The 144,179-nt window shown below is 43.6% G+C and overlaps 3 protein-coding genes and 1 non-coding gene across 9 annotated transcripts; 3 read left to right on the forward strand and 1 right to left on the reverse strand.

Annotated features, from left to right (window-relative positions):
• Nucleotides 1-313: 313 nt before the first annotated feature.
• On the reverse strand, nucleotides 314-61,548 carry LOC139577601 (AP-2 complex subunit alpha-2-like). 3 transcript variants are annotated; one of them, XM_071404728.1, is made up of 22 exons: nucleotides 60,710-61,548; nucleotides 48,874-49,085; nucleotides 41,654-41,847; nucleotides 41,272-41,401; nucleotides 40,327-40,428; nucleotides 39,933-40,192; nucleotides 36,361-36,529; nucleotides 36,098-36,235; nucleotides 33,886-34,068; nucleotides 33,513-33,610; nucleotides 33,042-33,273; nucleotides 30,926-31,105; nucleotides 16,572-16,726; nucleotides 16,005-16,064; nucleotides 15,375-15,446; nucleotides 14,926-15,008; nucleotides 9,155-9,245; nucleotides 5,548-5,670; nucleotides 5,286-5,402; nucleotides 5,127-5,196; nucleotides 4,817-4,951; nucleotides 314-2,710 (listed from the first exon to the last, which is right to left on the reverse strand). In XM_071404728.1, exons 1-22 carry the CDS (start codon nucleotides 60,774-60,776, stop codon nucleotides 2,633-2,635), a joined length of 2,949 nt encoding a protein of 982 aa, XP_071260829.1. In that variant the 5' UTR covers nucleotides 60,777-61,548; the 3' UTR covers nucleotides 314-2,632. The 3 variants fall into 3 exon arrangements, with proteins under 3 accessions (XP_071260829.1, XP_071260831.1, XP_071260832.1); XM_071404730.1 differs by lacking the exon at nucleotides 16,005-16,064 and having other exon boundaries at nucleotides 60,710-61,547; XM_071404731.1 differs by lacking the exons at nucleotides 15,375-15,446; nucleotides 16,005-16,064.
• An 8,135-nt stretch (nucleotides 61,549-69,683) lies between these two features.
• On the forward strand, nucleotides 69,684-77,797 carry LOC139578808 (protein arginine N-methyltransferase 1-like). 4 transcript variants are annotated; one of them, XM_071406843.1, is made up of 10 exons: nucleotides 69,684-69,813; nucleotides 70,912-70,998; nucleotides 73,277-73,432; nucleotides 73,797-73,860; nucleotides 73,981-74,123; nucleotides 74,686-74,797; nucleotides 75,411-75,526; nucleotides 75,719-75,869; nucleotides 76,052-76,173; nucleotides 76,414-77,797. In XM_071406843.1, the coding sequence occupies exons 1-10, from the start codon at nucleotides 69,787-69,789 to the stop codon at nucleotides 76,495-76,497; spliced, it is 1,062 nt and encodes a 353-aa protein (XP_071262944.1). In that variant the 5' UTR covers nucleotides 69,684-69,786; the 3' UTR covers nucleotides 76,498-77,797. The 4 variants fall into 4 exon arrangements, with proteins under 4 accessions (XP_071262944.1, XP_071262946.1, XP_071262943.1 ...); XM_071406845.1 differs by having other exon boundaries at nucleotides 69,685-69,813; nucleotides 74,686-74,773; XM_071406842.1 differs by having other exon boundaries at nucleotides 69,710-69,813; nucleotides 70,903-70,998.
• A 29,589-nt stretch (nucleotides 77,798-107,386) lies between these two features.
• Nucleotides 107,387-132,227, forward strand: LOC139578809 (U1 small nuclear ribonucleoprotein 70 kDa-like). Its single transcript, XM_071406846.1, has 10 exons — nucleotides 107,387-107,577; nucleotides 116,192-116,345; nucleotides 116,471-116,533; nucleotides 116,737-116,791; nucleotides 116,884-116,948; nucleotides 117,227-117,289; nucleotides 117,428-117,509; nucleotides 128,032-128,133; nucleotides 129,490-129,592; nucleotides 129,881-132,227. The coding sequence occupies exons 2-10, from the start codon at nucleotides 116,199-116,201 to the stop codon at nucleotides 130,689-130,691; spliced, it is 1,491 nt and encodes a 496-aa protein (XP_071262947.1). The 5' UTR covers nucleotides 107,387-107,577; nucleotides 116,192-116,198; the 3' UTR covers nucleotides 130,692-132,227.
• Nucleotides 116,046-116,124, forward strand: LOC139579896 (small nucleolar RNA SNORD35). The gene has a single exon (XR_011675904.1). It is a non-coding gene; the product is annotated as a small nucleolar RNA SNORD35 (small nucleolar RNA).
• Nucleotides 132,228-144,179: the final 11,952 nt, after the last annotated feature.

The raw sequence follows: 144,179 nt of genomic DNA on the forward strand, positions 1-144,179 counted from the left end.
AACTACAGTTTACTACTCCCCAACACTGGTAACATGCCACATTACCTGCTTTTGCAGATTCTTTATTCAATGAGCAAAATCACATTACATCTACTACTTAGTCAATGTGATGAGTTCTTATTGGACTATGTGATACATCCAACTACGGTTCTGGACAGCTGCTGGGTGTACAGGCTTTTGTTCAAGCCCAGCACTAACACATGTCCACAACAAGAAACTGATGTGGAACTGTGGTAAGCGTTGGAAAGAAATTCCGCTTCACACATCATCACACACAGACACACTTTCCCACCAAGAAACAGAGAGCCAGTGGTAGAGTATATGGCATAGTTTTACTTTCACATTATTCAGTACAGAGTAAATCTTAAATCTAACACAGGTATCTCACAGGTTTAACACCAATACACAGGGCTGCATTAGCTAGCGGATACTGCACACACACACACACACACACACACACAAAATTATTCTACAGTTTCCACTACAATGATCAGACTGTCCCACTAATGCTGCATGGGTTAGACATATAAGTGACTCCTGTTGAAACTAATATTACCATGTCTCAAAGATAATTTAGGATATTTTTATCACGTGGTACACCGACACACACACGCGATGCCCACCCTTGATGACTAGATCCTGGTAGTTGTGATTGACAATTGGTCTTTGAGTTCTCTCCGCCTCCCTCTCATCTCTAAGAATGGACATGTGGGTGCGTGTGTCTGAAATGTGAGTTTACAGATAAATGCTGTCCAGTGTCTTTGTGGTTGGTTGTGTTTTCAAAGATTATAATCAATCTATTTGCAGATTGCTATCTTCTCCCAATTAATACCATAAGGTAAGTATTTGTGATGTGTGTGTGCACAAGCCTGTGCGTGTTTAGAGATCAGGTACTCCTCTTTTTTCTGAGGTACTCCTCTTTTTTCAGTCAATCACGGTGTCAAGCAGCACTCTACTCTCCAATCCCATCTCTCTTTTCAGCACGAATTTTTTTTTAATAACGAATACTAGGCCTCTGCTCTGCCACTTCACTCTTCATGTGAATACGGACTGGCCCACTGCCCTCTAACTCCTTCCAACTACCACCTGAACTCCCCATCAATGGGACTTGCTCAATGCTTGCTTATGCACGACAAACATTTCATAAACTGTCGTAAAACAGCCCATGTCAGTTCTCAACCAATGTTCCCTGCCTCAAGTGTCAAAAAACATTGCTAATCTGAAATAAACACTTAATTATGATGGTGGTAAGTAGGCTTTATGACAGGTTTCAGTCAAGTGTTAACCTCACCGCTGTCTGATTAACACTGTAAACAAAACCAGCTACCCTCTCCCTCAATCTCGCTCTCCTTCTAGCTGACCCCTCTACCCAATTCGCAGGGTACACACAGCTATCCCTACTCTCGCTCTCTCACACACACAAAGCAACAACATTACACCATTAAAGAAACAAACACTTCAATAACTCCACTACTAATAAAAGTAAAGATGACAACAACAAAAAAGATAAAGTAATTACATTCTTTTATATATATATATATATATATATATATATATATATATATATACCATGAACAGGTACAGAATCATTTGAGTTTATGTATAAAGTATGGTTACACGCCAGAAAGACAGGGGAAGTGGGAGAGGGGTGGTGTGTGTATGTGTTTGAGGGGTATTGAAGGACTGAGGTCTCTTAGAACCACCTAAAGTGCACTGGCCATTTCTACTGGAATAGAGCTGGAACTGTAGACTTGGGAATGTGCTGAATTTTTTTTATGGAATATTATATCTCAGGGATTATACTGATAGAGGCCCTTGGAATGTATAACCGGTGGGGGACTGGGACAGCAAAGGGTGGAGAAGAGATGGGGTTGGGGTGAAGGTGGGGGTTTAGAGTGTCGTTTTGGACCCTTACACAGAAGAGTCCCATTTCTTTAGTGATTTCGTTTTACCCCTCCCTCCCACTAAAGGAGGACCCTATACAGATACTTTACACAGACACTTAAGCATGTACAAATATATGCATGTATCTGCCTACATGTGAGAGTATCTGGGTGTGTATTACGTGTGTGTGTGTGTGTAGAACTGGTCCTCCCATGCAACTCCCAGGAATAGTCTAAGGTTGAAATGTCGCGGAATCAACGCACAGAATCTTCCACCCTCCCCCATGCATCACACAGGCACAGACACATACACCAGCTGTCATCAGAAGTACAGGAGTACTCAGGGCTTAAACAGACAGGACGGAGAAGAACAGGACACACATACCAGCACGATTCTGGAACACACACACACACACACACACACACACACACACACACACACACACACACTTATAGGTAAGCAGGTAAACACCAGAAAAAAAACAAGAATTGTAGCGCCAATGATAATAAACAGTAATAAAAATAAGAATCGGAATTATAATCGTGGCAAAAATAATAAATTACAATAATAATAGGGCAGTCGTGTAAGTGGCGACGGCTGCTTTTTTTCCCTTATGTAGGTATTTTTCTTTCTTCTCGTTGATTCTTTGTTCGGGGGGGTTGAAACACTGGTCTCGGTGTGTTGGGTGTCTAGAGCGCGGTGATGATGATGGCCTGGAGCGCGTTGGGTGGGTTGTAGACTCAGGGTTTCAGAACTGTTCTGCCAGGAGGTCACAGACGCGCTGGGAAACGGTGTCCTTGCTGCTGCGCAGAGTCAGCCGGTACATCTGACAGAGAGGGGACACAGATTTAACATGTGTAAACACACACACACACACGCGCGCACTCAAGACCGCACACAGACGACAAACACACCCTTAAACATGAATGAACATACAGGGTGGTCAGTAAAGTTCAAACACACATAATATATATACAGTGCCTTCAGAGAGCATTCACACCCCTTGACTTACTCCACATTATGTTGCGTTACAGCCTGAATTCAAAATTGATTACATTCAGTTTCTCACCCATCTACACACAACACCCCACAATGACGAAGTGAAATCAAGATTTTTTTTTAAATGTTTGCAAATTGATAGAAAATGAAATACAGAAATATCTCATTTACATAAGTATTTATACACCTTTGCTATGACACCCCAAATTGAGCTCAGGGGCATCCAATTTCCTTTGATCATCCTTGATACACCTGTGGCCAACTCAGTTGTTTGGACATGATTTAGAAATAATCACATTATACAAGGTCCCACAGTTAACAGTGCATGTCAGAGCGGAAACTATACCATGAAGTCCAAGGAGCTGTCCGTAGAGCTCAGAGATAGAATTGTGATGAGGTATAGATCTAGTAGTGGTCTCCATCATTGGGAAATTGAAAAAATATGGAACAACCCAGATTCTGCCTAGAGCTGTCCGTCTGACCAAACTGGGCAAGAAGGACCTTGGTCAGGGAAGTGACCAAGAACCCAATGACCAATCTGACAGAACTACAGAGTTCCTTGGTTGAGATGGGAGAACCTGACATAAGGACAACAGTCTCTAAAGCACTTCACCAATCTGGGCTTTATAGGAGTGGCCAGACGGAAGCCACTCCTGAGAAAAAGGTACATGACAGCACACCTGGAGTTTGCAAAAAGGCACGTTAAAGACTCAAAGCATAAGGCAAAAGATGATTCTGATGAGACAAAAATGTTTGGCCTGAATGGAAAGCATTATGTCTGGTGAAAACCAGGCACAGGTCCTTGCCCGTCAACACCATCCCTATGCTATGCATTTCAATGAATGGAGCCAAATACAGGCAAATCCTTGATGAGAACCTGCTTCAAGAGTGCAAAATCTTAGATTGGGGCGAAGATTTATGTTCCAACAGGACAATAATGACCACAAGCATACAGAGAAAGCAACGCTGAAATGGCTTCAGGACAAGAATGTGAAAGTCCTTGAGTGGCCCAGCCAAAGCCCAGACTTGAATCACATTGAAAATTTGTGGAAAGACTTGAAGATTGCTGTTCACCGCCGCTCCCATCTAATTTAAGCGCTTGAGAAAATGTGCAAGGAAGAATGGGAGAAAATCCCCAAATTCTGATGTGCAAAGCTGATACAGACAATAATGACACATTCTCCAAGACGACTCAAAGCTGTAATCGTCGCCAAAAGTGAATCCATAATGTATAGACTCAGGGGTGTGAATACTTATGTAAATGAGATATTTCTTTATTTAAAAAATAAATGATAATCACTTTGTCATTATGAGGTATTGTGTGTAGATGGGTGAAAAATAAATATTTAATCCATTTTGAATTCAGGCTTTAACAATAAATGTGGAATAAGTCAAGGGGTATGAATACTTTAAGGAACTGTATATATTGGATCATCAACATTTTTAACACGAGGGTAGAATGGATTTACACTGATGACACATTATCAACCTTGAGTCTAACACTGCACAGAGACAGAGAGAGACAGAGAGAGACAGAGAGAGACAGAGAGAGACAGAGAGAGACAGAGAGAGACAGAGAGAGACAGAGAATGTGGAGATTCAAGTGTTCAATTTTGGGATGTCAGTGAGAAAGTGTGGAAGAATCAATGTGGAGGGAAAAGTGAATGAGAAAGTGAAAAAAGGGTGTGAAAGAGAGAAGAGGGGGATGAGAAAGAAAGAACGATAGAGCGAGAGAGAACAGGGACAGTTGTGTGTTACCTGCTCGCCAGGCTTGATTTGCAGCAGCACACAGAAAGACACAGACAGCAGTGAGTGATGCAATGAGAGCAGCACAGAGAAGGACAGACGGACTCTGTGTGTGTGTATATTCAGTTCATATATATGCATGTACATTTGTGTGTGTATATATGCATGTACATTTGTGTGTGCGTACCTGGGCCTGCGCATTGGGTTCCAGTCTCAGCAGACAGCCGACCTGTTGGGCCTTGGTCTGGATGACTCCAGCACACACATAGTTCTCTGGGTTAGGATCCACATTCTCCAACAGGGCTGTCCCCAGGCCCAGCAACTAGAGACAAGAGAGGGAGGGTGGGGGAGAGAGAAAATGGGAGGGAGTAGAATGTGGTAGACATTCAGCAGGCAAAGGAATTAAATGAATATGCCTAAAGTGTGTGTGTGTGTGTGTGTGTGTGTGTGTGTGTGTGTGTGTGTGTGTGTGTTTGTGTGTGTGTGTTTGTGTCTACCTTGGCCTTGAGCACTTCTGTGTCCATGCCATGACTGGCCTTGAAGATCTTTTGTGCTTCTTGCTGGGGCCTGAAAAGAGAAGAAGTCATAAATACACACACACACACGCACCCTCTTACATGCTCACACCCTACACACACTCTCTCTCTCTCTCTCACTGGCTGAGTTGTTTCCAGCGCTGGAAGAAGTCTGCGGCGGCCATCTCTGTGGGTTGGAAGAACTTGTTGATGGTGACAGGCAGCTTGAGAGAGATGTTCTGCAGGGCTCCCCCATACCTGAGAGGAACACACACACCTTTATAAACTGAAGATAACAACAACAACAAATTGTGTGTATGTTTGGGTTACTACTGATCATCCGTGCGTCATTGCGAGATGTTTGTATCTTATGTTCTGTGTAATTTTTTTTGCGTGTGTGTACCTGAACTTGATGTTGAGCAGCGGAGCGTCAATGAAGTCGGTCAGACACTCGATATTGATGACTTGCTGCACCTGTGCTCCTCCCTCCACTAGTGGTTCCACTGTTTTGGTCTGCACGTTGAGCTGTGGGAAAGCCAGTCAAGGAGAGGAACAGAGCAGGTACTAGAGACCACACTGGGGGGACTAATATTGAATATAGCTATGTGTGTTAAATACACGTAAGTATAGACTACAACCCAATGGACACACATAGTAGTGTTGCACAGTACAGTCATGGCCAAAAGTTTTGAGAATGACACAAATATTAATTTTCACAAAGTCTGCTGCCTCAGTTTGTATGATGGCGATTTGCATATACTCCAGAATGTTATGAAGAGTGATCAGATGAATTGAAATTAATTGCAAAGTCCCTCTTTGCCATGCAAATGAACTGAATCCCCCCCAAAACATTTCCACTGCATTTCAGCCCTGCCACAAAAGGACCAGCTGACATTATGTCAGTGATTCTCTCGTTAACACAGGTATGAGTGTTGACGAGGACAAGGCTGGAGATCACTCTGTCATGCTGATTGAGTTCAAATAACAGACTAGAAGCTTCAAAAGGAGGGTGGTGCTTGGAATCATTGTTCTTCCTCTGTCAACCATGGGTACCTGCAAGGAAACACGTGCCGTCATCATTGCTTTGCACAAAAAGGGCTTCACAGGCAAGGATATTGCTGCCAGTAAGATTGCACCTAAATCAACCATTTATCGGATCATCAAGAACTTCAAGGAGAGCGGTTCAATTGTTGTGAAGAAGGCTTCAGGGCGCCCAAGAAAGTCCAGCAAGCGCCAGGACCATCTCCTAAGGTTGATTCAGCTGCGGGATTGGGGCACCACCAGTACAGAGCTTGCTCAGGAATGGCAGCAGGCAGGTGTGAGTGCATCTGCACGCACAGTGAGGCAAAGACTTTTGGAAGATGGCCTGGTGTCAAGAAGGGCAGCAAAGAAGCCACTTCTCTCTAGGAAAAACATGCGATAGATCCCAAATTAATACAACCATGAGCATAAAAAAAAAAAATTTAAGCAATGAGCTTGACGCAACAGATGAGAACGTTTAGCTTAAAATGTTGCTAAACTATTAGCCTATTTCTTCACATTATAAGCGCAGCAATGCGCAGCAATTTTCTACATTGTAGAATAATAGTGAAGACATCAAAACTATGAAATAACACATGGAATCACGTAGTCACCAAAAAAAGTGTTAAACAAATCACACTATATTTTATATTATTCAAAGTAGCCACCCTTTGCCTTGATGACAGCTTTGCACACTCCTCCCACATATGCTGAGCACTTGTTGGATGCTTTTCCTTAACTCTGCGGTCCAACTCATCCCAAACCATCTCAATTGGGTTGATGTCGGGTGATTGTGGAGGCCAGGTCATCTGATGCAGCACGCCATCACTCTCCTTCTTGGTAAAATAACCATTACAAAGCCTGGAGGTGTGTTGGGTCAATGTCATGTTGAAAAACAAATGATAGTCCCACTAAGTGCAAACCAGATGGGATGGCGTATCGCTTCAGAATGCTGTGATAGCCATGCTGGTTAAGTGTACAGTTGAAGTCGGAAGTTTATATACACTTACGTTGGAGTCACTAAACTCGTTTTTCAAACACTCCACACATTTCTTATATCTATATCCGCAGTAAAACGAGTCCTATATCAACATAACCTGAAAGGCCGCTCAGCAAGGAAGAAGCCACAGCTCCAAAACAGCCATAAAAAAGCCAGACTACGGTTTGCAACTGCACATGGGGAAAAAGATCGTACATTCTGTAGAAATGTCCTCTGGTCTGATGAAACAAAAATAGAAGGGAAGAAAAAAAGAACACCATCCCAACCGTGAAGCACGGGAGTGGCAGCATCATGTTGTGGGAGTGCTTTGCTGCAGGAGGGACTGGTGCACTTCACAAAATAGATGGCTTCACGAGGAAGGACAATTATGTGGATACATTGAAGCAACATCTCAAGACATCAGTCAGGAAGTTAAAGCTTGGTTGCAAATGGGTCTTCCAAATGGACAATGACCCCAAGCATACTTCCAAAGTTGTGGCAAAATGGCGTAAGGACAACAAAGTCAAGGTATTGGAGTGGCCATCACAAAGCCCTGACCTCAATCCTATAGAACATTTGTGGGCAGAACTGAAAAAGCATGTGCGAGAAGGAGGCCTACAAACCTGACTCAGTTACACCAGCTCTGTCAGGAGGAATGGGCCAAAATTCACCCAACTTATTGTGGGAAGCTTGTGGAAGGCTACCAGAAACGTTTGACCCAAGTTAAACAATTTAAAGGCAATGCTACCAAATACTAAATACATTGAGTGTATGTAAACTTCTGACCCACTGGGAGTGTGATGAAAGAAATAAAAGCTGAAATAAATAATTCTCTACTATTATTCTAACATTTCACATTATTAAAATAAAGTGGTGATCCTAACTGACCTAAGACAGGGAATTCTTACTCTGATTAAATGCCAGGAATTGTGAAAACCCGGTGTATGTAAACTTCCAACTTCAACTATACCTTGAATTCTAAATAAATCACAGACAGTGTCACCAGCAAAGCACCAACACACCTCCTCCTCCATGCTTCACTGTGGGAACCATACATGCAGAGATCATCTGTTCACCTACTCTGCATCTCACAAAGAAACCGAGGTTGGAACCAAAAAATCTCATTTGGATTCATCAGACCAAAAGGACAGATTTCCACCGGTCTAATGTCCTTTGCTCGTGTTTCTTGGCCCAAGGAAGTCTCTTTTTCTTATTGGTGTCCTTTAGTAGTGGTGTCTTCGCAGTAATTTGACCATTAAGGCCTGATTAACACAGTCTCCTCTGAACAGTTGATGTTGAGATGTGTCAGTTACTTGAACTCTGAAGCATCTATTTGGGCTGACATTTCTGAGGTGCAGTTAACTCTAATGAACTCATCCTCTGCAACAGAGTTAACTCTGGGTCTTCCTTTCCTGTGGCGGTCCTCATGAGAGAGTTTCATCATAGCGCTTGATGGTTTTTGCGACTGCACTTGAAGAAACTTTCAAAGTTTTTCAAATGTCTTTGCTTATTTAAGCTGTTCTTTCCATAATATGGACTTGGTCTTTTACCAAATAAATTAACTTAACAAGGCACACCTGTTAACTGAAATGCATTCCAGGTGAATACCTCGTGATGCTGGCCAGTACATTCAAGAATTCCTGCCAGTGATGCAACAAAATGCCAATATGGCGATTTACAGTTAGCTGGTGTTCTAAAGCCATTCCTCTTTAATGCATACTTGTGTCTCCAAAAAATGTTGACGTAAAAAAAAGAAATGTAATGATATTGAACTTAAAAGATGCCCAAATACAGAACAGAGCAGCAGCAGTGTTTGTCTGGATCAACTGTCATTTTGTGACTTATTCTTTTGCAGTGGTATAATTTTGGTATCGAGTATCGTGATGGTATCGCGTACTGTGATACTAAACCTGGTACCAGTATCGAAGTAAAAATTCTGCTATCGTGACAACACATAGTGTGCAAGATAAGGGTGTGCCAGTGTGTGTGTGTGCAAATGCATTGAAGGATATGAGACTGCAGCTCCCCTGGGCAGCTGACTGTGGTGTTAAAGTTGACAAACTGCACCGAGGTTTTATTGCCATAGAACAGATACATCCTCCCTAAAAAATAAAAAAAAACACATTAGAAGGTATTATGTCAAATGGACACATTTAGGTGATATTTCCAAAATAAAACATACAGGTTATAATGCATTATGTACTGTTATGTATACTCCCGTATTAAGGCTATAATGCAGCATTACACACCAACTCATTCCCGTTTATAATGCATTATAATTCATAATACCTACAGTACAACACGTATGGACACAGTCGGTAACTCACCCATCTCATTAGTAAAAGCACATACATACATAAACTCAGCAAAAAAAATAAACATCCTCTCACTGTCAGCTGCGTTTATTTTCAGCAAACTTAACATGTGTAAATATTTGTATGAACATAACAAGATTCAACAGACATAACCTGAACAAGTTCCACAGACATGTGACTAACATAAATGGAATGATGTGTCCCTGAACAAAGGGGGGGGGGTCTAAATCAAAAGTAACAGTCAGTATCTGGTGTGGCCACCAACTGCATTAAGTACTGCAGTGCATCACCTCCTCATGGACTGCAGATTTGCCAGTTCTTGCTGTGAGATGGTACCCGCTTTTCCACCAAGGCACCTGTAAATTCCCGGACATTTCTGGGGGGGGAATGGCCCTAGCCCCCACCCTCCAATCCAACAGGTCCCAGACGTGCTCAATGGGACTGAGATCCGGGCTCTTCGCTGGCCATGGCAGAACACTGACATTCCTGTCTTGCAGGAAATCACGCACAGAACGAGCAGTATTACTGGTGGCATTGTCATGCTGGGGGGTCATGTCAGGATGAGCCTGCAGGAAGGGTACCACATGAGGGAGGAGGATGTCTTCCCTGTAAAGCACAGCATTGAGATTGCTTGCAATGACAACAAGCTCAGTCTGATGATGTTTGTGACACACCGCACCAGACCATGATGGACCCTCAACCTCGATCCCGCTCCAGAGTACAGGCCTTGATGTAACGCTCATTCCTTCGACAATAAATGCGAATCCGACCATCACCCCTGTTGCCACCCCTGTTCTTCACGGTTGGGAAGGTGTTCTTCGGCTCCCCCGTTTTCCTCCAAACATAATATAGTTATAGCAGTGGCTTCTTCCTTGCTGAGCGGCCCTTCAAGTTATGTCAATATAGGACTCATTTTACTGTGGATATAGATACTTTTGTACCCGTTTCCTCCAGCATCTTCACAAGGTCCTTTGCTGTTGTTCTGGGATTGATTTGCACTTTTCACACCAAAGTACGTTCATCTCTCGGAGACAGAACACGTCTCCTTCCTGAGTGGTATGACGGCTGCGTGGTCCCATGGTGTTTATACTTGCGTACTCTTGTTTGTACAGATCAACGTGGTACCTTCAGGCGTTTGGAAATTGCTCCCAAGGATGAACCAGACTTGTGGAGGTCTGCAATTTCTTTTCTGAGGTCTTGGCTGATTTCTTTTGATTTTCCCATGATGTCAAGCAAAGAGGCACTGAGTTTGAAGGTAGGCCTTGAAATACATCCACAAGTACACCTCCAATTGACTCAAAGAATGTCAATTAGCCTACCAGAAGCTTCTAAAGCCATGACATCATTTTCTGGAATTTTCCAAGCTGTTTAAAGGCACAGTCATCTTAGTGTATGTAAACTTCTGACCCACTGGAAATGTGATACAGTGAATTATAAGTGAATTAATCTGTCTGTAAACAATTGTTGGAAAAATTACCTGTGTCATGCACAAAGTAGATGTCCTAACGGACTTGCCAAAACTATAGTTTGTTAACAAGAAATTTGTGGAGTTGATGAAAAACGAGATTTAATGACTCCAACCTAAGTGTATGTAAACTTCCGACTTCAACTGTACATACACACGTGCAAATACACCCATGCAATAGCCAGGATATGCATTATGCTCACTCACCCAGCATCTAATGCATTATAGAAACTGAAGCGTACCTAACCACTGAATAAAACATTCTGTATACTAAAATGGACATGAGAAAGCTAGGATGTGAACACAAATACTAAATGACGCCATCTATTACATTCTGTGCACGCTCAGACGTACTTACCAATGCTATAGAATAGTACAGACATTAATTCAATAACGTTTCAGCATATAGGTTCATGAATTTCACACGGAACTGATCTGCATGAAAAGGGTTAATACGTGAATAGGGGGGTGCTGTTTTCACTTTGGAAAAAATCGTGCCCAAATTAAACAGCCTCGTACTCTGTTCTAGATCATACAATATGCATATTATTATTACTATTGGATAGAAAACACTCTGAAGTTTCTAAAACTGTTTGAATTATATCTGTGAGTAAAACAGAACTCATTTGGCAGCAAACTTCCATATAGTAAGTGAAAATCTGAAAACGAGGCTCTGTGTCAGGGCCTGCCTATTCAACTGGCTTTTATTTATGGATCTGTATGCACTTCATACGCCTTCCACTAGATGTCAACAGGCAGTAGAAGGTTGAATGGGGTGTCTAGCTTGATGTGAGGCCGAATAAGAGCTTTTGGAGTGGCAGGTCTGCCCTTTTGTCAGTTTTTGACGGCGAGCGAGGGAGTTCCACATTGTCTTCTGAAAAGCGTTCGGTATACACGGCGAATTGCTCCGGCTCTGATTTTATCTGATACATATGAGAAAAACATCATAAAGTAGTATTTTCCAACCGAGTTTGACCAGTTTATTCAACGTTTATTGGGAATTTTGGAATTTTTCGTTCCATGCGCTAAGAGTTGATGGGCATGTTTGCGCCACAATGCTAGCCAAAGTTGCTAATTCGACAGAAGAAATGGACATTCTAAAACCAAACAACGATTTATTCTGGAAATAGGACTCCTTGCACAACATTCTGATGGAAGATCAGCAAAAGTAGGAGAATATTTATGATGTTATTTCGTATTTTTGTGGTAAATGTTGGCTCCAACACGGCGGAGAATAGGTGAGCGCTGTCTCACAATAATGCATTTTGTATGTTGTAGTAAAGTTATTTTAAAAAATCTAACACAGCGTTTGCATTAAGTGTATCTTTCATTTGCCATACAACAAGTATTTTTATGTAAAGTTTATGATGAGTTCTTTGGTTAGATTAGGTGAGTGTCCAAAATATCTCCGGACATTCTGGTGAATTGTTGCTACGTATTCACAATGTATAACCACAATTTGCAGCTCTAAATATGCACATTTTCTAACAAAACATAAATGTATTGTATAACATGATGTTATAAGACTGTCATCTGATGAAGTTGTCCAAAGGTTAGTGATTCATTTTATATCTATTGCTGGTTTTTGCGAAAGCTACAGTGGGGAGAACAAGTATTTGATACACTGACAATTTTGCAGGTTTTCCTACTTACAAAGCATGTAGAGGTCTGTAATTTTTATCATAGGTACACTTCAACTGTGAGAGAAGGAATCTAAAACAAAAATCCAGAAAATCACATTGTATGATTTTTAAGTAATTAATTTGCATTTTATTGCATGACATAAGTATTTGATACATCAGAAAAGCAGAACTGAATATTTGGTACAGAAACCTTTGTTTGCAATTACAGAGATCATACGTTTCCTGTAGTTCTTGACCAGGTTTGCACACACTGCAGCAGGGATTTTGGCCCACTCCTCCATACAGACCTTCTCCAGATCCTTCAGGTTTACGGGGCTGTCGCTGGGCAATACGGACTTTCGGCTCCCTCCAAAGATTTTCTATTGGGTTCAGGTCTGGAGACTGGCTAGGCCACTCCAGGACCTTGAGATGCTTCTTACGGAGCCACTCCTTAGTTGCCCTGGCTGTGTGTTTCGGGTCGTTGTCATGCTGGAAGACCCAGCCACGACCCATCTTCAATGCTCTTACTGAGGGAAGGAGGTTGTTGGTCAAGATCTCGCGATACATGGCCCCATCCATCCTCCCCTCAATACGGTGCAGTCATCCTGTCCCCTTTGCAGAAAAGCATCCCCAAAGAATGATGTTTCCACCTCCATGCTTCACGGTTGGGATGGTGTTCTTGGGGTTGTACTCATCCTTCTATTCCTCCAAACACGGCGAGTGGAGTTTAGAGCAAAAAGCTCTATTTTTGTCTCATCAGACCACATGACCTTCTCCCATTCCTCCTCTGGATCATCCAGATGGTCATTGGCAAACTTCAGACGGGCCTGGACATGCGCTGGCTTGAGCAGGGGGACCTTGCGTGCGCTGCAGGATTTTAATCCATGACGGCGTAGTGTGTTACTAATGGTTTTCTTTGAGACTGTGGTCCCAGCTCTCTTCAGGTCATTGACCAGGTCCTGCCGTGTAGTTCTGGGCTGATCCCTCACATTCCTCATGATCATTGATGCCCCACGAGGTGAGATCTTGCATGGAGCCCCAGACCGAGGGTGATTGACCGTCATCTTGAACTTCTTCCATTTTCTAATAATTGTGCCAACAGTTGTTGCCTTCTCACCAAGCTGCTTGGCTATTGTCCTGTAGCCCATCCCAGCCTTGTACAGGTCTACAATTTATCCCTGATGTCCTTACACAGCTCTCTGGTCTTGGCCATTGTGGAGAGGTTGGAGTCTGTTTGATTGAGTGTGTGGACAGGTGTCTTTTATACAGGTAACGAGTTCAAACAGGTGCAGTTAATACAGGTAATGAGTGGAGAACAGGAGGGCTTCTTAAAGAAAAACTAACAGGTCTGTGAGAGCCGGAATTCTTACTGGTTGGTAGGTGATCAAATACTTATGTCATGCAATAAAATGCAAATTAATTACTTAAAAATCATACAATGTGATTTTCTGGATTTTTGTTTTAGATTCCGTCTCTCACAGTTGAAGTGTACCTATGATAAAAATGACAGACCTCTACATGCTTTGTAAGTAGGAAAACCTGCAAAATCGGCAGTGTATCAAATACTTGTTCTCCCCACTGTATGTTGACGGTGAATAAATGCCTTTGTGTGTTTGGCTATTGTGGTAAGCTAATATAATTCTATATTGTGTTTTCGCTGTAAAACACTTTAAAAAAATCGGAAATATTGGCTGGATTCACAAGATGTTTATCTTTCATTTGCTGTACACCACATTTTTCATAAATGTTTTATGATGAGTATTTATGTATTTCATGTTGCTCTCTAATTATTCTGGCTGCTTTGGTGCTATTTGTGATGGTGGCTGCAATGTAAAACCAGGATTTGTAGCTATAAATATGCACATTTTCGAACAAAACATAAATGTATTGTATAACATGATGTTATAAGACTGTCATCTGATGAAGTTGTTCAAGGTTAGTGATTAATTCTATCTATTTTTGTGGGTTTTGTGAAAGCTACCTATGCGGTGGAAACATGGTGAAAACATGCCGTTGTGCGTTTGGCTATTGTGGTTAGCTAATATAAATACATATTGTGTTTTCGCTGTAAAACATGAAAAACGGAAATGATGGCTGGATTCACAAGATGTTTATCTTTCATTTGCTGTATTGGACTTGTGATTTCATGAAATTATATTATATGATATCCCTGTCGCGTTAGGCTAGGCTATGCTAGTCAGCTTTTTTGATGAGGATGCTCCCGGATCCGGGATGGGTATCACTGAAAGGTTAATACTTCAAGGGAAGAATCCTAACTTGAAACCCACACATAATGCAATCTCGCCGAACTCACATCAATGTGACAAATGTGACTTAGGATTCAAGCATCTCCCCGCATTGTCTAGTAGCCCAAACTCACCCAGGTTCTGACGGTACTCAGACTTGATGCCGATCTGAAGCAGCTGGTTCTCAAACAACACACCGTTGTTCTTACACACAAATCTGAAGAGAGAGAGAGAGAGAGAGAGAGAGAGAGAATGAAAGTGTTAGGAGATGTCATCATGTATCATTTGCTGCTTATAACATGTCAATCACGCGGTGGTACATACACTACCTATAAGTTATTGGAACTCTTCAGTCATGCCATCCTATCGCAATATCAATTCACTTTGCAGACAAACATATAGATGCATCTTACCATACGTGAATTACTTAACATAACATATGTCAGTGACATCTACACAGTTGGTTTTGTGTCAATCCAGCAGGTTGTTAGATACCTTTGCTCAAGAGTGATAGAACCCAAAACAAGCTAGCCCCGCCGGAAAGAGAGATAGGGCGAGCGGAGGAGCGAGAGAAAGCTCTTACTTGTTGAGAAGCTCGTCTGACTCGGGCAGAGGAGGGGCAGGATCCTCAGAGGCCGCAGTAGGGGGAGCAGAGCTGAGAGGAGGAAGGAGGGATGGAGAAAGGATGGATGAGGAGAGGTGGATGACAGCACCCACAGAAAATGGCAGGGGGTGTGAGAGAATGTAAAATGTGTTTGAAGGGGATCAAATGAATTACAGATAGAAAAAGGGATAGAGAGAGGAGGAGGAAAGGAGAGAGGGTGAGTGTGTCGAGGGAGACCCAAAGCAGTGAGGCATGACAAACAGGAGAAGAGAAGGAGAAGAGAAAAAGCAGAGGTGGGTTTATATGAGCACTTAGATCCAATTCATCAAAACTGACAGCATTAACAAGAACAATGAGAAGATTTTTGCTGGTAAAAAAGAAAATAAAAAAAGTGTGGTACATGTATGTATGAATAAATAAACAGCATAGGTAGGCTACAATAACATAATCCAACAACCCACATGCAATAGAGGGTGTGTGTGTCCATGTGACTAGTCTAAGGTTGAGGTGCCCATGCAGCCTCCCTAAATAACTTTAGATTAGAACAACAGTGTTCATGTGTGTTTGGGTGCAACATGACAGTCAGCCATCTTATTACTGGCCCCTTACTCCGAGTCACCAGGACCCTCCACCAATGGGGAGTCAGAGGCCTCGGGAGCGTGAAGAGCGCTGCCAATGTCCAATCACAATCGAGGACAAGAGACACACAAGCACACACGTTGCCGGACCAAGCACGCACGCACACACACACACGCAAAAACACAGAGAAGGGGAAATAGAAAAGGGGAAGGAGAGAAAGTAAGAAAAGAGACAGTCACATACACAGCAAGATAAAAAGAGAACAGACAAGATTACACATAGAAGACGCAGAGGAAACAAGAAGAATGACTGATATAAAGACAGAGACAGAGGACCAGCACATATCACAGACAGCAAGCACCACAAGAATAAAACAACAACGCTCATTTTCAAGAGCAAGCTTCATATTCTACCACAGTGCATCTGGACAACTAAAACACATAACAGCCACACCACAAACATCAAGTGTCCACTAGACACTGATCTTAGGTCAGTTTAGAATTTATCCCCTTAAGGGTAGGCTTGGAGTGGGGGAAATCTAGGCTGATCGTAGATCTGTGTCTATGGGAGTCTTCTAGTCACAGGGTAAACATTCACCTCAGGAAGCCGTCGTCGTTCACGCCAGCAGAAGTGGCAGCAGGCCCCGCCTCTGAAAACACATCAACCAATAGGCTGCCTGCACTGGGAGTGGCCCCACTAACAGGAGCGGCCGAACGAAGGCCAAGCAGATCCGCTGAAGGGGAGGGGGTGGACTGGAAGACAAAGAAAGATGGACAGAGGAGAGAGAGCGAGACCAGAGAGAGAGAGAGAGAGCGAGAGACCAGAGAGAACAGAGAGAGCGAGAGACCAGAGAGAGAGAGAGAGAGAGAGAGAGAGAGCGAGAGACCAGAGAGAGAGAGAGAGAGAGAGCGAGAGACCAGAGAGAGAGAGAGAGAGAGGAGCGAGAGACCAGAGAGAGAGACCAGAGAGAGAGAGCGAGAGACCAGAGAGCGAGAGAGAGAGAGAGAGAGAGAGAGAGAGAGAGAGAGCGAGAGAGAGAGCGAGACCAGAGAGAGAGAGCGAGACCAGAGAGAGAGAGAGAGAGAGAGAGAGAGAGCGAGACCAGAGAGAGAGAGAGAGAGAGAGAGAGAGCGAGACCAGAGAGAGAGAGAGAGAGAGAGAGAGAGAGAGAGCGAGAGACCAGAGAGAGAGAGAGAGAGAGAGAGAGAGAGAGAGCGAGACCAGAGAGAGAGAGAGAGAGAGAGAGAGACCAGAGAGAGAGAGAGAGAGAGAGAGAGAGAGAGAGAAGAGAGAGAGAGAGAGAGAGAGAGAGAGAGAGAGAGACCAGAGAGAGAGAGAGAGAGAGATCGAGACCAGAGAGAGAGAGAGAGAGAGAGAGAGAGAGAGAGAGAGAGAGAGAGATCGAGAGAGAGATCGAGACCAGAGAGAGAGAGATCGAGACCAGAGAGAGAGAGATCGAGACCAGAGAGAGAGAGATCGAAAACCAGAGAGAGATCGAGACCAGAGAGAGATCGAGACCAGAGAGAGAGAGATCGAGACCAGAGAGAGAGAGAGAGAGAGAGAGAGAGAGAGAGAGAGAGCGAGAGCAGAGAGAGAGAGAGAGAGCGAGAGAGAGAGCAGAACAGAGAGAGAGTGAGAGCGAGAGCAGAACAGAGAGAGAGTGAGAGCGAGAGCAGAACAGAGAGAGAGTGAGAGCGAGAGCAGAACAGAGAGAGAGTGAGAGCGAGAGCAGAACAGAGAGAGAGTGAGAGCGAGAGCAGAACAGAGAGAGAGTGAGAGCGAGAGCAGAACAGAGAGAGAGTGAGAGCGAGAGCAGAACAGAGAGAGAGTGAGAGCGAGAGCAGAACAGAGAGAGAGAGAGCGAGAGCAGAACAGAGAGAGAGCGAGAGCGAGAGCAGAACAGAGAGAGAGCGAGAGCGAGAGCAGAACAGAGAGAGAGCGAGAGCGAGAGCAGAACAGAGAGAGAGCGAGAGCGAGAGCAGAACAGAGAGAGAGCGAGAGCGAGAGCAGAACAGAGCGAGAGCAGAACAGAGCGAGAGCGAGAGCAGAACAGAGCGAGAGCGAGAGCAGAACAGAGCGAGAGCGAGAGCAGAACGAGAGCGAGAGCAGAGCGAGAGCGAGAGCGAGAGCAGAACAGAGCGAGAGCGAGAGCAGAACAGAGCGAGAGCGAGAGCAGAACGAGAGCGAGAGCAGAACGAGAGCGAGAGCAGAACAGAGCGAGAGCGAGAGCAGAACAGAGCGAGAGCAGAACAGAGCGAGAGCAGAACAGAGCGAGAGCAGAACAGAGCGAGAGCAGAACAGAGAGCGAGAACAGAGAGCGAGAACAGAGAGCGAGAGAGAGAAAACAGAGACAACATTTGTATAATAGCAGTGCTTTGAGAAGATATTGCTCAATATTAAAGTAAATCCATTACACAGACAGTGATTGTGGTTTTTCCAAAGCGATCACCATCTCTTTCAACTGTTGCCAGTCTTTGAATTGTCAGAACAGAAATTACAAGATTGCAATAATAGTATTTTAAAACATCAAATGGTTGTTTTATGCAACAGAATAGTTTTTTTAACACTCATCTGTGTGTGTGGACTGAAAGTGGGCCTCGGAGATTAACACTGACTGTGGATTTGTGATAAGACAACATTCCATTCCATGATTAGTGTCTGTGTGCCTGTCTGTAAGTAACAGGGATAACCAATCTCCAGTTTCTTTAAAGAAATGATTTAGTATTCGAGGTTGCATTAGTATTTTTGTACAAGAAAGCAGTAAATTAACTAGAGACATATATTTGGTGCCATGTAAATCTTGATGTCTGTTGCATGAGAGCAAAATGTGCCTTTGTATAAATTCTCTCATATGTGATTTGTCATGAACATCCAGGAGGTTGGACTTTGCTATAAAATGCTGTGGCTTAGTCCTGCTGGCTGGGGTCTCAACGAATCAACAACAGGGGGCTCATTGACAAGCTCCATTACTGCAGTAATTAAATAATAAAGATGACTTGTTTTGAAGAAATGTAAAAGTCTCTCCTTTTGATTACAATAATGCCACGACAATTTTGGCGACAAGGATGGGATGATGAACTTCATTTCTCTGATTGTTCCCAGTGAAATGCAGGTTAACCGTTAACCGGAGTTGCATTGGATGCAGCTGGGGAAAGCCACTCTCCACTATTTGGAGCAGATCGGATCCCCACCTGGCTGGGAGCGTCAGCTGAATGGATACATCATTTTGACCCGAATTGGATTAGGGAGGAGACTGGTTTCTTTCAATCATTGAGTTTGAAAGTGCACAGAATTGATAGTACTAGTTAGACATTAAATTGAACGTTGACGTCGGAGTGGACAATCAATAAGTGATAAAATAAGAAAAAATATAATAATATAATAATATAAAATACCCTGTTGAGGGTACTCTCAGAGCGAGTTCTTCCTTAAGATGGCCACAGCTGCGGTAACTAGCAGGAACTGAGTTGAGTTGATAAGAGTGTTCTTAAGTGAGGTATCCTTGGACATCATTGTTAATTAGCCAGTTGCGGGCTTCCAAAAGTCCAGATCCGTGGTACTGGTTGATCACAGTAGGACTGGTGAGGTTACGGTATTGATCGAGGAACCAGAGTGCGGGTGACGCCTTGCGAGGGCATTTGGCTTAGTGAAGTTCAAATTATAACATGAAATGTTTTGATAAACAGGTATGACCTGGGTTACAGTTGTTAGAGGCTACTGTGAGTTTTTGTGTTGTTGGGAGCACTAATTAGGTAATATTTTGATAATGTTATGGGTTTTCCTGTTCATATAGACAGGGGTTGAAATCCTGTGTGGGTAATCTTTGTAGAAGCGTTCTGTGTGGGCGCAGTAGGTTGACTCTGTGTGGGTAACCTTTCAATGATGTTCTGTGTGGTCTGACCAAGTCTGTGTGAGTGGTCTGACCATTCCTCTGTGGATGGTTATTTAGTAATGTTCTGTGTGAGCATTTGATCAATCCTGTGTGGATGATCATTAAGGTTCTGTGTAAGCCTGAGATAAATAATAATTAGGAGATAAGTTAATGATATGCAATGGTTTAAAATAGTTAGGTACATATGTGAAAGCTATAAACCAAATTTACCTATAGAAGTAAGAAAATATTCCGGCAGGCGATAAATATTAAGTGTGGTTGGGAACAGTACTGTGTGAATGTGATATGAAAGTTGTATGAGTGTGGAAATAAGATATAGAAATGTGTATAATAAGATTGAAATTTGGTTAAAACCTGTTGAGGATAGGGGGTGCTGTTTTCACTTTTGGGGAAAATCGTTCAAAATTTAAACGGCCTCGTACTCAATTCTTGCTCGTACAATATGCATATTATTATTACTATTGGATAGAAAACACTCTCTAGTTTCTAAAACCGTTTGAATTTTGTCTGTGGGTCAAACACAACTCATTTGGCAGCACACTCTGTGACCAGGAAGTGGAAAGTCTGAAATCGATGCTGTGTTGAAGTCGCTGCCTATAAATGGGCATGATACGTATGACTATACGTGCACGTCATACACCTTCCCCTGGATGTCAAGAGGAAGTGAGAGGAAAAAGGAGTTGATTATCTCTGTCTGACGTTGAATGAGCCCTCTTGGAACAACGTGTCCCCCATTTTCTGTTGTCTGCAAGGCGCGTGGGGGGACCTGTTATTGCCTACTGGAAACCTGTCGTTATGGGCGAATATGAGCTCCGGCTTTGAATTTATTTGATACATATTTCAATATCATCCTAAAGTATGTTTTTTCAATATAGTTTCATTAGATTATTGAACTTTATTCGGGACGTTCGGCGTGTTGCGTTGTTCGACTTTGTTGACGTTGGAGAGCTTAGCGCTGCATGGCCAGTGTGCTTGCTAATTCAAGAGGGAAAAAGAACGTTCTGAATCCAAAACAACGACGGTTCTGGACAAAGGACCCATTGTACAACATTCTGATAGAAGATCAGCAAAAGTAGGAACCATTTTGTGATGCTATTTCATATATCTGTCGAACTGTGTAATAGTAGCTTTGCGCTCAGGTTTTGGTTATTCCCTTACCATAACTAAGTCTTATGTCGTAATGAAGATATTTTTAGAATTCTAACACTGCGATTGCATTAAGAACTAATGGATCTATCGTTTCCTATACAACATGTATTTTTTTGTAATGTTTATGAATAGCTATTTGGTCAGAATAGGTGAGAGTCTAATAGAAATATCTGCACATTCTGGGAAAAAGATGCTACGTTAGCACGTTATGCTACGTTGTATAACCACGGATTTCAGCTCTAAATATGCACATTTTCGAACAAAACATAAGTGTATGTATAACCTGATGTTACAGGACTGTCATCTGAGGAAGGTTTATGAAGGTTAGTGAAATGTAATATCTTTTGCTGGTTTATTCGCTAACGCTAACGTGCCTATTGCTATCGCTAACGTGCCTTGATGAATGAATGCGGTTGTGTGGTAGGCTATTGTAGTAAGCTAATATAATGCTATATTGTGTTTTCGCTGTAAAACACTTAGAAAATCTGAAATATTGGCTGTATTCACAAGATCTTTGTCTTTAATTTGCTATACACCATGTATTTTTCAGAAATGCTTTATGATGAGTATTTCGGTATGTCACGTTGGTGTCTGTAATAATTCTGGCTGCTTTCGGTGCAATTTCTGATTGTAGCCGCAATGTAAACTATGATTTATACCTGAAATATGCACATTTTTCGAACAAAACATAGATTTATTGTATAACATGTTATAAGACTGTCATCTGATTAAGTTGTTTCTTGGTTTCTTTGGTTTGTTCTAGGTTAGTTTGGTTGATTTTGTGCATGCTACCTGTGCTGTGAAAAATGTCTGTGCTTTTTTTCTATTTGTTGGTGAGCTAACATAAATATATATTGTGTTTTCCCTGTAAAACATTTAAAAAATCGGACATGTTGGCTGGATTCACAAGATGTGTGTCTTTCATTTGCTGTATTGGACTTGTTAATGTGTGAAAGTTTAATATTTCTCAAAAATATTTTTTGAATTTCGCGCTCTGCCTTTTCAGTGGAATGTGGGAGGAGTTCCGCTAGCGGAACGGGGGGGCGAGACAGGTTAATAAATGTTGATAATGTTATTTTGGGGTTCCGTCCATCACTTCCCATCATAGAATATCACTGGGTGGTATTGAGAGCGGGATGTTATTTTATACCTGAAGAGCATTATTCCAACGACCCGCTGGGCAGTGTCCGGGAAACGTCAGTTTTTTTCCGCTTGGAGATTGCTGAACCAATGGATTTGGTTGATGTGAGTACCTAAGAATTTCTAACGTTCTATATGGATTCTGTGAAGATATGAAAATATGATGAATTGTATGTGTATAATCGATTACTAGAGATTTGATAAAGTCATTCTGGGAATATAATGAGATGCAACTTAAACAACCCATACTTAGACGTACGTAGGTTTTGAGTTGGTCCCTTTAATGGGTCATTTGATAAAGATGAGGTTTAACATTATTAAACTGTCTACAAAGTTTGGGCAATTGATTGGAGTGTTTAACTTACCCTAACGATGTAACTATAAAACGCTTATTGGATTTTCTCTGTCTGGGTACTACATTTGAAATAAAACTACCCTTAAGGCCAGAATTTTTTCTTCTTCTTCTCAGTATGAGAGGAGTTGCTATATTTTTTGAATAAACCTTTTTCCATAAAGTTCGAGCGAATTAAGATTGAATCTCGACGTAATTTATAACATCGTACAAAGCCTAGGGTATCCATCAAATTATCATTGCTGGATTAATGTGATGTAGTAAAGTAATTGAAATATATTGCATGAGAGAACAATCTGCTTTTATTAAAAAGCGAAAGATCTGTTTCCTAATCAATGAATGTCGATTTAACTCGTTGGTAATCTAATCTATTCCTTTTGCGCATATGAGAATCTCTGCGGAGACACGTGTGGACCTGTAGGGCTATTTCCTGGGAATTGTGTCGTTATGTGCCAGATGTTAACACTACAAACCATCGTAATTGGGTTATTTGCGGGATTTCTTCGTCATTTCAATAGCATTGGGTCTATAATATTGACCAAAATATGGGTTTCTGATTGTAATTCAAGTATTGGTATGTTTTGCTTCGACAGATACTGCCGTCAGTGTTTGTTGAAGATATAAACTGAACGTTTTAGCAGCTTGCTTAGTTCGAATTAAAAGGCTAATTTATTCAAGGTAATACGCGTAATACGCTTTATTCGAGTGAATACGCTTCGTCTGTTGCCTAAATGGTCTGCTGGAATAACATATTGAGAATGGAGTCGTTTAAATAACTGAATCAAATAAGGGACAGTTACCTACAACTAATGAATTCTAATAATAGCGGATAGGCAATTGCGATAGAGCTGTGACCATGATCATGATAACACAAGGCTACAATAGCAATGGATCGAAGTTGTGGGTGGTCAGAGGCTGTAGTATTGTGCCCACCGAAATGTGTTTTTTCCCTTGTGGATTGACTGATGTATTTTATAAATTGGGCGTATTACATGTTACTTTTAAAGTCTTGGACATTTCTTAAGTGTTTAGCCGAAAGAGAAGAGAAAGTTGTCAAATGTGTTTTTAACCTTACGATAGAGGTAAGCGCAGAACTTTGTTGAGAATGGGTTATTTATTTATATATTTTTTCTTATTGGTAAGAGTTTCCATGTTTTAGTCCACTGGTGAAAGCGAGTCGTGCTCACTGGGCTATATCGGGCCGTAAGGGATGCAGTGGTACATTTGCAGTAGAGGTCTGAATAGTTGAATCGGAAACGTTATTTCATCATTTCTGATTACTGTTGCCGAGTTTCATAGTTTAGGTAACACCAGTGAATTTGAGCAGGTAGTTAATGTATTCTAACATTATAATATGTTTCCATTATGTGGAACAGTGTCCGATCATTAAAGTGGATTGCAGTTCGAGTTTATTTTTACAGGGACAGTGCACATTAATCAACGTTTCCGTAAAAGTGCCAGTTTTAGCCAGCCGGGCTATTTCCAACCGCAGTCCAGTCCCTATGCAGGTTATTAAAAACAATTACAATACAGACAATCAATGAACAGTGAGCACATGCAGAGCTACATAGAACAAGCAACACGTAGCACGCAGACAGAGCAATAGCACAAAAAGCAACAAAACACATAAAAGCAACAAAGAGTTTCCACAACTCACCAGCTACAGACAACATGGAAAGCGGCAATACACAGCTAGGGATTATGTTCACTAGTCTGATTGGCCTTTAGCCATGTCTTCATGTTTTTTGTGAAGGTGTGAAAGGTGGTACAGTTGTGTCTCTCTGATGGCAGTGTATTCCAGACATGGGAAGCTCTCACAGAGAAAGCAGATTGACTAAAGGTGCTTTTCCTTAAGGGAACTGTACAGTCACCTCTCATGGCAGACCTTGTGGATCTGCTGCCATAGGTTTGGGTTTTCATTTAACAAATGTACTGAGTGGAGGGGGAGCCAGGCCATTTAGGATCTTGAATACAAGACATGCGTCAGTGTATTGCACAAGATTTTCCAACTCAGGAGCTCATGCTTTCTGAGGATGTAACAGTGATGATGGCTATTGGGCTTCCTATCAAGCACTTTGAGAGCCTGTTTGTAGACAGACTGAATGGGTTTTAATGTGGTACAGCAAGCTTGGGCCCAACTAGTCAAGCAGTATGTATGTTAAGGAGACGTAGGAGACCACGTCTCAAACAACATTTTAATAGATGCCTGGGATCAAATATCACCAATTCCTTACGCTGAGAAATTGACTGCATTTGTGACAGAAAAAAAAGTATTACATTTAGTAACGATACCAGGATAACGTTATATGGTTATGGAAAAGAGACCAGTCATATAATATGATATGGGACGGAATTGTTAGTGGCGAGACAGATTTTGCTGTGTCTAAGGGTAGCACATGCTAAATTAAGCACACATAAACGTTGGGGTACATTAAAACAAAAATGATTTGAGGGAGTACAGTGGACTTTTTATGTTATGTTTGTAGTTATAACTTTGGGTTGCTGATTAAGATGTAGTATAGTGGATATTGATGAAATGTACAATTTCTCTAGGATGAGAATGGGGGTGGTCATTTTCTCTCTTTGAAATGTTTCCCCGGGGCTATGGTCTTGGCGAGAGCAGTGAGTGAGACTGAGACCGAAACTACCCAATTAAATAAGGCCTGGCCATTTTTGTTTGTTTTTACCTTAAGGTTTGCAAATACCCACACACAACACACTTGTTATGACTATTTGTTGGTGTTTTTAAAATACTATGTTTGATTTATTGTGAGTGTTCTAATTCATTTTGGTTTAGTGAGTTTTCCATTTGTCTTTGTGCCAAGGTATCTTTAATAACTTCTTATGGCTGGGGGCAGTATTGAGTAGCTTGGATGAATAAGGTGCCCAGAGTAAACTGCCTGCTACTCAGTCCTAAAAGCTAGAATATGCATATAATTAGTAGATTTGGATAGAAAATGCTCTGAAGTTACTAAAACTGTTAGAATGATGTCTGTGAGTATAACAGAACTCATATGGCAGGGAAAAACCTGAAAAAAATCCAAACAGGAAGTGGGAAATCTGAGGTTTGTAGTTTTTCAAGTCATTGCCTATCGAATATACAGTGTCTATGGGGTCATATTGCACTTCCTAAGGCTTCCACTAGATGTCAACAGTCTTTAGAACCTTGTTTGATGCATCTACTGTGAAGGAGGAGGGAATGAGAGCTGTTTGAGTCAGGGGTCTGGCAGAGTGCCACGAGCTCAGTCTCGAGCCGTCCCGTGAGAGTTAGCTGCGTTCCATTGCATTTCTACAGACAAAGGAATTCTCCGGTTGAAACATTATTGAAGATTTCTGATAAAAACATCCTAAAGATTGATTCTATACTTTGTTTGACATGTATCTACGAACTGTAATATGACTTTTCGTCTGAACTTTCGCCTGGACCTGCCCGCGCCTCCTGAGTTTGGATTTGTAAACTAAACGCGCGAACAAAAAGGAGGTATTTGGACATAAATTATGGACTTTATCTAACAAAACAAACATTTATTGTGGAACTGGGATTCCTGGGAGTGCATTCTGATGAAGATCATCAAAGGTAAGTGAATATTTATAATGCTATTTCTGACTTCTGTTGACTCCACAACATGGCCGGTATCTGTATGGCTTGTTTTTGTGTCTGAGCGCCGTACTCAGATTATTGCATGGTGTGCTTTTTCCCGTAAGGTATTTTTGAAATATGACACAGCGGTTGCATTAAGGAGAAGTTTATCTAAAGTTCCATGTATAATACTTGTATCTTTTATCAATGTTTATTATGAGTATTTCTGTAAATTGATGTGGCTCTCTGCAAAATTACTGGATGTTTTGGAGGCAAAACATTACTGAACATAACGCGCCAATGTAAACTAAGATTTTTAGATATAAATATGAACTTTATCGAACAAAACATACATGTATTGTGTAACATGAAGTCCTATGAGTGTCATCTGATGAAGATCATCAAAGGTTAGTGATTAATTTTTATCTATATTTCTGCTTTTTGTATCTCCTCGCTTTGGCTGGAAAAATGGCTGTGTTTTTCTGTGACTAGGTACTGACCTAACATAATCAGATGGTGTGCTTTCGTCATAAAGCCTTTTTGAAATCGGACACTGGTGGTATTAACAACAAGTTTATCTTTAAAATGGTGTAAAATACTTGTATGTTTGGGGAATTTTAATTATGAGATATCTGTGGTTTGAATTTGGCGCCCTGCACTTTCACTGGCTGTTGTCAAGTCAATCCCATTAACGGGATCTTGGCCGATCTCAGCCGTAAGAAGTTAAAGGGACACGCACACACAAATGGAATTTTCTGAAGTTTTTATTTTCTGAGTTTTAATTGAACACAAGTTAATTATTTTGATAAGACATACACTGGAAACTTACTGGAAACCTGGGATACGAAATGTATGAAATGTTTGACTGTTTTTCATTACTTAATAGTAATATAGTAAGAAACACTTCTTTGAAGGGTTTGTATGACCTCTGACATCTGTCCTGACTTTCCAGTGTGGTTTGATCACCCTCATTGGAAAGCCATTTGGATAATGAATATAAGGTCAATTGTAATACTAATTTGAAGGTCATTTGTAATATATTGATAATTATGATGAAGTTATAGTCCTTAGCCATATTTGTGATTTGGACCAATGTGAAGAAGGAGAGGGTGTTGCCTTTGACTAAGGGTAGGCTGTCTTAAGTCTATTTTACTATGACCGTATAGGTGCAATTATTTTTCTTTATGTAGTTGTTAAGGGTAGTGATTCTATTTAAATATTTTGTTTTATTTTTATCCAGTAGTAGTGTTTTTATACACATTACTCACATTGGGAGTCATGCGTCAAAATGGGGGGAGGTAACAGTCCTCTGAGGTTTTGGATTGAAGTTTACACGCCTTTAGTGATATATAGGAATGTATTGAGTGACATGTGAAGGAGTGTATTGTTGTGTTGTTTGTTCTGTTCTGATACAAATCTCACCAGATTAGGTCTGCTGGATGGTTGGGATGTGGTCTATCTTCCTGATCCTGTGGCTCTGTGATGAAGTTGACAGTGTGATGGGGAATATAAGCCAATTTGAAAAAAATGTGTTTCAATAGAATGTGTTATTCTCTTTGACATATGTTTAGACATTGGTATTAAGAATAATTGGTAAAAGTAATAATTTATCATATAGTACATGCTTGTCTGGATTCCCTGAATCAGAAATGAACTGAGCTAAACTGTTGTTCTGATCTTTCCTCTCGAGGTCACAGTCGGTGTCTTAATGCATGAAAGGGATCATTTGACCACGAGAACGGTGTGAACCTCAAAACCCCCCCTAACTGGCTGAAGAAGAGCGACAAAGGCGTTCAATACGGCCCTGTCCGCACCACTTCAACAGAGAGACCTGAGTCTGAGCCAGCAACCGGTGTAAAGCATCCAATCTAAGCTGTTTTTACTCTCATGTCTTTTCTCTCAGGAGTGTGACAGGAGTCCACATTGAGTGAGCATGGGGAGAAATCTGTTCCAAAGTTCTCTTATGTTGTTGGTATACTGGTTGACAAATGGACAAGACATAATGGGTGGTAAAGGTGGTGGTGGCTCAGGTGAGACATTGAAATTGGGACATTATCATGGCCATCCACTTTGAACTGTAAAGCTATCTGAAGACAATGACGAAGACGCCAGAAGAATCAGTGCCTGAAGCGTTGGGGGGGGGGGGGCATTGGTCAAACTGTGCCCAAAATTGATTGTAGAGGTCTACACAGTGCTAAAATAGTAATTTAGATTAAGAATGATGCATTAGGATACTGATCTGTAATTATAATCATGATATGAAAGTTAATACTAGAATTATAGGATAATTATACAGTATGTTAATATAAATGTACATTCTGACAATGTCGATGTGTGTTAAATTGAGGGTTTTGAGTGATTGGTCCTATCACTGAGCAATGTCATTCTACAATTTGGTTGGAAAATTAATTGGGTTTTGATTATGATTTGGAAACTGAATGATTTTTAAAACTGACGGATTGATTGGTGAATGGGTAGGTTGAAACTGATCCTAATCTATTTGACTTATTTCCATTACCAAATTACTATCTGATGATAGTGATAATACTCAGGAACTATAGCAAGTATGGTGTTAATGGCACAGAGACTATAGGAGTTGCCTTATAAATAGTGGAATCATGACGCTTGTCTTGGGTCATGTTCATTAGGCACCAACGGAATACATTTTACTTAAACCAGGAGTCACTACCTGTATTTGTCCAACAAGATATGCTAATTTTTGTTTCTAGGAATAGTTATTTCCACCATGCTGATCCATTGGAGTGTGATAGATAACTAATGCTTATTTTATTAAACTCCATTGTTGCATGCACTGCATTATGCATTAAATATTTGATTTTCACTGTCTATGAAGATATAGCCTTGAATCTCATAAACTGTATGCATCTTTTGTTTTTCTTCAACTGCTACCAGTCTTTAAATACAGATGATTTATGTCATTGTACTGTGTCTTGTAATTGCTACAAACAAATTTTCCCTTCGTAGATGACAAGGGCGAGGGGACAAAGATGACAAGTGCGAGGGGGTCTACTAAGCTATCTATTAAGACGGTCATACCAAGGATCATTTAGCTATTTGATTTTGAATTTAAGGACCCATTTAGGTATAATTAATATTTGTAAAAATTGTGATGAAACATTGAATTTGGCCTTACTGCTATTAGCCCATAGAAACACATTGAATAACAGATAGTCAAAAAATAAATAATAAAAGGATGTTTGTTTAAAAGTGTCTGTCTTCTGAGAGATAGGTGGACACCTGCTCGTCAAACATCTCATTCCAAAATCATGGGCATTAATATGGAGTTGGTCCCCCCTTTGCTGCTATAACACCCTCCACTCCTCAGGGAAGGCTTTCCACTAGATGTTGGAACATTGCTGCGAGGACTTGCTTCCATTCAGCCACAAGAGCATTAGTGAGGTTGGGCAGGGATATTGGGCGATTAGGCGTGACCCGCAGTCAGCGTTCCAATTCATCCCAAAGGTGTTCGATGGGGTTGAGGTCAGGGCTCTGTGCAGGCCAGTCAAGTCCTTCCACACTGATCTCAACAAACCATTTCTGTATGGACCTCGCTTTGTGCACGGGGGTATTGTCATGCTGAAACAGGAAAGGGCCTTCCCCAAACTGTTGCCAAAGTTGGAAGCACAGAATCATCTAGAATGTCAATGTATTATGTAGCGTTACAATTTCCCTTCACTGGAACTAAGGGGCCTAGCCTGAACCATGAAAAACAGCACCAGACCATTATTTCTCCCCAACCAAACTTTACAGTGGGCACCATGCAGTCTGGCAGGTAGCGTTCTACTGGCATCCGCTAAACCCAGATTAGTCCGTGGGACTGCCAAATGGTGACGCGTGATTCATCACTCCAGAGAATGTGCTTCCACCGCTCTAGCGTCCAACGGCGCAGATTTTTACACAACTCAGCCAACACTTGGCATTGCACGTGGTGATCTTAGGTTTGTGTGCGGCTGCTCGGCCATGGAAACTCATTTCATGAAGCTCCCGACGAACAGTTATTGTGCGGACGTTGCATCCAGAGGCAATTTGGAACTTGGTAGTGAGTGTTGCAACCGAGGGCCAGCAATTTTTTTATACATTTTTTGTGACGAACTGACTTGTTGGAAAGATGGCATCCTATGCCGGTGCCACGTTGAAAGTCACTGAGCTCTTCAGTAAGGCTATTCTACTGCCAATGTTTGTCTATGGAGATTGCATGGCTGTGTGCTCGATTTTATACACCCGTCAGCAACGGATGTGGCTGAAATAGCCGAATCCCCTAATTTGAAGGGGTGTCCACATACTTTTGTATATATAGTGTATAAGAAAGATCAGGAAATTATTTTTATTTAGTTTGACCCATATTTAACCAATTTCTTTTGGCACTAAACTTCTTCCATATTTACTTCCATAATTTTTTTAAACTGGTACCGGCTACCTTGAGACGAGTCAAATAACCAACGTGTTCGTGAGAGTCTCAGTGTGTAATCCCAAACTGTTCGGGCACTACAGACAGAGGTTGGCAGATCGACAATACCGACTTCGGAGCAAAATGGAGAACACCATCGTGTTCTTGAGTTTCATCTTTTCGTAGAGTGGTTTGGACGCTACAGAAGTTTTTGGGATGTCTCATGGTCTGACAAACACAGCTGTAGCTTGGCCACCTTCCACTGCAGAAGGCCACCATTGCCGGATGCGGTGGATTGAGATGCAGCCCATTCAAAAAACTTAGACGGATTTTGATGAGGATTTTTTGATTATGCTAATTAGATTTCCACGGGTGTAGAGAATAGGTGCCATTTGGGATGCAGATACAGTATATTGAATTGAATGCTCACAGCGTTAGAGGCTGCGATGGCAGCGTCACCCGCCCTGTCCCCGCCACCGTTGAGCTCTCCTCTCTCCTTGCCGTCCTCCAGCTCTACCGACACGGCACCCGGACCCTTCTTCTTCTTCAGCTTGGCCAAGATGGAGGACTCCCTCTCTGGGAAGGGAGGCATCTCCTCCAGCACAGTGGCCTGAAGAGGGGGAAGGAGGGATGTGGTTACAGTTATGACAATGTGACTAAACCAGTCAGAGGTTAGAGTCCTGTCAGGCCTGTGACCGTAAAGCAATGTCCATGACCGTGGTTTAGGTTCACATTTGAAACACTGAACCGCATCTGAACACGGCAAGGTTATGTTGTTGCTGCTCTGTGGCCCGCAGTCAAATCAAAATGTATTCTATAGTGTCTTCAGGAAGTATTCATAATTCTTGACTTTCTCCACATTTTGTTGTGTTACAGCAACATTTTTACAAAATGAATTAATAACAAAAAGCTGAAATGTCTTGAGTCAATAAGTATTCATACCCTTTGTTATGGCAAGTTCAGGAGTAAAAATGTGCTTAACAAGTCATAATAAATTGCATGGACCCACTCTGTGTGCAATAATAGTGTTTAACATTATTTTTGAATGACTACCTCATCTCTGTACCCTACACATGCAATTATCTGTAAGGTCCCTCAGATGAGCAGTGAATTTCAAACAGATTCAATCACAAAGACCAGGGAGGTTTTCCAATCCCTCGCAATGGCACCTATTGGTAGATGGTAACAATTTTAAAAAGAAGACATTAAATAAATGCATTCTGTTTGCAACAAGGCACTAAAAAAAATACTGCAAAAATTAGGCAAGTCCATTAACTTTTTATACAGAATAGAAAGTGTTATTTTATGGGTATGTTTGTAATCATTAAGAATTGCAGAGCTTTTCAGGATAAAAAACAGAAACGGAATAGAGCTAAGCACATGCAAAATCCAAGAGGAAAACCTGTTTGTCTGCTTTCCACCAGACAGGACTAAAACAAACCTAAAACACAATCTACTCTAGAGTTGCTTACCAAGAAGACCGTGAATGTTCCTGACCTAGTTACAGTTTTGACTTAAAATCTGTTTGAAAACCTATGACAAGACTTTAAAATGGCTGTCTAGAAATGATAAACAATCAATTTGACAGAGCTTGAAGAACTTTGAAAATAATAAAATGGGCAAACACTGTACAATCCAGGAGTGCAAATATCTTGGAGACCTACCCAGAAAGGCTCACAGCTGTTATCGCTGCCAAAGGTGATTCTAAAATGTACTGACTCAGGGTTATGAATACTTATGTAAAATTGATCTTTCTGTATTTTATTTTATTATTTTCAATACATTTGAAAAGATATCTAAAAACATGTTTTCACATTGTCATTATGGGGTAGTGTGTAAAGAAAGAGAGAAAATCTATTTAATCCATTTTGAATTCAGGCTGTGACAACAAAATGCGAAGTGAAGGGGTATGAATACTTTCCGAAGGCACTGTAAGTGCATTTAAAATGGCAACATACTTTACAGTAAACAATAAAAAATAAAGAAGTGAAAGAGATCAGTAAAATAACAAAAACACGCGCAGAGCTGCGGTAGCCTGACACCTCACACTAAATTCTTCCTCTGCTCTGTTGTTCGCTACAGAGAGTCTGAAACTGCTACCGTAGAAGTCGTTTGTATGACTTTAAAATGAAGGGTGTTGTACAACACAATTTAAAATCAGCGATTGGATAGTGTAACAAATCTAACCAGAGTAGCAAAGTTGATAACGACATCTTGTAGTCCGGCTCTGGCCCAACCCGTCAGTTTCTGGGAGCAATCAGAACGGTAAGAATGTGTTCACATTCTAGAAATTGTCGGGGAGAGTGGCAAATCCAGACTCATTGTGGAAAAGAAACGTCAGTTGGTCAGAGCGATGTGGATGGGTAGCCAGGCAAGAGCTGTGTGTGCAGTGATAACACTCCCTGGCACAGTCACATATACGACTCTCACATTGGAGACCAGGGTTCAATCCTCGTACCCACCCTTCCAATCTGTCACAAAGTGTCAGAACACCTACAAATATATAGATATCTTTTTTTTGCCGATCAAAAACCCCAAAAGCTCACCAGGACGTCGGTGCTGGCGATGGAGGAGAGCTTGAGGTACTCCACGGCCCTCTGCTGCAGCTCCACGTCAGAGTTCCTGATCTGGCTGTCGGAGCGAAGCACCTCCTGGATGGTGGCCTTGGTCTCTGGGAACAGGTTGATGAACTTGATGTAGGCCGAGAGCAGCAGGGCGCGCGTGGGCACCGAACACAGGTGGAACTTAGAGTGGAGCAGGTTGAACTGGACCAGAGGGCTGGAGAGAGGGATGAGAAAGAGGGAGAAGAGAAAGAGAGGAGCGGTAAAGAGTTCAAATCATAGTGGGAAGAGAGGATGAGAATGGAGAGAAGGATGACAAAAAGGTAGAACCATAAAAAGAAATGAGAAAGATGGGGAAGAAAAACCTGATTAATACATCAGAAAATAAGAGCAACCGCATATTTGTGTGCGTCTCAGGTTGATGATGTCACTGGTGTTGGAGAGGACACAACTCACCTGGAGCGGGGGTCCCCGGCGATGAGGTTTCCAAACTCTCCCAGGATGTACCCCCCCACCTTCACCATGTTCTCATGACAGGCTGGGGCCTGCAGCGCCTGGAGAGGGGGAGGAGGGGGACAGTTAGAAATGTAAGTCATTTGAACAGATTTTATGATAGCCAAATGCTATGGGTCTTCAGAGCCGTGTTTATTAGGATCCAAACAGAAACAAATTACTCAAACAGGGAGGACTTTATTATTATTATTTATGAATAGTTTTAAAAATGTTTTCACCGTAATGTATTCAACAAGGGAATATGATTGAGGAATTTCCAAGCTGAGACAAAAAGAGCACATTGGATCCAGACGTATCCGGCTTGGGGAACCCCTACCTCAAAGACAGTCTTGGCGGCGTAGCCCTGCACGTCGTCACGGTTGATGACAATCTGGATGACTCGGTACCACACCTCCTCACTGACGTAGTCCCCGGCAATGCGGATGAGGTTAAGGATGGTGTCAACATACCATGAGTAGTCCACCGCATACTTTTCTGCCAGGATGGCCACCTTCAACACCTGGGAGAGAAGGGAGCAGAGGTTACACCAGGAGTTCCCAAACTTTTTTGGCCTATGACCCCATTTTGATATCTGAAAATTCTTGCGGCCCCACCCATGTGATATTTTTAAGTACAACAGCCAAGTTGTAAGTTTTTATTTGGGGCTATGGCAGTCAATTGAAAAACATTCTAACGGTATTCGATTGTCTTCTCCACTCACCATCACATACTTTTAATGTGGAGCAGTCAATTGCAAATTAGTCTGACAAAATGTCTCTCATATCTCCACCACTAATGAGATGGGTGTGCTTGTTCAACGTCAAGGGGCGTGGTGCTTTCACATCGAACCTGGATTGATAATTGGTTTTAATGCAGACGAGAGCACTGAATCCAGCTTCACACAGATATGAGCTGGCGAAGGGTAGCCTACCTGAGTTTTATGGTGCTTTCAAGACAACTGGGAACTCAGAGCAGGACGTCAGTGATCTTTAGGTCGGAAAGTCAGAGCACTTGAAAGAGACACGAATTCCCGAGTTGGATGACTGTTCAAATCTATTTTTCCCCAGTCGGTGCGGATTTCTTTCCGAGTTCCCAGTTGTCTTGAACGACACATAAGTCGGAAGTCTGTGATTTCCGAGTTCCCAGTTGTTTTGAACGCGGCATTAATGCTCAGAGGGAGACGGCAGGGTATTCCCTTTGAGTCAGGAACCAAAACCCCTCCTTAGTGACCCGTGAATGCGTTGTCTGCAGCACTCGGTCACATGACAGCTCGATCAGCTGTTCGATTTCACTAACCAGCATGTTAACTGAGCCAGGATCACAGTCAAACGGATTAGGATGTACCTCCATCCCAAAGTGCTCTTCCAAGCGTTGGAGGTGAGCAATCATCACTCGTGTGGGACACTTACTCATGCTGTTTTCTGTTATTTTATTTTCATTACACAGGAAGTCAACCAAGTCTGTTTCTTTTACATCCATTGTGAATGACAACAGTTCCTCTCTCAATGCGAAAAATCTTTCCAACTCTCTCCCTCGATAACCACCAAGCCTTGGTGTGAAATAGAACATTGTCATGCTCTGATCCCATATCTCCACATAGTCTTGCGAACAGGCGTGCGTGCATTGAATGTGGTTTGACGTATTTCACAATCAAAGTTATCTGCTGCAGTACATCGGAGTTCTGTGCTCAGCTCTTTTTCCACCAGCTGCTATCTGTGTATCACACAATGCGTCCATATGGCAGAGGGAGACACATTCATAACTAGAGTGCAGAGGCCTGCCCCCTGTTCCCTGATAGATGGAGCCCCATCTGTGCACCATTCGATCCCATTTGGAATCTGTTTTTCGTCAATATAGCCACGCAGCACACTGAACTTGCAGTTTCATGCTTGGGAATTGTGAGACAGAAAAATATGTCCTTGTGAATAGCATCCCATGACATGTATAGCGAACAAAAGTCAATGCATGGGCATGTCAGCCCTCACAGCTAAAGTTCATTTGGAGAGCATAAGCTGGGTAGTTTGAGTCCTTTAGTCAGTTTCCTCTTGATTGCTAGCAATAACACTGTTAAATGAAGAATTCATGCTATCTGACAAAGGTATTGATGTGAGTTTCTGTGGCTCCCCACACACTGTTTTTACTATATTAATAGCGGACGGTATGTCAGTCTCTGCAATAGTATGTGGTTTCATAGCGTGCCTAGCCATTCACGGTGGGAATAATTGAAGTGCAACGGTCAAGTGCTGCCTTTTCCTATGATCTAAGGGCCCTCTCTAGTTTAATTTGATCTTTTACATTCAAATAATTTATTTTGATTTTTAAGATGAACCACATTACAATGATTTTGAGATACAAAGACGATACGATAATATATATCTACATATCTTTTAAATTCTGGATTTGATAAATTCTCCCACGACACCATTTTCATATCAGGCAACACACAGTTTGGGAACCGCTGGGTTACACATTCTTTAACGCAGACACAAACAGAGGCACTCAGAGGGGGAAAACATACAATACACACACACACACACACAGACGCGTACCATCTCCTCTCTGATGGAGTAGTCTGCTGTCTCCAGGTAGCTGAGCATCTCGGCAACGATCTGCTTGGCGTTGCTACGGTCACACATGGCGTAGAGCAGGTCAGCAGCCCTCTGGCGAACACTCACATCCCTTTCAGTCTGAAGAGAATAAGGTATAAAATGTGTTACAAACACAAACAAAGTACTTAAAACAAAGTGTTAATCAAAAAAGCAGTGTCTCATCTGAACAGTGTGTGTGTAGCGTGTGTTTGACAGAGACGGACCTTGAGTGCGTTGATGACGGTCTCGATGTGCGTCTTGACGGCCTCATGGGAGAACTCCGAGCTGGCCAGGGTACACATGCTCTCCAGAGCCAGGTAGCGCAGATTGGTCTCTCTGTGCTGCAGGAACTGACCTAGCTGGTTACAGGCACGCACCAGCAGGTTGGGCTCACTGGAGAGGGGGAGGTAGGAGGGAGAACAAAAATGAGTAAGCCACACCATAATTGCCATTCTTTAGGTTTAGGATGAGAAAGAGACAGAGAGAGAGTAGAAAGAGGAATATACTCTCTCTCTGTGTGTGTGTGTGTGTGTGTGTGTGTGTGTGTGTGTGTGTGTGAAAAAGTATTCCACATTTTGTTGTATTACAGGATTGATAATATATTTCTCTCTCACCAATCTACTAACAATACCCCATGAAATACAGTATTCAATAAAGTATTCAATACATGTTATTATCACCTTTGGCATCGATTGCATCTGTTAGTTTTTCTGGCTAAGTCTAAGAGCTTTGCACACCTGGATTGTACAGAATTTGCACATTATTCTTTTTAAAGCTCTGTCAAGTTGGTTGTTGACCACTGCTTGAAAGCCATTTTCAAGTCTTGCCATACATTTTCAAGCAGATTTAAGGAAAAACTGAAACAAGGCAACTCAGGAACATTCAATGTCGTTTTGGTAAGCAACTCCAGTATATATTTGGCCTTGTGTTTTAGGTTATTGTCCTGCTGAAAGGTGAATGTCTCCCAGTGTCTGTTGGAAAACTGAACCAGGTTTTCGCCTGTGCTAAGCTCTATTCCGTTTAGTTTTATCCCCCCCCAAAACTCCTAGTCATTACCAATGACAAGCATACCCATAACATGATGCAGCCACCACCATGCCTGAAAATATGAAGAACAGTACTCAGTAACGTGTTGTGTTGGATTTGCCCCAAACATAACGCTTTGTTTTCAGGATAAAGATAATTTCTTTGCTACATGTTTTTGAAGTTTTACTTTAGTGCCTTATTCCAAAACATGCAATATATTGCAATATTTTTTTATTCTGTACAGAAATTCTTTTCACTCTGTCAATTAGGTTAATAATTGACAGAGTGAGTTCATGCAACTTATTATGTGACTTGTTTAAGCACATTTTTACTCCTGAACTTATTTAGGCTTGCCATAACAAAGGGGTTAAATACTTATTGACTCAAGACATTTCATATTGTATTAATTTGTAAAAATGTGTAAAAACATAATTCCACTGGCATTATGAGGAATTGTGTGTAGGCCAGTGACACAATATCTATATTTAATCAATTTTATATTCAGGCTGTAACAACAAAATGTGGAAAAAGTCCAGGGCTGTGAATCCTTTCTGAATGCAAAGTATATATACACCGAATGTACACAACATTAGGAACACCCCTTATTGCCCTCAGAACAGACTCGATTCGTTGGGGCATGGACTCTACAAGGTGTACACGGAGTATACAAAACATTAGAAACACCTGCTCTTTCCATGACATAGACTGATCAGGTGAATCCAGGTGAAAGCTATGCTCCTTTGATGTCACCTGTTAATTTACATTGATTTGAAATCAATTTAAGGGAAGTAGACATGGATTGTGTGCCATTTGGAGGGTGAATGGGCAACTGGGTATGGTAGTAGGTGCCTCCCGAGTGGCACAGTGGTCTAAGGTACTGCATGGCAGTGTTAGCTGTGCCACTAGAGATTCTGGGTTCGAGTCCAGGCTCCGTCTCAGTCGACCTTGACCGGGAGACCCATGGGGTGGCGCACAATTGGCCAAGCCTCGTCCGGGTTAGGCCGGCAGGGATGTCCATGTCCCATCGCGCACTAGCGACTACTGTGGCGGGCCGGGCGTAGTGCACGCTGACACAGTCGCCAGGTGCACGGTGCGGCTGGCTTCCGGGTTAAGTGGGCATTGTGTCAAGAAGCAGTGTGGCTTGTTTGGGTTGTGTTTCGGAGGACGCACGGCTCTCAAACTTCACCTCTCTCTCAAGTCCGTACGAGAGTTGCAGCGATGAGACAAGACTAACTATCAATTGGATACCACGAAATTGGGGAGAAAAAGTAAAAGTAACCAAAAAAATTAAATTATAATAACTGCCACGCTGCTGGGTTTTTCACGCTCATGTCCAACATCTAAAGGACAACCAGCCAACTTGACAACTGTGGGAAGCGTTGGAGTCAACATGGGCCAGCATCCCTGTGGAATGCTTTCAACACCTTGTAGAGTCCATGCCTTAAAGAATTGAGGCTGTTCTGAGTGCAACTCAATATTAGGAAGGTGTTTGGTATACTCAGTGTTTATATGCACATACTGAACAAAAATATAAATACAACATGTAAAGTATTGGTCCATGTTCCATGAGCTGAAAGATCCCAGACATTTTCCATATGCACTAAAAGCTTATTTCTCTCAAATGTTGTACACAAATTTGTTTACATCCCTGTTAATGAGCATTTCTACTTTGACAAGATAATCCATCCACCTGACTGGTGTGGCATATCAAGAAGCTGATTAAACAGCATGATCATTACACAGGTGCATCTTGTGCTGGGGAGACTAAAAGGTCCCCTAAAATGTGCAGCTGTGTCACACAATAATGCCACAGATGTCTCAAGTTGAGGGAGCGTGCAATCGGCATGCTGACTGCAAGAATATCCACAAGAGCTGTTGCCAGAGAATTTAATGTAAATTTCTCTACCATAAGCCGCCTCCGTCATTTTAGACAATTTGGCAGAACGTCCAACCGGCCTCACAATCGCAGACCACGTGTAACCACGTCGAGTGGGCTAAATGTTTGCTGATGTAAACTTTGTGAACAGAGTGCCCCATGATGGCGGTGGGGTTATGGTATGGGCAGGCATAAGCTACAGACAATGAACACAATTGCATTTTATCAATGGCAATTTGAATACACAGAGATACCATGACAAGAACCTGAGGCCCATTGTCGTGCCATTCATCCACTGCCATCACCTCTTTTTTCAGCATGATAATGCACGGCCCGATGTTGCAAGGTTCTGTACACAATATTTGGAAGCTGAAAATGTCCCAGTTCTGCCATGGCCTGCATACTCAGACATGTCACCCATTGAGCATATTTGGGATGCTCTGGATAAACCCGCCAATATACAACAACTTCGCACAGTCATTGAAGAGGAGTGGGACAACATTCCACAAGCGACAATCAACAGCCTGATCAACTCTACACGAAGGAGATAAGTCGCGCTGCATGAGGCAAATGGTGGTCACACCCAATAGGGACTGGTTTTCTGATCCCCACCCTTTCCTTTTTTTTTTTAAAGGTATCCGTGACCAACAGATGCATATCTGTATTCCCAGTCATGTGAAATCCATAGATTAGGGCCTAATGAATATATTTACATTTTCTGATTTCCTTACATGAACTGTAACTCATTAAAATCTTTGAAATTGTTGCATGTTGCGTTTAAATTTTTGTTTAGTGTATATGAGAGAGAGAAATATACAGAGATACTGAAAAAGGGAGAGAAAAAGACAGAGCGGGAAGAAGAAAGACACCTAGAGTGACAGACAGCCTCCTCACCTGTCGTAGTGGATGATGAGTGAGATAGCCTCGAACAGGATGGCGTTCTTGGCGTTGGAGTGCTGCACCTTTTTGGACTTGGGTGGTTCCTGGGCCTTGTTCAGGATGGTCTCCAGACACTCCACCAGGCGGCCCTTCACGGCGCCATCCTCTGGCGGGGGGTAGCACTGCAGCAGGCGCAGCAGTTTACAAGACAGCCACGGGGCTGGGACAAAGTAGTAGGTGTAGTCCTGCAGGTCAGTGGAGGCTGACGACACAATCTGGAGGAGAAAGGGAGGAGATGGGTTGAAATCCAGGTGTTAGAGACAGTGAGGCAAAGGGAGGATGGATCGCTGGACTGACATACATGATTTTATAGGTATGCATGCACACGTGCGCAGACACACACACACACCCTGCTCAGACGAGAAACAGCCAGGGACACACAGGTTTTGAACTCATCTGGGTTCTTCGAGCTGAGACAGGTGATGAGGGAGATGGCTGCCGTGACAACACCCTGCGAGAGACAGACACAAGCTCATCATCAGAAACAACAGTAACACCTAAAAGGCATAAACCTCAACCTTACAGTCTCAATGAAGTCAGTAGTTACGTTCCAATATCCATACCAGCATACCACTTAAAATACATATCCAATGCATTGCTTCATACTAAGAAAGCACCCTTAGAGGGGATGTCAGCAAACGGATGCATAGGGTTTTCAGGGGAAATGGAAAAGAGCCTGTAGCGCAACTCCCGCTTTTGGACATTAACAAGGCGACACTCCATCTTATCTCCTCCACATTTTCTGGATTGTTTGAACAGTGCAGAAGAACCTCCCCTGACAAAAAAAATTCTCACCAGACCAGTATCTGAGGCATCTATTTTCAGGCATTTATGCCTGCTACGTTAGGTTACTCTGGCTGCATTTAGACAGGAAGCCCAATTCTTCTTTTTTTCAGTAAATGTTCTTTTGACCAATCAGATCAGCTCTGTAAAAGATCTGATGTGATTGGTAAAAAAAATTGTAATTAGTGGAGGGAAAAAATCTGAATTGGGCTGCCTGTGTAAACACATTCTAGACTAGTGTGTATATTGTAACAGAGCTATTTAGCTAGCACACCTATTGGCCTGGAAGAGAAATGCACTAGCACACCTGATTCAACCTGATAAATCAGGGGTGTATTCCTTAGTGTAGCAAACCGCTTTGCAATGGAAAACATTTTGAAAGGAAAGCAAATGTTTCTAATTAGAAAATTCAGTTTAGTCGCTCCCCGTCTTCATTGTTTGCTTCCTAGTGAATACACCCCCAGGTGTGCTAGTGTTGGCCTGGAGCAGAAATCTATGGCCTGTCTCTCACCATGTGCTGGTCGTTGAGGAGGTGCACCACCCGGGAGGTCCACTCCCCCATCAGAACCAGGTCTGGGGAGGCCTTGTACAGACGCAGAAGACACAGGGCAGCAGACTGCTTCACACTGTCCATGGTGTCCCTGGCAATCACATCACAAACAACACAATGCTCACTATAAAGTACTACCAGTCTCCAACATCTCTGGTCCTGGAAAGATATTGTTGGTACTGCAGTTTTTGTCTAATCATGCTGTTATAGCATATTAATACAAAGAAAATCATGTCCTCTCCGTGTACTCAGTCCCCCTCCCCCATTTGCTTCTCCGGTCTCCTCACCCTCCCTTCCACTACCCCCCTCTCCTTATCCCCTTCTCCATCCCCTCCATTCTTACCCAGCCACCAGAATGCGGGGTATCTCTCCAGCGAAGGCCTCGGCCATCTCGCGGCTGCCCACGTTGGCGATGCAGTGCAGGGCCAGGCACATGAAGGTGGGGTTGCGGCTAGACAGGTCGTTCTTGATGGCGTTGTTGATGAGGCGGATCAACTCGCTGTTGCTGTTTACCAGCACCGAGATGAACAGGTAGCCCTGGGAGGGGAGCGAGAGAGGGAAGAGAGAGCTCAGTCAATCGTATTTTATTTGTATAGCCTTTTTACAACAACATTTGACACAAAGTGGTTCACGGTAAGCCGACAAGCAGCAGCACAGTGGCAAGTAAAAATGTGTTAATTCCTAAAAGGAAAAAGCCTTGAGAGGAACCAGTAGAGAGTGATGGCAGGACGCCTTGTGCAGGGTTCATAACCTCCGTGCTGTTCGTCTGTGTCCTAAATGGCACCCTATACCCTTACGGGTCCTGGTCAAAAGTAGTACACTCTATAGGGACACATTTGAGACACACTTTCATGTGGCTGAGACTCAGAGAGACGGAGTAGGCCATCATTACGATGCAGTCTCACCACCTGAACCGTGGCCGCCTGCCACTTCCTCTCACATCATATTCCTTCCATAACACACGCATTCCCTTATACAGTGTATTCGGAATGTATTCAGACCGCTTTACTTTTTCCACACTTTGTTACGTTACAGCCTTATTCTAAAATGGATTTAAAAAAAGAAATCCTCAGCAATCTACACACCATACCCATAATGACAAAGTGAAAAACAGTTAGTTTCTTTTTCACTTTCCTGGATGCAGGTGTAGATGTGTCAAAGTCTACCATACGTAGAAGACTACACCAGCAGGACTACAGAGGGTACACTACAAGATGCAAACCACTGATAAGCCTGAAGAACAGAAAGGCGAGATTACAGTTTGCTAAATAGCACCTAAAAAAGAGCCCCAAGAGTTCTGGGAAAAAAGTATTGTGGACAGATGAGACAAATATTAACATGTACCAGAGTGATGGAAAGAGGAAAGTGTGGAGAGAAAAAAAAGACATGCCCATGATCCAAAGCATACCACCTCATCTGTGAAACATGATGGAGGGGGTGTTATGGCTTGGGCCTGTATGGCAGCCAGTGGAGCAGGCTCACTTGTCTTCATCGATGATGTGACTGCAGACAGAAGTAGAACAATGAATTCTGAAGTCTAGAGAAATATTTTATCTGCTCAGATAAAACCAAATGCCTCCAAACTCATTGGACGGCACTTCATCATGCAACAAGACAATGGCCCTAAACAAACTGCTTGAGCAACGAAGGGGTTTTTGATGGTCAAAAAGTGGAAAATCCTTGACTGGCTGAATCAATCACCGGAACTGAATCCAATTGAACATGCATTGTACATGCTGAAGAGGATATTGAAGGCAATAAGTCACCGAAACAAGAAGGAACTGAAGATGGCTGCATAGGCCTGGCAGAGCATCATCAGGGAAAATACCCAGCGTCTGGTGATGTCGATGCATCGCAGACTTCAAGCATTCATTGCATGCAAAGGATATGCGACCAAATATTAACAATGATTACTTTATTCTATATTATGGTAAACTGTCCAGTGTTTTTATATGCCCGAAAATGGGGGGGGACTATGTACAAAAGCTTCTATAATTTCTAAACGGTTCATCCGATATGTATGAAAATACCCTCAAATTAAAGCCGACAGTCTGCACTTCACCCTCATTGTCATTGTATCCTTTCAAACTCAAAAGTGATAGAGTACAGAACCAAAATAACAAAAGAATGTTCACTGTCCAATGAATTATGGTGCTCACTGTATGTATTCACCCCCTTTGCTATGATCTCAAGGCGGTGAATACTTTCGCAAGCTACATGACTATTTGCATTGTGCCCCCCCAACCACTCTTTTACACTGCTGCTACTCTCTGTTTATCATATGTGCATAGTCACTTTAACCATACCTACGTGTACATACTATCTCAACTAACCCGACTAACCGGTGCCTGTATATAGCCTCGCTACTGGGTGTCTGCGGAAAGCTGAGTATCTTGGCTATTGATCGGTGCCTTGATCGGTGAACCACCTCTTCCTTCACGTCATTTCCGGTCACAACTTGTAGACTTGTTTACGTGCTGCTGTGCGTTTTGTTGCTAACCTTACTTTGCTACCTGACAACTTTACATATTTTACTTTTTAATTACCGTTTATAATTTTTTGTTTTTCCCTCGCTCTACTTTTTTCCCATTCAACTTTTTCACTCCGGACTCGGTTCGTCAGGACCTCCACCCGCCGAAGCTAAGTAGTAACATTAACATGATGCCTTCTAATTGCAGTCGCTGTACTCATAATATACAGGAGAACGATCGCCTTACGGCAAAGATAGCTGTGCTGCAAGCCCAGCTTCAGACGCAATCGTTAGGCAAGGGTAATTTCAGTGTAGGAAAGGATGAAACAGCATCTGCGCCACCAGCAAGTTAAATCCCTTCGCACAGTCCCCGCAGCTGGACAACTTTCTCATGGTTTCTGGAGGGAAATGCTGTAGGAATGCTCAACCGGTGTACCTCATTCAGCCGACAGGAAATTTCAACCGGTTTTCCCCATTAAGCAGCGAGTCGGAGTCAGAGGCCGAGACTTCTCTGGTCTCTACTCCTCCCGTTACGGGGTCTGAGACGCCAAAGCCTCCCACCATTAGCTCTGACAAATTGAAAACCCTAGTCATTGGCGACTCCATTACCCGCAGTATTAGACTTAAAACGAATCATGCAGCGATCATACACTGTTTACCAGGGGGCAGGGCTACCGACGTTAAGACTGATCTGAAGATGGTGCTGGCTAAACCCAAAACTTGCGAGTGTAGAGATATTGTTATCCACGTCGGCACCAACAATGTTAGGATGAAACATTCAAAGGTCACCAAGCGCAACATATCTTCAGCGTGTAAATCAGCTAGAAAGATGTGTCGGCATCGAGTAATTGTCTCTGGCCCCCTCCCAGTTAGGGGGAGTGATGAGCTCTACAGCAGAGTCTCACAACTCAATCGCTGGTTGAAAACTGTTTTCTGCCCCTCCCAAAAGATAGAATTTGTAGATAATTGGCCCTCTTTCTGGGACACACCCACAAACAGGACCAAGCCTGGCCTGTTGAGGAATGACAGACTCCATCCTAGCTGGAGGAGTGCTCTCATCTACGAACATAGACAGGGCTCTAACTCCCCTAGCTCCACAATGAGATAGGGTGCAGGCCAGGCTGTTAGCCAGCCTGCCAGCTTAGTGGAGTCTGCCACTAGCACAGTCAGTGTAGTCAGCTCAGCTATCCCCATTGAGACAGTGTCTGTGCCTCGACCTAGGTTGGGCAAAACTAAACATGGCGGTGTTCGCCTTAGCAATCTCACTGGAATAAAGACCTCCTCCATTCCTGCCATTATTGAAAGAGATTGTGATACCTCACATCTCAAAATAGGGGTAATTAATGTTAGATCCCTCACTTCCAAGGCAGTTATAGTCAATGAACTAATCACTGATCATAATCTTTATGTGATTGGCCTGACTGAAACATGGCTTAAGCCTGATGAATTTACTGTTTTAAATGAGGCCTCACCGCCTGGTTACACTAGTGACCATATCCCCTGCGCATCCCGCAAAGGTGGAGGTGTTGCTAACATTTATGATAGCAAATTTCAATTTACAAAAAATTAACGTTTTCGTCTTTTGAGCTTCTAGTCATGAAATCTATGCAGCCTACTCAATCACTTTTTATAGCTACTGTTTACAGGCCTCCTGGGCCATATACAGCGTTCCTCACAGTTCCCATCGGACCTTGTAGTCATGGCAGATAATATTCAAATTTTTGGTGACTATAATATTCACATGGAAAAGTCCACAGACCCACTCCAAAAGGCTCCAAAAGGCTTTCGGAGCCATCATCGACTCAGTCTCTCCGGACGTACTCCCTGCCACAGTCATACTCTGGAACTAGTTATGTCCCGTGGAATAAATGTTGTGGATCTTAATCTTTTTTCTCATAATCCTGGACTATCGGACCACCATCTTATTACGTTTGCAATCGCAACAAATCATCTGCTCAGACTCCAACCAAGGATCATCAAAAGTCGTGCTATAAATTCTCGGACAACCCAAAGATTCCTAGATGCCCTTCCATACTCCCTCCGCCTACCCAAGGACATCAGTACAAAAAGTACAAAAATCAGTTAACCACCTAACTGAGGAACTCAATTTAACCTTGCACAATACCCTAGATGCAGTCGCACCCCTAAAAACCAAAAACATTGGTCATAAGAAACTAGCTCCCTGGTATACAGAAAAATAACCCAAGCTCTGAAGATAGCTTCCAAAAAATTAGAACGGAAATGGCGCCACACCAAACTGGAAGTCTTCCGACTAGCTTGGAAAGACCGACCTAGGATCAAGAGAGACATTCAAGTGTTTTAGTACTTATATCTCTTGACACAATTATGAAAATAATCATGGCCTCTTATCCTTCAAGCTGCATACTGGACCCTATTCCAACTAAACTACTGAAAGAGCTACTTCCTGTGCTTGGCCCTCCCATGTTGAACATAATAAAAGGCTCTCTATCCACCGGATGTGTACCAAACTCACTAAAAGTTGCAGTAATAAAGCATCTTGAAAAAGCCAAACCATGACCCAGAAAATACACTGCTCAAAAAAATAAAGGGAACACTTAAACAACACAATGTAACTCCAAGTCAATCACACTTCTGTGAAATCAAACTGTCCACTTAGGAAGCAACACTGATTGACAATAAATTTCACATGCTGTTGTGCAAATGGAATAGACAAAAGGTGGAAATTATAGGCAATTAGCAAGACACCCCCAATAAAGGAGTGGTTCTGCAGGTGGTGACCACAGACCACTTCTCAGTTCCTATGCTTCCTGGCTGATGTTTTGGTCACTTTTGAATGCTGGCGGTGCTTTCACTCTAGTGGTAGCATGAGACGGAGTCTACAACCCACACAAGTGGCTCAGGTAGTGCAGCTCAACCAGGATGGCACATCAATGCGAGCTGTGGCAAGAAGGTTTGCTGTGTCTGTCAGCGTAGTGTCCAGAGCATGGAGGCTCTACCAGGAGACAGGCCTGTACATCAGGAGACGTGGAGGAGGCCGTAGGAGGGCAACAACCCAGCAGCAGGACCGCTACCTCCACCTTTGTGCAAGGAGGAGCAGGTGGAGCACTGCCAGAGCCCTGCAAAATGACCTCCAGCAGGCCACAAATGTGCATGTGTCTGCTCAAACGGTCAGAAACAGACTCCATGAGGGTGGTATGAGGGCCCGACGTCCACAGGTGGGGGTTGTGCTTACAGCCCAACACCGTGCAGGACGTTTGGCATTTGCCAGAGAACACCAAGATTGGCAAATTCTCCACTGGCGCCCTGTGCTCTTCACAGATGAAAGCAGGTTCACACTGAGCACGTGACAGACGTGACAGAGTCTGGAGACGCCGTGGAGAACGTTCTGCTGCCTGCAACATCCTCCAGCATGACCGATTTGGCGGTGGGTCAGTCATGGTGTGGGGTGGCATTTCTTTGGGGGCCGCACAGCCCTCCATGTGCTCGCCAGAGGTAGCCTGACTGCCATTAGGTACCGAGATGAGATCCTCAGACCCCTTGTGAGACCATATGCTGGTGCGGTTGGCCCTGGGTTCCTCCTAATGCAAGACAATGCTAGACCTCATGTGGCTGGAGTGTGTCAGCAGTTCCTGCAAGAGGAAGGCATTGATGCTATGGACTGGCCCAACCGTTCCCCAGACCTGAATCCAATTGAGCACATCTGGGACATCATGTCTCGCTCCATCCACCAACGTCACATTGCACCACAGACTGTCCAGGAGTTGGCGGATGCTTTAGTCCAGTTCTGGGAGGAGATCCCTCAGGAGACCATCCGCCACCTCATCAGGAGCATGCCCAGGCATTGTAGGGAGGTCATACAGGCACGTGGAGGCCACACACACTACTGAGCCTCATTTTGACTTGTTTTAAGGACATTACATCAAAGTTGGATCAGACCTGTAGTGTGGTTTTCCACTTTAATTTTGAGTGTGACTCCAAATCCAGACGTCCATGGGTTGATAAATTTGATTTCCATTGATGATTTGTGTGATTTTGTTGTCAGCACATTCAACTATGTAAAGAAAAAAGTATTTAATAAGAATATTTCCTTCATTCAGATCTAGGATGTGTTATTTTAGTGTTCCCTTTATTTTTTTGAGCAGTGTATATATATATTTGCTACTGCTCAACTAAAAACAAGTATCGGTTGACAAACAAGCCTATCAACCAAACAATCGACACGTCGACTAATTGGGGTCATCCCTAAAACGTTCACACCCCTAATTTGGGACGTAACTATTGTTTTGTCTTCAGGTGCATTGGAGAGTTCCTCCACCAAATGCTGAAGAGGCATGATATAATCGTGTCAATTCTATCCCCCTGAACCTGGGTTGTGTTAGCGTGAATAGATGACATGATTTCTTACTGTAAACAGAGGCAAGTCTTCACAGTATTTTTCTATGTTTACTTTCCACAATGTTGTACCTTACTGAATGTGCAATGTGGCTTTGTAAAAATACGATGAAACCACTAATCTGACATGGCAAAAGTGAATGTGTGGTTTCCACAACATTATCAAGGAAGGGGGGAAGGAGGATGCATTTTCAAAGTATTCAAACCAGACCAAAGGCTACCATTGTGAAAAAGTTTGTACTGAAACAGGTCCTGTCAGGTCAACCTTAGACCTAAATATTTTTATATACATATTTAAGACTACTTATAAGACTTTTAAAGTCTTTGCTCTGGCAATTGAATGTTCCAGTCAGAATATCTGAACACAAAAGCAGAGCTTGACGTTCAAATGAATGACACTAAGTTCAATGATCTGTTGTACTGCAAATAGAGACAGACAAGACTAGGACCCCAGAATGGGTTTAGTAAATGCAGTGTATGTTTAGTATCAACATTGAAAGAACAGTTTAAGAGAAAAAGAAAAACAGTGGCAGGTAACCAGTACAAACAACTGACAAAAAACTGAGACTGGGATACCATGATACAGACAGACATAGACAATGAGAAATGGAGTGCCACAAACTGAAAATATACAGACAACCAAACACAGACAGACATAGCACACACACATTTTTCATTCATACAAGTTTGGTGCTCTCTCACATACACACTTCACTTACGATCTGTTTCTCTGTGTACTTGTTGGAGCTGAGCAGATTGACAGCCTCCATGTGTCCAAAGTCAATGTCATGTCCCAGCAGGAAGATGAAGAGCAGCTTGCAGACATACTTCTTCTTACTATAGCCGTCCAGTGCCTTATCCCCCTTGAATTTGGAGCGGATGTTGGCCAGCTCCTTATTGATCCGCTTGATCTCTGCCTCCTTGCTCTTACCTGGGGAAGAAGTGCAGCCATTTTAGCTTGGATTCAAATTTTAATACTTTATTGCCATACCAGCCAAAGACGGAATTAGGAATTAGATTTAATGCAGCTCATAAAAAAAGGGACAAAAAGATACACATATACATACCAGGGATCGACATTCAGGTAAATTTATTTACTGTCAAATGAGGAGAGAAACTTATCACAAGTCAGAGTAATACTAAATCTTGAATGACTTATTAATAAGGGAGCAGGTCAACACAACGCACACATATAAAGTGAATTGATTGAGTGCTCTACAATAATGATGGCTGGTCAACGAATCACCCTCAGATGATTCGTTGAGAGCCCTGAGACAAAAAGTACAAAGGTACTTTATAGCCAAGATACACCCCTTTCAACCTACATGACGAACAACAGATGTACAGAATGGGTCACAAGGTAAAGATTTGTATGAAAGACACTTATATTTCACAGCAGACAGTATCTGCTGTAAATACAGTTATCTTTGTGTAGAGACCAGGGTCTGGCCCTGGGGTCATGTCTCCCTGGTACCATATAGAACAGAAACATTAACTCATGCTCTGGAATGCGGTCTCTTTAGGTTTTATCACCCAAAAGACACCACATTTAGTCGAGTGGTTGATTGTTTGGTCGATTGTTTTGTCGATAGGCTGTTGGTCGACAGAGATTTCTTTAGTTGAGCAGGTGCAAATTGTTAGATATTTTTTAATTGGGCAAAAAAAATACATCGGTATGATTTGCGCCTGTCTCTGTGGACTAATCCATTGCTGAGGCCACGGGGATGGCAGTCACTCGAAGACATGTGATACTGAAATTGTATATGGTTATTAAGCAAAAATAATCATGCAACACTAATCAATCTAATATTATTTTATAACAAATGCGCCTTGTCCCGCTGTTGGATACGGTTGCCGTTTGTGGTTCTGCAACATATTCTTCAGTATACCGTAGAATTGCTGCCTTTCCTTATGTTGCTAGGTGCATAATAATCAAAGTTAACCATCATATTAGGATTGAGAACAATGCGGCGGAGGCAGCAGTAGCAGAGACGAGGAAACAGACCTTGCCTTAGCTTAATTGTCTAAGAAAACTCAGGAGATAGGAAACAAATTGAAATTAGGTCTATAAATAATAGCCTAACTGTTAAATGTGCCTGGCTTTATAAATCATCCATATACAGTGTATACGGAAAGTATTCAGACAACTTCCCTTTTCCCAGATTTTGTTACGTTACAGTCTTAATCTAAAATGGATAAAACCTTTTTTCCTCATTAATCTACAATACCCCCTAATGACAAAGTGAAAACAGTTTAGAAATGTTTGCAAATGTATTACAAAATTTAAACAGAAATACCTTTTTTTAAACGTAAGTATTCAGGCCCTTTGCTATGCTACTCTAAATTGAGCTCAGGTGCATTCTGTTTCCATTTGTCATCCTTCAGATGTTTCTACAACTTGATTGGAGTCCACCTGTGGTAAATTCAATTGATTGGACATGATTTGGAAAGGCAAACACCCGTCTATATAAAAAGGTCCCACAGTTGACAGTGCATATCAGAGCAAAAACCAAACCATGAGGTCGAAGGAAATCCCTGAAAGAGATTCCCTCAGAGACAGGATTGTGTCAAGGCACAGATCTGGGGAAGGGTACCAAAACATTTCTGCATTATTGATGGACACAGTGACCTTCGTCATTCTTTAATGGAAAAAGTTTGGAACCACAAAGACTCTTCCTAGAGCTGCCCGACCGACCAAACTGAGTAATCGGGGAAGAAGGACCTTGGTCAAGGTGGTGACCAAGAACCCGATGGTGACTGACAGAGCTCCAGAGTTCCTCTGTGGAGATGGAAGAACCATCCAGAAGAACAACCATAGCTGCAGCACTCCACCAATCAGGCCTTTTATTGTAGAGTGGCCAGACGGAAGCAACTCGTTAGTAAAAGGAACGACAGCCCGCTTGGCACCCAAAAGACTCTCAGACCATGAGAGACAAGATTCTCTGGTCTGAAGAAACCAAGATTGAACTCTTTGGCCTGAATGCCAAGCGTGACATCTGGTGGAAACCTGGCACCATCCCTACAGTGAAGAAGGGTGGTGGCAGCATTATGCTGTGGGAATGTTTTTCAGTGGCAGAGACTGGGAGACTAGTCTGGATTGAGGGAAAGATGAACAGAGGCAAAGTACAGAGAGATCCATGATGGAAACCTGTCTAGAGCGCTCAGGACCTCAGACTCGAGCGAAGGTTCACCTTCCAACAGCACAACGACCCTAAAAGCACAGCCAAGACAACACAGGAGTGGTTTCTGGACAAGTCTCAATGTCCTTGAGTGGCCCAGCCAGAGCCCGGACTTGAACCCGATCGAAGATCTCTGGAAACACCTGAAAATAACTGTGCAGTGACGCTCCACATCCAACATGACAGAGCTTGAGAGGAACTGCAGCAAAGAATGGAAATACTGTCACACCCTGATCTGTGTCACCTGTCTTTGTGCTTGTCTCCACCCCCTCCAGGTGTCACCCATCTTCCCCATTATCCCCATTGTATTTATACCTCTGTTTTCTCTTTGTCTGTTGCCAGTTCGTTTTCCCATGCTCCTGTCTTTCTCTAGTTCCTGTTGTCCCAGTTTTGACCATTCAGCCTGCCCTGAACCTGCCTGCCGTTCTGTACCTTTCGGACTCTCCATTGGATTACTGACCTCTGCCTGCCCTTGACCTGTCGTTTGCCTGCCCCCGTTTTGTAATAATCTTTGATTACTTCGAAACTGTCTGCATCTGGGTCTTCTCCTGAGCCTTGACAGTACGAACTGGACATGACTGACCCAGCAGACTCGGACCTGCTCCGCAATTCCGTCTCCTCCCAAGGAGCCACCCTTGGAAGGCACAAGGAGTTCCAGACCTTGGCCAAATGCCATAACCGCACGTTGAACACATTGCTGGAGCAATTCCGCAGGTTGTCTGTCAGGCAGCCTACCACAACGGTAACCTCTCAACCCCTAAGTAACCCGGCTGTTAACAGCATGGCCACCCCGGTTTCCCGAGAACCCCGCTTACCTCCCCTAGAATGCGTCGCTGGAGTCTGGAACCTGTCGGGCATTTCTCGCTCAGTGTTCTCTCATCATCGAGCTGCAGCCCTCCTCCTTCCTATCGGAACGCTCGAAGATAGCGTACCTTATCACGCTGATGTCCGGGAGGGCTCTCGCCAGGGCTACGGCCGTGTGGGAACAATAGTCAGCTGTATGCTTCAGTCTGGAGGAGTTCGTGGCAGAAGTGAAGAAAGTTTTTGATTCTCCATTGTCCGGGAGAGAGGCTGCCGTAAGTCACTCCATCTTCGGCAAGACTCCCGCAGTGTGGGAGACTATGCAGTGGATTTCCGCACGTTGGCAGCTGAGAGTGCCTGGAACCCGGAATCGCTGTTTGACACGTTCCTGCACAGATTATCGGAGGAAGTGAAGGACGAGCTAGCAGCCCGGGAACTACCGACGGATCTCGACTAGCTCATTGCCTTGACCATCCGAATCAATAGGCGGCTACAGGAATATAGGAAGGAAAGGAGGTCCAATTCCACCACGCCTCCGAGGCATCCAGGATGTCCCCGACATCTCCCTGGTAGAGAGGACCCGAGTCTACCGGAGTTCCCCTGAGAGTCTCCGAAGTCTGCCGATTCACCTTTTCCCGAGCCAACGCAACTACGCAGTGCTTGACTGTCCCCAGCCGAACATCTACACCGGCTTCACATGAGTTGCCTCTATTTCGGGACTACTGCATAGCCTTTACATACAACCAAGACATTACATATGTTAGGAAAGTTCATAATCTGCAATATAAATATGGTCGTGCGTGGTAACATCTAGGTTACACAATATACAATCCATCATGATTGTAGGTCTAGATCAGGCTAGCCTATATCAATTTTGGCTAACAGATCCAAGTCACAGAATCTGCAGTTTAAGTAGTAGGCCTATATAGTCCAAGGTTGATCTAAAGGTTTAGCCTACATTCTTTGACTAAACTGACGAATAAATGCCTACTCTGGATTGGTCTAATCCGAGTCTGTTAAACCAGCCCTCAATAGAATAGCTTTACACTAACTTATTTCAGATAATCTGTTCAATTTGCACAAAATGTCTGGAAACAATAACATGCTGCATAGAACATAAGCATGCGGACACAAATATGCAGGTCCGATGCATGACCAATAAGGTTATGAGGAAACTACACCTTTTAAATTTTGAGACATCAATTTAAGGAATGCTTATAACAAGAGAAAAGTTGTGTGAAGGGTGTGGTGAAGAGGCGACTATTTTCAAGAGTGAGGGGATGGGTAAAATGCTCTTGGAGCCTCTTCAGACTTAGTACAATGTTTGTAAAAATACAATTGGCTACACATATTACTCAAATGTAAACTTGCTATGTCTTAACCTCTACCTCCAGAGGTAGCGCACCAACTCGCCCAACAGTTACCCCCTTGAAGCAGGGCAGTGTAAACAGAACTGTTTCCTTGAGCCAACACTCAGTCTAAATGGTAATAGCAGAGCAATATTTTTGAAAATGCTGAAATGTATAGACATTTTCCTAATATGAGACTTGTTTTATTGAGTTTTACCTGAAATTGCAGGAACAGCCAGTTACATTATTTGTCACAGCAGCCACCAGCTGCACTGAGCCACAAAACTATCAAAGCCCATCCAACACCAATTGCTTTTTTTATGTAGATCATACAAATAGGATATGTTTTTTCATTTGTAACATTGTGTGATGATTTCAGAGGTGGCACCATAGGTCCCAGAGTGGTGGGAGGAAATTGTTTTCCTTGGACCCAGTTTGTACTGATCTGGTGAATGAATGACATTATATTTTCGTGTCAAATCGCCTATTGGCAACCCATCTGTTATGGGATTAATTCACACAAACATTACAATAATTCACTGTGGTAATTCTTCTTCCGGTGTTCTCCGCAGCGCGCGTCGCATAAAGAGTGAAAAAATGTAAAGGTACAAATCAATACATAATAGTAAATGAGGTTATCCAAACAATAATTATATCTCTAGAGCAGTAAAATAATATACATAAATACAGTCAAATTAAAAACAGAAGGCATTTGAACCCAGTAGCCTAATCTAACCAACTCCAGACACTTGTTTTAGTGTATGTCATAGTAATAAATCAGCTGTAAAAAGCAGTTTCATATGCGCTATGATAGGACCAGATTTTTTCTAATTAGGTCATATGGTAAAACAAAAGATCTGGACAAACTCCTGGCCCTAGGGAGGATTTAAACATTAAAATCCTTTACATAGATAACTGTCACACCCTGATCCGTTTCACCAGTTTTTGTGCTCGTCTTCACCCCCCTCCAGGTGTCGCCCATCTTCCTCATTATCCCCAGTGTATTTATACCTGTGTTCTCTGTTGCCAGTTCGTCTTGTCAGGTCTTACCAGCGTGTTTTCCCGTCTCCCTGCTTTCTCAAGTTCTGTTCCCTAGTTTCCCCGGTTCTGACCAGTCTGCCTGTCCTTGACCTGTCTTTTGCCTGCCCCGTTTGGGTCAATAAACATCTGTGACTCTAGCTATCTGCATCTGGGTCTTATCCCGAGTTCTGATTAGAGGTCGACTTAAAATCGGAATGGCCGATTAATTAGGGCCGATTTCAAGTTTTCATAACAATCGGTAATCAACATTTTTGGACGCTGATTATGGCCGATTACATTGCACTCCACGAGGAGACTGCGTGGCAGGCTGAACACCTGTTACACGAGTGCAGCAAGGAGCCAAGGTAAATTGCTAGCTAGCATTAAACTTCTTATAAAAAACAATCAATCAATCTTAATATAATCACTAGTTAACTACACATGGTTGAAGATATTACTAGTTTATCTTGCTTGTCCTGCGTTGCATATAATCAATGCGGTGCCTGTTAATTTATCATCGAATCACAGCTTACTTCGCCAAATGGGTCATGATTTAACAAGCGCATTCGCAAAAAAAAGCACTGTCGTTGCACCAATGTATACCTAACCATAAACATCAATGCCTTTCTTAAAATCAATACACAAGTAATTTTTTTTAAACCTGCATATTTAGTTAATATTGCCTTGCTAACATTATTTTATTTTAACTAGGGAAATTGTGTCACTTCTCTTGCGTTCTGTGCAAGCAGAGTCAGGGTATATGCAGCAGTTTGGACCGCCTGGCTCGTTGCAAACTGTGTGAAGACCATTTCTTCCTAACAAAGACTAATTAATTTGCCAGAATTTTACATAATTATGACATAACATTGAAGGTTGTGCAATGTAACAACAATATTTATACTTAGGGTTGCCGCCCGTTCGATAAAATATGGAACGGTTCCGTATTTCACTGAAGGAATAAACGTTTTGTTTTCGAAATGATAGTTTCCGGATTTGACCATGACCTAAGGCTCGTATTTCTGTGTGTTTATTATATTCTAATTAAGTCTATAATTTGATAGAGCAGTCTGACTGAGCGGTGGTAGGCTCGTAAGCATTCATTCAAACAGCACTAAACTCCGTTTGCCAACAACTCTTCGCTGTGCTTCAAGCATTGTGCTGTTTATGACTTCAAACCTATCAACTCCCGAGATTAGGCTGGCAATACTAAAGTGCCTATAAGAACATCCAATTGTCAAAGGTATATGAAATACAAATCGTATAGAGAGAAATAGTCCTATAATTCCTATAATAACTACAACCTAAAACTTCTTAACTGGGAATATTGAAGACTCATGTTAAAATGTTCTGAGCAAGGAACTTAAACATTAGCTTTTTTTACATGGCACATATTGCACTTTTACTTCTCCAACACTTTGATTTTGCATTATTTAAACCAAATTGAACATGTTTCATTCTTTATTTGAGACTAAATTGATTTTATTTATGCATTATATTAAAATAAGTGTTCATTCAGTATTGTTGTAATTGTCTACATTACAAATAAATATATATATAAAAAATTCAAATCGGCCGATTAATCAGTATCTGCTTTTTTTGGTCCTCCAATAAATCGGTATCGGCGTTGAAAAATCATAATCGGTCGACCTCTAGTTCTGATCGTACGAACTGGCCATGACTGGACATGACTGACCAAGCAGACTCAGACCAGCTCCACAATGCTGTCTTCCTGCAAGGAGCCACCACTGGAAAACATGAGGAGTTACTGCAATGTCTTACGGAGGGACTCCATACCCTGGCAGAACACCATGACCAGGCTTTCGATACATTGCTGGAGCAATTCCGATTCCCTACTGGGCAGCGGGTCACACCAGTAATCTCTCAGCCTACCCCAGTGTTCTGAGAACCCTGCTTACCTCCTCCGGAGCGCTACGCTGGAGATTCTGGAACCTGCCGGGCTTCTCTCGCCCAGTGTTCTCTCGTCTTCGAGCTGCAGCCTTTTTCATTCCCCTCGGACTGCTCGAGGATAGCGTACATCATAACGCTGACGTCCGGGAGGGCACTCGCCTGGGATACGGCGGAGTGGGAGCAAGAGTCCGCCGTCTGCCTCAGTCTGGAGGAGCTTGTGGCGGATGTTCGGAAGGTGTTTGATTCTGTTGTCCGGGAGAGAGAGGCTGCTCGTAAGCTGCTCCAGCTATGTCAAGAATCCCGTAGCGTGGCAGACTACACGGTGGATTTTCACACATTGGCGGCTGAGAGTGCCTGAAACCCGGAAGCATTGATCGAAATGTTCCTTCACGGATTATCGAAGGTGATCAAAGACGAGCTCGCAGCCCGGGAGCTGCCCACGGACCTTGACTCCCTCATAGCCATGACCATGCGGATCGATGGGTGGCTTAGAGAATGTAGCAGGGAGAGGGAATCTGTGCCCTGTCGCCTTTGTTCGCTCTCGATTCCTACCTCGCCTCCGACGAATCCCGGAGCGCCCGGAGTCTACATGTCAGAGTGAACCCGACGTCACCAGAGTTCTCTCGGGAATCACCGAGGGCTGCCGACTCGCCACCTTCGGAGTCCATGTACCTGTGGAGCTACGGTACATTTCGCAGCTACCTGCCAACTACAAACCCAGGTTCATCAAGAAGGGATTGAGTACTCTGGTGGGCCATACGGTGAACCCTGGTTGGAGGGGGCGGAACATCCGTTCATTGTGTGGACGGACCACAACAACCTGGAAAATCTTCGCACTGCCAAGTGGCTCAATTTCAGGCAAGCTATGTGGGCTCTGCTTTTCAACAGGTTTAACTTCTCCCTTCCCTACCGACCGGGATCCAAGAACATCAAGCCGGATGCGCTGTCCCTAACACCTCAAGACCATCCTCCCCACCTCGTGACCATCCTTCCCACCTCGTGATCATCCTTCCCACCTCGTGACCATCCTTCCCACCTCGTGACCATCCTTCCCACCTCGTGTCTGGCGACGGCACTCAGCGGGGGAATAGAGAAGCAGGTCAGTGAGGCGCAGTGTTCCCAGCGGGGGGGTTCGGCTGGGAAATATCCGGCCCAGATAACCGGATATTTGTACGTGACGCTGTCCGCTCCTTGGTCCTGGAGTGGACCCACACCTTCAAGGTGCCACCGGGCTCTCACCTTTCGAGTGTTCCCTGGAGTATCAGCCCCCGCTCTTCCTGGAGCAAGAGGTTGGCATACCCTCGGCCCAGATGTTTGTCCTCCGCTGTTGCCATACCTGGAAGAGAGCCCGGTCGGCTCTTCTCAAGAACATTTCCAGGTATCGACGACAAGCGACCCGCTACCGGACCCCGGCATCATCTCGGGCAGAGGGTATTGGCTGCCCACTCGCGACCTGCCCCTCCGAGTGGAGTCCCGCAAACTTTCCCTATTTTAAAATCGGACCTTTCCCCATCTCCAAGATCATTAGTCCCTCTGCTGTTCAGCGTCTGTTGCACCGTACCCATCCCACTTTTCATGTGTCACGGATTAAACCTGTCTCACAGCCCTTTGTCTCCTGTAGCGTAGCACCCGAAGTTTGAATATAAACCAAATTTGATCACATTCTCTAAGAACACAAATAAAATGGGAATATTTGATTCTATACATAGCTTAGGCTATAAAAACATGACGTTACTTTCCCCTTGGTCCAGATGAGATCAGAGTGCATAGGCTTCTCTAGGCTACCTGTAGCTGTGGTCGATATCAGTAGGCTACAGTTGATCAGGCTGAAGCACAGCCACAAACTAATTGTGCACCTTCACAAATCATTTAGCATTTATTTTTTTGTGTGGCAGGTATGGGCTTATACATAAAACAGCTCATTGCAACTCCACAGTGAATTCACTTACACCCCTGTTTTCAGTCACAATTTGCTTTTACCACATTTGCATGATATTGATAAAAAATGTCTGGTTTGTTGTAATGTTGTAAGGTAGGCCTACTGTACTTTTATATTCGTATGAGAGGGTTAATTGTTTTTTTTGTTTTTTAAAGCTAACGTGACTTGATGAACACATGCCGTTAGAAACTGCTTTTGTCTTGAAGCTAAAATGTAATGAGTGTAGACTACAGAAAAGAAAAAAAAACTTTTAATTGTCTGCACCTGCTTGTGAATTGTTGCATTATTCACGAGTGTAATATGGTTTGGTTGCCTTATTTAATAGTGTAATATGTTTTAGAAGATAAGTTTGTGCTTTACTGGCTAACTGATATTTACGGTCAATTTGAGCTGCGGACCAAGAATGTCACGTTGCCAGCCACAACAAAAGGCAAGGCAAGGAAGGAATGTGAATTGCTTCTCCGCTCCTCAGACTCTCCTCCATATCTCATAGAGGGAATAGGGCCATGTGGGGGAAAGAGAGAAGGGGTGAGTAGCCTAATGAGTAACTTGAAAGAAGTAGGGCCTAGCCTGTGTAAAGTTAGGGTGAATGTTGGAGAATTAGGCTATGTACTTATGAAGAATAAATAAATAAGCAACAAACTTGACAGTTTACTAACAGTATAACAGGAACAGTGACTAAATTGGGGAACAGTAAGGAAGGAGAGATCAAGGAGAACACAACGTTCCAGAGGGAGGAGAGGAAAAGCCATAATGTACAAATCATCAGAGGGATGGATGGGAAGAGGACAAGAGTTGGAGGTGGGACAGAGGAGGGACGGGGCTGGGCGGGTGTGAATAAGGGTGAAATTCAAGATATTAGTGTGTGACTGTGTCCATTTCAAATAGAGGCCGTCCTTGCCATTTCAGTTTCGACGATGGACAAAGGTAAGGCGTGTGCTGTTTGAGTTATCCAACTTTTCGATCTAGACTACTATGATGTCATTTTGTGATCTCAGACAGCAGTCTATTCCAAATCAATCTTATGCTAACCCCACAACACCACTAGCAGTCTTGCAACCTCTTCAGGTCTTGTTTCTGTTGTTTATCATGTTTGAAAGAGGGGCAAGGTACCCTAAATGCCATGCGGTGCCCCCTTACGAAACAATATTGCAGTCAGAGCACAGTAAACTGAAGTACAATGCATTTTTTTACTGCAATAATTTTGCAGTGTAGCTGCAGTATAACTGCGTCTAAAATACCACAGTCGACTGCTGTTACTGCACTTTTTTGTAAGGGCCAGCTTTACATGAAACAGGCTCCAAGCAAGACACTGTCTAGTATTCTTAAAGCCTGCATTTTCCCTTACAAAAAAAGATTGCAGGTTTGAAACTGCATTAAAAGTGCAGTAACTGCAGTCGACTGTGGTATTTCTATTGCAGTAAAAAAATGTATTTTGGACGCAGTATTTGCAGCATACTGCACTCTGACTGCAATCTTTTTTTGTAAGGGTTAATGTGCACACGGTGTGTGTGTGCGCTGTGTGTGTGTATTTAGAGTGAGTGAAAAAGATTATTCTGCTCTATCATGACAGCGGTTATGAAAAATGGCAGTGTCATGCACAATATCTGTATAATGTATGGGCGTGTATGTGTGCGCTATGACAGACAATGCACTCAGCATAAACCAGGCCTCAAATTAGAAAAACTGGATTAGCAACATTTGTATATTATTTAAACTATTAACAAGACATTAATATCACTAAACTAGGTAGGCGCAAACACATGATCGACTACTATGCTGCGAGTGGCGACCAATTCTAATCGACCCAGTAGTTCAACCGGCTGGTTTAGCTACTGTAACGTTATATCTGAACAGCGATTCAACATAACTATCCATCCAGCCCTGCTACATTTCGCCCTATGCGACTGCCTGATAAATGTATTATCACAACAACAAAACTGAGCAAAATTAACACTGGTGGCCCGTCGCGATAACAACAGTCAGCTACCCTGCTTCTGTTCTGGTACAGGTGACGTGAACAGCAGTGACAACATCTAACGAGTAGCGGCCTAGTAGTATGCTACGAGTCTGACACACAACACATCATCACGGTCGACCGTGTATAACCACAAGCACAGTAGTAGCCAGCGCAAATGGAAAAGGGATGCGGTGCAGCAGCAACTGTACCCGCGAATGACCTCTCCATAGCTATAACCCCTCTCTCCTTACCATTGAGCTAGCTGTTTCACTTTACACCACTACATTTCAGGGTACACTTGAAAACAAATGTCTGTTGATCAAATGTTGTCCACCATGCAAATGTTTATAATAACATGGCTCGTTGAAAAGCTAATCAATGATGGAAAAAGACACTTACAATTCCGTATGTCCGAAATGAACACCGCTAATCCGCGCATCCCATCTCCCTTCGACACAGCCGGCATTTTTGCTGGTTTATGTCCTCACTCCGGCCTTTCCCGTAAAAAATGAATTGTCGATGGTCAGCTATCAAACGTCAGCTGGCGTTTAGGTGTTACAGTGCAGGGTGTGTTAGCTTGTGTCCTAGCTAGTTAGCCAGCTAACCAACCTTTAACCGTTTATGTTCCTTGGCGTTTTACCAAAGATAGCACGTTTATAATAGCTTGCTAGGTATGTAGATTAGCTAGTTTGGATGACAGTGCCGTTGATCAATTCAGCAAACTAGCAGTATGGTTACTCCAAGTGTATCCGTGTTAACTAGCCGACGTTTCCGCTGGCTAGCAAATTCATTCAAACCTTCTCTTCGTTCACGACCAGATGACAGTTAAAGTATACGCAGTTGTAACTAACTATATCTACCCGCGAAATATATTAACGTTATATATCCAGATATCAGAGAAAAAGCACAATGCCAAAAAATTGCCACTCAGTCTGATCTCTGACTCGTCAGTGAGTCACGCACGGCAAGCTAGCTAAACAGCTAATGTTAGCTGGCTAGCTAGCTATATCAAATCTTGGAAAACATCACCAGTTGACCGTGATCAGTCAGCATACCATCGTATTTCCACAATGTATCTATTCCAATAATGACGTATGTCCGATGGCTAAACGAAGGCAATTCGATGTCGTCAATAATTTATGTCAATTCACTACTCGGTAGCCTTGGACAAGGCTCGTGACAGCACAAGCAGCGCGACCACTAGACCTGTTCGTTTTGCGCAGACTCTGGCGCTTCTTTTTCCTTATTCTTGGACTCACCAGTGTGTTGTGAACATCATTCGCGTGAGCAACAATAGTGGAATCAGCAGTTCGCCTTCAAAATAAAAGTTCCCCATTGAAACTGATGCAAACCGATAGAAATTGTGAAATCATGCCACAATTGGACTAGATAATGCAAAACAAGGTGGGAATGTTGTTATATAACTTCAAAAAAAGACAATTATTAGTTCATTTGACCTAAAAAAGTTTATACAAATATTAGCGTCTTAGCTCTTAAACCACTGAAATGAGCAACATTAAGCTCACCAGTTAGCCAGTATATTGAAAATTCATATTACACTGTGCAGCCTAACCTATGGATTGTACACCCATGAAATGGGGTATCACCATAGTGCCCTCTAAGCTCACCACAAAGCTCATGGCCCTGGTACTGAACTCCTCCCAAGAGGACTTCTTGACGGCCTGTCCCCAGGTGGTGAAGGTAGGCAACATTACCTCCACCACACTGATCCATAACACGGGGACCCCACAAGGGTGCGTCCTCAGTCCCCTCCAGTACTCCCTATATACCCACAACTGCATAGCCTCACAGTTCCAACTCCATCATCAAGTTCGCTGATGACATAATATTAGTAGGCCTGAATACTACCAGTGACAAGGCGGCCTACAGAGAGAAGGTAGGTACTCTGACGGTGTGATGCCTGGCAAACAACATCTCCCTCAACATCAGCAAAACAAAGGAGCTTATTGTGGTCTTCAGAAGGAACCAGTCTGGGCACACCTCCATCCTCATCAATGAAGCAGCCTGGAGATGGTCAAAAACGTCAAGTTCCTCGACTTACAAATCTCAGAGGAACTGAAATGGTCAAACCAGAAGGACACCATGGTTAAGAAGGTGCGAAAGTATAGTTGCGCCTTATAGTATAGGCAGTATAGTAGCATCATGGCAAAAACTGTGAGACTGGCCAATAGCTTCTACCCCCAGACCATCAGGCTGCTGAATAGTCACCACTAGGCAGCTACCTGCTCCACATGTCCCCCTTCTGACCCCCAGACTTAATACCCCTGCGACCCTGTGCATCTGACTAATAAACTCATGTAATCCAATCTATCAGCCTATTCAGTGACACTCGCAGAACACAAATGTGTAGAGTTTATACAAATATTAGCATCTTAGCTCTTATTGCAGGACTTTGAATGTGGGAAATCAACTTTCCAGTCAGTCTATTGTGTGTATTTGGACATTCATATTGCACTGTACAGCCTAAACCAGTGGTCACCAACCTGGTCGATCTTCAAGGCATTCCTCGTCGATCACCAAACATTTCTGTAGAAAAGACAATGATAAAGGCTTGCTCGCCTTTTGAAAATTATTTGTGTTGCACTGTTGGTGGTCGGTGCACTTGATTCAGAAGCCCTGCGCACCGTGTAGGCAAAGTGTTTCCATTATTTAACCATTTAATTTGTCTGAAAAGACTAACTCTACCTGCCTGGAGGACCGGGAGATCTGTGGCTAAATCGAGTGTGCCTACTGCTGGGCAATCTGGATAGCTCAAATCACAGTGCCTACAACTTCCACGATCTTATGGCCACAGCAAGGTTTGATACTAGCCTACTTGAGATTTCATAACTTTTTAAACAATGACCAGAGGGAGACTGTAAAGGATACAGCAAGAGCTGCTGTTTTTATGAGTGAGTTCATGTTTAAGTTTTTATTCAGCACTGGTTTTATTCAACACTATTACAAAACATAAAACGCTCATCTCCCTACTTCCACTCGCGCTGCAGCTGCATTGAATGAGTGTATCAATAGCCCTGCGTTTCTATTATTATTAGCAGCTCATCGTGTCCATTTTAATATTGAAGAGTATTTCACTTTCTTTGGTCATAGGAACAACATGAATTTGTACATGAGGCAGATGCAGAGCCAGAGCGACTCGAGTATCGCCACGAGGCGAAAAACGGTGTCCCCTCTCTCTGGTCAGTCTCACCTGAGGAAAGGAAGGAGAGAGCAGGGACCATGTCTCTCTCCCCCCGCTAAGATTTGTGGTTCAACTGGGAACTCGGAAACAAACAAGGTCGAACCATGATGTCAGTGATCTTCAGGTCAGAAAGTCGGAGCTCGAGAAAAAGGCCAGAGTTCCCGACTTGGAATTCCGAGTTTGATGATGATCTGAGATAATTTTGTCCCGAGTTTCCCAGTTGTCTTGAACACTCAGAAGTCTGAGATTTCCCAGTTCCGAGTTCCCAGTTGTTTTGAATGTGGCATAATGCTATGTTCAAAACAACTGGGAACTTGGAAATCTTAGACTTCCGAGCGATCAAGGCAACTGGAAACTCAGAGAAAAACGAGATCCAACTGGGAAAAATTGCTTTAAACAGTCATCCAAGACACAAATATTTGTGTAAACTCTACATAGTTGTGTTCTGTTGCTGTCACCGAGTAGGCTGATACCTCATTTCATGGGTGCACAATCTGTAGCTTAGGCTGTACAGTCCAATATGAATGTTAAACAGGCACAATAGGCTGTATAGTGAGCTGATTTCCCACAGTTAACGTTCCCCAATAAGAGCTAAGACGCTAATACTTGTGTAAACTCTTAACAGTTGTGTTCTGTGGGTGTCACCGAGTAGACTGAGACACCATTTCATAGGTGCACAATCCATAGGTTAGGCTGTACAGTGTATATAAGTATGCCCCCAATGCAATTCTGAATTGCAATTATTTATATTATTTATATAACAACATTCCAACCTTTTTTTGTTGCATTATCTAGACCAATTGTGCCATGATGATACTATTTTTATCTGTTTGAATCAATTTCAATCAGGGTCCTTTAATTTGATGGCAAACAGCTGATTTCAATATTGTTTCTCACACTAATGTTGTTCACGACACACACATCTCGGCCTCAGCTCAAAACACAAAAACTGATTGGTGGAATGTTGACTATTTGCTCATCTCAAAGTTGGACCCTTGGGTGGAACAAACATGAACTCACTCATCTGCCGTATTTAAATCAGTTTAAGTGCATATTATTTTAATGACAAAGATTTGAAAGAGATAATACAATTGTTTTATAAAAGGAGACTTTTTAACTCAAGTAAGTTGGTTTCTTGCCCCCCCTCCCCTCCATGCAAATGTGGCATGCAGTCAGCTCAATGTTACTCGCTAGTACTACTGCTAAGCCTCATCAATAATGTCTGCTCTGCACTTTATGCAAATACTAAACAAATGAAGCGCTAGACCAAATTGAAACTAAAGCCTAATATTGAGCATACCAATGAAACCATGTTTCTTTTTACTTCTTTATGACCAATTGTAAGGTGAAATACATTGATTTGATGATGCACCATGGTCAGGTTGATTATCTATTTTTGTGAGTGGTATCGACCTCTGAGTAAGGTGGTGGTCAATATTTTCCATCTTTCAGACGAGACCTCCAAATTAAAATCTGTTCTGACTCTTTTAGGGCCAGTTTTCCAGAGCATTGCTGGACTTGAAAGCCCTTGACACCCCTGATACCATATTTGCTTAAGTGTCCCTAGCTTGTTGGCTCCACTGCAACGCTTTCCTGTTCAAATAAAGGTGCATAAAAACATCTGCAATTGCAAGTGGGGTTCCCGAGTGGCGCAGCGGTCTAAAGCATTGCCTCTCAGTGCTTGAGGCGTCACTACAGACCCTTGTTAGATTCCAGGCTGTATCACAAATGGCCGTGATTGGGAGTCCCATAGAGCGGCACATACTTGGCCAGGTATCGTCTGGGTTAGAGTTTGGCTGGGGTAGGCCGTCATTGTAAATAAGAATTTGTTCTTAAGTATCTTGCCTAGTTAAATAAATAAATAAAAATTGCCATTGTAATATTCACTGCTGGGATAAAGCCTACAGCCTTGGTATATCCCACAAGCTCTTAGTATACTTAGTCATATAGTTAGTTATTGATGAGCACTACTTACATTTTGTTTGTTTGATAGATTGCGCTAAGATCTTATTCCAATAATCTTTCCTTAGTCAGAAGTGCAGCAGTTTTAGCCAACCGCAATCATAGCTGGCAGGGCATGCAAACCATTACAGACTACAAAGGGAAGCACAGCCAAGAGCTTCCCAGTGACACGAGCCTACCGGACAAGCTAAACTACTTCTATGCTCACTTCGAGGCAAATAACACTGAAACATGCATGAGAGCACCAGCTGTACCGGAAGACTGTGTGATCTCGGTCTCTGCAGCCGATGTGAGTAAGACCTTTAGACAGGTCAACATTCACAAGGCCGCAGGGCCAGACGGATTACCAGGACGTGTACTGCGAGCATGCGCTGACCAACTAGCAAGTGTCTTCACTGACATTTTCAACCTCTGCTTGTCCGAGTCTGTAATACCAACATGTTTTAAGCAGACCACCATAGTGCCTGTGCCCAAGAACGCTAAGGTAACCTGCTTAAATGACTCCCGACCCGTAGCACTCACGTCTGTAGCCATGAAGTGCTTTGAAAGGCTGGTCATGGCTCACATCAACACCATCATCCCAGAAACCCTAAACCCACTCCAATTTGCATCCGGCCCAACAGATCCACAGATGATGTAATCTCTATTGCACTCCGCACTGCCCTTTCCCACCTGGACAAAAGGAACATCTATGTGAGAATGCTATTCATTGACTACAGCTCAGCGTTCAACACCATAGTACCCTCAAAGCTCATCAATTTTTATTTTTTATTTTTTTTATTTAACCTTTATTTAACCAGGTGGGCAAATTGAGAACACGTTCTCATTTACAATTGCGACCTGGCCAAGATAAAGCAAAGCAGTTCGACACATACAACAACACATAGTTACACATGGAGTAAGACAAACATATAGTCAATAATACAGTGAGAAAAATAAGTCTATATACAATGAGAGCAAGTGAGGTGAGATAAGGGAGGTGAAGGCAAACAAATATATGTATAAATAAATAAAAATATAAAAAGGCCATGGAGGCGAAGTGAATACAACACAGCAAGTAAAATAAAAACTAAAAAACACTGGAATGGTTGGTTTGCAGTGGAAGAAAGTGCAAAGTAGAGACAGAGATGATGGGGTGCAAAGGAGCAAAATAAATTAATAAATAAATACAGTAGGTAAAGAGGTAGTTGTTTGGGCTAAATTGTAGATGGGTTATGTACAGGTGCAGTAATCTATGAGCTGCTCTGACAGCTGGTGCTTAAAGCTAGTGAGGGAGATAATTGTTTCCAGTTTCAGAGATTTTTGTAGTTCGTTCCAGTCATTGGCAGCAGAGAACTGGAAGGAGAGGCGTCCAAAGGAAGAATTGGTTTTGGGGGTGACTAGAGAGATATACCTGCTGGAGCGCGTGCTACAGGTAGGTGCTGCTATGGTGACCAGCGAGCTGAGATAAGGGGGGACTTTACCTAGCAGGGTCTTGTAGATGACCTGGAACCAGTGGGTTTGGCGACGAGTATGAAGCGAGGGCCAGCCAACGAGAGTGTACAGGTCGCAGTGGTGGGTAGTATATGGGGCTTTGGTGACAAAACGGATGGCACTGTGATAGACTGCATCCAATTTATTGAGTAGGGTTTTGGAGGCTATTTTGTAAATGACATCACCGAAGTCGAGGATTGGTAGGATGGTCAGTTTTACAAGGGTATGTTTGGCAGCATGAGTAAAGGATGCTTTGTTGCGGAATAGGAAGCCAATTCTAGATTTGACTTTGGATTGGAGATGTTTGATGTGAGTCTGGAAGGAGAGTTTACAGTCTAACCAGACACCTAGGTATTTGTAGTTGTCCACATATTCTAAGTCAGAGCCGTCCAAAGTAGTGATGTTGGACAGGCGGGCAGGAGCAGGCAGCGATCGGTTGAAGAGCATGCATTTAGTTTTACTTGTATTTAAGAGCAGTTGGAGGCCACGGAAGGAGAGTTGTATGGCATTGAAGCTCGCCTGGAGGGTTGTTAACACAGTGTCAAAAGAAGGGCCAGAAGTATACAGAATAGTGTCGTCTGCGTAGAGGTGGATCAGAGAATCACCAGCAGCAAGAGCGACATCATTGATGTATACAGAGAAGAGAGTCGGTCCAAGAATTGAACCCTGTGGCACCCCCATAGAGACTGCCAGAGGCCCGGACAACAGACCCTCCGATTTGACACACTGAACTCGATCAGAGAAGTAGTTGGTGAACCAGGCGAGGCAATCATTAGAGAAACCAAGGCTGTCGAGTCTGCCGATGAGGATGTGGTGATTGACAGAGTCAAAAGCCTTGGCCAGGTCAATGAATACGGCTGCACAGTATTGTTTCCTATCGATGGCGGTTACGATATCGTTTATGACCTTGAGTGTGGCTGAGGTGCACCCATGACCAGCTCTGAAACCAGATTGCATAGCGGAGAAGGTGTGGTGGGATTCGAAATGGTCGGTAATCTGTTTGTTGACTTGGCTTTCGAAGACCTTAGAAAGGCAGGGTAGGATAGATATAGGTCTGTAGCAGTTAGGGTCAAGAGTGTCCCCCCCTTTGAAGAGGGGGATAACCGCAGCTGCTTTCCAATCTTTGGGGATCTCAGACGACACGAAAGAGAGGTTGAAGAGGCTAGTAATAGGGGTGGCAACAATTTCAGCAGATAGTTTTAGAAAGAAAGGGTCCAGATTATCTAGCCCGGCTGATTTGTAAGGGTCCAGATTTTGCAGCTCATTTAGAACATCAGCTGACTGTATTTGGGAGAAAGAGAAATGGGGAAGGCTTGGGCGAGTAGCAGAGGGGAGGGCAGTGCTGTTGTCCGGGGTAGGGTTAGCCAGGTGGAAAGCATGGCCAGCCGTAGAAAAATGCTTATTGAAATTCTCAATTATAGTGGATTTGTCGGTGGTGACAGTGTTTCCTATCTTCAGAGCGGTTGGAAGCTGGGAGGAGGTGTTCTTATTCTCCATGGACTTTACGGTGTCCCAGAACTTTTTTGAATTTGTGTTGCAGGAAGCAAATTTCTGCTTGAAAAAGCTAGCCTTGGCTGTTCTAACTGCCTGTGTATAATGGTTTCTGGCTTCCCTGAAAAGTTGCATATCACGGGGGCTGTTCGATGCTAATGCAGAACGCCATAGGATGTTTTTCTGTTGGTTAAGGGCAGTCAGGTCAGGAGAGAACCAAGGGCTATATCTGTTCCTGGTTCTAAATTTCTTGAATGGGGCATGCTTATTCAAATAAGCAATAAGCTAAGGACCCTGGGACTAAACACCTCCCTCTGCAACTGGATCCTGGACTTCCTGACGGGCCGCCCCCAGGTGGTAAGGGTAGGTAACAACACATCCGCCACGCTGATCCTCAACACAGGGGCCCCTCAGGGGTGCATGCTCAGCCCCCTCCTGTACTCCCTGTTCACTCATGACTGCACGGCCAGGCACGACTCCAACACCATCATTAAAGTTGACGATGACACAACAGTGGTAGACCTCGTCACCGACAACAACGAGACAGCCTATAGGGAGGAGGTCAGAGACCTGACCGCGTGGCGCCAGGACAACAACCTCTCCCTCAACGGGATCAAGACAAAGGAGATGATTGTGGACTACAGAAAAAAGAGGACCAAGCACGCCCCCATTCTCATCAGCAGGGCTGCAGTGGAGCAGGTTGACTCCAGCCACCCTAGTCATAGACTGTTCTCGCTGCTACCACATGGCAAACGGTACCGGAGCGCCAAGTCTAGGTCCAATAGGCTTTTAAACAACTTCTACCCCAAGCCATAAGACTCCTGAACATCTAGTCAAATGGCTACCCAGACTATTCACATTGCACCCCCCCCCCCCCTTCTCCATATCACTGCCACTCTCTGTTGTCATCTATGCATAGTCACTTTAATTAACTCTACCTACATGTACATACTGCCTCAACTAACAGACTCTGTACCAGCACCCCCCTGTATATATTGTTATTTTTTTTACTGCTCCTCTTTAAATACTGTTACTTTTATCTCTTATTCTTATCCGTATTTTTTTAAACTGCACTGTAGGTTAGGGGCTTGTAAGTAAGCATTTCATTGTAAGGTCTACCTACACCTGTTGTCTTCGCCGCATGTGACTAATACAATTTGATTTGATTTGATTCGAGGTGAAATTGTGAACCAATGAGAAATCTTTATGCAAAACTGTGGCTGTCGTTTGGGAGGTGCCTGCAACACGGATCCAATTACGATCTGTATTTTGCGTCAAAGGGTGGGGGCTCAAAGCTGTGCGTTTTAATACTACTATGAGTCTGCGTCCATGACCACACGGAATTGAAATGGCGGAGACAACAGATAGAATGGAGGTAAGCGCAACGGTGTGGTCGAATACATTTTAAACATCATATTTGTTTCTGTAGGTTAAAATCTAAGTATTTTCACTAAGCTAAAGTAACTATATGTCCAATGGCACTGTAGGCCTCGGAGCCTGCTAGTTGGCTAGTTCAGAGAACACACGCACTTCACTATCAAAGCATCCATTTTAGCCAGGCACCATATAACGTATACTGCAAGGCTCATTCATTTGTCGCCACGTTTGCTAGTACAGCAAACTCTTACTATGTATACGCGGTTGTCATGTAATTATAGTTTCTGAATTATTAATGCAATTGGGAAATTGAATACTAATGACAGAAGTATATGTTGTGATATAATCATTATCAAGCCATCGCTAGCTCGTGTTTCGGGTAGAGCCCGCATGGGTGCCAGGTTAGTAATGCTAACTAGCATTTCACAAGGCACATCTGGCACTTTGCTGGCATTTGATTTATGTAGCCCAAGTTCCGTTTTAATCCAATTACGTGTCGATAACTAAATAAATGTAATAATTGTTAGACATTGGTTTTAGCTCTAAATTGTGCTACTTTCGTTAACCTAACCGGCAGCCCGGGAGGATTTAGACGCCACTGTTTTAGCTAGGTAACTTTGTGGCCAGCCAATTCCTTGAATAAGGCATGGCCCATTTAATTAGGGGAGCTCGCAAGTAACGTTCTTATGTTCAGCGCGCTCCATTCGGTTACCAAATCGTTTTCTACGTTTATTTGCTGGCCCAACTTTACGTCTGTCAGTGAAGGCCTAAATCACCATGTGCTTTCTCTCCCTTTGTGCTCGGAGAAAAGGAGAGCTTCATGCACTACACTGAACTTGGGCACAACTACGTGAATTTAACACCGCACACCCGTACTCCCAAATGTAACTAAATATTTGGAAGAGTTGTCCTATGAACATTAAATGTTACACGTTTTGAGCAACTTAAAGAACTGAACACAATTCACATCTCGAATTATTTTATCAGCTTATTTTGCCTGGCTATAACTGGTTTGGATGGAGAACCTTCATACATGTTCATTGTTGCCAGTCTGGTGCTGGTTGTGACTGTTATCTCTTTTGGTGAGATTTCTCAGGGGGAGAGCTCGGCCAAGCCAGCAGCAGAAGACATGACTTCTAAGGACTATTACTTTGACTCATACGCCCACTTCGGTATCCATGAGGTAGGTATATTTGAAAAATTGTGCTTGTCATACATTTACAGTTGAAGTCAGAAGTTTACATACACTAAGGTTGGAGTCATTAACTCGTTTTTCAACCACTCCACACATTTCTTGTTAACCACAAGTCGGTTAGGACATCTACTTTGTGCATGACACAACTGTTTACAGACAGATTATTTCACTTACAATTCACTGTATCACAATTCAAGTGGGTCAGAAGTTTACATAAACTAAGTTGACTGCCTTTAAACAGCGTGGAAAATTCCAGAAAATTATGTCATGGCTTTAGAAGCTTCTGATAGGCTAATTGACGTCAATTAGAGTACCTGTGGATGTATTTCAAGGCCTACCTTCAAACTCTGCCACTTTTCTTGACATTATGAGAAAATCAAAAGAAATCAGCCAAGACCTACAAGTCTGGTTCATCCTTGGGAGCAATTTCCAAACGCCTGAAGGTACCACGTTCATCTGTACAAACAATATTATGCAAGTATAAATACCATGGGACCACGCAGCTGTCATACCGCTCAGGAAGGAGACGTGTTCTGTCTCCTAGAGATGAATGTACTTTGGTGTGAAAAGTGCAAATCAATCCCAGAACAACAGCAAATGACGTTGTGACGATGCTGGAGGAAACGGGTACAAAAGTATCTATATCCAGAGTAAAACAAGGCCTATATCGACATAACCTGAAAGGTCGCTCAGCAAGGAAGAAGCCACTGCTCCAAAACCGCCATGAAAAAGTCAGAATAGGGTTTGCAACTGCACATGGGGACAAAGATCGTACTTTTTGGAGAAATGTCCTCTGGTCTGATGAGACAAAATAGAAATGTTTGGCCATAATGACCATCGTTATGTTTGGAGGAAAAAGGGGGAGCCTTGCAAGCCGAGGAACACCATCTCAACCGTGAAGCACGGGGGTGGCAGCATCATGTGGGGCTGCTTTGCTGCAGGAGGGACTGGTGCACTTCACAAAGTAGATGGCACCATGGGGGAGGAAATTATGTGAATATATTGAAGCAACATCTCAAGACATCAGTCAGGAAGTTATAGCTATGTTGCAAATGGGTCTTCCCAATGGATAATGACCCCAAGCATACTTCCAAAGTTGTAGCAAAATGGCTTGAGGACAACAGTCCATGTATTGGAGGGGCCATCACAATGCCCTGACCTCGATCCTATAGAAGATTTGTCAGCAGAACTGAAAAAGCGTGTGAGCAAGGAGGCCTACAAACCTGACTCAGTTACACCAGCTCTGTTTTTTATTTTACCGTTATTTTACCAGGTAAGTTGACTGAGAACACGTTCTCATTTGCAGCAACGACCTGGGGGATGAATGAGCCAATTGTAAACTGGGGATTATTAGGTGACCGTGATGGTTGAGGGCCAGATTGGGAATTTAGCCAGGACACCGGGGTTAACACCCCTACTCTTACGATAAGTGCCATGGGATCTTTAATGACCTCAGAGAGTCAGGACACCCGTTTAACGTCCCATCCGAAAGACGGCACCCTACACAGAGCAGTGTCCCCAATCACTGCCCTGGGGCATTGGGATCTTTGTTTAGACCAGAGGAAAGAGTGCCTCCTACTGGCCCTCCAACACCACTTCCAGCAGCACCTGGTCTCCCATCCAGGGACTGACCAGGACCAACCCTGCTTAGCTTCAGAAGCAAGCCAGCAGTGGTATGCAGGGTGGTATGCTGCTGGCATACCAGGAGGAATCTGTCAGGAGGAATGGGCCAAAATTCACCCAACCTATTTTGGGAAGCTTGTGGAAGGCTACCTGACACGTTTGACCCAAGTTAAACAATTTAAAGGCACTGTTACCAAATACTAATTGAGTTTTTGTAAACTTCTAACCCACTGGAAATGTGATGAAAGATATATAAAAGCTATTCTGACATTTCACGTTCTTAAAATGAGGTGGTGATCCTAACTGACCTAAAACAGGGATTTTTTTTACTAGGATTGAATGTCAGGAATTGTGAAACTGAGTTTAAATGTATTTGACTAAGTTGTATTTAAACTGCTGTCTTCAAATGTTTATTTGGTGAGAATTGGTGCCACAACAAATGGTTGAAATGTGGAGACTCCTGTCACAGTGCTTTATACTGAATTGTGGTCAGCACATCTGTGCCAAAATACAATGGGGCTAATAATAGAGGCTTCGATGGTTTGTACATTGTCAAATGTTCAGTCATGTATACATCCCAGTTGGAGTGACTCAACTAGGTAAGTGTTGCCTTAACTAATGTTCCTCGTGTCCTGCTCTGTAGGAGATGCTGAAAGATGAGGTGCGCACCCTGACCTACCGGAACTCAATGTTGCACAACAAGCACCTGTTCAAGGACAAGGTGGTGTTGGATGTGGGCAGTGGGACTGGCATCCTCTGCATGTTTGCAGCCAAAGCTGGAGCCAAGAAGGTCATAGGTGTAAGTACCCCCACCTTGTTTGCATATGGAGAAGAGACTCAAACATACACAACTCATTTACTGCCATGCACTGTCAATAGTCTGTAGTACGTTTATAACTTGTGATACAGCTTCACCATTCTATATGCGACATTCCCCATTGTCGTACCATATTGTGTAAGGCACACCTGTTCTTAATCTGGCACAGATGTGACTGCTTTGCATCAAGACCTGTTTTATTTGCTTAATCATAATGAACATAGAAAGCCCATGAATTGCCAGTGGACTTCAATTCCCTTGATGGGTGCACTAAAGGATACCATGGTTCTTGTTAGTTGTCATTACCCAAAGGCCTGCTGTCTAACCCTCGCTTCTGTGTTTTCAGATTGAGTGCAGCAGTATTTCTGACTATGCCGTGAAGATCGTCAAGGCCAACAAAATGGACCACAGTAAGTCAGTACTTTTCCCCTGCCACTTCAGTTTTAGGTCACCCCTATCTTTCACAATGCTTCAACCTGGCTTGAAACAATGTTGTGGCTATTTAGTTGTAACTCATCCTTCTCCTTCAGTTGTGACCATCATCAAGGGGAAGGTGGAGGAGGTGGACCTTCCTGTAGAGGGAGTGGACATCATCATCTCAGAGTGGATGGGCTACTGCCTCTTCTATGAGTCCATGCTCAACACTGTCATCTACGCCAGGGACAAGTGGCTGGTATGTTCCTGTCTGTATATTTAATTAGTACATTATGGAATAGACTTAAATGCTTGTTTGAGTGTCTTAATTGCCATCTTTCCCTATACTGGAATTTTCAGGTACAAGTGGCATGTGTTAAACTCTGTTTGACGGTATACCAATTCTTTTAGGAGATTCAGTTCCTGGCTTGCTGTGGAATTGCCCATAAAGTAAAACTCATTCCAGTGGATCTCGCCAGTGCCATGCTAGGGTGATTTATTGGGAACATTTCAGCTATAGCACTGGTTTAAACTCAACTGTTGTCCATACCATGGATAAGTGTGTCCTGTAACAATATTCAGTCTGATCAAATTATGCATTTGTGAAGTGTTTTAGATTATTGTTAGACTTTGTCTGGAGTTGGCTTCCCTCTTTTGGAGGCTCAACGCCCCTTGCAGACTGATGCATGCACACCACCAGCAGTCATTGTGCCATGATTCCACACAGCTGCAACTAAACGTCAGGCCTCTGAATAGCCTGCTAATCTGTCATTCCTAAGTGTATTAACCTGCCATGTTCTTTTTCCCTTTCTGTCTCCCAGAAACCAGAGGGCCTGATTTTCCCAGACAGGGCTACCCTGTACGTCACAGCCATTGAGGACAGGCAGTACAAGGACTACAAAATCCACTGTGAGAATTCCTCTAAATTTTGGGGTAATGTAGTTGGTGTGATTTGGCCAGCGTTGTATCCATGTTTTTGGTTGGAGATGAGCTAGTCAGGGGACTTGAGTGTCAGATTGGATTGTGTGGTCAAGGACTGTCATGGCCCTTATTGAACAGATTCAGCTAACTCTTAAGCTTGAGTGTCATTGGAGCCAAAAGCTACTTTTAATGACTGTCATCAGCAATTTGGGAAATAACATTTACTTGTACTGTGCTTGTATTAAGATCACTTTATTTGTCAATTGCACGCAAGGTCACAAATTTAACTCACCTTTAACCTAACCCCTCCGAAAGATATGTTTTGGAGATGTGCGGCGGGATGCCGCACTGGGGGCCGGGGAGTTAAGTGCCTTGTGCAATGGTGTCTGATTTGATACTAGCTATCCTTACTGCTAGGCTACCTGCCACCCCTGTAATAGTTAGCCATAATGCTGATCTAGCTAGCTAACTAGTCTGGACTTTGAAGTGTGCATTTCTAGACCTAGCAAAGCTTTCATTTTACTTCAAAGAACAATGCCTGGATGACAATTTAATATTAAGTTACTTTCTAAACTAGCCGTCTGCCCAGTTGTGGTGGTAAACCCCTATTTCTTCTCTGTAACAGGGTGGGAGAACGTGTACGGCTTCGATATGTCCTGCATCAAGGAGGTGGCCATCAAGGAGCCCCTAGTGGATGTGGTGGACCCCAAACAGCTGGTCAGCAGCGCCTGCCTCATCAAGGTGAGTCAATCACACTCAGAAGCCTCCCCAATAGTTCTGTGACCCCCCCCCCTCCCAACTTGGAATCTGGTTACTTGACTGATGCTACTGTGACATTTTGTATCGGCACCATATCTCCAGTTCTTCCCACCAGTTCAAACAGAGGATTTTGCCTTGTCATCTGAGTCTCCCCCCTCTCTACATTGTCCCCAGGAGGTGGACATCTACACGGTGAAGATCGACGACCTGTCCTTCACCTCGCCATTCTGCCTGCAGGTGAAGAGGAATGATTACATTCACGCCCTCGTCACCTACTTCAACATCGAGTTCACGCGCTGTCACAAGAGGACGGGCTTCTCCACCAGTGAGTCTTTAGGGCCCCCCGTAAACCGCCTGCACTACAATAATAGATTTGTTCACCGAATCCTCATAAATTAAGTCTATGGTAAATGACAGCACTTATACGTTTGACTCTTTTTTTAAGGGCTATATTTTTTTCTGTTACGTGAAGTCATATTAGACTTGTCCCGTTTCTCCTCTCCTCAGGTCCAGAGTCCCCCTACACCCACTGGAAGCAGACTGTATTCTACCTTGACGACTACCTGACTGTGAAGACTGGAGAGGAGATTTTCGGCAACATCAACATGAAGCCCAATGTCAAAAACAATGTAAGAAAGAGGAAAAACCTTACAGTCTTAAGTTTGTTGGGATACCTTTTAGTCTCCAAGCCCACCCTTATTTTACCTTCCGTTGGTTTGACTGTCTTGTAAGGCTGGGTGTTTACCCTTTTCCTGGGTATAATTTTCCAAACCTAGAAATGATTAATCTTCTGTTCTGTGGTTTAAAGCTGGGAGTTTATCCAGTGTCCACTCTTTTAACCTGTTTCTGTATGTCTGTTTCGCTTACAGAGAGACCTCGACTTCACAGTTGACATAGACTTCAAGGGTCAGCTCTGTGAGGTGTCCAAGACCTCAGAGTACAGAATGCGTTAGGTGCCCCCTTTTCCCACACCTCGTGTGTTTTGTGAAAGGGGGAGTGCTGAAGGAAGAGCAGCGGTCAGTGTGTGTCTGTATGATCACTTAATTCTCATCCTCCAAAACTAGTACTCTTAAGCAATGTTTGAAATATTATGTTTTGCTTTCTTGTAACGTTTAATCAGATGTTCTGAGGTTTAAAACAACCAGTGGAAAGACATGGCCACTCATTGTGCAATAGTCATTGAAATGTTTTTTTTGTTTATTTTATTATACACACATGTGCTTATGTCTATGTTCAGCTCGTGATCTTAGCCTGTGCTTACACTCAAAGCGTGCACACACACACACACACACGCTGACCCCCTCACCTGCCTGTACATAGTGTTATTGTTCAGTCATTTTGGCCTCTCTTACAGTCCTGGATCTTGTTGGCTTGGCAGAACCCCCCCCCCCCCCCCCCATTTTCATAAGAAGTGCCTCCTGTGACTGGTTTCTGAACCCCCCCCCCCCCCCCGCGCCAGCCAATTAGATTGTCTAGTAGGGGGGGATGCAAGTCAGCCATTGGTGTATTAAAAAATTCAGATTGAGAGTAATTGGAGGAAATCCAATTACAATTGTAGCTGTGATATCATGACATGGAGCCTGCCTCAAGATGAGCTGAGTGGCCCCATGAATCATGTCTGATTGGGTAGCTCTGTGCTGATGACCTTGCACAAGACTGACCGTAAGCGGTTTGTTCTCATCCAGCAGGTGGGGGTGATGTAGTCTAACCATGAATCAGTTATAATTCCCCCCTCATTCAGATTGGTCTTTGCTGAACCTGTTCAAGCAATCAGAATTCATAAGAGCCCCCTAAGAAAAGCAAACAATGTTTTGATTAGAGGGGAGTTCAGCCCTGTGTACCTTAGTGCTAGACCTGGATGGCTGGTTTATTGGGACCACAGCAAAGTGTCCACTCTTCCCAGTGCAGGAGTAAACGAGATCCCTCTACCCTGTTGTCATCGCCTGGATTCCGTAGCATTGGTTTAGCCGCTCCCAGGGACCCTTGTCTGTCTGGTTTGCCCTCTAGCGCAAAGTGGAGCACTTAAATCTGAAATGTGTGCCAGTATAGCCAGACCGCCAGCCAGAAGGGGCAGATGTCTACCTCTGAGATTGGTTATCACCAGTTGGCTATGCAGGGTAGAGATGGGTCAGACCAGACTGTTTCATGTTATGTCTTTTTGGCCTTGCTGCTTCATGCGGCTTGAGTGCGGACCATCACACTTTTTAAATTTTTTATTTATCTTTTTCAAAAATAAAGTAAAACGGGAAAATATATTTTGTCTTTCTTTACACTTCTGTTCAGAATATTTAATGGTTCATGTCTTTATGGCAATTGGAATAGAGTTGGCTCTGAAGAAACCATTCATAAATAGAGGACACATGGCCAGTGTTGCTTAAACATGTCAGGGTTTGTGTACTCCCTTATTAATAAACTACTTGGCTTATCAGAGTCCATTTGTCATCAAAACAGTGGGGACTGTTTGAAAATAAATAGGGTTAGGTTTGTGTTAATGATATGCAACAGTCTTTTAAGCAGTGGATGTCTCGACAATCTGCTATACGAAACAAACTCAACAATTTCAAAGATTTTACTGAGTTACAGCTCAGAAGGAAATCAGTCAATTGAAATAAATGTTAGGCCTTAGTCTATGGATTTCACATGACTGGGCAGGGGTGCAACAATGGGTGGGCCTGGGAGTGCACAAACCAACCCACTAGCCAATCAGAATGAGCCCCCCCCCCCCCCCCCCCACACAAGCTTTATTACAGACGAATACTCCTCGGCAACCCCCCACCCCCAAACAACCACAATTCAATAATAACAAATGGTAAAACGAGTTTTGACTTTTGAACAATATACATACATCACATTTGGTCAGTAAATTCATAAAAGTGTGCAAGCGAACGAGCTGCGACGAGATAGGCCTATTCATTCAGCACTTTCAAAACTGAGACCGACAGATGTTCAGAAATTCAGCAAGATGTTGGGGCTTTAACTTTACTCTTAAGTTACCACAGACTCGCTTAGCTTACCATTTGCAGTATTTTAGACCACATAGGCCTTATACAACATGGTTACAGACCCAACAACATATAGTATCCCCTCAAGAAGAAAAACACAAAGTAAGCAAAACAAATAATTCCAATATTGCCTAAAATGATTAAGATACTGAGATAGACCTATAGTATATAATCAATAGGCCTATATCAATTGAAGTACAAACTATGGCTTAAAGGAATGATGAGCGGATAAGTGGCAATCTGTAATTTTTATTAAGTCCTTCATGCGTGAGCTAAGACCGAGGGTAGTCAACTATTTGTTCAGCACTTTTGTAATGTACAGCGGCAGAATAAAGAACATGGGTTGTTCTAAAAGTATTCTCCCTGTACACAAGTCAGAACCATATAAATAAAGGGCATATAAAAAAACAATGCTCTTACAATATTCAATAACATGAGAAATGCACCACATAGTAGGCTAAGTTATAAGGGGGAAAGTTACCAAATGGTGAGGCATACATACATACATACAACATACATTTAGTATTACTTTCTTAGCTACAGTATACATCTCCCTGGCATATTATGTAATTTACTTAGTCATCAAAATCTGGCATTCTCTGGATTTATGGAGATTTCAAGACAACTGGGAAGATAGAATCATGGCGTCAGTTATCTTCAGGTCGGAGCTCTAGAAAGAGGCCAGAGTTCCTGACTTGGAATTCCGTGTTGGATGACTGTTCAAAACCTATTTTCCCAGTCGGAGCTCATTTTCATTGTTCCCAGTTGTCTTGAACTCACTGAAGTCTGAGATTTCTCAGTTCCGAGTGTCCAGTTTTGTAGGCGGCAAAAGTCATGCTGGATTGACAGTGTAACGGATGTGAAATGGCTAGTTAGTTAGCGGTGCTGCGCGCTAATAGCATTTCAATCGGTGACGTCACTCGCTTTGAGACCCTGAAGTAGTGGTTCCCCTTGCTCTGCAAGGGCCGCGGCTTTTGTGGAGCGATGGGTAACGACGCTTCGTGGGTGACTGTTGTTGTGTGCAGAGGGTCCCTGGTTTGCGCCCGACGTCGGGGCGAGGGGACGAACTAAAGTTATACTGTTACAACAGCATGGCCAATGTATTCAACCTTTTCTGGCCCATGGTGTTGCGTGTGAATGTGTATTTTAAGCTTGGAAAATAGACCCTTAAACCCAGACTTCGACCACAAACCCTCTCCACTGAATAGCAGGCAGTGGAAGCAAAATAGTGATTGCTTTACATCGCTTGCAGTTAGCCGCTGATTCCTTCTAAACCACTCATTGTTGAATTTGTGATTTCCAACTTGTGTAATGTTTATGGCGAGAGCACCGATTAAGTTTTATCTATGATTTCTCTTCATATGACAAGGATTGAAAAGGATTTGCCAGTAGATTGTCAACATGATTCATGACAATGACTGCTTGTCTAGCTTGCTAGCTAAGATTGTGAAAGTATGATGTTGACATGATCAGCCAAAGCCCGGACTTGAACCCAATCAACCTGAAAATAGCTGTGCAGCGACCCTCTCCATCCAACCTGACAGAGCTTGAGAGGATCTGCAGAGAAGAATGGGAGGAACTTCCCAAATACAGGTGTGCCAAGCTTGTAGCGTCATACCCCAAAACACTTGAGGCTGTAAAAGCTGCCAAAGGCGCTTCAAAAAAGTACTGAGTAAAGGGTCTGAATACTTATGTAAATGTGATATTTCATGTAATGAAAATTAGCAAAAATGTCAAAACTGTTGTAAATAAGAATTTATTCTTAACTGACTTGCCTAGTTTAATAAAGGTTAAATAAATACAATAAAATAATGAGGAGAAAAACAACTATTTAATCCATTTTAGAATAAGGCTGTAAAGTAACAAAATCTGGGAAAAGTCAAGGGGTTTGAATACTTTCCGAATGCACTGCAGATATACAGTATCAGTCAAAAGTTTGAACACTCCTACTCAAGGGTTTTTATCTTTTACTATTTTCTACATTGTAGAATAATAGTGAAGACATCAAAACTATGAAATAGCACATGGAATCATGTAATAACCAAAAAGTGTTAAAAAAAATCAAAGTATATTTTATATTTCAGATTCTTCAAATAGCCACCCTTTGCCTTGAGGACAGCTTTGCACACTCTTGGCATTCTCGCAAACAGCTTCACCTGGAATGCTTTTCCAAAAGTCTTGGAGTTCCCACATATGCTGAGTATTTGTTGGCTGCTTTTTCTTCACTCTGCAGTCCAACTAATCCCAAACCATCTCAATTGGGTTGAGGTCGGGTGATTGTGGAGGCCAGATCATCTGATGCAGCACGCCATCACTCTCCTTCTTGGTCAAATAGAACTTACACAGCCTGGAGGTGTGTTGGATCATTGTCCTGTTGAAAAACAAATGATAGTCCCACTAAGCGCAAACCAGATGGGATGGCGTATTGCTGCAGAATTCTGTGGTAGCCATGCTGGTTAAGTGTGCCTTGAATTCTAAATATATCACTGTCAGTGTCACCAGCAAAGCACCATCACACCTCCTCCTCCATGCTTCACGGTGGGAACATGTAGAGATCATCCGTTCATCAACTCTGCGTCTCACAGCGGTTGGGATCAAAAATCTCAAATTTGGACTCATCAGACCAAAGGACAGATTTCCACCGGTCTAATGTTCATTGCTTGTGTTTCTTGGCCCAAGCAAGTCTCTTCTTATTTGTGTCCTTTAGTAGTGGTTTCTTTGCAGCAATTTGACCATGAAGGCCTGATTCACAAAGTCTCCTCTGAACAGTTGATGTTGATATGCGTCTGTTACTTGAACTCTGTGAGGCATTTATTTGGGCTCCAATCTGAGGCTGGTAACTTGAATGAACTTATCATCTGCAGCAGATGACTCTGGATCTTAACTCTGGGTCTTCCTTTCCTGTGGCGGTCCTCATGAGAGCCAGTTTCATCATAGCTTTTGATGGTTTTTGCGACTGCACTTGAAGAAACTTTCAAAGTATTTGACATTTACAGTATTGACTGACCTTCATGTCTTAAAGTAATGATGGACTCTTGTTTCTCTTTGCTAATTTGAGCTGTTCTTGCCATAATATGGACTTGGTCTTTTACCAAATAGGGCTATCTTCTGTATACTACCCCTACCTTGTCACAACACAACTGATTGACTCAAACACATTAAGGAAAGAAATTCCACAAATTAACTTTTTACAAGGCACACCTGTTAATTGAAATGCATTCCAGGTGACTACCTCATGAAGCTAATTGAGAGAGTGCCAAGAGTGTGCGATGCTGTCACCAAGGCAAAGGGTAGCTACTTCGGAGAATCTCAAATATAAAATATATACACTTTTTTGGTTACTACATGATTCCATATGTGTTATTTAATAGTTCTGATGTCTTCACTTTTATTCTGCAGAAAATAGTGAAAATAACGAAAAACCCTAGAAGGAGTAGGTGTGTCCAAACTTTTGACTGGTACTGTATATATACACTTCAAGAAAAGCAATTTTTTGTGCATTAAAATAACATCAAATTGATCAGAAATAAGGTGTAGACATTGTTAATGTTGTAAATGACTATTGTAGCTGGAAACAGCAGATTTTTTTATTGGAATATCTACATAGGCGTATTAGAGGCCCATTATCAGCAACCATCACTCCTGTGTTCCAATGGCACGTTGTGTTAGCTAATCCAAGTTTATCATATTAAAAGGCTAATTGATCATTAGAAAACACTTTTGCAATTAGATTAGCACAGCTGAAAACTGTTGTCCTGATTAAAGAAGCCATAAAACTCACCTTCTTTAGAATAGTTGAGTATCTGGAGCGTCAGCATTTGTGGGTTTGATTACAGGCTCAAAATGGCCAGAAACAAAGTCCAATGGCTTGATGGTAGCAGCTGTTAAGAAGCCTTTTGGACCTAGACTTGGCGCTCCGATACCGCTTGACGTGCGGTATCAGAGAGAACAGTCTATGACTAGGGTGGCTGGAGTCTAACAATTTTTACGGCCTTCCTCTGACACTGCCTGGTATAGAGGTCCTGGGTGGCAGGAAGCTTGGCCCCAGTGATGTACTGGGCCGTACGTACTATCCTCTGTAGTGCCTTGAGGTCGGAGACCGAGCATTTGCCATACCAGGCATTGATGCAACCAGTCAGGATGCTCTCGATGTTGCAGCTGTAGAACTTTTTGAGGATCTGAGGACCCATGCCAAATCTTTTCAGTCTCCTGGGGGAATAGGCTTTGTCATGCCCTCTTCACGACTGTCTTGGTGTGTTTGAACCATGATAGTTTGTTGGTGATGTGGACACCAAGGTACTCTCAACCTGCGCCACTACAGTCCGTCGATGAGAATGGTGGCGTGCTTGGTCCTCCTTTTCCTGTAGTCCACAATCATCTCCTTTGTCTTGATCACGTTGAGGGAGAGGTTGTTATCCTGGCACCACACAGCCAGGTCTCTGACCTCCTCCCTGTAGGCTGTCTCATCGTTGTCGGTGATCAGTCCTACCACTGTTGTGTCATCGGCAAACTTAATGATGGTGTTGGAGTCGTGCCTGGCCATGCAGTCGTGAGTGAACATGGAGTACAGGAGGGGACTGAGAACGCACCCATGAGGGGCCCCCGTGTTGAGGATCAGCATGGTGGATGTGTTGTTACCTACCCTTACCACCTGGGGGCAGCCCATCAGGAAGTCCAGGATCCAGTTGCAGAGGGAGGTGTTTAGTGATGAGCTTTGAGGGCACTATGGTGTTGAATGCTGAGCTGTAGTCAATGAACAGCATTCTCACATAGGTGTTCCATTTGTCCAGTCACTCAAGTCATAGACTGTTTTCTCTGCTACTGCATGGCAAGCGATCCCGGAACACCAAGTCTAGGACCAAAAGGCTCATTAACAGCTTCTACCCCCAAGCCATAAGACTGCTGCACAATTAATCAAATGGCTACCAGACTATTTACATTGACCCCCACCCCCATTTGTTTTGTACACTGCTGCTACTCGCTGTTTATTATCTATGCATAGTCAGTTCACCCCTACCTCCATGAACAAATTACCTCGACTAACCTGTACATTGACTCGGTGCCGGTATCCCCTTATATATGGCCTTGTTATTTTATTGTTACTTTTCATTATTTTTTACTTACAATTAGATTTCGTGCACCAGCTGTTGTTTACAAATATACACAGACCGCCACTCCTTGTCTTACCGGAGTCAGCTGTTCTATCTTGCCGATGCAGCGTAAAACCCGCCAGCTGTATGTTATTCATGTCGTCGTTCAGCCACGACTCGGTAAAACATAAGATATTGCCGTTTTTAACATCCTGTTGGTAGGAAATACGTGATCGTAGTTAGTCTATTTTGTTATCCAGTGATTGTACATGGCTAATAGGACTGATGGTAAAGGGAGATTACCCACTCGCCGTTGGATCCTTACAAGGCACCCCGACCTACGCCCCCGATATCTCCGTCTCTTTCTCCTTTCGAATGACGGGGATGAGGGCCTTGTTGGGTGTCTGAAGTAAATCCTTTGCCTCCGACTCGTTAAAGAAAAAATATTCCTCCAGTACGAGGTACGTAATCGCTGCTCTTTTCGGTCATAAGAGACGGTGGCAGAAATATTATGTATAAAATAAGTTACAAATAATGTGAAAAAACACACACAATTGGTTAAGAGACCGTAAAACCACAGCCATCTCACCCTGTGCAAGTATCAATATACTTGCACAGTACAGCTTGGGCTGGCATGACTGTGAAAGACCAATATGGTATTTATTATTTTAGGTCATTCAGAGTGTATGTTACTGTTGCTCATAGAATTTTTCACACAGGGCACTTTTTCTTTGCCGGGCGGGCCATTTGGATAATGTTTGGGGAAATTACAGTATATTCACTTCTCCAGGCACCACCACAGCACATCAAGAGACTATGACTGATTGCTTGGCCATATTCTCAGAATGCCCAGATATTAGATTTATGTCCCAATGTGGATTGAAGTATAGAATATTAGATATTTGTCAGCCTATGTGGACAACTATGGCTACAGGGTCTTGTACACTGATCTACTATGCCATGAATCTTGGTCATATATACTCTATGATACTCTCTTGCCTGAATTGACAACTTGTCTGGCCTGGATGGCCATATCATCTGAGTAGGTTAGAGTGCATATGACCCAAAGGGGGCTGGTGGGAGGAGCTATAGGAGGAAAGGCTCATATATATATTTGTTTCTTGTTTTCTTTCAGCCAACTTGACACAACTGTGGGAAGCATTGGAGTCAACATTGGCCAGTATCCCTGTGGAACGCTTTCGACACTTTGTAGAGTCCATACCCCAACGAATTAAGACTATTCTGAAGGCAAAAGAGGGTGCAACTCAATATTAGGAAGGTGTTCCTAATGTTTTGTGCACTATTTTTGCTAGCTATCCATCTGATTGATGAAGTAGAGAAAATGCCATAGTTCGCAAGATTGAAACTGCTGGGGGAAAGCTAGCTAACCTTTGCTGATGTTAACTTCCACCATCAGTCTGAGTTGAGTTCACCGTAGCTAAGTGGACTGTAGCTAGGTTTCTAGAAAATAACAACTAGCTATATAATTGTTAGTTATATTTTAAAGACTAGTTACTGATATTGAACACTTTTTGTCAAACTACTTTGTTCCCCTGCCTGTTTATAGATGAATTGGTGACTGAAAAATTTAGCAATATAAATGCCCCTCCTGATTTCACTGCATATAATTTGGGTGATTTGGCTTGTGCACATTTAGCTGAGTGTTTCATTAGTTAGCTAAGTTACTGACTGACTAGGCTTATTCTTATTCATGTTTTTGTTGTTGTTGCATTTCAGGTGGAGAGTGAGTGGGATCACAGAAAGCAGCATGCTGCTGACCGACCAGGGCCCATATTCATAAAGCATCTCAGAGTAGGAGTGGTGATTTAGGATCAGTTTTGCCTTCACACAGAGTATAAATACATTGACAAGGGGGAGCTGATCAGAGGTCACTATTCCTACTCTGAGACACTTTGTGGATATTGGTCCTGGAAGAAAGCTGTTGCCAACTTTGCACAGCAGTCGTTTCACCACAGTACCCTGGAGGTATTACAGTCAATGATTATTAACTGAATATTGTATGTAAATTGCAATATATTTGTTGTTGAAGTATAAAGACATGTTTCAAAACATGCTCGAAGGGTTGGTTGTCTCGAGGTTCCTCGGGTCTCCACCGAATTGGGTAGATCCGCTTTTAGTTTTTATGAGCCCCGCTGCTGGAACAATCTACAGATCTCGAAATTGGATGTTCTGGTGGCCACCCAGGCAGTTTAGTGTATTGATTGAAGACCTGGTAGCTGAGAGATGTAGATGTTATCTATGATTGTATTTTTGATTTGTGTATTGTAACTGTTGCTTGTATTCTATAAAATTTGTAAATTGTAAAATGCAGTGCTCCCTTGTAAAAGAGACCTTGGTCTCAATGGGACCCCCTGTTGAAATAAAGGTAAAATCAAAATAAATATATCAATGACACTTAAGAAAGGGTTGGATTTTCAGTAACGTGCAGTAAATGCTAACACGGCTTTTGTGATTACAGGTACATAATGTATTTATTATAATCTCCCTGTCAGGCTAATCAATGTATGCTGTGACATGGGCCTGGATGGTGAGACATCTTTTTCAAGCTGCCTGACGGAATACTGTGGCCTTCAGTGCTACCGGAAGCAGTACAGCAACACCCTCTCTCTCACAGCCATTCTGTCAACATGTATTCTTCCCATTGAACAATGGGGCAAATAGACAAAGTGAATATGTCAGTGCTTTCGCCTGTAGAAGTTTGTATGAATTGAATGGTCAAATTCATACAAACTTCTACGGGCGAAAGCACTGACTTATATTCACTTTGTCTATTTGTCCCATTCTTCAATCTTGACTGGGATATATATTTTAGTTCACACACCTGTGTGATGTGTCTGATATACAGTACCAGTCAAAAGTTTGGACACTTACTCATTCCAGGGTTTTTCTTTATTTTTACTATATTGTAGAATAATAGAAAATACATCAAAACTATGAATAACACATATGGAATCATGTAGTAACCAAAAAAGTGTTAAACAAAGATTCTTCAAAGTAGCCAACCTTTGCCTTGATGACAGCTTTGCACACTCTTAGCATTCTCTCAACCAGCTTCATGAGGTAGTTACCTGGAATGCATTTCAATTGTGTCTTTCCTTCTTAATGAGTTTGAGCCAATCAGTTTAGTTGTGACAATGTAGGTGTGGTATACAGAAGATAGCCCTATTTGGTAAAAGACCAAGTCCCTATTATGGCAAGAACAGCTCAAATTAACAAAGTGAAAAGACAGTCCATCATTACTTTGAGACATGAAGGTCAGTCAATATATAACATTTCAGGAACTTTGAACATTTCTTCAAGTACAGTTGTAAAAACCATCAAGCGCAACAATCAAACTGGATCTCATGAGGACCGCCACAGGGAAGGAAGACACAGAATTACCTCTGCTGCAGAGGATAAGTTCATTAGAGTTAACCGCACCTCAGAAATTGCAGCCCAAATAAATGCTTCACAGAGTTCAAGTAACAGACACATCTCAACATCAACTGTTCAGAGGAGACTGCGTGTTCTAGATGGTGCCGACAGAGGGGCACCTCGGTTCTAGTCCTTATGCAACTTTGCAGTATTTCGTTTTTTAATGTATTATTTCTCACATTGTTAGCCCAGAAAATGTGTTATTACATACAGCCGGGAAGAACTATTGGATATTAGAGCGACATCAACTTACTAGCACTATGGCCAGGAATACAACTTTCCCGAAGCGGATCCTTTGTCTGAACCACCCAGGGCATCTGAACTGATTCCAGAGGCTGACCCAAAACAACATCGCAGCAGAAGTGGGAGATGGGTCAGACTTCAGAGGCATGCACACCACCCACCGCTTCAGAGTATATTACTCGTTAATGTCCAGTCTGTAGATAATAAGGTAGACGAAATTAGGGCAAGAGTTGCTTTCCAGAGAGACATCAGGGATTGTAACGTACTCTGTTTCACGGAAACATGGCTCTCTCGGGATATGCTGTCGGGAGGCGGTACAGCCACCGGGATTCTTCGTGCGTCGCGCCGACAGAAATAAACATATCTCCGGGAAGAAGAAGGGCGGGGGTGTATGTTTCATGATTAACGACTCATGGTGTAATTGTAACAACATACAGGAACTCAAGTCCTTTTGTTCACCTGACCTAGAATTCCTCACAATCAAATGCCGACCGTATTATCTCCCAAGAGAATTCTCATCGGTTATTGTCACAGCTGTGTATATCACCCCTCAAGCCGATACCACAACGGCCCTCAAGGAACTTCACTGGACTTTTGCAAACTAGAAACCATATATCCTAAGGCTGCATTTATTGTAGCTGGGGATTTTAACAAAGCAAATTTGAGAACAAGGCTACCTAAATTCTATCAACATATTGATTGTAGAACTCGCGCTGGCAAAACTCTGCATCACTGCTACTCTAACTTCCGCGATGCATACAAAGCCCTCCCCCGCCCTCCCTTCGGCAAATCTGACCACAACTCCTTTTTGCTCCTCCCTTCCTATAGGCAGAAACTCAAATAGGATGTACCCGTGACAAGGACTACTCAACGCTGGTCTGACCAATCGAAATCCACGCTTCAAGATTGTTTTGATCACGCGGATTGGGACATGTTCCGGGTAGCCTAAGAGAATAATATCAATGTATACGCTGATTCGGTGCGTGAGTTCGTGCGTTTATACGGAAGTGCATAGGAGATGTTGTACCCACTGTGACTATTAAAAACTATCCTAACCAGAAACCGTTTATGGATGGCAGCATTTGCGCAACACTGAAAACGCGAACCACCACATTTAACCATGGAATGTTGACTGGCAATATGGCCGAATACAAACAGTGTAGTTATTCCATCCGCAAGGCAATCAAACAAGCAAAATGTCAGTATAGAGACAAAGTGGAGTCGCAATTCAACGGCCCAGACATGAGACGTAAATGGCAGGGTCTACAGACAATCACGGACTACAAAAAGAAAACCAGCCACGTCACGGACACCGACGTCTTGCTTCCAGACAGAGTATATACCTTCTTTGCCTGCTTTGAGGATAATACAGTGCCACCAAGGACTGTGGGCTCTCCTTCTCCGTGGCCGACATAAGTAAGACATTTAAACGCGTTAACACACGCAAGGCTGACGGCCCAGACAGCATCTCTAGCCGCGTCCTCAGAGCATGCGCAGACCAGCTGGCTGGTGTTTACAGACATATTCAATCTCTCCCTATCCCAGTCTTCTGTCTCCACATGCTTCAAGATGGCCACCATTCCTCCTGTACCCAAGGCGGCAAAGGTAACTGAACTAAATTACTATCGCCCCGTAGTACTCACTTCTGTCATCATGAAGTGCTTTGAGAGACTAGTCAAGGATCATATCACCTCTACCTTATCTGTCACTCTAGACCCACTTCAATTTGCGTACCACCCCAATAGGTCCACAGACAATGCAATCGCCATCACACTGCACACTGCCCTATCCCACCTGGACAAGAGATATACCTAAGTAAGAATGCTGTTCATTGACTACAGCTCAGCATTCAACACCATAGTACCCTCCAAGCTCATCATTAAGCTTGCGGCCCTGGGTCTCAACCCCGCCCTGTGCAAATGGGTCCTGGACTTCCTGATAGGCCGCCCCCAGGTGGTGAAGGTTGGAAACAGCATTTCCACTTCTCTGATCCTCAACACTGGGGCTCCACAAGGGTGCATGCTCAGCCCCCTCCTATACTCCCTGTTCACCCATGACTGCATGGCCATGCACGCCTCCAACTCAATCATTAAGTTTGCAGACGACACAACAGTAGTAGGCTTGATTACCCACAACGACGAGATAGCCTATAGGGAGAAGGTGAAGGCACTCGGAGTGTGGTGTCAGGAAAACATCCTCTCATTCAACGTCAACAAAACAAAGGAGATGATCGTGGACTTCATGAAACAGTAGAGGGAGCACGCCCCATCCACATCGAAGGGACGGCAGTGGAGAAGGTGGAAAGTTTTAAGTTCCTCGGCGTACACATCACGGAAAAACTGAAATGGTCCACCCACACAGACAGTGTGGTGAAGAATTCGCAACAGCGTCTCTTCTACCTCAGGAGGCTGAAGAAATTTGGTCACCTAAAACCCTCACAAACTTTTACAGATGCACAATTGAGAGTATCCTGTCGGGCTGCATCACCGCCTGGTACAGTAACTGCACCGCCCATAGCCACAGGGCTCTCCAGAGGGTGGTGCGGTCTGCACAATGCATCACCGGGTGCAAACTACCTGCCCTCCAGGACACCTACACCACCCAATGTCACAGGAAGGCCAAAAAGATCATCAAGGACAACAACCACCCGAGCCACTGCCTGTTCACCCCGCTACCGTCCAGAAGGCGAGGTCAGTACAGGTGCATCAAAGCTGGGACTGAGAGACTGAAAAATTGCTTCTATCTCAAGGCCATCAGACTGTTAAACAGCCATCACTAACACAGTGAGGCTGCTGCCTACATACAGACTTGAAATCATTGGCCACTAATAAATGGATCACTAGTCACTTTAATAATGACACTAATAATGTTTACATATCTTGCATTACTCATATACAGTGGGGAGAACAAGTATTTGATACACTGCCGATTTAGCAGGTTTTCCTACTTACAAAGCATGTAGAGGTCTGTAATTTTTATCATAGGTACACTTCAACTGTGAGAGACGGAATCTAAAACAAAAATCCAGAAAATCACATTGTATGATTTTTAAGTAATTAATTTGCATTTTATTGCATGACATAAGTATTTGATCACCTACCAACCAGTAAGAATTCCGGCTCTCACAGACCTGTTCGTTTATCTTTAACCTTTCTGAACCACCCATCCCGGATCCGGGATAATTGTCATCAGAAACGCTGACTAGCATAGCCTAGCCTAGCGCGACAGGTATTTAATATAATATAATTTCATGAAATCACAAGTGCAATATTGCAAAACACAGCTTAGCCTTTTGTTAATCCATCTGTCGTCTCAGATTTTGAAATTATGCTTTACAGCGAAAGCAATACAAGCGTTTGTGTAAGTTTATCGATCGCTCAACAAAACAATAAGTACACCTAGCATCAGGTAACTTGGTCACGAAAATCAGAAAAGCAATCAAATTAATCGTTTACCTTTGATGATCTTCGGATGTTTTCACTCACGAGACTCCCAGTTAGACAACAAATGTTCCTTTTGTTCCATAAAGATATTTTTTATATCCAAATACCTCCGTTAGTTTGATGCGTTATGCCCAGGAATCCACCGGAAAGAGCGCTCGCGACAACGCCGACAAAAATCCCAAATTATATCCATAATGTCCACAGAAACATGTCAAACGTTTTTTATAATCCATCTTCAGGGTGTTTTTCAAATATCTATTCGATAATATATCAACCGGGACAGTTGGCTTTCACTAGGACAGGGAGGAATAATCGCCGCCTTTCTCTGTTACGCAGAACTCACGCTGAGAGCCCCCACCTATCCACTTACGCAATGTGCCCTTTCACGCTCATTCTTCAAAATAAAAGCCTGAAACTATGTCTAAAGGCTGTTGACACCTTAGGGAAGCCATAGAAAAAGAAGTCTGGTTGATATACCTTTCAATGGGAAATAGGGATGCATAGGAACAGAGAGGTTTCAAAAACAGGGTCACTTCCTGATTGGATTTTCCCCAGGTTTTAGCCTGCAATATCAGTTCTGTTTAACTCACAGACAAGAATTTGACAGTTTTGGAAACTTCAGAGTGTTTTCTATCCTAATCTGACACTTATATGCATACTCTAGTTTCGGGGGCTGAGAAATAGGCAGTTTCAAATGGGTTAGCCAAAAACGAAAATGTCGCCCCCTAGTCTTAAGAAGTTTTAAGAAGCCCTCCTGTTCTCCACTCATTACCTGTATTAACTGCACCTGTTTGAACTCGTTACCTGTATAAAAGAAACCTATCCACACACTCAATCAAACAGGCTCCAACCTCTCCACAATGGCCAAGACCAGAGAGCTGTGTAAGGACATCAGGGATAAAATTGTAGACCTGCACAAGGCTGGGATGGGCTACAGGACAATAGGCAAGCAGCTTGGTGAGAAGGCAACAACTGTTGGCGCAATTATTAGAAAATAGAAGAAGTTCAGTCCTTCATTGCTGCAAAGAAACCACTACTAAAGGACACCAATTAGAAGAAGAGACTTGCTTGGGTCAAAAAACACTAGCTGTGGACATTAGATCAGTGGAAATCTGTCCTTTTGTCTGATGAGTCCAAATTAGTTTATTTTTGGTTCCAACCGCTGTGTCTTTGTGAGACGCAGAGCAGGTGAACGGATGATCTCTGCATGTGTGGTTCCCACCGTGAAGCATGGAGGAGGAGGTGTGAGGGTGCTTTGCTTGTGACACTGTCTGTGATATATTTAGAATTCAAGGCACACTTAACCAGCATGGCTACCACAGCATTCTGCAGCGATACGCCATCCCATCTGGTTGGCGCTTAGTGGGACTATCATTTGTTTTTCAACAGGACAATGACCCAAAATACACCTCTAGGCTGTGTAAGGGCTATTTGACCAATGAGAGTGATGGAGGGCTGCATCAGATGACCTGGCCTCCACAATCACCCAAACTCAATCCAATTGAGATGGTTTGAGATGAGTTGGACCGCAGAGTGAAGGAAAAGCCGCCAACAAGTGCTCAGCATATGTGGGAGCTCCTTCAAGTCTGTTGGAAAGGCTGGTTGAGACCTTGGCTAGAGTGTGCACAGCTGTCATCAAGGCAAAGGGTGGCTACTTTGAAGAATCTAAAATATATTTTGATTTGTTTAACACTTTTTCTACATGGTTCCATAAGTGTTATTTCATAGTTTTGATGTCTTCACTATTATTCTACAATGTAGAAAATAGTAAAAATTAAGAAAAACCCTTGAATGAGTAGGTGTGTCAAAAGTTTTGACTGGTACTGTACATTAATAAACATGTATTCACTCTGGACATGTCCTGATTTTCAAAGTTTTGAGTCATAAGCTCTAAGTTTTGTCTTGATGTTGAATTTACCATAGAAGTAATTTTTTTTTAAATGTGAAGACCAATGTGCCAAACATGCTATGAAAAAAAAATTGTTTTGTAATCTAACAACTGAAAAATTAAAATTAGTTGTTTATGCAAAACCTTATTGTATTTGGTCATCCCCAAAATGTGGCCATTTAAAGGCTTGATAGGTACATCCTTCTTCCTCAAGGAACTGTCTGCAGATAACTGACAACAGGGTGGCAGGATTCTTTATGTGGTGCTCTAGAGTTCTATAGTCCAGAAGACTCACCTTGGGATAGGGGGATGGAAACATTTGTTTTCAGACTTTTACAGGGGGGAGAGAGAGCGAGTACACAAAATCCAATCCAACCAGTTGCCCAGGATAATCTGCTATGTCATCACACATACAGACTGCTATAGTGAAGGAGTTTTACATAGTGCATCAAGTATACTATTATGAGTGGAGCTTACTTCTCTGTGCTTTTGTAAAAAAGGCCGTCCTTCTTTCTTCTTTGTTGAAGCACCTTTATCAGCGATTATAGACTCGAGTCTTCTTGGGTATGAACTTACAATCTTGGCACACCTGTTCAAGTCCGTGCTCTGGCTGGGCCACTCAAGGATATTCAGAGACTTGTCCCGAAGACACTCCTGCGTTGTCTTGGCTGTTTGCTTAAGGACGTTGTCCCATTGGAAGGTGAACCTTTGCCCCAGTTTGAGGTCCTGAGTGCTCTGGAGCAGGTTTCCATCAAGGATCTCTCTGTATTTTGCTCCGTTCATCTTTTACTCAATCCTACTAGTCTCCCAGTCCCTACCGCTGAAAAACATCACCACAGCATGATGCTGCCACCACCATGTTTCACTGTAGGGATGGTGCCAGATTTCCTTCAGACGTGACGCTTGCCATTCAGGCCAAAGAGTTGAATCTTGGTTTCTCATGGTCTGAGTGCCCTTTAGGTGCCCTTTTGCAAACTCCAAGCGGGCTGTCATATGCCTTTTACTGAGGAGTGGCTTCCGTCTGACCACTCTACCATAAAGGCTGTCCTTCTGGAAAATTCTCCCATCTCCACAGAGGAACTCTGGAGCTCTGTCAGAGTGGGTTCTTGGTCACCTCTCTGACCAAGGCCCTTCTCCACCGATTGGTCAGTTTGGCTGTGCGGCCAGCTCTAGGAAGAGTCTTGGTGGTTCCAAACTTCTTCCATTTAAGAACAATGGAGGCCACTGTGTTCATGGGGACCTTCAATGCTGCAGAATATTCTTTTGGCACGCCTCCCCAGATCTGTGCCTTGACACAATCCTGTCTAGGAGCTCTACGGACAATTCCTTTGACCTCATGGCTTGGTTTTTGCTCTAACATGCACTGTCAACTGTGGGATCTTATATAGACAGATGTGTGCCTTTCCAAATCATGTCCAATCAATTTAATTTACCATAGGTAGACTCCAATCAAGTTGTAGAAACATCTCAAGGATAATCAATGGAAACAGGATGCACCTGCGACGCCCAGGACCGCTGAACCAACTGCAGAGGGAGGTGCCACATTTACCCGATAGTACCTAGCAAAGGTGCAAGAGGAAGCCCAGCTGGCCACAGCACAGATATCAGCGAGGGGCACTCCTCTCAGTAGAGTCCAGGACGCAGCCACACCTCGTGTTGAATGTGCCACCACAGATCCTAGCACTGGCCTGCCAGAAAGGCGGTATGCTGTCGTAATCGTGTCCACTATCCAGTGAGAGAGCCTCTGCTTTGATAGCCACGCCCCCAGGACTCTCTCACCATAGCAGACAAAGAGCTGGTCTGTTGTTCTCACTGACCGTGTCCGCTCCACATAGGGCACAGCATGCCGGAGGGAGGCCCAGACTCTCCCGCCACTGCCAGGGGGTCGTAAGAAGACGGGATAAAAGGGATGTTCACATGCCTGTCTGACAGAACCTTCGGGAGGAATGAAGGGTTGGGGCGGAGAGATATACTCCTCCCCCCGGGGTCCATCCGGTAGCACTCAGAACTTACCGAAAGAGCATGGAGCTCACCCACCCTCTTCATGGAATTAATCGCTACCATGAAAGCCACCTTCATAGAGAGGTGTTTCAGGGAGGCAGACTCCAACGGTTCGAAAGGCAGCTTTGCCAAAGCTGCCAAGACCACATCCAAATCCCAGCTCACCATTGAAAGGGTCCTAGCTGGACGCAGGCGATGAACCCCCTACATAAACCTGGAGACCAAGGGATGGCACCCCACTGGCCTGTCCATCCACCCCACATGGCAGGCAGATATAGCGGCCAAATACCCTCTCAGTGTAGAGGCTGCCAAGCCCTCATCCAAGCGAGATTGCAGGTATTGGAGGTCATACTGCATCCCGCATGACTCGGGCACAACCTCAAAACCAGTGCATCAAGAGTAGAGCAACCAGCCCCGCCAATTGTGAGCCAGAGCATCCAAGCCCAGAGGCCCTGGTGGCTCCGAGATGGAGTACCACACGGGGCAGTGTACATTGTCCAGGGAGGCAAACAGGTCCACTTGCGCCCTTCCGAACTTATCCCACAGGTGCTGCGCCACCTGGGGATGTAGGCTCCAGTCCCAAGGTGGTGGGCCCTCCCTCGAGAGCATATCCACTGCCACATTCAGGGTGCCAGGTACGTGGCTGCGCATATAGATGCTAGACATCCCTGAGCCCAGAGAAGTAGCTCGCGTGCCATAAGATGGAGGCGGTGGGACCTTAGTCCACCCTGATGGTTGATGTAAGCCACCACTGTGGTGTTGTCTGTTCTCACCAGGACATGTCTTCCTTTCAGATGTGGAAGGAAAGACTGGTACAGCTCGGAGTTCTAGTGTATTGATGTGCCTGCCGCTCCAAGGGGGTAGCCAACAGCCGTTGGCCAACCTGCCTTTGGTCACATCCCCCCGGGCATGCTGATCAGCTCCCGGCAGCACATCCTCAGCATCTCCACCCACCTGAGAGAAAGGAGTGACAGCGCCATCTCAACAATGCCCTGAGGCACTGTGCAGTCACCCGCAGCTGGCGGTGACGGTGGCGCTTCGGGTGCAGCCGGTGGGAGTTTAACCACCATTGAAGAGGCCGGAGATGGAGCAGGCTCAGGGGACTCAATCAACAACGAGGCCGCCGTCAGCAAGCCCAACAGGCGTTGGAAGGTTAGGGCAGAAACCACCCGCGCCTGCCGAAAGCGGTCGAGGCAAGATAATATCGCCTGAACCCTTCTGGTGGGCAGGCGTGCTCTCATGAGGACTGAGTCCAGTTCCATGCAAATGAATGCCACCCTCTGGGTGGGCATCAGACGATTCTTCTTATTGTTTACAGTAATGCCCAGCCCACCGATGTGGGTCAGGAGCATGCCTCTGTCCGACAAGACCTGGGTCTTGTTCGGGGCACAAATCACCCAATCGTCCAGGTAATTGAGGATCAACAATCCTCGGCACGTGAGAGGTACAAGGACAGCGTCCATGCACTTTGTGAAAATGTGGGGTGCCAAGGAGACCGAAGGGAAGAACCATGAATTTGTAAGCCCTCACTTCAAAATCGAATCGGTGGCACTGCCAATGAGCTGGGTAAACAGGAACATGAAAGTATGCATCCCTAAGGTCCAGCGTCACAAACCACTGGTCCCTGGACACAGCCTGCAACACACGGGCTGTGGACAGCATGTGGAACCTCAGTACCTTCAAGTACCCATTGATGTTGCGTAGGTACAGAATCAGTCGAAACCCTCTGTCTCTTTTTGGGACCACAAAATAAGTGGAGTAGAACCCACCTAGGCATTCTGATGTCTCAATCCTGCGGATGGCACCCTTGTCCGGGAGTGAGGACATCTCCAGCCGCAAGGTTTTCTTCAGGGGGTCGGCCACCATGTTGACACGAAGGCCCCTGAAGGATGGGGACCGGTGCCGGGGACTCCATGGCGACTCCACACACTCCTCCCACTATGCCCTTTGAGACCGGGAGAAGAGGCCGAGGACGGGGAAGGGTGTGTCAGGGGTCCTCTCCTCTGGCGCTCCGAGTGCCTGGGTCCCCCAGGCACGTCCCTATGGAAGTGACGGTTGACAGGTTGTTGCTCCACCACACGCTTTGCCCCTCCCCGCTGTCGTCCCTCAAGAGGTGATGGGGCAGGAGAGGGACCCTGAGGAGGCGGTATGAATCGTTGCAGGGTTTCCCAGACCCTACGAACCTTATCAGTCTGCTCCAGAATGTCATTAACCCCTGGGCCAAACGTCAGCCCTGGAGTGATGGGGAGAGTGGCAAATGGGCTCTCGAGAGCAGCTGGCAGACAGGATTGGGCCAGCCAGAGATGGCGCCGGGAGGTAACCACCTGTGCCATGGCCCGTCCATTGGAGCGGGCCACATCCCTCTGGAGCAGGGAAAGCAGGCGAGACACCTCCATCGCTTCCCGGAGGAGCTCCTTTGCACCCTTCTGCAGCTGGGGCAACAGAGTCTGCAGGTAGGCCTGCAGCAGCATGGCCATGTTGGTAAGGTGGCCAAGAGAGCAGAGGGACCCATATGTGGCTTCAAGTTCTCATCAAGGACTCTGGGGGGTCCCTGCTTCAGTCGTGGGTTCCGCACTATAATCTCCTGGTCCAGGAGGACCATGGCAGCTATCATGGTGTCCATGGTCCGGTACTCCCGGAGGCCGAGTGACTCTGCGCCCAAAACATAACTCCTTGGTCCAGTCTCTGCTGTGAGTCGGAAGCGCCACCTGGCAGAGGCCCAGCTCTCCTGAAAGGCCTCGCAGAACTCAGCAGAGATGTGGACAGATGGAGAGTCAGTGTCAACCAGTTTCATGTCCAAGTGCATTGGCTAACTGAGTGAGTAGGCCCCTCTGGGGGCAGGTAGGCCCCGCTGGGGGCGATGAAGCCCCACTGCCGGCTTCTGATGGCTTGTCAGCCTGGTAGCCCCGCTCACGGTGGTGAACAGTGCCAGCATTGTCCCCCAGGAACAGCCTATCACTGGCCAATAGGGAACAGCTGTCATCACCATCGAAGCTATCAACCTCCTGATGCAGGGCATGCGCCCTCCGTTCAAGGTGGTACCAATGGGCCGACTCCTGCCCCCGTCCAGGACTGGCAGCAGATGGGCTCTGCCTTCAGTGGCTCCGGCCACGCTTCCCGGGAGGGGTACTGGGCCCAGTAGAGGGACTAACAGCTCGCTGGCACACCACTCCTGAGGGAAGGAGCTCGTCACCAGCCTGAGCCCGAGCCTGGCCGACCCACTCACGCATGGCCTCCAATCGCGCAGGCGTTCTTAGAACACCACACAAAACAGGCATCCAGTAGAGTGCTCCACCGCCCTCTCTGCGTGGCTCAAACCTAGGCAGTGCATACACAAGGTATGCGGATCTCCAGGGGGGATGCCACCATCACACCTGTCACAAAGAGAAGCCATAAGCTCAGCCAAGCCACCAAGGCCACGGAGCAGGGTTCCGATGCCCTGGGAGAGCTTATATCGTGACCCGCTTGGAGGAATAGGAACCCGGTGAGGGATAAATTACCCGGTACCTCTGCAAAAAAACAGCAACCAGGTAATGGACTTGATTTATGTGTTTTATTTGTTTTACGCTGACTGCAATATTACCTAGCAGGTTTAATATCCAAGCAGAAAACAAACAGCACCACCATATGATGGAGTAACTCCATTAAGGAACTCCAAAGTTAATGTCTCAACGTAGTAGAAGCCCACCACGATACTCTTACATTCGGCAGTGGAAAGAACAAGAAAAAAAACCTGCAGGGTAATTAAAGCAATTCACAACACACACAGAACAAGCCAGTCAGCAAGTTGTGTAAGGTAAATACAGTATGTGGCAGCAAGAGCCAACAATATATTAATTGATGCACTTGGAGTTGTAGTGTAACGCTAATGAAACACAAGCACGACAAACCACGGGCGGAAGATACAGATCAACCGTGCGCAGCAAGTGGAGCACTCAAGAGGAGGGGCTGGCAATGTGGCCAGCTGCTCCAGGCTGCAAACAGTCAGTGAGTATACTTCCACGCAAGATATTACACTTACCAGTGACTTACCAAGCGAACTTCAGAAAGTTTGTACCTCAAACCATACGGAGGACCAGTGAGAAAATGAAAGAAAAAGGCCATTCTTGAACATGGGGTGAGACATTCTTTCTAATCTGCTAGAGAATCAGTTTGGATTTAAATATAATTTTTGTATGACTGACACCTTTAGTGAGAGGTCTAATAATTTCTGCACTCTGAATTCATATTCATTATATAAATAGGCCCTTTTAATTTTGTCTGACTTGCTGTTCCAAATAAAATTGACTATTTTTTTGCTCATAAAATGAAGGGAAAAAAACAGGTCGCTGGGTGTCAGCAAGACCAAAAGCAAATAGGTCAACTAGGAATGTGATTTGAGTTCTCTAACGAGATCATAGTACTGATGATACGTTGCCTCGTAACTAGCCACTTTTTCCCGGGGGTATAAAATATTAAATTAAAAATTAACATACCAGACTATAAGGACCACAAGCTGCAGCTAGATCTACATTAGTCACGACCCTGAAAATCAACACAAGGTTGAAGAAGACGAAGTAGCCTCTAACAGTCAATGTTACGGTTGCGGTGCTGTTCTAGGTACTGTATCTAAAAAAGTTAATTTAAGTAGGACCATCCGGTTACTCTTTTCAAATCATCACCGACTACACTGCTTTCATCAACACTCTGGGAATCATCGACACGGCTGATTAGCTGTCCTCAGAAGACCACTCTTCCAGAACGAGTGCAAGTGAACACAGACAATTAAGAAGAAGGACATTGTGACCTCTTGTGGATTATCAGAGCCTTACACCTGTTTCCAGTACTTGTCTTATATTATCTCCAATTTATCGTCCATGTAAAAAACTTGTCTGATTAGGATGAATAATATCAGACATTACCCCTTAATTCCATGCGCTATACATTTTGCTAGAAATTTTGCATCCCAAAACTAAGGGGTTTCCACATTTTTTTTATGGACTGGATCTTTATATTTAGAACTTGGATCATGTTTCAGTAATAATGAAATCAGACCTTCTTGTTGAGTATCTGATAATCTACCATGTTTGTAGGAGTGGTTAAAACATGCTAATAACGGTCCTCTGAGTGTATCAAAAAAGGTTTGGTATACCTCCACTGGTATGCCATCCAACCCTGGAGGTTTCACTGACTTAAAGGCTTTAATTGCATCAAGAAGTTCCTCCACTGTAATTTGGGCTTCACATGAGTTAATTAGTTAGTTAATTTTACATTATTAATAGAAAAAAATCCATACAATTATCTTTGGTTAGTGGAGATGGAGGAGACTGAAATTAAAATGTGCTTAAACTGCTTTGCTTCCTCTTTCAAAATATTGTTTGGTGAATCAAGGGTGACGCCATCATTTGTCACAAGTTTCAGTAAATTATTTTTGGTAGCATTTCTTAATAATTTGGTGCATTTTTCCCCATATTCCATCCAGTTTGCTCTATTTTTTATAATATATTTCACTTCGTCTTTCTTGAATAAGTTCCTCAATTTCCCTAACTTATTATGTGCCTCTATGGTACAGTTTTTATTGCTATCTATCTGTACTTTTAGTCCTTCCATTTCCTTTGTTAATATGGACTCTTTGGACCTAAATTGCTTTTATTTTGGAGATGAGTACTGAATTGCATGGCCTCTAAAGGCACATTCATATAATAAGGGGATCTGCTGTACCTATGTTATGTCCTTTAGAAATTCGTATGCCCTAGTTAAAAACAAGTTATCATCCAATAGGCTGATTCAATTTCCAATATCCTTGCGCAAGTGGAAATTCTGTAAGAGTAATATATATTTGATGGTCTGACCACATTCTGTCCCCTATCAACACATTTTTTACTTTTGATGCCAGCGAGAATGACATAAGAAAGTAGTCAAGATGACTAGCTTGATTGAGCCTCTGCCATGTATATCTCACTAGGCCAGGATATTTAAGCCTCCATTTACAGTGCATTCGGAAAGTATTCAGACCCCCTTGACTTTTTACACATTTTATTACGTTACAACCTTATTCTAAAATTGATTAAATAAATGTTCCTCATCAATCTACACACAACACCCCATAATGACAAAGCAAAAACTGTTTTTAGAATTTTTGCAAATGTATTAAAAAAAATAAAAAACAGAAATACCTTACTTACATAAGTATTCAGACCTTTGCTATGAGACTCGAAATTGAGCTCAATTGCATCCTGTTTCCATTGATCATCCTTGAAATGTTTCTACAACTTGATTTGAGTCCACCTGTGGTACATTCAATTGATTGGACATGATTTGGAAAGGCACACACCTGTCTACAGTTGACAATGCATGTCAGAGCAAAAACCAAGCCATGAGGTCCCAGCGCCCCCGAGAGACCGGGACCCAAACTTCGAAAAGAGCACACAGTGCCACCCACAGTGCCACCCACAGAATCAACCGCCAAAAGCATTTCCAACGCTTTGTATTATGAACTCAGCAAAAAAAAAAAAATCTTCTCAATGTCAACTGCGTTTATTTTCAGCAAACTTAACAGTATCTGGAGCATCAGCATTTGTGGGTTCGATTACAGGCTCAAAATGGCCTGGAAACTCGTCAGTCTATTTCTTGTGAGAAATTGCAGAGAAATTGAAGATCTCGTACAACGCTGTGTACTACTCCCTTTATAGAACAGCGCATACTGGCTGTAACCAGAATTGAAAGAGGAGTGGGAGGCCCCGGTGCACAACGGCGCAAGAGGACAAGTACATTAGAGTGCCTAGTTTGAGAAACAGACGCCTCACAAGTCCTCAACTGGCAGCTTCATTAAATAGTACCCGCAAAACACCAGTCTCAATGTCAGCAGTGAAGAGGCGACTCCGGGATCCTGGCCTTCTAGGCAGAGTTGCAAAGAAAAAGCCATATCTCAGACAGGCCAATAAAAATAAAAGATTAAGGTGGGCAAAAGAACAGACACTGGACAGAGGAACTCTGCCTAGAAGGCCAGCATCCCAGAGTTGCCTCTTCACTGTTGACGTTGAGATTGGTGTTTTGCGGGTACTATTTAATGAAGCTGTCAGTGGACTTTTGAACGGTAGTGTATATATAAAAAAATCTTGCGTATCTTAATTTCCACAATTCACAAATAATATGCGTAATAATGTAGGCAGTTCATGCAAAGGTTTGTTACCGATAACCAGTATTGCCATTACAAAGATTACATTGTTGGCAAACAATTATTATTTTAGGAAACAATTATTGTGATTCATCCTATATTGTCCCTAACATCATAACCCCATAGCAACAGATGTGGGATACATACACACACACACGTACTCGTACACACTCGACCCCTCTCCCCCACAAACAACCACAAGCTCAGATGTTCAACAGTTGTTCCATCCCCGAGCCCAACTCAAGAAAGGCCTTGATGTGCGAATACAGTTGCAGTTGTTTGAGAAGGCATGCAAAATATAGCAAAAAATTGGCAAAAAAATGTAAATTGTATTAATCAATATCAAGTCCTTGCTGTTGGAGATCAAGTACACCCCGTTCCCCGGAACACACACACGCTGGTCACCCGTTGTGATCATTTCCCCAAGTATCTCTGTGCAGTCAGATCTTTGATTTATCTCCTCTCTTATCTCCTCTCAGACAGTAATTTATCTCCTCTCTGATTGTCTGAGTGTGACCCCCTCCCCATGGGTTACTGCAGCTAGTGTTGCCAGCACTGCCACTACCTGGGTGGGGACACCCCACCAAAATCCCCACCGGCTAGGTACAAGGTCGTCAAGGTTCTCATTAACAGCTTTGAGAAATTCCTTGTATGTTATGCTCACCCATCAGGGGGCTTTGGCTTTGTAGGCCCAACACTGCCAGGCAGGCTCAGAATCTTGAGGGGCGGTGCTGCTTTAGTTGGTCTCTGACCGCATTTATCTTCCTGTTTTGGCTGCGTATAGGCTACTTATGGTAGACCCATAAACCAGATAAAGACTTCTCCTTAGTGTATGGGTCACTCAGGTGGGTGTCTAGTTTTATAGGGTTGGGGACCGTTCCATCATGATAGGACAATAAATAACTAAACTATATTTATAATTTATTTTAAAATGTATATCCCATATCTGCACAAAATTGAAAGCTCTCTCTCACAACCCCTGCTCAGATACACATGGGCTCTGGTATTCGCATCGATTTTATTTTCAAACCTTAACTCCACACTTTTCCAAACACAAAAACAAACACCCCACCTTCCATCACAATACACATGTACATACCCACATATTGTGCTTTCTATGTCCTCTGTTTGCTGTGTTTTTATCCCTACCATGTTGATTCTGAGTACCTTTGTTGTTCCAGTTCCTTATATTTGAAGATGTATTATTTCGATAATGATCCTTTCTTCTAATACTATCTTATCTATTTGTGTCACGCCCTGGCCTTAGTATTCTTTGTTTCCTTTATTATTTTAGTTAGGTCAGGGTGTGACATGGGGAATGTGTGTGTTTTTGTATTGTCTAGGGTGGTTGTATGGTTTAGGGGGTTAAGTAGAGTAGATGGTTTTGTGTTTAGTGTAGGTGTCTAGCTGTGTCTATGGTTGCCTGAATGGTTCTCAATCAGAGACAGATGTCATTAATTGTCTCTGATTGGGAGCCATATTTAAGACAGCCATAGGCACTAGGTTAATGTGGGTAATTGTCTATGTTGTACGTTTGTAGCTTGTGTGTGCACTTACGTCTTTAGCTTCACGATCGTTTGTTGTTTTGGTTTCAGTTTGTTAAAGTGTTCGTTGCGTGTTTTTTTTCCTTTTCTCTAAAATAAAAGAGAATGTATTTTGCACACGCTGCGCCTTGGTCCACTCTCTCTCAGCAAGACGATCGTGACAATTTGTACAATTTTATAAATTGAAAGTTGAATACTAAACATTTTACAACATTCCCTGTCTTGATTGTTATAGTGTACTATTTTATTGTTTTCCTATATATATATTTATATTTTTAAATATATTTTTTTAAATCCTCACCATGGATATTACTGAGTGTTCCATTATTCGACTCCTCTATGGCAACATTGTAATATTTAGAGTAGCCATGGTGTAGTTTTGGTGTCTCCGAAACATTTGGGTATCAATATACAGTTTATCGACTATGAGAGCTATGCATTTTCCCTTTAGTCTATTCTGCTTGAAGAGTGGGTACAGAACTTTTCGCCGTTCTGCAATTTCTTATAGGAACTGATCATTCATGCTTATTTTAGTGCCAGTGAGTCTTTTACCCAGGCTTTTAACCATTATTTTATCTTTAAAGAATGCAAATTTGGCAACGATTGGGCGCTCATATATCTGTCTTAAACGGTGTACATGTTCGAGTTGGATTTTGTCGACAACATCACCTAGGATCTGAAGTGAAGTAAGAAATAATTATTTCACCACGATTTCCGCTTTTTTTTCTTCGATACCAGTAAGAACCAGATTTGATCTCATAGATCTAGTCTGTATGTCAAGTAAGGCTTCTCTCGAAAATATGTTTTCCTTTTTAAGTTCATTAATGTCCGTTTCCATCTTATTGACTATACCTTTGAGCTTGTTTGTTTCCTTCTCCATTGTCACAGCTTTTTCGTCACTAATCTCGAGGCTCGCCATCAACTCCTTTATATCTTTACTGACTAATTCAAGTATAGCCAGTTTATCATTTATCGACTTTAACAGATTGGTTTCCACCCTTACCATTCTGGGTAGGGAAAAGCATAAATTGCCCCCCCTAAACCATACAACCACCCTAGACAATACAAAAACACATACATTCCCCATGTCACACCCTGACCTAACTAAAATAATAAAGGAAACAAAGAATACTAAGGCCAGGGCGTGACAGTACCCCCCCCCAAAGGTGCGGACTCCGGCCGCAGAACCTGAAACAGAAGGGGAGGGTCCGGGGTGGCCCCCATCATGGCGGCGGCTCGGGCGCGGGACGAGGCCCCCACTCCACCATTGTCAATACCCGCTTTGGTGGCGCCTCTGGAGCGGCGACCCTTGTAGCAAGTAAGGTCTTACTCACATCAACTACGGAGAGCGTAATAACACAGTCATCCGTAATAGAAGGTGCTCTCATGGACCAACTGGCAAGTGTCTTCACTGACATTTTCAACCTCTCCCTGACCGAGTCTGTAATTGTTATTTTGTTTTACTTTATTATTATTATTTTTAATTGTTTTAATTTAACTAGGCAAGTCAGTTAAGAACAAATTCTTATTTACAATGATGGACAACCGGGGAAAGGTGCCTTGTTCAGGGGCAGAATGACAGATTTGTACCTTGTCAGCTTGGGGATTCGATCAAACAACCTTTCGGTTACTGGCCCAACGCTCTAACCACTAGGCAACCTGCCACCACGTAATACCTACATGTTTCAAACAGACTACCATAGTCCCTGTGCCGAAGAACGCCAAGGTAACCTGCCTAAATGACTACCGCTCCGTAACACTCACGTCTGTAGCCATTAAGTGCTTTGAAAGGCTGATCATGGCTCACATCAACACCATCATCCCGGAAACCCTAGACCCACTATAATTCGCATACCGCCCCTACAGATCCACAGATGACATAATCTCAATTGCACTCCACACTGCCCTTTCCCACCTGGACAAAAGGAACACCTATGTGAAAATGCTGTTCATTGACTACAGCTCAGTGGTCAACACCATAGTGCCCAGAAAGCTCATCACTAAGCTAAGGACACTGGGTCTAAACACCTTCCTCTGCAACTGGATCCTGGACTTCCTGACGGGCCGCCCGCAGATGGTAAGGGTAGGCAACAACACATCCGCCACGCTGATCCTCAACACGGGGGCCCCTCAGGGGTGTGTGCTTAGTCCCCTCCTGTACACCCTGTTCACCCACGACTGTGTGGCCAAGCACGATTCCAACACCATCATTAAGTTTGCTGATGACACAACAGTGGTGGGCCTGATCACCGACAACAATGAGACAGCCTATATGGAGGAGATCAGAGACCTGGCTGTGTGGTGCCAGGACAACAACCTCTCCCTCAATGAGAGCAAGACAAATGAGCTGATCATGGACTACAGGAAAAGGAGGGCTGGACAGTTCCCCATTCACATCGACGGGGCTGATGTGGAGCGGGTCGAGAGCTTCAAGTTCCTTGGTGTCCACATCACCAACAAACTATTATGGTCCAAACATGACAAGACAGTTGTGAAGAGGGCACGACAATGCCTATTCCCCCTCAGGATATTGAAAAGATTTGGCATGGGTCACCAGATCCCCCAAAAGTTATATTACCTCAACAGATGCACCATTGAGAGCATCCTTACCGCCTGGTATGGCAACTGCTTGGCATCCGACCGTAAAAAAATTGTCAAAGACTCCAGCCACCCAAATCATAGACTGTTCTCTCTGCTACCGCACAGCAACCAGTACTGGAGCACCAAAAGGCTCTTTAACAGTTTCTACCCCCAAGCCATGGAACATGGAACATTAAATAATTAATCAACTGGCAACCCAGACTTTTGCATTGTTTATTTTCTATGCAGTCACTTTACACCTACCTACATCGACTCAATTACCTCGACTAACCTGCACATAACCCCTGTATATAGCCTCGTTATTGTTATTTTATTGTGCCAAGAATGCCAAGAGTGTGCAAAGCTGTCATCAAGGCAAAGGGTGGCTGTTTGAATAAATATATTTTTATTTGTTTAACACTTTTTATTTTACTATATGATTCCATATATGTTATTTATTAGCTTTGATGTCGTCACTATTATTCTACAATGTGGAAAATAGTAAAAATAAAGAAAAACCCTTGAATGAGTATGTGTTCTAAAACGTTTGACCGGTAGTGTACATGTAGGTAGAGTTAAAGTAGATAATAAACAGAGTAGCGGCGGGGGGTAGCCATTTGATTAGCTGTTCAGGAGTCTTATGGCTTGAGGGTAGAAGCTGTTTTATGAAGCCTTTTGGACCTAGACTTGGCGCTCCGGTACCACTTGCTGTGCGCTAGCAGAGAGAACAGTCTATGATTAGGGTGGCTGGAGTCTTTGAACATTTTTCGGGCCTTCCTCTGACACCGCCAGGTATAGAGATCCTGGATGGCAGGAAGCTTGGCCCCCGTGATGTACTGGGCCGTACGCACTACCCTCTGTACTGCCTTGCGGTCAGAGGCCGAGCAGTTGCCATACCAGGCAGTGATGCAACTAGTCAGGATGCTCTCGATGGTGCTGCTGTATAACTTTTTGAGGATCTGAGGACACATTCCAAATCTTTTCAGTCTCCTGATACATCTCGTTATTGTCATCTTTTTTGAATATTCACTGAGGGTTTTTGATATCAACGACCTGTATTTAATGGAGAGAGATGCTATGCTACTAGCCTCATACCATGAAAATGCATATACATCTCGAGACCATTACGATATAAAGGGTTTTTTCACAAAGTTGCCTGGATGTTACGTGTCCTATTTATATCAGTACATTCGTAACAACTTAAGCAGTATGAAACATCTATTCAATCAAATAAACCTCACGTAGCAAATAAGCCATATTTCAACACTTTCATTGACCTCCATACAGAAACTCCTTGCTTGATCGGCGAAACAACGAAAAATCGCCACCTGCTGGAGGGAGACAGATTTTCCGCGGAGTTGGGCCTCTCTCTTCCCCTTCCTCTCTGTGGAAACCAGGTCTCACGTAAATTAGACCGAAGCTTCGTGAAACATTAGAGGAACTGTCGCAACAGTGTCGTCGCTTTACGTCATCCCGCCATTTTAAGTTGAGGACAAATATTTTTTCCTGGCAAGAAGCTAACCAAGCTGAAGCTAAAGTATATTCATCTGTGGGGAAACATCTTGCCTTGAACAATTAGAGTGCACGCTCTTATTCCACGTTGCCTGATTCGGGCTCTCTGAGTTTTAAAGGGATTGAATGAAGAGTTAAGGTGAGTGGGCCAGAAATGTGTTATGTCCCTGAGTGGTGGCACGAGGCCTACGCTGGACAGTGGTTAGCGTTTTGGTAGATAACGTTACATATTCCAGGTTAGTTAACTGAACTAGACCTGTTAAAATGTACCACATTTGCACCATATTTCATTTTAGGTATCTGGTCTTTCTGCAATTAGCCAATCCACCAAAGCTTAAAGCTAGTTAAGGTTCATTGTTTGACTGCGTTGTTAGCTAACGTTAGCCTCAGTTAGCCCGCTGAGGTGTATAGTCGGAAGCCAGACTAATCTAAGCAAATTGTATTGGTCACATACACATGGTTAGCAAATGTTATTGCGAGTGTAGCGAAATGCTTGTTCTAAAGGCGTCCTTATCCGGAACAGTTGGTGCATATATGGAATTTTATGACATTTTTGTTTGTTTTAGTCTTGAGAAAGGTGCAATTCGAAGATTCCCCGCCTCCCTATGCTATGTACACGCAGGAATCAATGGGATGCTTGAGAGAGGGGGGGGGGCATCCCGTTAATTTCTTTTTTTAGGCTGTTCGTGCGAACATTTGTTTTCCAAAATACAAGTGGAAGTTCGGTGCCAAAGTCAACGCCCCATCGTTGCTCATTGGTCAACCGTAGGAATTCTAAAATTAACTGTTTGTGTAAAAGGCTCTATGCATTATACCGCCTCCAACGTTCTAATTTACTTCCGACCAGGTTGATCACTTCCGGACGAATTCTGCTATTGTTTTTATCATTAGCTTACTAGCTATCGTAGATGCATTTCTGTCTGAAATAGTTCGCAATGACTACGTTTAAATTACAGCCCCGTGAAGGAGGTGCTAATGAACATTGTTCAGTGCCTCTGTTCAGTTTCTTCCAAATGTAATGGTATTGTGTAATGGTTTTGTGCGCTTCCATCGTTTCCCAGTCGATGTAGAGCTCAGAAAGGTGGTTGGTGGCAGTACGTCGTGACAACTTTACTGTCACCAAACACACAAAGGTGTGTAGTACATATTTCGTCAAAAGTGACTTTGTTGAGGGAAAAAATTGGGGGGTGACAATACCTGAAGTATTCCTTTACGTTAGGTACACCTAACGTAAACTCACCCCATTCCGTACAAATGTGCGTAACTGCGGCATTCAAATGAGGCTGCAATGAAACGAATGGGACTGTAGTGACTGTTTGCATCAAAATCCTGGGTGTGAAACCACGTTTCGATTTAGCGTTGATTGACATGGTAAGGGGCTAACAGTATTGGAGAAAAGATGATAAAACGAATCTCTCTGATCGTGACGTGTCACTACGTAACGTACAGCGCGCATTTGCAACTCATTTTGTGCCGTACAGCCTCTTTCCACCAGGGGTAGCCCTTCTCTCGCAGATTAAAATCATTCTTAACCATATACACTTGTAAGAACTATATCATTTTTGTCTAAATTAATATAATTATTGCTAATATTAAACTATTTCATGACTAGGGTGCCAATTGCATTTTTTGCACGTCATTGCTGCGAGCCATCATGACACTCAAAAGCCGGAACAACTGCAGTTCACTTGTGAGGCTAACGTTAGCGCAGCCCTAAACCCCTCTTCAAATTCGACACAAACCTTCAAACCGGTATGTGATGAGACATTACATAAACTCTTTACGTTTTATTTACATTTTAAAGTTGATTAGTTGGACAAATCGGGTGGGGGAAAACTTTTCTTCACACAACATATTTCCTTCCCCCTTTCAAGATCACTTCGTAGCCTTCGCTCCCCACCCGCCATTTTTAAAAAGACCCATCAATTATGCAGAGATGGGCATCATGAAGGTCTCGTCATTAATTTAGTTGGAAAGGGGAGAAATTGTGCTTTACATTGGTATTGATATTACAGTTGATCTGGAAGTATTACGTTTTTTTGGCGCAAAAATAAGGTCAATTGTACGAACCAAGGCGAAGTACAAAAGTGAGTTTACGTTACTGTCTTCGCGTGGAACTGGCAAATTCAAAAGAGACTTGGTGTTTGGGAAAGAAGACTGAAACCTCCTGCTCCGACTGAGGGGGACGAAGAACAAGATGCGCTGCCTATTGACTGTGCCGTCTGATCCGGTCCAAAGCATGGGCCAAACCAGTGTAAATGTACATGTGTTTATTTGCTAGCAGCAAAATAATAATTTGTTTATCTAAGACATGTATGATTAATTTGTGTTGTAGTAAATATCAGTTTGTGTGGAGCTTGTATTGGCTTTAATTAGGCAATGAGTAACGGGGGTGGGGGAAAGAAATCAAGTAAACACAGAATAGCCAGAATGCAAGATTGTGAATACAATGTTAGAGATGTGTAATTGATTAACTGAACTGTTGAACATTTGCTGAATTTTTTTTTTAAACAAATCTATTCTACTGTAGATTTCTTCACGAACATCAATACTTATTTTTCATAAAACCACTAAACTTGGCACCCATGCAGGGGATCCGTTCAAGTGCGAGAGACACTTCTGCAAGTAGTAGTAAAAATAAAAGTGGTCAACCTTCTCTCTTATAGTTTTTGAAACCTGTAGATCTTTATATATCCTTTCAACTCGGATGTCCTCCTGTGCACAGATGAGTCACACCAGCTACAACCTGTGAGAAGGATTTGACCTTGCACCTGCCAGTAGTAAGCATGAGATCTCTTCAACTTCAGCTCTCCATTCTGTATCTTCAGGTAAGGGCAGTCAACATAACTTGGTACATTTGGCCACTTGACCTCTAAGAGTCCAAAGTGTGGTCTCACACTGGGATCAAATATGATGCCATCTGGAGAGGATCCTAACCACGGAGCATCTGGGTGCACTACGAAGCCACACGGAAAGAAGTTAACATTCTTCAGTGTGCAGTAGTCCTGTACAGCCACTGTAGCCATGGCTAGCCCCCTCTTCATCTCCATGGTCTGCATACCAGATCCCTTGAACACCCGCTCAGCTAGGTGGTCAGCTGAGGTCTCTCCCCCTGACATGGCAAACCTCTCGGAAACGAGAGGATGTTATTCTCATTTTCTTTAGCTGATGCCATTCCGGGCTGCTGCTCTGCTCCCTTGTAGCAACCTCGACTTTGTGTGACATCTCGTAGGTTGTCTCTAATGCCTTGACGTGGAACTGCTCCTGATGGCTAAGGACGTAAGCACACTGAGAAGCCTGAAGCCTGTAGCCATCTAATGGAAGTATTGGTGAAGAAGGGGCATCGGCAGTCTTCACAATTTCACGGGTCTTTGGCTGTGGAAGCTGATAGGACAGAACACTGCCGGCTTGCACTGGCCCAAAGGCGGACTCAACCGGGGGCACGTCAGCTGACATTTCCATTGTTGTCACAAGAGGGGAAGTAAGTGGAGAAAAGTTGGCATAAGTTTCTGAGAAGGTCCATGTCAGGCATGTATCCATTGAGTGCTTTGTAGAGAGAACTTCTGCAAAATATTTTAAAACCTTAACATCAGGTTGGAGAGATTACTATGACAAAGACTCAAGTAACTTTTCCAGAAACAGCACAAGCCCGAAAATTCAAATAAAATGAATTAAAATATACAAATTTATAGATTTCCCCCCAGTCTTTGTCCCAAACATTTGTCATTACATAGTAAAGACGCCACTGTTTAGGCTAATCTGGATACAAGAAAATGTTTTCTAAAATGTTTCCATTTAGGAACCCTCCAACCTAACTTATTCCATCAGCACACGAGTTAGTAGGTTTACGGAACTCTATCCCATCAAACGGACCTGGTTTCACACCCTAATTAACAAGGATTTACTGTTACATAGGCTGAAAAACTTTTCAGGTGCATTTTTTTATGGATATTGATAGACTCACATGTGTTCTTGGCTTGTGCCAACGCTGTTCTGTGTCTGTGCAGCTGTGAACTGGTGGTGCAGCAGGAATGTTTAGTTGAGAGTAGTGTGCTGTCTGGTAAAGAAGGGCCACCAGATGATTGCACAGAGCACTTCCTGCAACACAGGAGCAGTGGCTTTGGACCACTATCACTGGTACAAAGTGCTTTAACACCATCTGTGAAGATAAGTGTGATGAAAGACTGAAGTGAGAAACACGAATGATGAGGCCCATAAATAAATAACAAACATAGTAGTGTCTAGTCTTCTTAATTAGGGGCTCATTTAACTATACAGGAATACATTGTGTCTCAGTAACACAATTACCAAACACAGATTTTTACCAAATAACCTGTTAAGTGGGCAATTCTAGATTGGGACCCATCATTAATATCTTTCTACTGATAAGAGTAAATGTTGACACTGTCTCCAACACATTTTGACCATGATGACAGTGTCTCACAGGAGATGTTTAACAAGGTCCCTAGTAGCTATCTATAACCTTTCCCTACTCATGCTGTGAGGCTTTTCACTCTTCCTCATGGACCTGTGACAGGCAGCCCTCACGGGGATCTCCCCTGTCAATGTATTTTTGTTAGATACTGTGTAGAAGACATGAATAACGATTATGTTTTAGCTAGCAAATATAGCTAGCAAGCATAACTTAACCAAGCTAACGAAAATACACACATTCTCAGGTAGATTCAGTCAACGTTACATCATTTTACGACATAACTAGCTAGCTATAGTTAATAGCTAATGATTTTAGCTAGCTAATGTTATATCTGTCACTGACTTGGTACTCACCTTCATAGTTGTCTGTAGCTTCCTATATACATCTTGAACCCCTTTTCATTCTTGCTAGCTGGAGTCTCGGAGGCTGATTTAACAATTCGATGTACATCATTAATATTAATTTGAGGCAAGTCCTGAAGACACCTAGTAAAAAACTGCGACATAGTGGTAGTAACGTTATATCGTCGATAACAACTAGAATGACCGGAAATTGCCAAACCGATAGGAAGTGTGTTTAGAATGTTCGATCATGGAATGTGCATAAGGGCTATTGCGGGTTATCATTGTGTGGTTTTCCAGCAGAGTAGACTCTTGTGTTTTGCTGCCTTTCGCAGGTCAGTGTGGATTGCACAATTTGGTCACTGAGAAAAAAATAATAAAAAGCGAATCGGAAACTTCAATTGCACCACTGTTTAACCTTACACCTGTAAACTATCCCCAAAAACCGACCAGCCCATCCCACTACTTTGACCCTAAACGATCCTACACCAGGCCATCGGCCTGTGAGAATGGAACCCCTTGTCTCAACGTCCTGTAGATCTTCTGCGTTAAAATCTTACACCAAATATTTATCTGCTGCTGCAACTACCACGTATCTTCTGTGATCTTTGCTCCATCAGTATTAGAGGTCGACCGATTCATCGGAATGGCCGATGTTATAAAAACTTGAAAAATCGGTCATCTGCATTTTTGGACACCGATCATGGCCGATTACATTGCACTTCACAAGGAGACTGCGTGGCAGGCTGACTACCTGTTATGCGAGTGCAGCAAGGAGCCACGGTAAGGTGCTAGCTAGTATTAAACGTATCTTATGAAAAACAACCAATCTTAACATAATCACTAGTTAACTACACATGGTTGATATTACTAGTGTATCTAGCTTGTCCTGTGTTGCATATAATCAATGCGGTGCCTGTTAATTTATCATTGAATCACAGCCTACTTCGCCAAACGGGTGATTTAACGAGCGCATTTGCAAAAAAAAGCACTGTCGTTGCACCAATGTGTACCTAACCATAAACATCAACGCATTTCTTAAAATCAATACACAAGTATATATTTTTAAACCTGCATATTTAGATAATATTGCCTTGCTAACATGAGTTTCTTTTAAATAGGGAAATTGTTACTTCTCTTGCGTTCTGTGCAACAGTCAGGGTATATGCAGCAGTTTGGGCCGCCTGGCTCGTTGCGAACTGTGTGAAGACCATTTCTTCCTAACAAAGATAGCCAACTTCTCCAAACGGGATGATTTAACAAAAGCGAATTTGTGAAAAAAGCATTTCTGTGTAATTATATTCTAATTAAGTCTGATTTGATAGAGCAGTCTGACTGAGCGGTGGTAGGCAGCAGCAGGCTTGTAAGCATTCATTCAAACAGCACTTTACTGCGTTTGCCAGCAGCTCTTCTCAATGCTTCAAGCATTGCACTGTTTATGACTTCATGCCTATCAACTCCCGAGATTAGGCTGGCAATACTAAAGTACCTGTTAGAACATCCAATTGTCGAAGGTATATGAAATACAAATGATATAGAGAGAAATAGTCCTATAATAACTACAACCTAAAACTTCTTACCTGGGAATATTGAAGACTCATGTTAAAAGGAACCACCAGCTTTCATATGTTCTCGTGTTCTGAGCAAGGAACTTAAACGTGAGCTTTTTTACATGGCACATATTGCACTTTTACTTTCTTCTCCAACACTTTGTTTTTGCGTTATTTAAACCAAATTGAACATGTTTCATTTATTTATTTGAGACAAAATAGATTTTATTGAGATATATTAAATTCAGTATTGTTGTAATTGTCGTGTGTGTGTGTATATATATATGAGGTCGATCGATTATGATTTTTTCAATACCGATTAATCGGCCGATTTATTAAAAACAGATATTTTTTAAAATATATATATATATATCATACACACACACACACTTTTGTAATAATGACAATTGCAACAATACTGAATGAACAATGAACACTTATTTTAACTTAATATAATACATAAATACACACACACGCACACAGCTCTGAAGTGACAATGATACTGAAGAGTCTGCTTAGGAGACAAATACTCTCAACTGTTTGAATAAAAATAGAGTTTAAGTTACCTGTGATGAATGTTGACAACAAAAACCTTAATTTCTATATGCAGGAAATCCTATTTTAATAATGGGCATGGTAAGACCGAAGTGCGAGTCATAATTCCCATGACACCTGACACATGAAAATCTGAAAAGCGGTTCCTTCATTTATTGCATAGGATATTTTTTAGATTAACTTAAAATAAGGTCTGTGTTTCGTGTAGGCTTTCATCACCGTGCCAATTTTATAACTGTAGATATCCATAGGACAAGGTAACTCTGATCAATATTGGCTAAATATAAGCAAAGATAAAAAATAAATGTAGAGTGGATTTATGAATTTGTTGACAAATGTTACCTTATCCTAGTGAGATTTACACGGGTATCAAAACGTCGAGGCGGTTTAAGCCTGCACGAAACACAGACCTTATTTGAAGTAGATCAAGACATTCTCTATGGAAGACATGAACGGTAAAATAACAAAGGAACCCCTTTCAAATTCAGCCGCAAGTTATTACAGGAATTATAACGCGTCAACTATTTCTCTCTAAACCATATACCTTTGACTAATCCGGAAACTATCACCTCGAAAACGAAACGTTTATTCCGTTCCGTATTTTATCTAACGGGTGGCATCCATGAGTCTAAATATTCCTGTTACATTGCACAACCTTCAATGTTGTCATAATTACGTAAAATTAGTTCGCAAAGAGCCAGGCGGCCCAAACTGCTGCATATACCCTGACTCTGCGTGCAATGAACGCAAGAGAAATGACACAATTTCACCTGGTTAATATTGCCTGCTAACCTGGATTTCTATTAGCTAAATATGCAGGTTTTAAAATATATACTTGTGTATTGATTTTAAGAAAGGCATTGATGTTTATGGTTAAGTATACATTGGAGCAATGACAGTCATTGATTGTTTTTTATAAGATAAGTTTAATGCTAGCTAGCAACTTACCTTAGCTTACTGCATTCGCCAACAGGCAGGCTCCTCGTGGAGTGCAATGTAATCAGGTGTTAGAGCATTGGACTAGTTAACTGTAAGGTTGCAAGATTGGATCCCCCGAGCTGACAAGGTTAAAAATCTGTCGTTCTGCCTCGTTCCTAGGCCGTCATTGAAAATAAGAATGTGTTCTTAACTGACTTGCCTAGTTAAATAAAGGTGTGAAAAAATCGGCAAATCGGCGGCCAAAAATACCGATTTCCGATTGTTATGAAAACTTGAAATCGGCCCCGATTTAATCGGATTGGCAGTTCCCGCCAATATCCAGCAACTTCGCACAGCCATTGAGGAGTGGGACAATATTCCACAGGCCACAATCAACTGCACTGCATGAGGCAAATAGTCACGCCAGATACTGACTGGTTTTCTGATCCACTGATCCTTCTTTATTTTAATTGACTGATTTCCTTAATATGAACTGTAACTCAGTAAAATCTTAAGTTGTTGCGTTTTGTGGTGTATCATCGGCCTAAAGCATTCACTATTCCTGCTAGCTAGCTATCCTTGTAAATGTTTTGGGGGGAGAAATCTCATGTTGCCTAGTTACTGTTAACATGTGACTTTCCGGCCTTAATTTTCCTTGAAGCGTCCAGGTAAGGGAAGATTTGAGCATTGTTTGGCAACATTGATTACTTCTCGACACTAGCTTCGACGCTAGTTCCACACTTCAAAATTAGATATCCTTGCTAGCTACATGGAAATAATTTATCTAGCTCTGCAGAAGAAATTGAGCTGCACATGGTTATCACAATGGTCTTCCAAGTCTTTGTGGCTCTGTCCACACTGCCTAATGACAACACTAATGCAACCAACTCCATGTCCGCATATTATTAGTTAATATGTAGTTTGTAAACTAAACATGTATTTTTCTCGCTGCAGGTGAAAGATGACCCAGTTTTTACCCCCCAATCTGCTGGCCCTATTTGCGCCGCGGGACCCCATACCATTTCTGACCCAGTTGGAGAAGCTTCCCCATGAGAAACACCACAACCAGCCATACTGTGGCATCGCTCCCTTCATCAGGCACTTTGAGGTAAGGCAAACCTACCTAGTTCTTGTGCAATTACTCTTCATGAATGAGATGGTTAGTTGGCTATTTGATTGAATGCCTTTGGCCCTCTAGCTCTTCTTAGCCAAACTTTTGGACTGTTTTGATAGGATCCCAGAGATGCCCCTCCCCCTACTAGGGCAGAAACTCGTGATGAGAGGTTGGAGAGAAAGGTGAGACAATTGGAACAGGGGTCACTTCCCTTTGGCCATTTCCTTTCACTTTTAGTCTCTGTAACCTCCATGCGTATCTGAATAAGATTGGATAAATGGAAATCTTCAGTAGGGTTTACTAGTACATGGCTTTAATGTACATGTACAGTAACCATTTGGGGTTTGAGTCTGAGGGGCCTAGCTAACCTGTTTCTGTTTTACAGAGGAGGGAGAAGATTGAGAGGAGGCAGACTGTTGTGGAGACAGAACTGAAGCTCTGTAAGTTGACATGATGAGCTTTTGTGACATTCATAGGATTTACTGAAAGTTAATGAAGTCAGGTTGTAATATTTGCTTCTGCCTTCTTCTAGGGGATCCACACAATGACCCGAATGCTCAGGGGGATGCCTTTAAGACCCTGTTTGTGGCGCGTGTTGTAAGTGTGCATTATAGAGGCTTTTATGTTCTATGGCATCTTTACCTTCCATCCTGTTTTGGCCACTGATACTAAAACCGGGTAGTGATTTAATATCAAATGAAGCACACATACACCACAATAAAATGAAAACCAAGCATCCACTTCTTTTTCTATCGAATGGTATGAAGGCCAGAAGTGTGTTCTGAGGACAATTCTAAGACCAAGCTGCCTGTGACGTTTACACCTTTTGTATTTGGCACATGTGATCGACGTTAACTGTGTTATCATTGCTGCAGAATTATGATACAACGGAATCCAAGCTTCGCCGTGAGTTTGAGGTCTACGGACCCATCAAAAGGGTAAGTTTTGTCTGTCTCCCAAACCACCCATTGGTTTTACAATCCATCTTATTGGCCAGTTGTTAGTGGCATTTGGTCCTCTTGCCCGACCCCCCCAGCCTGTTCAGCTAGCTTTATTATAGCCGCTCTCTCTTCCAGATCTACATCGTCTACAACAAGCAGTCAGGGAAGCCCAGAGGCTACGCCTTCATAGAGTACGAGCACGAGAGAGACATGCACTGTGAGTACCACGAGAGACCAACCCTCTCATAACCCACCTCATCTCAAATGGGAGTCTGAATGCTGGGAGGGTACGTAGGTGGGATAGTATTTGTTGAAGGACTCGTGTAAGTGAGAAATGACGAAGGCACCAGATTAATTTTGGGAGCTTACAAATGGTTGTAATTTCACTATAGCTTTAGAAGTAGTAGCAATTTGTGTTGCTGACTATTAGTTAACATCAGCACCTTATACTCTTGCTCAGTGTACAAAGAAGCCTCTTGACTGAATAGTGCCTTTTTCATGGCGCAAACTGACTAGGCTCCGTTTTTAAATATTTTTTTTCTGTAATACACTAGCAGCTTATGCTGTCCTTGGTGCGATTTCCCATTGAAGGGTCAGGATGGGTGTTGGTTTTACATTTATCCGTAGTCCTAGGCCCACTCTTAATATCTGCCAAATATAAAAATACAATGTTCACACTGCTGAGCCACACTGAGCTGTTCTGCGCTGGTCTGATTATGCTGCGAGGACATGTTGAATGGAAAATATCCAGAGTATGGTTTGGATTGGAACAATGGTATGAAAAGAGTCAGAGACAAGAACTAGCTGGCAAGTAGGCTTGGGCGGTATCCAGATTGTCATACTTTTATACCGACCTTGTCATACTGGGATATTCGGTAATACTGGCACTGAACACAAGCAGTGCTGTTTTCAAAACCCACTGATACTCTAATCTGAAGGTTAGCATTGCTAACAAGTACATGTAAAATTCCATAGAGAAGGCTAACAACCGCATTGCAAACATTTTGTATAGTTTCTGACCTAAACTATACAAGTAACTCAAATGCTACACAGTTTGCTGCATGCACAAAACCAATATATGCCAACAAGGCTCTTGATCCAGGAGGGGATTCTCTGCTGTTACCAAGTGAATGCTTGATTTTGGAAGAAGCTAACCACTTAGCTAGATGGCTAACTAGCTACTAAATTAGCAAACCAAACGCAGAGGAGTTAGCACATTTTAGACTTAACTTTTAGACTTACTGTAATTGGATCACCTGGTGCATGCTGCACAACAGTGAATGACTCCCAAGGCTCCGGTCTCTCGTAGTTGTGTGCTTGTAAACAAAGACCACATGACGGGACTACAGTAAGCTTCATACTTCATAATAATGTAACGGGTGAAATTACGAACTCAATGTTTATCTCCTAACGTATTGTACAAGTTGACTGCATGTATTTACTTAAGTAGCTACAAATGTTCAAATTTATCAAACTTCAAAGAAATTGTTTCAACAGTATGGAAAAACCATCCTTGTCTTTTTCCAAATACCCCGGTATACGGTATACCGCCCAAGCCTACTGGCAAGGGGGTTAAAAATATGGATCCACAGTCCATACAAGTTGAAGGTACAACTCTGAACACAAGGGTCACCAAAATCCATCCATCCTTTTTATTTTCAGAACTTTGAGTTTAGAATGGCTATGTTATTAATTAGGGGAAACAAGGTGCTGAGTGAGGTTTGTGTGACGTCTGTCTTGTGTTTGTGGCGCGTGATGACCTCTTGACTAACTCAAGAAAGGGTTTCTGTACTGCACTTGTCTGAGTGAGTGCAGTTAGTCCAGCCATGGCACTTCTATGTGGCGGTGCCATTCGGTGGGAAGATTTGGCCTATGTCTTGTATGTATAAACAACTTCTAAGCCTTGTTCTTCTGGTCACCTTGAATGCCTTTGCTTGCTTTAGGTTAGGCCTGTAATGGTTAGTGTTAAGTCATCTGTGGAACGGGTGGGTTCCCTGGTTGGATCACCAACGGTAAGCTGCAGGTCACCAACAGGCTAGTACCCCCCCCCAACTTGTCTGGTTAACTTGGGTACCCTCTTCTCTGTGCTTTTGTGTGACACTAGGCCATTCCTATCAGCTCATATCAGTGGTCCTTCACCCTGGTCCTGGCGATCTACCATGCCCGCTGGTACTATTCTCATTTTATTGAATTTAAACAAATTATCAGGGAAACGGGTGTTCCCGGTCTATATCTGGCCTCTAAGATTGCTACCTTCCAGGCCGACTACATTGCAGTCACTTTCCAGATTTCACATCACCTGGGTAGGTGCTTTACATATCAGCTAACCAAATCATATAAAATAAGAATCTGATGCCTGACTGCTAGTCGGTGATGAGGCAAGTATCCTCACAGCGCGACTGCAATGTAGCTGGCCTGAAACGCAGCCACTGATTAATTGCTGGAACACTTAGGGTCATGCACCCAGGGTGCAATGAACAGGCAGGGAGTAGTGTTCCCCGGGACCAGGGTCACCCACCCTTGGTATGATGTGACTCAGGTGAGGGTTGACTTGAGGGGATGTCTATGCTGGCTCTACAGTGTATTAATTGTTTGTTGTTCTCATTGCCACTGCAGCCGCCTATCTGTGATGGCTATTGGCCAGAGCTGGCTTGCAGATGATGATGATGATGATGATGATGATGGTTATGATACATCTACACCCTACTACCACAGCTCAGTATATGGTTGGTATGATGGGTTTGTATGATGGGTAAGCTTTCTTTCCACCCTCCATCCTCCTATTTAGGGAAGAGGAGCTACGTTCAATGGGCAAAGCACATTTTTTTGAAGCTTGAACAATATTGACATTGATGAGACAGCTGGTGCTTTGACCATTGAATGCACCCCCAGGCCATTAGTCAGTTAATGGGTGCCCTATGAGTTTTCCTTTTGTGTTAAAGCCACCTCAGATGTATCCATTTTAGCACTTTGTTTTTTACAAATAGACCAAAGTGCTTTTACCAATTGAGTATTTTAGTTGTCTGAAACAGCATTATTTCAAGTTGTCTCTTGCATAATCATTAAGAAAAGGACAATATTTTGCATAACATTGCATCAAAAAGACCACATGCCCAAAACAAAATCCCCTAGCATTGTAAGTTAAGATCCTTTCTTGTGTGCGTTGAGCTGGCTTTAATGGAATAGGGTTACGAAGGGACTCTAAACACTTTTACAGCAAGGCACATACTTATGCGCACATGTAGCTTTGTCCCTACTATATAATTAGGCAAGAGCAGATGCCAACAACAGCATAGCGGTAGCTTATTCAGACATGGCAGCCATCTCACCCCCAGATCTCTTTACCACAGCTGATAGCAAGGATCCGGTGTATACAGCTAATAGAACCAGTCTAGTGAGGAAACATGTCACCACTTACTAGCCTACACCAAACACATCCAATTTTCTCTAGATGCATACCTTTCTGTTTCTTAAAAAAAAAATATATATATATATATATATTGATATGCACCGTATGTGTGCTTGTATAGTAAGATTGTATTTAGGCCATGTTTGAGTTGTTTTTGGGGTCGAGGTAAGGCAACCCCCCTTTGAGTAAAGTTCTCTCTGATTGGTTGAGAAGGTTATGGTTTGTGGTAAGACAAACCTGGATTGGTTAGGTTAGTGAGGGGTTGTGGTAAGGCCCCCTGGTAGTATAAATCTGTGAGGTGTCATTAAAGTACAGTGATGATTTGCTATGATCTAGAAGGGGTTCTGGTAAGGCCCTCAGATTGGCTATAAAAGTGAGTGGTTCTGGTAAGGCCCTCTGATTGGATATAAAGAGGAAAGAGTCCTCTGTGCCGTTTCCCATTGGATCGTCTACCACAGCAGAGCAGACCAGTGTAGAGGCCAGGATGGGTCATCATGGATCTCGCCGAATTCTTCGGTCATAATAGACTGATCCCAAGACTGTCTGGGCCAAGGGAGTATATATTTATGTGTGTTCTGAGTTGATTCAGAAGCTGCAGTCTGTGGTGGTAAATCTGGCAGGAGCCTGCCATGTTGACTTGCAACTGGAAGCCCTATGCTCTGGGAGGTTCTGAGTCCGACACTGCGCTCGTGTCCAGGCGGTGGTAAGATAGTTGGTGAAAAACAAACACAGCAGCCCATAAAGCCCCCACTAAGGTATGCGAACATGGTCACATTTAACATTTGCTCGTATCGAGATGACCCCTCCCCTATATCTCCCCCTCTAGACCAGTATTACAAGGGCTGAGGTTGTATGTAAGGCAACCTAATATACTCTAGCCTCAATATAGTCTGAAGCACAACATGTATTGGGTAAGAAGATTCCAGCATTGCCATACAAGAAGGTTGTGTACTCTGGCAGTCAGAGTAAATATTCAGGAACTCAAACCAATGTGTCACTGGTATTTTATTTCTCACTGAACTGTGTGTGTGGGGGGGGGGGGCTAAGGACGTTCCTAAGGTGTCAGCATTTGCAGTGCAGTATCCACCTGTGGTTTGTCACTAACCACGTTTCCATCCAGGTTTTATGCGAGTAAAGTCATACTGGATTAAAAGAGCACGACAGCTGTGATGGAAACAGGACTATTCGGTGCAATTTTATAAATGCTGACAGAATTTGTTAATTTGTCATGGTGGGATATTTCTGTGTCTAAAATTTAATTATGTGCGAAATAGCGGTGTAAATGCCTTTTGTGCAAAATATTGATTGTAATTATAATCTTATCAAAGTAAACTTGGAGTCAAGTGACTATATGGTGTGTATGTGGTCCTCCCATTACGACTTGGGGAAACAATGCAGTTTAATAGGCTACCGTTAAAATATGTGTGGTGAAAAGTGCACGGTGATAATAAGCTTGATTTTTATTTATTTTTTCCTTTCCAATAAATATCGAGGGTCTTATGCTGGTGACATGATGAGCGATGTTTGACCGCCTTTTGACAAAATATTTTCTCATCCATTATTATCTTGTGTAGACTAGCCTATCCGTACTGTATATGCAAGCTGTTGGCTAGAGCACACGCGCCAAGACCAGCGTAGGCACATTTGCTATTAAACGCAGGTTTGTGACAACTCATTTATTTTTTTATACATCAGAACTTTAGCGAAAAAGTAAATTGTGTGCACTACGTCATCACGCACAGATTTTTTTATATACACTGCTCAAAAAAATAAAGGGAACACTTAAACAACACAATGTAACTCCAAATCAATCACACTTCTGTGAAATCAAACTGTCCACTTAGGAAGCATCACTGATTGACAATAAATTTCACATGCTGTTGTGCAAATGGAATCGACAAAAGGTGGAAATTATAGGCAATTAGCAAGACACCCCCAATAAAGGAGTGGTTCTGCAGGTGGTGACCACAGACCACTTCTCAGTTCCTATGCTTCCAGGCTGATGTTTTGGTCACTTGAATGCTGGCGGTGCTTTCACTCTAGTGGTAGCATGAACCGGAGTCTACAACCCACACAAGTGGCTCAGGTAGTGCAGCTCATCCAGGATGGCACATCAATGCGAGCTGTGGCAAGAAGATTTGCTGTGTCTGTCAGCGTAGTGTCCAGAGCATGGAGGCGCTACCAGGAGACAGGCCAGTACATCAGGAGACGTGGAGGAGGCCGTAGGAGGGCAACAACCCAGCAGCAGGACCGCTACCTCCGCCTTTGTGCAAGGAGGAGCACTGCCAGAGGCCTGCAAAATGACCTCCAGCAGGCCACAAATGTGCATGTGTCTGCTCAAATGGTCAGAAAAAGACTCCATGAGGGTGGTATGAGGGCCCAACGTCCACAGGTGGGGGTTGTGCTTACAGCCCAACACCGTGCAGGACGTTTGGCATTTGCCAGAGAACATCAAGATTGGCAAATTCGCCACTGGCGCCCTGTGCTCTTCACAGATGAAAGCAGGTTCACACTGAGCACATGTGACAGACGTGGCAGAGTCTGGAGACGCCGTGGAGAATGTTCTGCTGCCTGCAACATCCTCCAGCATGACCGGTTTGGCGGTGGGTCAGTCATGGTGTGGGGTGGCATTTCTTTGGGGGGTCGCACAGCCCTCCATGTGCTCGCCAGAGGTAGCCTGACTGCCATTAGGTACCGAGATGAGATCCTTAGACCCCTTGTGAGACCATATGCTAGTGCGGTTGGCTCTGGGTTCCTCCTAATGCAAGACAATGCTAGACCTCATGTGGCTGGAGTGTGTCAGCAGTTCCTGCAAGAGCAAGGCATTGATGCTATGGACTGGCCCGCCCTTTCCCCAGACCTGAATCCAATTGAGCACATCTGGGACATCATGTCTCGCTCCATCCACCAACGCCACGTTGCACCACAGACTGTCCAGGAGTTGGCGGATGCTTTAGTCCAGGTCTGGGAGGAGATCCCTCAGGAGACCATCCGCCACCTCATCAGGAGCATGCCCAGGCGTTGTAGGGAGGTCATGCAGGCACGTGGAGGCCACACACACTACTGAGCCTCATTTTGACTTGTTTTAAGGACATTACATCAAAGTTGGATCAGCCTGTAGTGTGGTTTTCCACTTTAATTTTGAGTGTGACTCCAAATCCAGACCTCCATGGGTTGATAAATTTGATTTCCATTGATAATTTTTGTGTGATTTTGTTGTCAGCACATTCAACTATGTAAATAAAAAAGTATTTAATAAGAATATTTCATTCATTCAGATCTATGATGTGTTATTTTAGTGTTCCCTTAATTTTTTTGAGCAGTGTCTTTTTTTTATCGCAACAAGTCAGTTTGGTGGGAAAATGTGCATTTTCTTTGGATTTGAGAATATTTGCATTCAAATCTGTCGCCAATTGGATGGAAACCTAGCTACTGGTAGAAAGTCCCCAATTCCACCTATAAGGGTTTAGACGTGCTTTTGGAAGTGAGTTGGGTGTCTGATTTGACCCATGGTGGTGACGCCTATTCACTGTTCTTTCTGGGTAAGAGGTTGATGTGAAAATGCGCAAATACATTTCTCATCAATTTGTTGGTTAATGTAATAGTATGGTGCGACATGAATTACTGTCATCTGATTTTAATTTCAAGTGCGCAAGCATTTTTCACAACAGGCTTTCAAACGCACTCCACATCAAAGTACTGTCAACTGCTTGGACCACTTGTTTACATTTTATTCATTTAGCAGACACTTATCCAGAGCGATTTACAGGAGCAATTAGGGTCTGCTCAAGGGCACATCGACAGATTTGTCACCTAGTCTACTCGAATTTGATCCACCAAATTTTCGGTTACTAGCCCAACGCTCTTTACCGTTGGCTAACCACTAGGGACACGCAGTATTCAGTAATAAAGCATTATCGGTAATGGTCTATTTATCTGATTACCGTAGCTTTTAAATTAATGCATTTTTACAGAATCCCATGAGATTCACGTTATGAAAGGCTGGGTATTTTCTAAATCACTGGAGCTATTTAAATTAATATTGTTTCATGTAAATAATCTTTGCAATGCTACATGAGCCATTCATGTTGCACAGTAATTTAATGGTATACATATAAACTCAGCAAAAAAAGAAACGTCCCTTTTTCAGGACCCTGTCTTTCAAAAGATAATTAGTAAAAATCCAAATAACTTCATAGATCTTGATTTGTAAATGGTTTAAACACTGTTTCCCATGCTTGTTCAATGAACCATAAACAATTAATGAACATGCACCTGTGGAGCTGTTGTTAAGACACTAACAGCTTAGACGGGAGGCAATTAAAACTTATGACACTAAAGAGGCCTTTCTACTGACTCTGAAAAACACCAAAAGAAGGATGCCCAGGGTCCCTGCTCATCTGCGTGAACGTGCCTTAGGCATGCTGCAAGGAGGCATGAGGACTGCAGATGTGGCCAGGGCAATAAATTGCAATGTTCGTACTGTGAGACGCCTAAGACAGCGCTACAGGGAGACCGGATGGACAGCTGATCGTCCTCGCAGTGGCAGACCACGTGTAACACCTGCACAGGATCGGTACATCCGGATGGCAACAACTGCCCGAGTTACACCAGGAACGCACAATCCCTCCATCAGTGCTCAGACTGTCCGCAGTAGGCTGAGAGGCTGGACTGAAGGCTTGTAGGCCTGTTGTAAGGCAGGTCCTCACCAGACATCACCGGCAACAACGTCGCCTATGGGCACAAACCCACCGTCGCTGGACCAGACAGGACTGGCAAAAAGTGCTCTTCACTGACGAGTCGTGGTTTTGTCTCATCAGGGGTGATGGTTGGATTCGCTTTTGTTGGCGAAGGAATGACCGTTACACTGAGGCCTGTACTCTGGAGCGGGATCGAGGTGGAGGGTCCGTCATGGTATTGGGCGGTGTGTCACAGCATCATTGCTTGCAATGACAACAAGCGCAGTCCAATCTCAATGCTGTGCTTAACAGGGAAGACATCCTCCTCCCTCATGTGGTACCCTTCCTGCAGGCTCATCCTGACATGACCCTCCAGCATGACAATGCCACCAGCCATACTGCTTGTTCTGTGCGTGATTTCCTGCAAGACAGGAATGTTGGTGTTCTGCCATGGCCAGCGAAGAGGTGGATCTCAATCCCATTGAGCACGTCTGGGACCTGTTGGATTGGAAATGTCCGGGAACTTGCAGGTGCCTTGGTGGAAGAGTGGGGTAACATCTCACAGCAAGAACTGGCAAATCTGGTGCAGTCCATGAGGAGGAGATGCACTGCAGTACTTAATGCAGCTGGTGGCCACACCAGATACCAACTGTTACTTCCTCCTCTTTGTTCAGGGACACATTATACCATTTTTGTTAGTCACAGAGTTTATAAGTTTATAATTGATTTTCAGAATTTTAGCTTGCTTCCTTAGATGTAATATTTTAGCTTAGTCGTGGGCCAAGTCAAGACCGTTGATTGGTCTAAACTCCTCAACCTCAACTCTGGACCTTGGAAGCCTGTTCCCCTTAATCAGAGACTGATTTTGACCTGGGACACCAGGTGTGCAATTATAAGGTAGAACAGAAAAGCAGCATGCTCGGGACCGTGTAGGGTAACACGCTGACCAACCCGGATGTTGATTTGATTTTTGTACCCCCACACCAGACGTGATCAGGACACGCAGATTGAAATATCAAAACAAACTCTGAACCAATTATATAAATTTTTGGACAGGTCGAAAAGCATTAAACATTTATGGCAATTTAGCTAGCTAGCTAGCTTGCTGTTAGCTAATTTGTCTTGGGATATAAACATTGGGTTATTTTACTTGAAATCCACAAGGTCCGCTACTCCGACAATTAATCCACAGATAAAAAGGTAAACCGAATTCCTTTCATCTTTCCTCCTTCCTCAGGCTTCTTTTTTACTTCTTTGGACTTTATATGGAGGTTGGCATCCAACTTTACGGTGCGTTACTACAACCGACTGGAGTGTGGACGTCAGTTCATCTTTCAATCATCCACGTGGGTACATGCTCCTAAAAAGCAATGAGATGGGAGAGGACGGACTTGCAGCGCGTTGAGCGTCAAATAGAATTTCTATTTAAGTGCTTGGCCACGCAGACGCTCGAGCAGTGTGGGTGAAATGATTGAATAACATGTATGTGTACATTTATTTTGCAGTGCACGTGACGTGAGCGGTGTGGTCAGCATGTAAGAATTGCTTACCCTTGGTCTAAACTATAACCTTTCTAGCTTCAAGGTAAAATGAGCCATGCAACAGTAAGCGGTTGACCCTCTTCAACAGTAGTGTGGTCACTACTGGACCTAAGTAAGATTTAAATTATTTTAAAGCAGAGTTTCACTTTTTCGGTCTCTGGTGCTCCACAGAAACCACACATGAACAGAGCAATTATATGCCTAACTTCAATGTTTTGTTTGAATATATTATATGGCACACTTGATATAATAAAATGTAAGGTTTGAGATTTTAATAATAAATGCTTTAAATGGCAGTTTTGTCTCTTAAAAAAAAATGTATACCCCTTTTTTCTCCCCAATTTCGTGGTATCCAGTTAGTCTTGTCTCATCGTTGCAACTCCCGTACGGACTCGGGGGAGGTGAAGGTCGAGAGCCATGCGTCCTCCGAAACACAACCCAATCTAGCCGCACTGCTTCTTGACACAACGCATGTCCAACCCGGAAGCCAGTCACACCAATGTGTTGGAGGAAACACCGTGCACCTGGCGACCTGGTTAGCGTGCACTGCGCCCGGCCCGCCACAGGAGTCGCTAGTGCGCGATGAGACAAGGATATCCCTGCCGGCCAAGCCCTCCCTAACCCGGACGACGCTGGGCCAATTGTGCGTCTCCCCATGGACCTCTCGGTCGCTGCCGGCTGCGACAGAGCCTGGGCTCGAACCCAGGGTCTCTGGTGGCGATGCAGTGCCTTAGACCAGTGCGCCACCCGTGAGGCCCCCCAGTTTTGTCAACCTTATCTGCTATACCGGCTCACTTGTGATTTGAGGCTAGAATGAATTTCTTCTATCCCTCTTTTAGCATTTCAAAATAAAGATTTACTGAAGTAAAGTGCTTGCACAACAAAATACTTAAACTGTGGTACATCTTCAAAAAAGAGAGATGTGCAGGTAAATGCAGCATTTAGGGGTGGAAAAAGGTCTACTACTACATGGTCTGTCTGCCCAGAGAGCAGCCCCACACTACCTCACCTGCTCCTGGTCAGTATATTCATGCACTCTTTGTTAACCTTACCTTTAAAAACGCAGAGCTCCAACTTACCCTTCTCTACCCTTTTCTCCCCCTCCCCCAGCTGCCTACAAGCATGCAGACGGGAAGAAGATCGACGGAAGGAGAGTGCTGGTGGATGTGGAGAGAGGCCGCACTGTGAAGGGATGGCATCCCCGCAGGCTAGGTGAGGAACTGCACATGATCTCTGTGACAGTGCATAATTATCCATACTACAGTCATGCCATTTTACAATCTTAACACTGAATTCACTGAGCGTTTTGGAATGGATGATTCTACATTTACATTACATTTAAGTCATTTAGCAGACGCTCTTATCCAGAGCGACTTACAAATTGGTGCATTCACCTTATGATATCCAGTGGAACAACCACTTTACAATAGTGCATCTAACTCTTTTAAGGGGGGGGGGGGGTTAGAAGGATTACTTTATCCTATCCTAGGTATTCCTTAAAGAGGTGGGGTTTCAGGTGTCTCCGGAAGGTGGTGATTGACTCCGCTGACCTGGCGTCGTGAGGGAGTTTGTTCCACCATTGGGGTGCCAGAGCAGCGAACAGTTTTGACTGGGCTGAGCGGGAACTGTACTTCCTCAGAGGTAGGGAGGCGAGCAGGCCAGAGGTGGATGAACGCAGTGCCCTTGTTTGGGTGTAGGGCCTGATCAGAGCCTGAAGGTACGGAGGTGCCGTTCCCCTCACAGCTCCGTAGGCAAGCACCATGGTCTTGTAGCGGATGCGAGCTTCAACTGGAAGCCAGTGGAGAGAGCGGAGGAGCGGGGTGACGTGCCTGGATTAGGACCTGCGCCGCTTCCTGCGTGAGGCAGGGTCGTACTCTGCGAATGTTGTAGAGCATGAACCTACAGGAACGGGTCACCGCCTTGATGTTAGTTGAGAACGACAGGGTGTTGTCCAGGATCACGCCAAGGTTCTTAGCACTCTGGGAGGAGGACACAATGGAGTTGTCAACCGTGATGGCGAGATCATGGAACGGGCAGTCCTTCCCCGGGAGGAAGAGCAGCTCCGTCTTGCCGAGGTTCAGCTTGAGGTGGTGATCCGTCATCCACACTGATATGTCTGCCAGACATGCAGAGATGCGATTCACCACCTGGTTATCAGAGGGGGGAAAGGAGAAGATTAATTGTGTGTCGTCTGCATAGCAATGATAGGAGAGACCATGTGAGGATATGACATAGCCAAGTGACTTGGTGTATAGCGAGAATAGGAGAGGGCCTAGAACAGAGCCCTGGGGGACACCAGTGGTGAGAGCACGTGGTGCGGAGACAGATTCTCGCCACGCCACCTGGTAGGAGCGACCTGTCAGGTAGGACGCAATCCAAGCGTGGGCCGCGCCGGAGATGCCCAGCTCGGAGAGGGTGGAGAGGAGGATCTGATGGTTCACTCTCATTCATTCTCACATCGGCATTGGTCATTTATGAATCCCTTTTAATATTGTCAGTTTTAAATGCTTTCATTTCCTGTCTATGATTTCTGTACCACAATAAGCCCTGTTTTCTGTCCCCAACCAGGCGGTGGTCTTGGTGGGACAAGGAGAGGCGGGGCTGATGTCAACATCAAGCACTCTGGAAGAGACGACACCTCACGTTATGATGACCACCCCCCAATTGGAGGGTGAGTACCTACACTGGGCCCTTGGGGTGGTCTGCAAAGGGAGGGTTGTCACCCTATTTTAAATAGGCCCTACCATTAGACCTGAAAGAATTGGATAATCTGAAGGCAAGATGGCTTTATTACCATATTCCTTAGTTACATCTATCCAATCATTTTAGATCTGTGCAAGTGTAGAGGGTATGGGCTAGTGGCAGATTTGGGATTGGACATTTTGTTGTTTGACTGACTTGATATTTTCTGTATAGAGGTTTGACAGTTGACTTATTTTTGCCCTTCTCTTCACCTCAGGGAACGTGAGCGCGAACGTGGACCTGAGCCCAGAGGGGAACGCAGAGAGCGCAGCCGTGAGCGCGAACGGGTGGGGGAGAAAGAGCGCGGTGGCGAGAGACGGAGGTCCCGGTCCCGGGAAAGACGCAGGCGCAGCTCCCGCTCCAGGGAGAAGGGCGACAGGGGTCTGGGCCAGGCAGGGCCCGGAGAGGAGAGCGTAGTGAGTGGCAGGAGGAGAGACCGAGAGAGGGAGCGGGGGGGAGGAGGGCCAGGGGGAGACAGTCATAGCAGGGAGAGGAGCAGAGACAAAGGTGAAAGGAAGCGGAGGAGCCGCAGCCGAGAGCGCAAGCGAGACCGGGAGAGGGGCAAGGGTGGTGAGGGGGATGAGAGCTTGGGGCTAGGAGATGGTATGATGGGGGAGGGAGGAGAGAGGGTGCCTGAAGAGCCTAGTGTGGGTGAGGAAGTGGGAGAGGAGCGCGGCGGGAAGGAGCGGGACAGGGAGCGGGACCGTGACCGGAGGCGCAGCCACAGGGACAAGGACCGGGAGAGGGACCGGGAGAGGCACAGGGGGGACAGGGAGAAAGACAGGGAGCATAAGAGAGACAGGGAGCGGGGTGGCGGGGAGCGCAGGGAGGACCGGCATGGCTCTCTCCTGCTCCCCTCGGCCGAGCAGGATGACGTGGTTAACGGGGAGGAGGGCGACGCGCCGCCCCAGCCAGAGGAGAACAGCCAGGATGGGTTGACGATGGACCAAGAGTCGGTGCAATCGGGGGAGGGTTACGTTTCCAATGAGAACGGCTACAAGATGGAGACCCAGGCAGACGAGTATTAAGAGGGGCTTTGCCATCTTTACTAATTTCCTTTTTTTTTTCTTATACAACACAAACCCACATACCCCTTCCCTGTTAGTGTGAAGGATATTGTAATTAGCTGCTGCCCTGTTAGAAGCCACAACGGAGCAGTGTAGGCACAAGAAACAAACTGTCCGCTTTATGGGTTAAGTAGGGGTTTTGTTTCTTCTGTATTTGAACCCCCAGGACTAGGTCCACACCACAATTATTTCAAACCCGTCCCTCGGTAACAAACTGAGAACGGTGCTCACTATCCCTTAACATTCACGCTCTCCCCCAACCGGAACTTTTAATCTGACATTCTGCTCTGTCAAGTACTTGTCTGATTACAATCCCTTTATGAGCGAGGCAGAGATGGTGTAGTTGGGGTGAAATATTTGTTTCTCTTTTTCTTAATCTCTGTTGGTGTATTTTTCTTTATTCAACCAGGGTTGTTGTTATTGGGGTTAAGTTTTGGTTTTATTTAACATTTCCCCCCCATGTAATTTGAATGAATCCATGTTCCCACAAAAGCAGTACCCTAACCTATTGTTAGATTTTTTTTTTTTCATGTTCCTTTTTTACTTTAAAGTACAACCCTGAACGTCTTACTCAACTGTCTGGACACATACTTCTACCCTCAAGAAAATGTACAGCAACATTTAGGTTTCCATTCAATTGGCGACAGATTTTCATGCACATATTCTTGAATCTGCATAAAAACATTATGCGCATGTTTCCATCCTATTGACTTGTTGCAAATAAAAGCATTTTGTGGTTAAATTCCCATGTATCAAAAATTAAAAGCTAGTTAAATGGGTTTCATCACATTTTCAACTCCACTGATTGCGTTTATAGCGAGTGTGCTCACTTTGGTATTTGCATGTATGCTTTAACCAATAGCACGATCTGCGTGCTGTTGGCTAGAGCGCACATATAGCCTACATAACGACATCATATGGACAAAATAGTTTTTTATTTTTTTTATTTTTTACAGCCAAATGTCACCAGACGAAGACCCTAGATATTTATTAGAAAGTAGCATCAAGCTAATTACCTTGCACTGTCACCACCCTGTGAAGTTCATTTATTTCATCTGTAGTTTAATGAACAGCATGCTTTCCCGATTAGTTGTAGTGGGAGGACCACATGACTCCCAAGTTTACTTCAATATGATGGTTATTGGATCAATATTTGCTCATAAAAGCGTTTCCACTGACATTTCTCTAATTAATTTTACTGACAAGATTCCACTTTGTCTAGTGTATTTTTGTTTTGTTGACATTTGGATCATTTACCCCAAAAATGTGTAAGGCCTGTCATTACTTTTGTATCTGATGTACTTTACTTACATAAAGGTTGGCTGGAAACCTGGTTATTGAAAATGAAGGGGGGGAAGTAAGGAAATGTGTTGCAAAGTGCATGTCCAAGAGTTGGCAAATATTGCTTATTTTTATTCTGTAAAGCAAGATGGAGGAACCCTCTGAATGGAATTGTTCTGATTCTCCTGAAATAAAGTTCCTGTTTTTTTTGTTGAACATTTAGTCAGTGTCATCCTGTTCAGTAATCTAAATGACCAGGTTCATCATTGGTTGGCATCCAACATTATGGTACATTACCGCCACCTACTGTACTGGAGTGTGGGCCAGCAACTGGGAGAAACTAAATCAATTGTACCTTATGTGGCCAATTTCACGCCATTGAATTGAAATCCATTGTAAACATGAAAAAGTTGCTAATGTGAACATTATTTTTTTGAGGAAGAGTGAAATAATGGATGTTGACATCAAAAACCAAACGATTTGAAGCAAAATGTATAGAATTGTAAACTATATCCAAAGCAAAACCCCAAAACTTGCAATGACAATTTTAAAGCAAGAGCAAAAACTCTTGAAATTATTGAAAAATGTATTTGAAAACCAATGCAAAAATAGTTTTCAGTTCAACTTCCCCAACAACCAATCCTATTGATTCCATTTCCACTATGCTTTTGGGTGAAATTACTACCTTTTTGGTTATGCTACTCATGTCTTGTCTCTCGATTTCTTTGCTTTCACTGCCAGTTTTTTTTGTGAAGGGCAGAGTTTAGAGGGAGGTGTAGATAATGCGTCTCCATTGGTCCACTAATTTGAGGGATGGTTTATCTTAACCTAATCAATGAACATGAGTTTATTTTTTGGGCTACTTAATCAGACGGTTTGACGTCACCACTACACGCCAAATCTTTCCCCCTGTGGCCGCATGTTCTGAACATGGCGAACCACTTACTAACAGCTGCGCCGAACTTTGGGCAACAGGTAATTCATATGTTTACCTAAGTAGGTACATACGTTTGTTATTAGACACGCTTCTAATATCTACATTATTGACCCGTGACTGACAATTTTGAAGTTCGTTAGCTTTGTTGGTTGGCTTTGGCGTCAAATGGAATTAATCGCAAGACTGCATGCCTGTAACGTTACAGCTAGCCACTGCCAACCATAGTGAAAGGTTTGCCGTGAGATTAAACAGCGACAACCCTAAATAGCTATTCCCATAACAGTACCTGAAGCCTAGACACAATCTTGCCTGATACCTGTCAAGTGGATGGATTATCTTGGCATAGGAGAAATGCTCACTAACAGGGATCTAAACAAATTTCTGTGTTTTATATTTTTGTTCAGTGTAATTTGACCTGTGACTATTGAAGTACGTTACTTAACTACATTGTTTAGTCGGCGGCCTTAAGTTGTCTGACTAGCTGGCGAAATGGAATGAATCGCAAGACGCTACATGGTCGCAGCCAGCCTGTAGCTAGTCACTGCCAGCCGTAGGGTTGTCAGTATGTATTTATTAAACCAAGTCACGCCGAAATAGGCCGTTAGGACTAAAATCACATCACGAATGTCTCCAGTTAGCTAGCTGTAGGCAACGTTACATGTATCCACAATGACACGACAACACTCTTACTGCTACTTGGTTTACGGAAAGCATACTGTAACGACCCTGGGTTTATAAGTGCGGAAATCGACTCTGCCGCAGGAGCATGCTTTTGCGGTAGTCGATAGCACGCCGGACCTCGGGCTAGAAGGTCGAGGGTTCGAGACCTGCTTCTTGCTGTTTCATTACAATACCTTCAAATTAGTCACATATCTGTATCTGAATTACCCTTAGCAAAATGTTCTAGACTACCTGGCTATTTAACTTCTTATGGCTGCAGGAGCAGTATTGAGTAGCTTGGATGAAAGGTGCCCATAGTAAACTGCCTGCTCCTCAGTCCCAGTTGCTAATATATGCATATTATTATTAGTATTGGATAGAAAACACTGAAGTTTCTAAAACTGTTTGAATGATGTCTGTGAGTGTAACAGAACTCATATGACAGGCAAAAACCTGAGAAGAAATCCAAACAGAAAGTGGAAATCTGAGGTTGGTCGATTTTCAACCCAGCCCCTATTGAATACACAGTAGGATATGGATGAGTTTGCACTTCCTACGGCTTCCACTAGATGTCAACAGTCTGTAGAGCTTTGTCTAATGCCTCTACTGTGAAGTAGGGCCGAAGGAGACAGGAATTAGTCAGGTTTATCATGACCTGACCATGCGTGTTCACATGAGAGGGAGCTCTGCTCCATCGCACATCTGAAGTCAATGTAATTCTCCGGGTTGGAACATTATTGAAGATTTATGTTAAAAACATTCTAAAGATTGATTCAATACATTGTTTGACATGTTTCTACTGACTGTTACGGAACTTTTGGACATTTCGTCTGCTTTTAAAAAGTGCTATTTATATGTGAAAAATGAATGACATGCTGCATTTGCTAAAGGCCTATTGTTTACCATTGTCTTTGGATGCCAACAGCAGTCGTACCATCGGAAGACATAGCTTGGATTGTAGCATACAAAAGCCTATTCCTGCTCTTTTCCCGCGATCCATCAAACACATTTGGTGTGTCATCATAGTGGTCTCTGACTTGTGGTCACACTCGCTCAGGTGGAACAAACTTAAACTTGTGCCTTTTTTCAATGCTAATTTGAATGTCATTGAGAAAACAGAGAAGTGTCAAAGATTTTTTTTCCGCAAACATCCTTTCTGAATTTAAAAGTAATCCTTGAAGTAATCATCTAGTTTTTCAAAAGTATCCCTTGCATGTAACAGATTACATGTAATCCGTTACTCCCCAACCTTGCACATTACTGAGTAGCACACTCTCCATATTTTCAAGCATAGTGGTGGCTGCATCATGTTATGGGTATGCTTGTAATCGTTAAGGACTGGGTAGTTTTTCAGGATAAAAAAGAAATGGAAAACCTGGTCCAGTCTGCTTTCCACCAGACACTGGGAGATGAATTCTCCTTTCAGCAGGACAATAACCTAAAACAGAAGGCCAAATATACACTGGAGTCACTTACCAAGAAGACAGTGAATGTTCCTGAGTGGCCGAGTTACAGTTTTGACTTAAATCTGCTTGAAAATCTATGGCAAGATCTGAAAATGGTTGTCTAGCAATGACCAACAACCAATTTGACAGATCTTGAAGAATTTTGAAAAGAATAATTGGCAAACTGTTGCACAATCCAGGTGTGGAAAGCTCGTAGAGACTTATCCAGAAAGACTAGCAGCTGTAATCACTGCCAAAGGTGATTCTAACACGTATTGACTCAGGGGATTGAATACTTATCCAATCAGGATATTAGTGTTTTATTTTATATATAAAAAAAAAATGTTAAACATGTTTTTCCACTTTGACATTACAGAGCATTTTGTGTATGTCATTGACAAAATGACAAATCCATTTTAATCCCACTTTAACACAACAAAATATGGAAAAAGTCAAAGGGTGTGAATACTTTCTGAAGACACTATATAACTTTATTAGCTGGATTGCCTGGCTTTGTAATAGTTTATTTTCATTTGCGCTCGTTCACACACTTAGCTAGCAACCTCCATGGAAATGTACTATTACTTTTTTGCGGGTTTTGGCGCTCCCTTGTGTACTAAGTTGGTAATACCCTAAATCCCGGGATGAGAGAAAGACTGTATATCGAAATGAAAATCTGGATACCACTCAACCCTAATTGGTTCAGATTAGGTCCCGTCCGGACTGGCCTTGATTTCAACGTCCACAGGTGTCAGGACCAGATCAAATCTGAACAAGTCATAGATGTCTATGTTTCGGTGAAATCGAGCCCAGACCGGAATCAAACATAGTGTAACACTTTACTTGACACCCAGCGTCATAACACCTTATGACACAATCATATCCATGTCATAATATGTCGTACAGCGGACATAACTTGTCATAACCTATTATAATATGGTCATAACACAGTCATGACATATATTTAGACCTGTTGTGACATATATTGTGTTATTTTATGGTTGGTTATGACACCTACATAAGAGTGTAAAACCCCACTAAATCTACCATTCCAATACACCATAGCCTACGCATCAACAATATATTTGTTACATATATAGAGAGATTTTAAATTGACCATGTTAAATTATCACTGTAAGTTCCCTGGTAGGCTGTCATTGTAAATAAGAATTTGTAGTTACAGCCTTGTCTCATCGCCAAAACTCCCGTACGAACTCGGGAGAGGCGAAGGTCGAGAGCTGTGCGTCCTCCGAAATGCAACCCACTGCTTCTTGACACAATGCCCACTTAACCCGGAAGCCAACCGCACCAATGTGTCGGAGGAAACACTGTACACCTGGCAACCGTGTCAGCATGCACTGCACCCGGCCCGCCACAGGAATTGCTAGTGTGCGATGGGACAAGGATATCCCTGCTGGCCAAACCCTCCCCTAACCCGGATGATGCTGGGCCAACTGTGCGCTGCCCCATGGGTCTCCCGGTCGCAGCCAGCTGCGACAGAGCCTGGACTCGAACCCAGAATCTCTAGTGGCACAGCTAGCACTGCGATGCAATGCCTTAGACCACTGCGCCACTCAGGAGGCAAATGTATCTATTTCTATGATGAAACACACCGATTTTTAGCTATACCCAGAGGCATCATTTGGGTTCTTGCATTGGAATTATATTGAATTCTGGTTAAATCACACTATACCACAATAAACATAAAAGTTCAAATGCTGAGACCATTGAGTGCTTTTGACCAAGAAGTGACAGGTTGGCGTGTAATCTCCGCCGTACTCTATCAGCAACATGGAGACTGCCAATCAGCGTTGAACTAAACTGAGTAAAGTTAGCTGTGAATGGTCCTGGTGCACCTCAAAAAAGTGTCAAGGAAAGCCAGTTTAGATTTGGCTTCAGACAAATCACATCAGAAGCTCCACTTCATTGACAGAAAAAAAATCAAGTTGTTGCATCTTGTTGTGTCCTTGTCCTCCGGTGGCTAGCTAGCTACCTAAAATCGTCCCTTTCCTAAATTAGCCATGGATGGAGATCGGGATTTGGACTTGTGGTTTTACTTAATTCTCCGTACTGGCCAATGATTACAACGGTGATTCTGATTCAACTATAAATTCATACATTGTGCTCCTGGCCGCAGAGGATGGAAGTTCAAAATATAGCTATTTGTAGTATGCTAATGTTAACTAGCTGGCCTGGCTGGCCGTTGCCCATATAAGGAAGTTAGGCTAGAAAGCAAGCATTTTAGCCAGGTGGCCTAGGACAACAAAAACTAAAAGCGTGTACTGTATGACGGAGTCATAGACCGTTTTAGCAACATGAAAGAGGAGGATTGGAGAAATCAGTACAATGGACGGCCACATCATATTTAGCTTACGTTGATTGTACTAAATAATTTTTGGTGTCTTTTAGTCGTCACTGTATTAGACTAAGCATAGGTGTTTTGATTGTGTTGAAATGTTGAAGTTGAAATGGTGCTGGAATAGTGGAGGCAGATCCTGTTTTCTTTGTGACTTGCAGTAACTGCATGGTTCTATACTGAACAAAAATATAAACGCAACATGCAACAATTTCAACTATTTTACTCAGTTACAGTTCATATAAGGAAATCAGTCAATTAAAATAAATTCATAGGCCCTAATCTATGGATTTCACATGACTAGGCAGGCGTGCAGCCATGGGTGGGCCTGGGAGGGCATAGGCTCATCCACTTAGGAGCCAGGCCCAGCCAATAAGAATACGTTTTCCCCACAAAAGGGCTTTATTACCGACAGAAATACTCCTCAGTTTCATCAGCTATTTAGGTGGCTGGTCTCAGACGATTCTGCAGGTGAAGAAGCCGGATGTGGAGGTTCTGGGCTGGCATGATTACATGTGGTCTGTGGTTGTGAGGCTGGTTGGACATACTGCCAAATTCACTAAAATGACGTTGGAGGCAGCTTCCCTGGCAACAGCTCTGGTGGACATTCCTGCAGTCAGCATGCCAGTTTCACACCCCCTCAAAACTGGATACATTTGAGCATTGTGTTGTGTGACAAAACTGCACATTTGAGAGTGGCCTTTTATTGTCCCCAGCACAAGGTGCACCTGTGTAATGATTGTTCTGTTTAATCAGCTTTTTGATATAACACACCTGTCAGGTGGATGTATTAACTTGGCAAAGGAGAAATGCTCACTAATAGGGATGTAAACAAATATGTACACAACATTTTAGAGAAATAAACTTTTTGTGTGTATGGAACATTTCTGGGATCTTTTATTTCAGCTCATGAAACATTCTTGTTAGATCCCCCTTAAATGCCAGTTGGATTAGATGAGTAGTTGTGGACGCCCCAAAAGTCAATCCATGTGAAAGTGCAGTAAGCAAGGTCAGCATACTGGAGAGAGGCCCAGAGAATTGTTGCAGGACATCAAGTGGGGTCCATTTGTCCTCATTTGATCTGGACCGGGCAATTTCAATGGGCAAAAAACTGTCAAACACTAATCTGAGATTTGACTCCACCTTCGCCTCTTGAGCCCGTTGGGGAGTTGCAGTGATGAGACAAGATCGAAAAAGGGGGTAAAAATGTTGTTTTTATAAAACTGAGGGGGCACAGCCCCCTTTTGTCCCCTCGTGGAACTGGGCCCGGGATTAGCCCCATATCATGGAATAGGCTATATGTGAAGACACATATAAAGACAAAAGGAGGACACATGGAATTATTTGATTTGGATGGATGGTTGACATGACAGAATGGCCATCTAAAAGGTGGGTGAACGTTAGCTACATATCTTGTCATAGGCTGTTTGTTGAGTCGCGCCTGTTAAAAATGTCATATATTGCGCAATTTGTTCAATTTCTTTCACAAAATACACTGATCGGATAGACAATAGCTCTTAGCTATGTCCACTTTTGGCAGCACTTCTGCAAACTGATTAGTCAATCCGTCCAACTCCTGTGACACAGGAAACAAGCTACTCATTTGTATAATGGCCCCGGAGGGGATGTTTTTTCACATTGTTTGTAACTTATTTTGTACATAATGTTGCTGCTACCGTCTCTTATGACCGAAACAGCGATTACTCACCTTGAACTGGACAAAGACCTTTTATTTAATGAGTCCGACGCAAAGGATATACTGCTTCTCCGAGACCAGGCCCAAATGCCCGTCATTCGCTTGAAGAAAAGATGGAACTACAGAGGGCAGAGATCAGAGTGCCTTGTGAGAATTAGTCAGTGAGTGGGTAACCCGCCTCTACCATCCGTTCTATTGGCCAATGTGCCATCACTGGATAATAAACTGGATGATCTCCGTTCCAGAGTTGTGGCTGAATGACGACACGGATAATATACAGTTGATTGGGTTTTCTGTGCATCGGCAGGACAGAACAGCTACGGCTGGTAAGACGAGAGGTGGGGGTGTGTGTGTGTGTATTTGTCAATAACAGCAATGTCTAATAGTAAGGAAGTCTCGAGCTATTGCTCACCTGAGGTAGAGTACCTCATGATAATCTGTAGACCACACTATCTACCAAGAGAGTTTTCATATGTATTATTCGTAGCCATCTATTTACCACCACAAACCGATGCTGGCACTAAGACCACACTCAACGAGCTGTATAAGGCCATAAGCAAACAAGAAAATGCTCATCCAGAAGCTGTGCTCCTAGTGGCCGAGGACTATAATGCAGTCAAACTTAAATCCATTTGACCTAATTTCTTCCAGAATGTCACATATGCAACCAGAGGGAAAATGAACTCTAGACCACCTTTACTCCACACACAGAGACTCATACAAAGCTCTCCCTCGCCCTCCATTTGGAAAATCTGACCATAATTATATCCTCCTGATTCCTGCTTACAAGCAAAAACTAAATCAGGAAGTAACAGTGACTCGCTCAATACGGAAGTGGTCAGATGACGCGGATGCTACGCTACAGAACTGTTTTGCTAGCACAGACTGGAAAATGTTCCGGGATTCATCCAATGGCATTGAGGAGTATACCACCTCAGTCACAGGCTACATCAATAAGTGCATCGACGACATCATCCCCACAGTGACCATACGTACATATCCCAACCAGAAGTCAAGGATTACAGGCAACATCCGCACCGAGCTGCCGCATTCAAGGAACGGGACACTAACCCGGATGCTTATAAGAAATCTCTCCATGCCCTCAGACGAACCATCAAACAGGCAAAGTGTCAATACAGGACTAAGATTGAATCCTACTACACCGGCTCTGACGCTCATCGGATGTGGCAGGACTTGCAAACTATTACAGACTACGAAGGGAAACCCAGCTGTGAGCTGCCCAGTGACGTGAGCCTACCAGACAAGCGAAATGCCTTTTATGCTCGCTTTGAGGCAAGCAACACTGAAGCATGCATGAGAGCACCAGCCGACTGTGTGATCACGCTCTCCATAGCCGATGTGGGTAAAACCTTTAAACAGGTCAACATTCACAAGACGGATAACCAGGACATATACTCAGAGCATGCGCGGACCAACTGGCAAGTGACTTCACTGACATTTTCAACCTCTCCCTGACTGAGTCTGTAATACCTACCTGTTTCAAGCAGAACACCATAGTTCCTGTGCCCAAGAAAGCGAAGGTAACCTGCCTAAATGATTACCGCCCTGTAGCACTCATGTCTGTAGCCATGAAGTGCTTTGTTCCCACCTGTACTCCCTGTTCACCCACGATCGACTCCAAAACCATCATTAAGTTTGCTGACGACACAACAGTGGTAGGCAATCACCGACAATGATGAGTCAGCCTATAGGGAGGAGGTCAGAGATCTGGCAGTGTGGTGCCAGGACAACAACTTCTCCCTCAACGTGAGCAAGACAAAGGAGCTGATCGTGGAAAAGGAGGGCCATTCTCCTCGACAGGGGCTGCAGTGGAGAGGGAGAGTTTCAAGTTCATTGGTGTCCACATCATCAACAAACTATCACGGTCCAAACACACCAAGATAGTCATGAAGAAGGCACGACAACACCTTTTCCTCCTCAGGAGACTGAAAATATTTGGCATAGATCCCCAGATCCTCAAAAAGTTCTCCAGCTGCACCATTGAGAGCATCCTGACCAGTTGCATCACTGCCTGGTATGGCAACTGCTCGGCATCCGACCGCAAGGCTCTACAGAGGGTAGTGCTTACGGCCCAGTACATCACTGGGGCTAAGCTTCCTGCCATCCAGGACCTATTTACTAGGCGGTGTCAGAAGAAGGCCCTACAAATTGTCAAAGACTCCAGTCACCCAAGTCATAGACTTTTCTCTCTGCTACCGCAGGGCAAGCGGTACCGGAGGGCCAAGTCTAGGTCCAAAAGGCTCCTTAACAGGTTGTTCCCCCAAGCCATAAGACTGCTGAACAATTAATCAAATGTTATTTTATTTGTCGCAAAGTTGTTCTCCACTTGGTGCATATTATCAAAATGTGATGTTAGGTATTAATATGTAATTACTATTTAGCTAAAGTTGTTGAACACATCAGGAACATGTTAGCTGCCAGAGAGCTAAAATCAGTTATTTAGCTAGCTAGCGAATTAGTATTACACAGTAAACAATTACATTGTAGACGAATCTGTGCTTCCAACTTTGTGGCAACAGTTTGGGGAAGGCCCTTTCCTGTTTCAGCATGACAATGCCCCCGTGCACAAAGCGAGGTCCATACACAAATGGTTTGCCGAGATCGGTGTGGAAGAACTTGACTTGCCTGCACGAAGCCCTGAACTCAACTCCATAGAACACCTTTGGGATGTATTTAAATGCCGACTGCGAGCCTGGCCTAAGCACCCAACATCAGTGCCCGACCTCGCTAATGCTCTTGTGGCTGAATGGAAGCAAGATCGTATGTGTATGTGAATCACACAAAATGTATGGTCACATTTGTGTTTATGTATTGTTTCTTTGTATTGGGGAAGAATGCTTTTACTGAAATGTCAGTCCTCCAAGGTCTCGCATGGAGGAGATGCTGAGCTCCCTCAGGGACAAATGCTGTATTCCATACCTGGACAATGTCCTTTGACTAGCTTGTGGACGGAATCCGTAAAGTCAACAAGGCTCTCCAACATCATGGAGTGAAACTCCGTCCAGAGAAGTGCGAACTCTTCTGCCTGGATACCTGGTACATGGGGTGAGGATTGACCCTAAGGACCTGAAAGCTGTGCTGTCCCTGAAAACCAAGACACCACAGACAGTGGGTAGCGTCAGGAGGATCCTTGGTTACCTCAGCTACTACAGATCATACGTCCAGGACTTTTGTCGAATAGCCAAACAGCTATGAGCTGCTCCAAGTGAAATCTGGAATGCCAAAGTCCAGCCGTGCAGAGAAAAGACCAAAGGCCCCCAGCTGTCCTCCAGGACCATTGGACAGGCGAACACCAGAGCACACTTGAACGACTCGTTGACATGCTTGTGAACCCACCTGTATTAGCATACCCTAACTTTGACTTACCACTTGTACTGCAAACTGATGCTTCAGAGAAGGGCCTTGGAGCTGTCCTTTATCAGCAGCAGGATGGGAAGTTGAGAGTCATTGGGTATGGATCAAGAACATTGACACCAGCTGAGAGGAACTACAATTTGCAGAGCGGAAAGCTTGCTCTAAAATGGGCAGTGTGTGAAAAGTTTAAGGACTACCTATTTTACACCCCCACTTCACCATTTATACAGATAACAACCCCCTAACCTACGTCATGAGCACCGCAAAGCTTAATGCTGTCGGCCACCACTGGGTTGGAGAACTGTCAGATTTCCGGTTCAACATTAAGTACAGGCCTGGAAAGATAAATATAGATGCGGATACATTGTCTCGTATCCCCATGGACATCAACCAATATGTGACAGAATGCACTGAGGAGCTGTCACAGGACATTGTGCGTGCAACTTGGGAAGGGAGCCAAGCGGCCCAAAGGAAGGATGTGGCCTGGATCGCTGCACTCCACATCTCCTCCGTAGACTCCAGTCAACAGCCCAGTGCACTTCTGCCAATGATAGGTCATGATGAGCTGTTGAAAGCACAGCGTGAAGACCCAGCCTTGGAGAGAATGTAGAACTTAAGGAGACTGCTACAGTAGTTACTGATGAAATGAGAAAAGCGGTGAATGGGGTCACAAGGAAGACGAGTGGAGCAAACTGCACCTGGACAATGGGCTCCTATATAGACGGACCAATGAAAGACTACAGCTCATCCTTCCTGTAAAGTACAGACCGGTAGCCCTTAAACATCTCCATGATGACATGGGACACGTTGGTACCAAAATAGTACTCTACCTTGCGAGAGAGAGGTTCTACTGGCCATATATGAAGAAGGAAATAGAGAACTATGTCACAAGGAAATGTCTGTGCATAAAACAGAAGAAACCCGCCATGCATGAAGCGAGCACCTATGGGGAGCATCACATCTAGCTCACCCCTCATCTGTATTGATTACTTACATCTGAAGACCAGCCGAGGAGGTTATGAGTACATCCTGGTGGTGGTTGATAATTTTACAAGATTTGTTCAAGCTTACCTGACAAAGAACAAGTCTGGACTGACTGCAGCAGAGCGTATCTTTAATGACTTCTTACCCTGATTGGGATACCCCTTGAAACTGCATCATGATCAGGGTCGGAAGTTTGAGAATGAGCTGTTTCATACACTCCAGCAGCTGTCGGAGGTTGGCCATTCCTGAACATCACCATACCATCCCCAAGGTAACCCAGCTGAGAGATTTAATCGCACCTTGCTACAGATGTTGTGAACGCTGGCAGACAAAGAGAAGGAGAGATGGAAGGACCATCTTCCGCAAATTGTACACGCATACAACTGCACCCGACATGAGTCCACTAGTTACTCACCCTACTATCTGCTCTACGGTCATCATCCACGCCTTCCAGTAAACTTGTTGTTTGGCTTGCTGGGAGAGAGAGACACAGTCACACACAAGAGATATGCAGAAGATTGGGCGGGAAGAATAACTGAGGCATATCAGATCGTAAACGAGAACAGCAAGCAGTCAAGTGCTAGAGGCAAATCCTACTATGACCAGAAGATGAAAGGGGTAGTTCTGCAACCTGGAGACCGAGTTTTGGTTAGGAACCTCAGTGAGCAGGGAGGGCCCAGGAAGCTAAGATCATATTGGGAGAAAGTGATCTACA

The sequence above is a fragment of the Salvelinus alpinus genome, chromosome 6 (assembly GCF_045679555.1).
Source record: "Salvelinus alpinus chromosome 6, SLU_Salpinus.1, whole genome shotgun sequence".
In the NCBI taxonomy this organism is placed as follows: Eukaryota; Metazoa; Chordata; class Actinopteri; order Salmoniformes; family Salmonidae; genus Salvelinus; species Salvelinus alpinus.

Excerpts from the sequence above, each read along its gene's own strand:
- LOC139577601 (XM_071404728.1), bottom strand. The coding sequence starts at position 60,776 with ATGCCGGCTGTGTCGAAGGGAGATGGGATGCGCGGATTAGCGGTGTTC. Across the intron at positions 41,402-41,653 it reads CCCCGCATTCTGGTGGCTGG|GGACACCATGGACAGTGTGA; the intron begins GTAAGAATGGAG and ends TGTGATTGCCAG. Across the intron at positions 16,065-16,571 it reads AACGACGACGGCTTCCTGAG|CGCTCTTCACGCTCCCGAGG; the intron begins GTGAATGTTTAC and ends GGACATTGGCAG.
- LOC139578808 (XM_071406842.1), top strand. The coding sequence starts at position 69,787 with ATGGCGGAGACAACAGATAGAATGGAG. Across the intron at positions 73,433-73,796 it reads GAGCCAAGAAGGTCATAGGT|ATTGAGTGCAGCAGTATTTC; the intron begins GTAAGTACCCCC and ends CTGTGTTTTCAG. Across the intron at positions 75,527-75,718 it reads GCAGCGCCTGCCTCATCAAG|GAGGTGGACATCTACACGGT; the intron begins GTGAGTCAATCA and ends CATTGTCCCCAG.
- LOC139578809 (XM_071406846.1), top strand. The coding sequence starts at position 116,199 with ATGACCCAGTTTTTACCCCCCAATCTGCTGGCCCTATTTGCGCCGCGG. Across the intron at positions 117,290-117,427 it reads TCTACGGACCCATCAAAAGG|ATCTACATCGTCTACAACAA; the intron begins GTAAGTTTTGTC and ends TCTCTCTTCCAG. Across the intron at positions 117,510-128,031 it reads GCACGAGAGAGACATGCACT|CTGCCTACAAGCATGCAGAC; the intron begins GTGAGTACCACG and ends CCCCTCCCCCAG.